This window comes from Sturnira hondurensis, unplaced genomic scaffold (genome assembly GCF_014824575.4).
Source record: "Sturnira hondurensis isolate 20B ecotype Veracruz unplaced genomic scaffold, ASM1482457v3 Scaffold0016617, whole genome shotgun sequence".
In the NCBI taxonomy this organism is placed as follows: Eukaryota; Metazoa; Chordata; class Mammalia; order Chiroptera; family Phyllostomidae; genus Sturnira; species Sturnira hondurensis.
This window is the reverse complement of record NW_028089248.1, coordinates 7,023,199-7,142,094: the sequence shown is the minus strand read 5'-3', so window position 1 is coordinate 7,142,094 and position 118,896 is coordinate 7,023,199. Positions and strand designations below refer to the sequence as shown.

General features: G+C 54.8%; 8 protein-coding genes and 2 long non-coding RNA genes across 14 annotated transcripts; 5 read left to right on the top strand and 5 right to left on the bottom strand.

The window, feature by feature from the left end:
- The first annotated feature begins 30,443 nt into the window (after positions 1-30,443).
- Positions 30,444-39,987, top strand: LOC119001121 (histone-lysine N-methyltransferase PRDM9-like). Its single transcript, XM_037066308.1, has 10 exons — positions 30,444-30,519; positions 30,697-30,813; positions 30,893-31,000; positions 31,860-31,909; positions 33,424-33,580; positions 34,181-34,282; positions 34,480-34,751; positions 35,392-35,459; positions 36,628-36,821; positions 38,637-39,987. The coding sequence occupies exons 1-10, from the start codon at positions 30,444-30,446 to the stop codon at positions 39,926-39,928; spliced, it is 2,436 nt and encodes an 811-aa protein (XP_036922203.1). The 3' UTR covers positions 39,929-39,987.
- Positions 39,988-46,365: 6,378 nt separating this feature from the next.
- LOC119001194 (5-hydroxyisourate hydrolase-like) lies at positions 46,366-49,044 on the top strand. The gene is made up of 4 exons (XM_037066465.1): positions 46,366-46,640; positions 46,984-47,123; positions 48,216-48,351; positions 48,795-49,044. Exons 1-4 carry the CDS (start codon positions 46,455-46,457, stop codon positions 48,882-48,884), a joined length of 552 nt encoding a protein of 183 aa, XP_036922360.1. The 5' UTR covers positions 46,366-46,454; the 3' UTR covers positions 48,885-49,044.
- DRC4 (dynein regulatory complex subunit 4) lies at positions 47,944-61,189 on the bottom strand. Its single transcript, XM_037066466.1, has 10 exons — positions 61,112-61,189; positions 58,012-58,209; positions 57,568-57,774; positions 56,182-56,236; positions 55,107-55,312; positions 54,471-54,638; positions 54,052-54,138; positions 52,500-52,709; positions 50,525-50,590; positions 47,944-49,410 (listed from the first exon to the last, which is right to left on the bottom strand). Exons 1-10 carry the CDS (start codon positions 61,124-61,126, stop codon positions 49,261-49,263), a joined length of 1,362 nt encoding a protein of 453 aa, XP_036922361.1. The 5' UTR covers positions 61,127-61,189; the 3' UTR covers positions 47,944-49,260.
- Positions 55,483-56,629, top strand: LOC119001196 (uncharacterized). The gene is made up of 2 exons (XR_005069502.1): positions 55,483-55,734; positions 56,117-56,629. It is a non-coding gene; the product is annotated as an uncharacterized LOC119001196 (long non-coding RNA).
- A 5,515-nt stretch (positions 61,190-66,704) lies between the features above and the next one.
- DBNDD1 (dysbindin domain containing 1) lies at positions 66,705-74,671 on the top strand. Its single transcript, XM_037066464.1, has 4 exons — positions 66,705-66,920; positions 72,842-73,000; positions 73,304-73,456; positions 74,176-74,671. The coding sequence occupies exons 1-4, from the start codon at positions 66,890-66,892 to the stop codon at positions 74,325-74,327; spliced, it is 495 nt and encodes a 164-aa protein (XP_036922359.1). The 5' UTR covers positions 66,705-66,889; the 3' UTR covers positions 74,328-74,671.
- Positions 68,249-81,148, bottom strand: LOC119001193 (uncharacterized). Of its 2 annotated transcripts, XR_005069500.1 has the most exons (5): positions 81,085-81,148; positions 72,920-72,978; positions 72,219-72,346; positions 71,144-71,270; positions 68,249-70,416 (listed from the first exon to the last, which is right to left on the bottom strand). It is a non-coding gene; the product is annotated as an uncharacterized LOC119001193 (long non-coding RNA). The 2 variants fall into 2 exon arrangements; XR_005069501.1 differs by lacking the exon at positions 71,144-71,270.
- On the top strand, positions 80,966-85,308 carry CENPBD1 (Putative CENPB DNA-binding domain-containing protein 1). The gene is given in 3 exon segments (XM_037066463.1): positions 80,966-82,107; positions 82,110-83,675; positions 84,672-85,308. Coding segments are annotated over 2 exon segments (639 nt in total). The 5' UTR covers positions 80,966-81,915; the 3' UTR covers positions 82,557-83,675; positions 84,672-85,308.
- Positions 85,309-87,385: 2,077 nt separating this feature from the next.
- Positions 87,386-101,485, bottom strand: DEF8 (differentially expressed in FDCP 8 homolog). 4 transcript variants are annotated; one of them, XM_037066461.1, is made up of 12 exons: positions 101,399-101,485; positions 96,879-97,012; positions 96,388-96,485; positions 95,040-95,189; positions 94,047-94,188; positions 92,699-92,863; positions 92,074-92,201; positions 91,834-91,947; positions 91,014-91,094; positions 90,230-90,370; positions 89,995-90,104; positions 87,386-89,240 (listed from the first exon to the last, which is right to left on the bottom strand). In XM_037066461.1, exons 2-12 carry the CDS (start codon positions 97,000-97,002, stop codon positions 89,138-89,140), a joined length of 1,356 nt encoding a protein of 451 aa, XP_036922356.1. In that variant the 5' UTR covers positions 97,003-97,012; positions 101,399-101,485; the 3' UTR covers positions 87,386-89,137. The 4 variants fall into 4 exon arrangements, with proteins under 4 accessions (XP_036922356.1, XP_036922353.1, XP_036922355.1 ...); XM_037066458.1 differs by lacking the exon at positions 101,399-101,485 and adding an exon at positions 97,540-97,669; XM_037066460.1 differs by lacking the exon at positions 101,399-101,485 and adding an exon at positions 97,506-97,652.
- Positions 101,486-106,220: 4,735 nt separating this feature from the next.
- TUBB3 (tubulin beta 3 class III) lies at positions 106,221-113,878 on the bottom strand. The gene is made up of 4 exons (XM_037066457.1): positions 113,757-113,878; positions 108,918-109,026; positions 108,329-108,439; positions 106,221-107,600 (listed from the first exon to the last, which is right to left on the bottom strand). The coding sequence occupies exons 1-4, from the start codon at positions 113,811-113,813 to the stop codon at positions 106,525-106,527; spliced, it is 1,353 nt and encodes a 450-aa protein (XP_036922352.1). The 5' UTR covers positions 113,814-113,878; the 3' UTR covers positions 106,221-106,524.
- Positions 113,879-116,194: 2,316 nt separating this feature from the next.
- Positions 116,195-117,499, bottom strand: MC1R (melanocortin 1 receptor). The gene is given in 5 exon segments (XM_037066307.1): positions 116,195-116,726; positions 116,728-117,039; positions 117,078-117,265; positions 117,267-117,361; positions 117,364-117,499. Coding segments are annotated over 5 exon segments (1,110 nt in total). The 3' UTR covers positions 116,195-116,347.
- Between the last annotated feature and the right edge of the window lie 1,397 nt (positions 117,500-118,896).

The window sequence follows — 118,896 nt, the reverse complement described above, 5'->3', positions numbered from 1 at the left end:
TTCAACCAGAATCACATCATTTACAGTATGTTTTTTGCTCAGGCAGCACTTATGCTAGAATTCACTGGAAATGGGTGACTGGAAAGTTCTCTCACTTGGTACTTCTGAAATAGACTCCTACAGCCCTTCCAGAATGAATCACCATGTGAATTACAAAATAATTTGACCTGAATGATGCTAAAGATACTACATACCAAAACTTGAGAACAAAACCTGTACATTTAAACACACAGGTTAGTCATGAAACCTCAAATTATACAAGAGTTGCACCCATTTGAGGAACCAAAAAGAGTCAATGAAGCCAAGACACACTGGAGGGAACTTTCCGCTAGACATGCCCAGAAGGGCACCTACATGAAAATGACAGTGTTGTTATTATATTTTATTCTGTTTTATTTTATTCTATTTTATTTTATTCTATTTCTGGATGGAGGATTTTGAATAAATTTTACTTTACCCTTGTTTAAGGAAGCTGCAACAGACAAAGCAAGTTACAATTTTCAAACACACTTAGAACTTATGAAAACCTAACTCTATTATGCTACAAAGCCAGTACCAAAAAATGTCGCATAACACACGTTCATTGCTCCCTTTGCCCTTAACCTGCACACCACTCACAAGGTAACTGGACAGTGCAGACGCTTTAGAATGCACTCGTAAATACCACTACCTTCAAAAGCCATTGATACTCCACTACAATTAACCATTTTTCCTGCTGAACTGCACTAAGGTGTCATTCCCAAAAATGACCACAAGATGACAGCAGAGACCAACATTTGGAACGAAGGTCCCACAAATGGCTTGGCTAAAGGGTTCCTTTACTTTTTACTATGAGATGTGATGACAGACACACTTTTCATTTTCCCTCAAGCACAGTGACTGCACAAGGTCGTCATCATTCTGTTCCACTGCCTTCTGCCACCTTTCAGGTAATTTCACCATTCCATGGTCCCATGACTTTGTTATCTTTTGGAGTAGAGAGCTCTTCCAGGTGGCTTCTGCAGTCTTCCAGGGAATGGAAATTTCTCTCCAATAAGAGAAATTCAGACAGACCAAAGTAATTGGCCATGCGAAGGTGCAAGGTCAGGTGAGCACTGTGGGTGAATCAGGACTGCCCAGCCTGGCTGGACCTTTTTTCACTGGTCACCAAAGAGAAACATGAATTCTCACCTTACCACGAAGCTTACGACGTGTCTTCTGCTGACAAATTCCAGACTCATTCCCTCAGGTGGTGCTTTCAGTTGGTCTGACGGGGAGCAGTGCTTGTTGCAAGTCACCTGCCGGCTTTCTACAAGGAACTCCTTCTGCAGGAGTTCCCCTCCAGAAACCACCACAAGAGCAACATCACCTCTCTCCGATGAAGACCACCCTTTGGAGGGGCCTGGTGTTGGTTCCTTTGCTGACCCTCAATCTCTCCCATTCCACATTATCTCACATACCAATGATTCATCACCCCTCACAATTTATTCTGGAAACAAAATGTTTTCCTTACATTTCAGTAGAGAACCACAGGTGGATATGTGTTCAAGATAGGTCCCCTCCTTGTACCTCCCTAATTTCTGTGGAACCTAGACATCAGGGTGACTAACCTAACTGTGCTGGTGCTAATTATTTTCAATGCTTGATTAGGATACTTTGAGTATGTTGCCTGTCTCCAGTGAGCCATACCATGGTCTGTCTTCAGTAAACATCTGCTATGGGTGGCTCTCCGCTTCAACTGGTCTGTCGGACCCGTGGGGCAACTGTACGCCAGAAATCTCTAGAATGAAACTTGAAAATACACTTGTGACACATTCCATCACTCACAGCAATGTCTTCAAACACACCCCCAAAAATCCTTCTTCGTCTTACACTTGCACTCGTACCTTTCTTGAAATGACAAAGCCTAAGGGGCTGAAAATGTTGCTTCTGTTCTTCCATCTTCAGAGGGAAAATGGCCACACACACACTCTCCAGTTGTGATGAGATTTCTTTAGCGCAAGCTGGTATGACAGCTGTCACGATGCAGTCTAACAAAACAGTCTTGAATGACATATAGGCAAGTATATGAGACCAGAGCCAGGTGATGAGGTGGGGTATAGCGATGGGGGGGGAGGCGCTGAACTGACATTTTTACCAGCCCCATTTCAGACAAGGTTCAACCAACATTGCAGCCTCGAAATCTTATACAATATGTTTTTGCCCTCACAGCACTTAAGCAGCATTCGCTGAAAATGGATGACTAGAAAGTCTGTTGTTTGGGACTTCTGAAATAAATTCCTACAGAACCTCTGAAATAAACTGCCATTGGAATTACAAAGTAACTGGACTCGAGTGATGGTAAAGATGCTCCGTAACCAAACTTGAGAAAGAAATCTTCACCCTTGAATGCACAGCTTAGAAACAGATGCTGGAAATGCACATGTTTTCCTTCAGTACCAGGAACCTAAAATAGTAGATGAAGTCCAGGGAAAGTGGAGAAACGAACCCACAGATATCTCTCAAAGGGTACGTACATACAACGATGGTGCTGGNGCACTTAAGCAGCATTCGCTGAAAATGGATGACTAGAAAGTCTGTTGTTTGGGACTTCTGAAATAAATTCCTACAGAACCTCTGAAATAAACTGCCATTGGAATTACAAAGTAACTGGACTCGAGTGATGGTAAAGATGCTCCGTAACAAAACTTGAGAAAGAAATCTTCACCCTTGAATGCACAGCTTAGAAACAGAAGCTGGAAATGCACATGTTTTCCTTCAGTACCAGGAACCTAAAATAGTAGATGAAGTCCAGCGAAAGTGGAGAAACGAACCCACAGATATCTCTCAAAGGGTACGTACATACAACGATGGTGCTGGTATTTCACTTTGCTCCTCTTGTATCTCTTGTAGCAGCATTATATATAAAATTTACCTCCACATTGCTTTAGGAAGCTGCAACAGACAAAGAAAATTGCAAAAGACTTTCAAGAACACTTAGCACTTGGAAAAACCTGCCTGTGTTATGCTACAAAGCCACTTCCAAGAAACGTCTCATAAAACACGCTCATTCCTCCTTTGGCGTTACTCTGGAGACTAGTCACAAGGTAACTGTATAGTCCTGACATTTAGATATTTTCGAATGCTCCCGTAAATACCAATACCACCAAAAGTCTGATATTTCATGGAATCAACCACTTTTCCTGCTGACCTAAACTAACATGTCATTCCCACAAATGGCCACGAGATGGCAGCAAAGACTGACACTTGGAACACATACTGTACTATGGGCTTGGCCACAAGGTTCCTTCAGGTTTTCCAGTAAGATGCAATGACAGGCACGTTTTTTCATTGTCCTCAACAATGTGAGTGGTCCTCGGTTTCATCATTTACTTCCATTGTCCTTTGCTATCATTTGGCCCACATCACCATTCTGTCTGCCCACAACATTGTTATCTTTCTGAGCACAGAACTCTTTCAGTTGCCTTTTGCAGTATTCCAAGGGCCAGAAATTTTTCTTCACTAAGAGAATTTAGGAAAGGCTGCTGAAATACCTGGCAGTCTGAGGATACAACGTCTTATGCGTACTGTGGATGTATCAGGACTGCCCCGCCAGGCTGTAACCGTCTTCCCCTGGTCACCAGAGAAACATGTTCTCTCACCTTTTCCTGATGGACAATTGATTACACGTCTTCTGCTGACAGATTCAGGACTCTCCCTGGGGCAGTGAGTTCCACTGGTCCAATGGGGAGCAGTACTTTGGAAAAAACCACCTGATATACGGCAAAGAGCTCCTAGTACAGGACTTCCTAATGATCCCACCATGTCCACAGCATCGCCTCCTTTGGGTGCAGACCACACTTCGGAGTGGCTGCTGGTGGCTCCCTTCATGTGCCAACCATCTCTCCGGTTCCACATCAGTGTCAGATATCAATGACTCATCCCCCTGTCCACAATGCCTTGGAAACGCAACATTTCCCTCACATATCAGCAGACAATTTGATGTGGCGATGTGGTCAGGCAGGGATCCCTCCTCCTCCCCCCTTAACTTCTATGGAATCCAAACATCAAAGCGATGAATGTAACCATACTGGTGGAAATGATTTTCAACATGTGCTTAGGGTTTTTTTCGTATGTCGCCTGTCTCCCTCGTGGCATAATGTGGTCTCGCCTTGATGAACGTCTGGACTGGACAACTATCTACTGTGACTGGTCCATCCAACGGGTGGGGAACCCTCACGCAAGAAATCTCCAATGAGAAACTCCACAAACCACTTCTGACAGGATCAAGCCATCACACCACCTTCTCCTATGTGCCACAAATCTGGTATTCCATTGAACTGGCATTTAACCCTCTTGATATGCCACAGTGTAATATACTGAAAATATTACTTCTATTCATCCATCTTCAATATGAAAATGGCCAATCACTCAAAAGTTCTGATGAGTTTTTCTTAACACATGCTGATATGACAGTGTAACCAAAGGGTTTCAAATGAAGTTACAGACAAGTACGTGAACCAGAGTCACATGATGGGAGAGTGAAGTCGGGGGTGGCGAGGGACTGAACTGACTTTTTGGCCAACCCAGTATAAAGCAGGCTTCAACCAGCATCACAACATTGAAATCATATATAGTGAGTTTTTTGCTCTCATATCACTTAAGCTAGAATTCACTGAAAATGGGTGACTGGAAAGTTCTGTTGTTTGGTATTCATGAAACAGACACCTAAATAATCTCCAAAATGAACCACCGTTTGAGATACAAAATAATTTTAACTGAAATATGCTTAACATACTACATAATGAAAGTTGAGAAAGAAATTTCCACGCAGAAATACACATATTAGAAACAGAAACTGGAAATGTACCAGTTTTTGCACCCATATGAGGAAATTAAAATAGAAAAGGACATCCAGACAAAAAAGAGAAAAAGAGCCACGACATGTCCCTAAGGCCACATATACAAAACGATGAAATTTTTATATTATTTCATATTTCATACCATAGTAGGTAAAATTGAATAAACTTTACTTTTCTCATTGTTTAAGGGACCTGCAACAGACAACTCAAATTACAAATGATTTTCAAGCACGCCAGCAAGCTGCAAACCAGTCAGAAGGTAACTGGACAGTGTTGATGTTTAGACATTTTCTTTAAGATTTTATTTATTTATCTTTAGAGGAGAAGGGAAAGAGAGAGGGATAGAAATATCAATGTATGGTTCCTCTTGAGCTTCCCTTGCTGGGAACTGGCCTGCAACCCAGGCATGTGCCCTGACTGGGAATTGAACCACAATTGTTTGGTTCGCAGGCCTGCGCTCAATCCACTGAGCTACACCAGCCAGGGCTAAACGTTTTCTAATGCACTTGTAAATACCACTGCCATCCAAACTCACCGATATTCCACTGGAATCAAGCGCTTTTTCTGCTGACCTGAACTGAGGTGTCACTTCCAAAAATGACCACCAGATGACAGCAGAGAACGACAGTTGGAAAAACACTGTTACTATTGGCTTCACAAAAAGGTTCCGCCTGTGAACCTAAGGATCGAAGTTGGATTCCCATCCAGGGCACATGCCTGGGTTGCAGGTCAGTTCCCAGCAGGGGGAGCACCAGAGGCAACCATACATTGACGTTTCTCTCCCTCTCTCCTTAGCCTCCCCTCTGAAGATAAATAAATAAAATCTTTTTTTAAAAGTTCCTCGGCTTTTTACCGGTCCAATGAACCTAAAATAGTGAAGTCAACCTAGGCAAAGCTGAGGAAACAAACCCATAACCATGTCTGTAGGGGTACATACATAAAGTGAGAGTGTTTGTGTTTTACTTTATTTTGACTCTTGGTGGAGAATTTTAAATAAAATTTACCTCCACGTTGTTTAAGAAAGCTGCAACAGAACATATTACAGTTTTCAAGCACACCTGGAACCTGGAAATTATAAGAAACCTGACTGTATCACACTACACAGTCAGATCCAAGAAATGCCACATAAAACACGCTAATTGTTCTCCTGGACGTTAATCTGGAAACCAGTGACAAGGTAGATGGACAGCCCTGACATTTTGACGTTTTCAAATGCACTTGTAAAAAACCCTGCCATCAAAAGTCATTGATACTCCACTGGAATCGGCCACTTTAACTACAGACCTGTACTGAGACATCATTCCCTAAAATAACCACGAGATGGCAGCAGAGATTGACACTTGGAACACATTGAATTATTGGCCTGGCAGAAAGGTTAGTTCACTTTTTACCATCAGGTGCCATGACAGACACACTTTTCATTTTCCCCCAGCAATGTGACTGAACAACGACTGGACGACACAGTCGCCACTTTGTTCCTGTGCCCTCTGCCACTTTTCAGGCAACTTCACCATTCATTCCAACCTCCCACAACATCGTTCTCTTTCGGAGCAGAGAGCTCTTACAGGTGCCTTCTGCAGTCGTCCAGGGAATGGAAATTTCTCTCCATTTAGAGAAATTCTGAAAGGCTGAACTAAATGGCCTTGCACCTTCTGCGTCTTCTGCTGACAAGGTCTGAATGCTTTCCCACAGGCACCTTTCAGTTGCTCTGATGGGAGGAACCCACTGGGTTTCTGCAAGGAGCGCCCACTGCAGAACACCCTCCGGAACCCACCACATACACAACATCCCCTCCTCTGGATGAAGACCACCTTTTGCAGGGGCTGCTGGTGGTGGTTCTTTTCTCTCCCTCAACTCTCCCATTCCACATTATTCTACCATATCAACAGTTCATTCCCTGCCCCTCACAATATGTTTTGTAAGCAAAATGTTTTCCTGAGGTTTCAGTGGAGAACCGCTTGTAGAAATGCAGTCCAGGAGGGTCCCGAGCACCCACTTAACTGCTGTGGAACCCAACATCAGAGCCATTAATGTCACCGTGCTGGTGCAAATAATTCTTGGTACTCTATTTTGACCCTCTGAGTATGTTGCTGGTCTCCCACAATCCGTAACATGGTCTGTCCTTGGTGAATGTCTCTCCTCCACTGCTGTCCACTGCACCTGGTCAACTGACTCACGCACCAACTGCACACAAGAAATCTCTGGCATGAAACTTCACAACCACTTCTGACACATTCCATCACTCACAGCAACATCTCCATACACACACACCACAAACCTTTTGTTGCCTTGCAGTTACCCTTGTACCTTTCTTGAAATGACAAAGACAAAGGGGCTGAAAATATTGCTTATATTCATGCATTTTCAGTGGGAAAAGGGCCACACACACATTTCCACTTGCGATGAGATTTTTTATCTTCCAAAAACTTTAAGACACAAGGAGTAAGGTAAGAAGGTCAACAATCTGTTGCTAGGAGTATTACTGTCTGAAGCTGAGGCGCTTGGGCTAAAGCTCTCTTCCTGAACCCAGTTTTGGAAACTAATCTCTTAGAAAAAAAAAGAGATGCCAATCCTCAGTAATTTCCCAGTCTTTCATTTCCTAACAGCCAGCTTAAAGGCAACATGCCAAGTGCAAAATGTTGGCTCTCTTCATCACCGCCTCTGAAACTACATAGAAGTTCTATATCAGCAAGCTAAATTACTACATTGTTCCATATTTCATTGAGATAATCATTCAGTTTTGAGACTGTTACTTCAGTTAAATTACTAAATCTTACTTAAGTAAATGGTTACAAACATGTACTCCCCACATTCACCTCCTATTAAATATCTGACTGTTTGCTTACGTGGTAGAGAAACAATCCTTCCTCCAACCTCAAGAATCTTTGGGCTGGTCTAATAATGTAACAGTTATGACACAGATTGCCAAATGACAACAACTAGGTTTGAGAAGTCCATAAGCATGGGAATCTCACTCACATGACAGAGGAAGGAACCCCACATGCAGAAGAGCATCAGGGATAGAATGGACACGTGGACACACGAAATGTACTGAGGCCATGATGGTGTGAGGTGCCCCGGGGCTTCAAAGGGACCTTTGCAAAAGGATAGGAGCAGATGCTGTGAAAAAGGTGCTATTCCCAAGATGTCCACAAGGTGGCAACAAAAAGAGCATCTCCTGCTGGCTTCAACTCAGATGCTCTTCTAAAGATGCACAGGAGATGACCATGTACAGCACAGTGTGGAAAAGGGTCCCACCCCCAGAGACCAGGTGTCCTGACAAGTCAGCCCTGGGTCCTCTGACTGCTGGGACTACTATTACCTAAGAGAGGATGGAGCCTCATGACATGAGCTCTGGGTCCTCACCAGAGAGCATAAGAGGTCGTGTCAGGTCAGCTCTGGGTCTTATAAGCAAGGGGAGGGACCCCACCTGAGAGTATAAGGGTCCTGTGGCCTCAGGCTTGGGCCACTTGAGTGTGGAGAGGCCCACACGAGAGATGGGACTGTCTTGCTACTACACACCTGTGTCCTGTGAGGGTTGAGAGAGGCCCCTCCCTGTGAAATGTAAGCGTTCTCACCTTTCACCTTTGAGCGTGGTGACTGTGAGAAGGGGTCTGATTTGAGAGAGCAGGGTGTCCTGTCACTTCAGCTCTGGGTCCAGGAGCCTTAAGACAGCCCCCCTCCAAGAGTACAGGGCTGAGACAAACTTGCCCTGTAATTTCGAGGTGCCTAGAGGCTCTGAGTCCATGACTGTGGGAAACATCCCTGCCTGTGAGTGTGACAGGTCCTATTCCATCACCTGTGCGCTGTGGGTGTGGCACCAGGGGCTTCTGAGAGAGCTGCGGATGCTGTCACTTCAGCCCTGGGTCCAGAAATTGCAGGAAGAAGCCCCACCAGGAGGAGGAAGCTATGGTTTCGCATCAGCACTGGGTGTTGTGAGCAGGAGGAGAGGCCGCACCCAAGAGGACATCTGGTCTTCTGACATCAGCCAGGGTCCCAGACAGTGTGGGGGGGTTCAACGTGGGATAGTCTGGGGTGCTGTCTCATTACCTCAGGGTCTTGTGTATGTGGGGTGGGCCACTCACTGAGAAAGTAGGGGGCCCTGTCACCTGAACTCTGAGTCCTGGGAGTGGGGGAGGGGGCTCTCCCTGCAAGGAATGGGGTTCTGTCACAGTGATGAGGGACCCGACCTGGGAAAGACAGGCGTCCTGCCTGACAGCTGAGTCCTGTGGACGTGGGAAGGGCTCCCACCTGACCGAGTAGGGAGCCGTCACACTGGCTCTGTCCCCTGTGTGTCTGGAAAACTGTCCCACTAGGGAGAAGAGCAGTTCCTGTCACCTTGGCTCTGGGGACCCAGAGTGTGGGGAAAGGTCCCTCCTGGAGAGCGCAGGGGGTCCTGTCACATATGCTCTGGGTACTGTGATGCTGGGGTTGGGTCACACTGGAGACAGGAGAGGGCACAGCAGCTTCAGCTTTTGCTCCTGTGACTGTAAGAAGGTGTCTGTCCTACCAGAGAGCAAGGAGCCATGTTCCTCAGCCCTGGGTCTTATGGGTACGGCCAGGGGTCCCACCTAAGAGAACAGCAAGGCATGTGACACCAAGTCTGGGTCCTGTGCGTGAGTGGGGAGCCCCACTCAGGAGAGCAGGGTCCAGTGACGACAGCTCCGCCTCCTCCGAGTGCTGGGAGGGGTCTGGTCAGAGGGAACAGGGGTCGTGTCTGCTCAGCTCAGGTTCAGGGAACGTGGAGCCGGGGGTTTCACCCAGAGACAGCAGCGGGTCCGTGACATCAGCTCAGGGCCTATGAATATGCGGACGGGTCCAGCTTCCAGAGTAAGGGGTCTCATCACTTCAGCTCTGGGTTCTGTGACTGTGGACACGGGTCCCTCTCTGGGAGAATAGGGGTCTTGTCAAATTAGTTTGGGGAAAGGTCCCACCAGAGGCAGTAGTGGGCCCTGTCACATGAGCTTTGGGTCCAACCACGACAGGCATGTATGACCTGCTGAGCTGCGGATGGTGTGAGGTGCCCTGGAGATTCAAAGTGTCCTTGCAAAATGATCCCAGCCGGGGCCGAGCCAACATATGCCATCCCCAGGTGTGCACTAGATGGCAGCAGAGGAGAGCATTTCCAGTGGGTATCTGCGGGCAGGTGGGGTCCGCTCTGCCAGCACAGAGGGACCTGTCCCATCAGCTCTGGGTTCTCTGAGTGTGAGGGGGGTCTCACCCGAGAGAGTATGGAGCCCTGACACATCGGATCTGGGCCCTGTGATTGGGGGAGGGCCCCACCTGAGAGAGCAGGGGTCCTGTCACATCGGCTCTGGGTCATGGGACTGTGTGGAGGACAGGAGCCTGAGAGATTGGGGGTGCTGGGATGTCAGCACTGAGTCCTGTGCGTGAGAGTGGGGGGTCCAGTCACTGCTGCTCTGAGTCCTGTGAGTGCTGGGAGGGGTCTCACCTGGGAGACCGGGGTCCAGCCCTGTTGGCTCTGGGTCCATATGTGGTTGTCTCCTCTCGGGTTCTTCGGCCAACACGATTGTCTTCTGGAGTCATCAAAGACCTGGTTTAAACAATAGGAAACAGAAACGTGTTTTTTAAAATATGTTTTATTGATTATACCATTACAGTTGTTCTATTTCCCTCCCCCTGCACACTCCCTCCCCCACCATTCTCCCCCCTTAGTTTATAACCACGTGTCTCAAGTTCTTTAGATTCTATATTTCCCCCACTATTCTCGCCCTCCTCCCATCTATTTTCTACCTACCATCTATGTTATTTTCTGTGCCTTCTCCCCCCTTCTCCTCCTCCCACCCCCCTGTTTCTAACCCTCCATGTGTTCTTCATTTCTATGGTTCCACTCCTGATCTAGCTGTCCTCTTGGTTTGCTTTTGTTTTAGGTGTGGTTGTTGATAACTGTGAGTTTGCTGTCCTTTCACTGTTCATATTTTTCATCTTCTTTTTCTTATGTAAGTCCCTTTAACATTTCATATAATAAGGGCTTGGTGATGATGAACTCCTTCAACTTGACCTTATCTGAGAAGCACTTTATCTGTCCTTCCATTCTAAATGAAAGTTTTGCTGGATAAAGCAATCTTGGCTGTAGGTCTTTGGATTTCATGACTTGGAATACTTCTTTCCAGCCCCTTCTTGCCTGTAAGGTCTCTTTTGAGAAATCTGCTGACAGTCTGATGGGTACTCCTTTGTAGGTGACTGTCCCCTTATCCCTTGCTGCTTCTAGGATTCTCTCCTTCATTTTGATCTTGGCTAATGTAATTATGATGTGCCTTGGTGTGTTCCTTCTTGGGTCCAACTTCTTTGGCACTCTCTGAGCTTCCTGGATTTCCTGGAAGTCTATTTCCTTTGCCAGACTGGGGAAGTTCTCCTTTATTATTTGTTCAAATACGTTTTCCACTCGTGGCTGTTTCTTTCCCCCTTCTGGTACCCCTATAATCCGGATGTTGGAACGTTTAAAGATGTCCTGGAGGTTCCTAAGCCTCTCCTCATTTTTTTGAATTCTCATTTCTTCATTCCTTTCTGGTTGGATGTTTTGTTCTTCCTTCTGGTCCATTCCATTGATTTGAGTCCCAGTTTCCTTTCCATCGCTATTGGTTTCCTGGACATCTCCCTTCATTTCAATTAGTTTAGCCTTCATATGTTCCTCTAATTTGTGACTATAATCAACCAGTTCTGTGAGCATCCTGATAAACAGTGTCCTGAACTGTGCTTCTGAGAGGCTGGCAATCTCTTGGTCGCTTAGAGTTATTGGCTCTGGAACTTTGAGTTCTTCTTGCGCCATCTTTTGGGCTGTTCATGCCTGTTACGTAGCAGGATCGGAGCCCTAGGTCTTCATCTGAGCAGGGCCACTCAGTCGCTGGGTTGTGAGTTGCATGTGGGGACGGGGTCAAAGAGGAGCAATGGCGCCCGTCTGGCGTCTCCTGCCGCTGCCACCGTCACCGGGGCCCTCGAGTTTCATCCCACTGCACGCACGTGTGCCACCATCGTCAGCCCTCCACCACTGGGTTTGCCCCCTGGGGCCTGTGTGGTCCGTCTCACTGTGCGCGAACGTGCGACCACGGTCAGTCTGTCCCACACCCCGACTGGTTCCCGGCAACATGCGCGCCTAGGTCGGGGGATCTGTCCTGCCCGACTTTGCTCCACTGCTGGCTCTGCCCCTCTTACTGTCCTGGTTGAACGGTTAGTTATTGTCAGACTTCCGTATAATTCAATTTTCTGTTCTTTGGCTGTGTCTTTGTTCTCCAAACCTTTGTTGTATTCAAACTTGGTTGTGGGAGGAGGCACAGTGCTTCCACCTATGCCTCCATCTTGGCGGAAGTATCCAGAAACAGAAACGTGTTTTAAGGAAACATTGTGTCTCTGCTTTAAGGCAGAAAATGTTTCGCACCATCTTATCTGGTGCGCACAACACAGGAAAACTTCGTCCTTTTAACAAGGAAAACAGAACCGACTGAGAGTCCACATCAGCTCACTTTTCACATTCACACTCGTTTACTCAGTGAAACGGGTTCCCATCATGTTCAGCTTTGCCACATATAAAACTTCCGCGCTCTGCATCTCCCCCCACGGACCTCCCACCCTTTCCTTTTCCCTCCGCGGTTGTCCTGCTTTTCCCGTCTCACTGCAGAGCAACCGGCAGCTCTTGGGACACAATTAACTCCCTTTCTCTGAGAAACACACGCCCAGACTTCATACCACTTTATTCAATCGCGACGTGTCTTGTTTTTCTTATATACACTGTTCTTCTCTCTATTGCCTTTTTTCTGTACCTTTAACTATTCTTAACTTTTTTCAAAAAAGCCTTAATTTCTCATTGAAGATAAGAGTAAGAAATTGTGAGTTCTCTGTTACGCCAGTATTCTTAAGATTGATATTTATAAATAAATTCAACCACTTCTACAGATATATTTATTCATAGTACATTTTTTAATGTTCCACAAACACTTCCCAGTAGTGCCAAATATTCTTAGTTCCTCTGTAATTTGCAGCAAAACACAAATAACCCCGTGTTCCATCAGCCTAACCCTCACCCAAATGCTCTCTTTACACCATATACACAAAAACCTAAAATAAAAAAAAAAAACCTCACAGTTTCCCTCACCCAGCCGACCTCTGCGGGTCCTCTGCAGACTGGTGCTCCCTCCGCCCCCCCCCCCCAGGTCCCGGGAGACGCCGCCCTCGGCGGGGTGGGGGGCTGCTGCGACCATGTGAACCATCTCAGCAAAAGGGTGGCACGCGAAGCCAGAGGCACCATCTCTCTTGGCTTCCAGAGAGGACAGAGCCGTCCTGGGCGTTGGGAGAGGCCGCCACCCCTACAGTTCCCTGGGGCGGCCTCCGCTGGGATTGGGACGTCGCTCTCACCAGGGGCATTTGTGACCTAAACGCCGACCCTCCCCACTGGCACCGAGCAGCCAAAGAGAGGTCTGGAGAGAAGCGAGCGTGTAAGGAGCCCGCTGCTGGGAGGCCGCGGTGCGCGCCGGTCCCTGGGTCGGGCGTCCGCAGCCCCGCGTCGGCACGTGGGGTCCCACGCAGTGCTTCTCTCTCCCCGTTCCCGCACCGAGGAAAACCGGACCAGTCCTTCGCTCCTTCACCACTCGACGCAGGTTTTCCTGGTTTTTCCTCTTTTCACAACCAGGGAAGAGTGAGAGAGGAACCCTCGTCGGCTCCCGCTCTACGAACCCCCAGACTCTCCCCGCGCCCCGCACACCAGTGAGAGGCCGGAGGCCGGCCGCACAGCACAGTTCCCCGCGAGGCCGCTCCACTCCGCGCCCCTTTCCTTCCCACGGGGGAGAGGGACCCCCAAACTTGTGTGAGCTCGCGGCCTCGTGTCCCATCTCCCACCCCATCTCCCTCCCCCCAAAACCTTCCTTCTAGACTTATTATGTTCTCAGTCACCTCCGCCCACCCGGTCCTCAAACCTCAGCTGCTCCACCCAAATTCCCCGCGGGCCCTTCTCCCTCCCGCCCCCAGAAGTCTCCGAAGAAACCCGGCACTGCGCACCGGGGTCCCGTCCTCCTCCCAGACACTCGCCGCCCTCCCCTCCACACCTGGGCTTCGCCCCTGAACGCCGATCCCCGACCCCGACCTGCCGGGATCCCAGCTCCACCAGCACCTCTGCAGCCGCAGCTCCCTCCCGACCCGCCCTGGCCCCGCTTTTAAGGCTTCGCCTCCTTCCTCCCAGCTCTGCTGGCCTCGAAGGTGCGTTTTCACGGAGGGGGTCTCAGGGCTGGGAAGGGAGGACGTTCACTCGGAAAGTGTGAAGCATTTACTGGTGTCAGACCCAGGGACGGGCGTCGTGTGCAATTCAGGACACGCGCTGGTGAGAGGGACACACGTGCCTTCACCTGGGGCTGCTCACAAAGGTAGGAAATAAATATATTCGTTTACATGGAGGTAAGTGCTGTGAAGAGAAAGAACATTCAGACAGAAAAATGAATGGTCTGAAAAAAAACCCAACCCCCCAAAACCTGTCTTTGAAGAAGCAGCGTGGGTGCTGAGACCTGAATGGCAGGAAGGGCCCACACGTGGCCGAGCCGCGTGGAAGCGCCCGGGCTGAGCGGGCACCTGCCCAGCGCAGCAGGCGGAAGGCACCGCACATCTGGGGAGACTGAGTCACAGTGATGAAGCTCCACAGGCCTGCGAGGATGACAGCTTTCTTGTCATTGCTCACATGTCACTCCTTAATGACTTCTGTCAGGTCACTAAAAGTAAATACTCTTACTTTTTTCCATTCCAAAGTTCACTACCTAAGATCTTCCTTACTGAAAATGTGGACATTTGCCGTATTGTAACTTCCTCAGATATCCAGAAGTATTACAAAATACTTCTGATTTCTACAAGACCAGGGGCCCAATCCAACCCCCACACTGTGACCAGCTTAATCTTCCTCAATTAGAAATCTAATCCCATTTCTAAATTAGAAACCCTAACCCCACCCCCCACGCATGAGAAGTACCAACAGCTTCCTTCATCCCAGGCTAGAGAATAAAGTCCCATCATCCACACGGTGTTGAGACTGTCAGGCCCCACGGACTTCTCCCGGTTTCATTTCAGACCACCCCACCCCACTCCATCGCCAGGAACCCTGGAGGCCAGCATCAGCACCCCTGGTTGGAGACCAGTCAGGGCTTTCACAGATGGAGGGGCCAGCGCTGAGACTGAACCTGGAATGTGGGAAACTGAATAAAATATGCACTTTAGTAATAATGTATCAATATTTATTAATTATAACAATTCTGTACAAAAAAATAGAAAGGATAAATTAAGAGTCAAATAAGAGATATCTATTGCATCAAATTGGAAAAGTAGAGGAAATGGGTGATTTCCTAATAAAAAACATTAATAAAATGTACAAAAAATACAAACGGACTTATTACCCACCCAGGGACCTTTTCCCCAGCTGGTTCTCACCTAGTTCCGGGCTGTCCCTCTCCTGGGACAGAGAAGGGACAGGGACAGAGCTACTCAGCAGCCCCCCCCCCCGCCAGAGGGGTCCCACCACCAGAGGACCCTGTGCAGAGCGAGTCTCGGGGACCACAGCTTCTGACGTGTCAGCTGAGACCATTTGATTGCAATATACTGGACGCATTTACTGAAGTAAAATAAATTAATCATTTTTAAATGGTAGAAATAGATTAATACTTGCAAGAGGCAAACTTAAGAGCAGCCTTGGCCCTGGCTGGTGTGGCTCAGTGGATTGAGTGCCAGCCTGCAAACTGAAACCAGTTTGGTTCCGGTTGCAAGAGGCAACCAACTGATAGATGTATTTCTCTGGTACATCGTTGTTTCTCTCCCTCTCTTTCTCTCCCTTCCTCTCTCTCTAAAAATCTTAAAAATGAAAACCAACAGGCTTGGGCCTGGCAGATACTGGTTCTCACACTCTCACAAGTGGGACCCAGTTGCTCTCCAGCCCTTGGTCCCACTCAGTGCCCTCAGGAGGCCCCGTTCACAGGCACAGTCTCTCCCACTGTGTTGGGCCGCCAGAAACTCCAGGCGAACACCCACTCACCACCCATTCTAACGTGAAGGGTTTCTCCTTCCTTCCTTTGTGTTCCATAAAAGAGCAGCTTTAAGTCCTTTGACCTGGCGTGGGTCACATTCTCATCTCTGAAGTCATCAGAGCACCCAGAGAACGAAGGTGGGATTGGCTAGGCGTAGGGCCAGCACCCGGGAACTGCTGGGACCGGAGGCAGGTGGGACGGGCTCCGGAAGGAATGCAGAGGTGCAGGACGTGGGCAGGAGGACAGACTCCGGGTCAGGGAACGCAGCCGAGTCCACACCACGGATGGCCCACCACACGGCTGCAGGGTGTGAAGCCATGGAAGGAAGGACCCATAGGATCAGGGGCTGTCCACAGTCTGAGCGCCCAGGGCCCCTGCTGTCCTCCCACAGGTCAAGGGGCTCTTCCTCTGGCTGCAAAAGCAACACTGCTCTTGGTGGTGAACTTGGCTCCTGCCTTGGGTGTCAGGTCTTCTCATCTCAGAGACTGGCCCTGAGTAGCCCACGTGACCTCAGCAGGCACATGGACCTCACTCAGGTCCTCAGGGGTGGGAGCCCAGGAGTCCCACCTGTCCAGGCCACATCAGTCCGTCATCCCCAAAGGACAAAGTAGGTCATTCCAGGCTCTCCTCTCTCCTTTACAAAGAGCAAGGCTGAGAAGGGAAGCAATGGGAGGCTCAGGGGTTATTCCAGGTCACAAAATTTGCAGTCGGTCAGCTTTCCAGAGGCCACAGGGGTGGACTGTGGACGTACGTGGCTCTCCAAGTCCATGAAGTCTCAGTGCAAAACTGCGCACTGCAAGGCAGTCACTCCAACACTCGTGGTTCTCACCAGCGTGGATGGCAGGGCTTTGTTACAGCCGGAGGCCACACCCAACATTTGCAGAATGACTACCAGGCTGAGGCTGTGAGGGGGGAGGTGCTTGTCTCAGCCACATGGTGTTGGGAACCGAATAATCCCAAAGTGCTGTCTGCACTGCCCAGTAGCTGCACAGTTGCTGAGCAGCGTGGTTCATTCAGTAATTGGCCTTGGGAGCTGGACAGGCCCAGGCCAGCCTGAGCTGGAGGACCACAGATGCCTGCCTGGGTGGTCAGAGGCCAAGGGCTGTCCTGTCTGAGACCTGCCTGTCTACTGCTGCCCACTCAGGTTGGACTAAGGACGGCTGCCCCTGGGACCTGGCCGGTCATTGCAGTCAGTCCTGTACAAATCCATATATGCCTGCTGGGTACCTCATGGGCCAGGGCTGAGCAGGCACCTCCGGCTGCCAAGCTCAGAGTGGCCAGCACCCCTTCCCAGAGGGAGGCTGGGGGAGCCCTGTTGACCTCGGAGACCCTCCACAATCCTAGAGGAGGGCTGAGTGGGACCTGAAACAGTCAGTAACCAGAACAGACAATGTTCTTCTCCTGTCAAAGACTAGGGTGAGGGACAGAGAACCCATGCTCAAATTCAAACCCCAACTTCTGTGTGATGTGGGTTGTGTCCCGTGTCCTGAAAGCTTTGGGGACATGGCAAGGGAGGAGGGGGAGAGGCCAGTTATGCTCAAACCGAACCCTGAACCTAACCTTAGTCTAAGACATAACCCTAAGCCTAACACCTTAACCTCTAACCCTGAGCTCTAAATTTTTCATCAAAACCCCTAAACTTTAAGAACCCTAATCCTGTCGCCTCTAATCCTGATCCCCTAGCCCTGACTTTGGCCCTCACCCTGACCCCTAAACCCCAACCCCAACCCCAACCCCATTCCTAGCCTTAACCCCATAGCCCTGTAGCCTTGACCCTGATCCCTGATCCTGACCCCCAGGCCTCCTAACTCACTAACCCTCTCCCTTACTCCTCGCCATTACCCACTCACCTCATCCCTGTTGGGACCCTCACCATAATACACACACATCTAAACATTTTCACCATGTATATGTTACCATGTTGTGACCCCATGTGACACATGTAAAAACATGGCTTATGTATAAATGTAGAACACTTACTTCTAAGAGGGCTGCTGGCTTGCAGAGTTCAGACAACTGTCATTTTGATGAGTGGATGATGTCACCACCCTGGAATGTCAATCAAATTGGGTTCAAGGTATTGATGTAAGAAATATCCAAGACTGTGGATAATTTTTATGAGTTCATTTGAGCCAAAACTGATGACAGTAGATGGGAGGTATGATCCAAAATGATCCTCACCTGGCCATGGTGGCTCCATTGCTTGGAGCATCCCCCTGTGGACCAAAGCGTTGTGGGTTCAGTTCCTGGTCAGGGCACATACGATGCTTCTCTCTCACACCGACATTTCTCTCTCCCTCTCTCTGCCCCCCACCTTCTCTCTCTCAAATCAATAAATTTAAAAAAAAGAAGTTATATGCCCAGATGTGACTACCCACCACAACACACCCAGTTAGAAATGTGTGATCAGACCGCCCTGTGCAACCACATAATGCTTCCATCTACAGCACTATAATGCTGTAACGCACACCAACAGTCTTTACGGGCGTGATGCATAAAAAGTTTGCAAGAGCAATACTTTTGCCTACAAAGTCAAGAACAGCATGTTCTCAGCTAATGGCTGAGTCTTCAACACTGTGATGCATGTGCACAGCATAAAAGCACACAGATGGACAGTTTTCCTATCCTGGTGTTGCCTGCAAAAAATGAAAACCATAGGTCTGGATTTTGAGTAAACAGGAACCAGTCATTTGGAAGAAATAACTCCTTACCAAGTAACTTTTTATCTCAAGTTTCCATCTCTTTAGTAAGTGTGTGTTTTGCTGATCGATTTCTTTAACTTTCTGCAATCACTGAACTGCCCATCTATGTATCCTTGTAACTCACTGACTTCATCCAGAACTGCCATGTTTAATTCTGCCAGTTCAGTCACAGAGTTCCAGGTCTTTGAAAGTTTCTTTTATGGGAGTTCCAGCCAAGACAGAGGCATAGGTAGAAACCCTTCACTTCCTCACGCAACCAAAAGGAAGATAACAATCAGTCTAAAATCAGTAAACAACCAGAACTGCCAGAAACTCAAACTGTGTGGAACTCTGACAACCAAGGAATTAAAAAACGTGCAGGTGGGGCAGCTGAGACAAACCACAGCGAGGCGGCGAACTGCTCAGGCGAGGCTGGCTGAAGGAGAAACGAGACTCGGAGCTGACTGTGGACTACAGCAGAGGTTGCCGCGGTGGGAGAGACTCCCAGTCTCACACGAGAGTTTGTGGGAAAATGTGCTAGAGGCAAGCGCAGGGGCTGCACGGCTCCCTCTCTGGCACCTCCCCGACAGGCAGCACCACAGTGCAGCAAGGAGGGTTGCCCTGCCCTGGTGAATACCCAAGGCCCCACCCCCTTACAACTTATCAGGCGTGCAAGACAAAGAAACAAGTCCCAAACGAAAGAACAGAGCAAAGCTTCAGGAAGACAGCTAAACGGTGAGGAGATAGCCAACCTGTCTGATGGAGAACTCAAAGCCCTGGTAACCAAAATGTTCACAGAATTGACTGAGCTTGTTGGAAAAATAAAGAAAAAAAAACAGATGAAAGCTACCCAAAATTAAATAAAGCAAAATGTCCAGGGAACCAACAGTTACAGGAAGAAAACCAGGACTCAAATCAACTATTTGGAACAAAAGGAAGAAATAATCATCCAACCAGAACAGAATGAAGAAATAAGAATTCAAAAAAATGAAGAGAAGCTTAGGAACCTCTGGGACATCCTGAAACGTTCCACCATCCATATTATAGGGGTGCCAGAAGGAGAAGAGGAAAAGCAAGAAATGGATGACTTATTTGAAGAAATAATGAAGGGAAACCTCCCCAATCTGGTGAAGGAAATAGACTTCCAGAAAGTCCAGGAAGCCCAGAGAGTTCCAAAGAAGTTGGACCCAGGGATACACCGAAAAACATCATCATTAAGTTACCCAATATTAAAGATAAAGAGAGAATCCTAAACGCAGCAAGAGGAAAGGAATTACCTACAAAGCAGTTCCCATTAGACTATCAGCTGATTTCTCAAAAGGAACCTTGCAAGCAAGAAGGAGCTGGAAAGAAGTATTTGAAGCCATGAAAGACAAGGACCTACATCCAAGATGACTCTACCCAGCAAAGCTATCATTTAGAATGGAAGGGCAGATAAAGTGCTTCCCAGACAAGGTCAAGTTAAAGTGAAAGCAGGATAGGGACAAGGAAATATCATTTTAAAGTTGTTTTTTGCAACATTTTAGTAAGACAGAGTGTGCTTGCCCCACCCCGAGCTGTGTGCACCCTAGATCCTAGATAAGCAACTATCTAACAGCATTCTGCTTCTGTAACCTGCTTTGCGCCCTTTAAAAGTAAAACCAACCCGCAGAACAGGGCTCAGAATTTGGAGACTGCCTCCTCTGAGCCTTCGTGTAATAAAGAGTGCTCTGCCATCCTAACTGAGTTTGAGTGACTTTTTCCGTAACATTTGGTTCCCTGCCTGGGAAACGAGCCTCACATGAGCAGGTGACTTGCCTCCGGTGATGAGAGCCAAGCGGGGGCTTCGGTGGGGAACCTGGCCCCAGGGAAGGAGCACGTGTCCCGGTGATTTCGGGCTTCCCGGTGTGGGGACCCCGGCACTGAGCCCCCGGCTGCTCAGGACCCAGGCCACAGGGGATTCGTGGACCACGAGACCAGAGGCGCCAGGATCGGTAAGTGCCCCAGGGACTGGACCCAAAATCGGAGAGAGATTAGCTATCTCTCGATAGCCAGAGATTCATTTTGAGTCATCAGACCTTATTCGGGGAGGAAATGTTTAACTTCTGTCTGTGAGTGTGATTTAAGTGAGCATAAGTGATTGTTGTGTTTGTGGCCCCACGAGTCTGCCGACTTACGGGGTCTGAGTGGGCCCTAACCTACAGTTCCTCTGTCAGATCATACGGTGTAATGGCTGGGAGTTGACCCTGACCTCTGCTGGGGCAGCCTTAGCCAAGATCAACTCTGCCCCGCAAGAGGACAGACCAGGCGGGCACACGAAGGGTTGTCTATACCCAACCCTTCGTTTGTCTGCGCTGAGAGGGAGGAACGATGGGAGGGGAGCCCTCAATGGTCTTAGATTGTATGCTCCAAAATTTCAGTCAGTTTCGGGAGCAGGACCCTTCATTAGATCCAGACTGGTTAAAGACTTTTTGTCCTCAGAGTGGCCCACTTTCGGGGTAGGCTGGCCCCCTGAAGACACCCTGAATTTAAGTATTATTCGGGCAGTCCATCTAGTAATGACAGGAAAGCCAGGACACCCTGATCAATTTGCCTACATCAATTGGTGGCAGGAGTTCGCCCAGGATGTGCCTAAATGGCTCCAACAGTGCAGAAAGATGGCCCCTAAGTGCTCAGGCTTAACTGAGATGGCGGGAAAGCCGGTCCTGTTGTAGGAGGAAGACACGAAAAGAGGCTCGAGTTTTAGTAACTCAGGGGCCCAAACACCCCATCCATCAGGGGCACCCGGACGATGACCCACCAGTCTGTCTACCCCCATATAACGGGTCCCCGTCAGCTCCTCCCGGACCAGAGACTCCACCGCCTTCGATGTCGCTGCCTCACCCCCAACCCCGCAGGATACGGGAGTAGCACAGCGACTGAAAGGGGGAGCGAATCGCGGGTACGCGGTGACCACCAGGGACCAAGTCCTTGAAGCAGAACCCCTGCCAACAGGGTGGTCGGCGCAGAGGGCAGAACTTCACGCCCTCATCTGGGCATTAGAACTCAGTAAGGGGAAAAGGGTCAACATCTATACTGACTCCAAATACGCTTTTGCCACCCTCCACATACACGGGGCAATATACCAGGAGAGAGGGCTGCCAACCGCCGAGGGAAAAGAGATTAAGAACAAAACTGAAATCCTCCAGGTCTTAGAGGCTGTCTGGGAACCAGACAGCAGTGATATACTGCAAAGGGCACACGAAGGGCGAAACTGAGGAAGCCGTAGGAAATCGGCCAGCAGATCGAGCAGCCTGAGAGGCGGCCAGAAAACCCAGACCTCAAGCGTTGGTCGCTGGCCCTTTAATTAGTTCCCCTCTTAATAGCCAAGATTACCAGCCGGCAGAAGAACAATGGGCCATAGAGGCACGGGCAATCAAAACCCCAGAGGGCCTGAGGAGACTCCCTGATGGGTGCATTTACATACCTCAAAGCCAAGCAGGACAGGTGGTCCAGAACTGCCATACCCTAACTCACCTCGGAAAGACAGCGTTAGAAAACCTGCTTCGAAGGTATCTATACACACCTGACCTCCCCACTCTGCCTGCCCGCGCTGTGGCCAGATGCATAACATGTGCCAAAAACAAAGCCTCAGGAAACCGCCGAGTTCCGCCCGGGACACAACATCAGGGAACCCAACCCCTGGAAGACCTACAAATAGGCTTTACTGACATCAAACTGAGCCTGGGCTATGCATATTTGCTTGTACTAATATGTGGCTTTTCAGGATGGGTCAAGGCCTTCCCCACAAGGACAGAGAAAGCTAAGGAAGTAGCCAGAGTCTCACTCAGGGAAATAATTCCTAGACATGGATTGCCTCTTAGCATGGGAAGCGATAATGGGCCTGCTTTCGTTTCCCAAGTACTACAGGAATTAGCTAAGGCACTGAACCTGAAGTGGAAACTACACACTGCCTATCGGCCCCAGAGCTCAGGAAAAGTAGAAAGGATGAACAGGACATTGAAAGAGACCTTAGCAAAATTGTGCCAAGAAACTGGATTACCCAGGACTGCCCATAGCTTTACTCCAGGTGAAGAACACCCAAACCAGACAGGGTATACCCCTTATGAACTAGTACATGGAAAGCCTACTCCAGTAACAAGGATAACTGAAAACACAAATATGTACAAGGAGAAATAGCGCAGAGGAGATATTTAGAACAACTGGGGAAAACCTTAGATCAGATCAGGGAAGCCAGTTTAGGGTTTGAACGCAAGCCTCGAGGGGGGCCAGCGCACTCCCACCAGCCAGGGCAATATGTTTGGGTAAAAGACTGGAAAAAGGAACCCCTCCAGCCTGTGTGCACAGGCCCACACCTAGTTCTTTAACTACTCCCACTGCCTTAAAGGTTGCAGGAATAACGCCACGGATCCATCATTCCTGGGTGAAGGCGGCGGCCGAGCCAGACCCACTGCAGGAGGACACCGAGACACCACCACTCTGCCCACTGAAACTGCAACGACGCGGACCAGTCACGGCCAAGCAGTGGGAAATAATACCTACAGACCGAGATGGACAAATGCCCAGCCGAGTTGCTAGTCCCCCCCTTACTGGTAACCGGAATCCTAGGTCTGGGCCTAGGATCCACCACACCTGAGGAGTGGACACGAGGAGAAAACATCGGGATTGTAGTTTTATTTTACTGTATCGCCTCTGCCTTTCTTGGAATCTTTTGCTTACTGTAACATTAGGTATCTGCAAGGTTTAATCATCTTAGTCAAGCTAACCTTAGGAATTAACGAGGGAACTACCTCGTGGAAATTTTACGTTAGGGAGACCTATAGGAAGGGAGATAACTTCATCACACACAATGTTAAAGTATACCTCTGCCCAAAAGGTGGATGTAAGCCTAGCACGATAATCCCTCTTCCTTCACAGGAACTGAAAAGCTTAGACGGGTGGGTCTGGTTTGGGAGCCCCTTTATTTGCCTACTAGCAGATCAAACCCAAGACTACTGCAGGTGGTGGCCAGAGACCACCTTCAATAGGTGGTTGCCCCTATTGAAGCTGCCAAGGTCATAGTACAAACTGCAGGGAAGTTCTGCTGACTATAAAGAACCCAAATGACAAAATACGGGAAAAAAGAGTAGTAGGGAAATTATATGGCAGCAACCTCCACTCTGGGCAGTAGGGGACATTTACATATATAAAGCACAGGAAATAACCTACCTGGGCCTAAAGGTAATCCAGCAGGTAAAACAGGAAATCACAGAGAAAGAGAAAGAGATCGCTGAGCAGTTTCAGGATTCAGAAAAGCCCTTTTCATGGATAAGCTTAATACAGGAAGGGGCAGAGTTATTGAATGTATCTAGCCCTGGGAACTATACTGATTGTTTCCTGGGTGCCTCTCTCACCAGACCACCCTTGACAGCTGTCCCAGTATCAGGGACTCCCGATATCCCCAACAGCTCCCCGGCATCTCCAGCCCTTTCCCAAGTTCCTCTTTACCTAGTTAATGAGACACAGTACAACCAGACCTGGTGCACCAACACACCGTTCGCTGTTCTAAGAAGCCCCCCCACCCCAGCCTTTTCTTCTGGTGCAACGGGGCCCTCTCCCAGGTCTACAACTGTGGTAAAAGAGAACTCTGCCTCCTAGTAGCCCTAGCCCCCCAGTTAACTCTCTACCAGCCAGGGGAACTTAGTGCCCTCCTCACTCCTAGAAGAGAAAAGTGAGCAGTATTCCGACCGCTGTTAGTAGGACTCACCTTCGCTACTTCCATAGTTGGCACCAGTACAGGAGGGACTGGCCTAGCAGTAAGCCTCCAGTCAGAGCAACAGTTAAGGAATGAACGAAATGAAGCCATGGAAGCCGCCGATAACTCTATGGTATCATCACAACGTCAGATGACACCCCTGGCACGTGTAGCACAGCAGAACAGATGAGCCCTAGATTTACTCACTGAAGGAAAAGGAGGGACCTGCCTATTTTTATAGGAAGAATGCTATTATATTAATGAGAGTGGGATAGTCAAGGAAAATCTTAATAGATTAAAAGAGATACAGAAAAGATTAAAGACTTCCGACTACCCATCCCAGGTACCACCTGGTGGCAGTCCACCCTGTTCTCCTTACTGGCCCTGGTCCTTGGCTCACTCTTGATCCTATTCTTAGTCTTAACTTTAGGACCATGTTTACTCCGGACCCTAGTACAGCAGTTAGACGCCACAGTAGTCCGCAGGCCACAACCAAAATACTCTCTCTCCAGCAATACCAATATCAAAGAGTACAGACAGGTGATGCTGAGACTAGCGAAGAAGCTGAGCATCAAAGAGGGGAATGAAGCAGGATAGGAACAAGGAAATATCATTTTAAAGTTGTTTTTGCAACATTTTAGTAAGACAGAGTGGGCTTGCCCCACCCCGAGCTGTGTGCACCCTAGATAAGCAACTATCTAACGACATTCTGCTTCTGTAACCTGCTTTGCGCCCTTTAAATGTAAAACCAACCCACAGAACGGGAATCAGAATTTGGAGACTGCCTCCTCTGAGCCTTCGTGTAATAAAGAGTGCTCCGCCATCCTAACTGAGTGTGGGTGACTTTTTCCGTAACAAAAGGAGTTCATCATCACCAAGCCACTATTATATGAAATGTTAAAGGGACTTACCTAAGAAAAAGAAGATCAAAAATACGAACAGTAAAATGACAACAAATTCACAACTATCAACAAATGAACCGAAAAGAAAAGAAAAACAACAAAAACAAAAGCTAAGCAAAAAACAGGACCGGAATCAGAGGAACGGACATCACACGGAGGGATTGCAGTTGTGGGGGAGGGAGGAATGGGGGAAAGGTACAGGGAAGAAGAAGCATAACTGGTAGGCACAAAATCGACAGGGAGAGATAAAAACTGGTATAGAAAACAGAGAACCCGAAGAACTTACATGTACAACCCATGGACATGAACTAAGGTGGAGGAAGCTGGGCCATTGGGGGTACAGGGCGGAGGGGGGTAAAGGGGGATAAATTGGGACAACTGTAATAGCATAACTAATAAAAATACTTTTAAAAAGTTTCCTTTGTGGAGATTTCCATTTCCTTTGCGAGCAGCCACCTTGCCTGGTTCCGTGGTAAGCGTTGTCTTGCACTGCGGTGGCTTTTCAGATCTCTGCAGGGCAGTGGGAGATGTCCTATGTTCCCTGGGAAGGTGGGCATACCTCTGTGTTTGGGTCGCTCAGGACGATGACCTGTGTTGGGCGATGGGGTTCCAAATCCGAGAGGGCCCCACGCTGTCCCCTGCAGGCAGACCCTGCTGGCAGCGCAGCCAGCACAAGTCACATTTCCGATGGAGCAGATGGAAGTGAAATTGGGACAGGATTGGACCTTTGAGATTCCCCCCCGCATGACAAAACCAAAACAAAAGTGTAGGAACAGTAACAATAGTGGCCAATGGGCAAACGAAGAACTGCTCATTACACAATGTGCATTCTCCAGCATTACCTGGTTCCAGCTCTAAAGAGTCACATACATGGGGCAAGACAGCTTCAAGTACAGATGGCAATCGGCCGGAGCTGAAGAACACTGCTGTCCGCACCCAAGTGTGGTGTACGGGCAATGGCTTCTTCACCCTGGAAACACCCTCCTGAGGACCCAGTGGGACCTGCACAGTATCCAGGAGGCCATCCGGACCACAGTCCTCCAGGTGGCTGCAGGGCTGGAAAAGAGCTGGAGGCTGGGGCTGGGTGCCCAGCAGCTCCCTGGTCCACCGGGCCATGAGTCATCGAGGGGACAAGCTCTGCCTTGAAAGGCTGGACAGCTGGTAGAACAGCAGGTCGATAAACATAAGAGCTACTCACAAGCTGAAACAGATGACTTTGCAGAGAGGGGAGAGGAAGCTGCACCACACGTGACGTGAAACTCTGAGGCTGTAAGAGAAAAGACTTGACCCAACTGAAAAGGTACAACTTCTGTCTGGAGGAAAAGAAGATAAATGAATGACAGACTGATAAAAATATTTGCAATATGTTTAATGATATATAAAGAGCTCTTACAAAACAAAAGAAAATGAAAAGAAATGTGGGCAAATGACATGAATTGTTTGTAAAAACATAACCAAATGGCTATTTAGACAGAAATGATGCTCAACCTTTCTAATAATGAAAGACATCCACATAAACATGAGAACACTTTTCCTTGCCTTTGGAAAAAAACAATAAAAAGATAATATACAGTATTGGTGGTGGGAGAACACAGGCAATTTATACTGTTAGTAGGGTGACAGGGTGGTGAGAAGCTTGGGGGCAGGTGGAATGGGGAAACTGAGACAAGAAAATTAAGCAAGGCCAGGCACTTTGAGCAACTTACAACCTACTCCTAAACCGCAAATCTTATCTCCCATCACCAAGGACACCTGAGAGCAAATGGTTCCTACCTCTCCTTCCTGACCAGAGAACATACAGCTTAAATCACCTTTGATACTTTTGCAGTTGTGAGATACCACAGGTGGCCAGGGAAGGGAGAAGGGGAAACCCAGAAGTTGGCAACAAGCATAAGACCTCTAAGAAACACAAGATAAACAACTATCGCCCTGGCTGGTGTAGCTCAGTGGATTGAGCGAGGGCCTGCAAACCAGACAATCGTGGTTCGATTCCCAGTCAGGGCACATGCTTGGGTTGCAGGCCAGTTTCTGGCAGGGGCCAATTCCCTGCAGGGGATGCACGAGAAGCAACCATACATTGATGTTTCCTTCCTCTCTCTTTCCCTTCCCCTCTAAAGATAAATAAATAAAATATTTTAAAAAAAAGATAAACAACTATCTTTCACTGAGTTTATTTGCAGGGATTAAAGAAGAACAAAAACAAGACCAGAGTGCACCTGAAGGGAGAAAATAACAACAAGCATTCATCACTGCCCTGTAGCCTACAGCAACACTGTAACAGAAGGGCCTGCTCCCACCCTCTCACCCCAATAGAAAGCCTGGGCACTCACACACAGGCACGGCTCTGGTTCTGATCCCCACAGTTACTGCCCTCTCTAGGGCTGAATAAATCTTATTCTCATTTAAAAAAGAAGACAGAATCAATTTGACTCATAGATTTAGCAAATCTAATTTGTATAAATATATGAAGTATAAGACGTGATTCATAACTGCTGCTCATCTTATTCTACATGGAACCACATACAGAGTGGGGCAGCAGTAGGTTTGTATGGAAAATTGTGCAATGACTAATAAATAATGCAATAATAAACTCTCTGTTTTGAATACTCACAACTGTAAACCTACATTTTTCCCACCCTATATGTTCATGACAGTGAATTTCATCACTTAATAAACACTGCCCTGGCTGGTGTAGCTCAGTGGATTGAGCGTTGGCCTACGAACCTCACGATCATGGTTCGATTCCCAGCCAGGGCACATACCTGGGTTGCAGGCCAGTTCCCAGAAGTGGATGCATGAGAAGCAACCATACATTGATATTTCTCTCTCTCTCTCCTTTTCTTCTCCTCTAAAGATAAATAAAATCTTTAAAAAATAAAAATAAATATTTACTAATTATTGTGGGCAGGTCATTGCACACATTTCTTGTGTTCTATTGATAATATAAAGTCCAAATTCTTTATCAGGAGCCAACTAGCCAACTTCAATAAATTAGCGTTAAGAAGTTGGGGTCCCTTTCTCCCCCAAGAAGAACATTGGTGTTCAGGAGAATGTAACTACCATGTTTTCCTGGGCTTTGATTAAACCCCAGATGTGTGGCCTTCAGGCCAAGCATCTGCAATTTCATATTGCTGGAGCCATCATTATATATCTCTATACAATGGGGAGGGTGCATCTTTCTATAAGTTTGCTGTGGCTGAACCGACAAAACAGGCATATGCAGATTTCTGCAGGAGTTATGATTCCATGAAAGATTTTGAGATGAGGAAGGCTGGTCTCTTTCTGAGGGCACAGTGGTCTTTGAATGTAAGGAACTTCTGTGGGTTGACTTCCATAGTTTCTCTGTAGCTGAGTTGCTGGGAAGTCGGTTTCTGCTGGGAGGCACCTGTACATCTTCCTGTTGGGGCCTGTGATTGACACTTTTTCCTGTGATTGACTAGAGGTGGTGCTGGGTGAGAGCACCCCCTTCTCACCAGTCAACTCCACTTTAGTGAGGTTCCCCTTTATGCAATTTCACAGTAATAATTAGTTGGCTTATTTCCAACCCATGGAAATGAAGTTATCTTTCTGTGCTCAAAATGAGGTAAGGGCCAGAAACTCTCTTCTCATTTTATCTCGTGAAAGCCAGTGGCAGCTACACTGGCCCTGGACCCCTGTCCTCGGATTAGGTGCCTTATATTTGTGCAAAATACTTGTTGGTTTTCTCAGGTGTTTGTTTGTTTTCATTTCTGTTTGATTGTATCTTGTCTTATTTCTTTTTTTTATCTTTAGAGGGGAAGAGAAGGAGAGAGGGAGAGAAATATCAATGTATGGTTGCCTCTCGTGAGTCCCCTGCTGGGAACTGGCCTGCAAACCAGGCATGTGCCCTGACTGGGAATCGAACCGCGATCGTCTGGTTCACAGGCCCCGCTCAATCCACTGAGCTACACCAGCCAGGGCTTGTCTTATTTCTGAAGCCTTTGTAGACCTGCTAAAGCTACTTCAACAAACCTATTACTCGTATCACCACTTCTCCCCATGGCTTTTCTAGTATACTTATTACTCCATGTGTTCAATCTCTGAACCCTCTGGAACTTATTTGGTGTCTATGAATTGTGTAGTCACCATTTACTGACTTAAGTTTCCCCTGAATGCAATGCAGTCTTGACCGCATCCTCACTGGTTATGCAGCTCTTGTTGAAAGTGGGTTGGACAAGGGAGGGCTAGATGGGCCTAGACGAAAGTCGGAGATCCCGACCACAGTCTGATGGAACAAAGACACTTTGTCAGGCGGCAGGAGGGCCACATCCACCCTGAAGACCTGCCCCGGCCCAGGGTTCCCAGCTCCTGCGGGGCGGGTCCCGGCCCAGCAGCTGCCAAACAAGCCACAGAAACGTGAAACACCAAGCCACAGTTCTCCCCGCAAGCTGCGTGACAGGCACTCGCTGGAACCGAAGCAGCCAATCCCTGCAGAGTGGGGCGGGCCTGGGAACCCAAGACTGACAGACAGGCTCCGCCCCCGTCCCGCCCTTTCAACTCTCCCGACCACCAATTGGCGATCAGATCCTGCGACCTCAGCCCTGATTGGCCGCAGGCACCGCGGCAACTATAGCGGCTGGAACTTCGCCGTCCGCGCGTCACACCCCCTGAGGGCGGGAGACAGGAGCCGGGAAACCGAGGCCGGGGTGGGCGGCGTGGCGGGGGACCCGGGCGACTGACAGGAACCCGGGGGACCTTGCCATGTGGACCCCTTAGCCCTCGACCTTCAAGTCCAGCCTAAGAGACCCCAGATGCCCTCGTCCTGAGAGGCTGGGGGGGGGACCCGAAGCTCCTCGCCCAGACCAACGCTGGGACCCCCGAAAACCCCAGCTCCCCTCAGCCCCGGGCACCCGGCCCGCAGCCCGCCCGGAAGGACCGGCTCTCCCCAAACCCCGAGACCCCGAAAGCCGTCGTCCCGGGACGCAGGGTCGGGAGAGCCCTCAGTGAGCGCCCCCCCTCTGCTCAGCCTCGGGGGTCCGCTGGCCGCCCCCACCCCCGGCGCTGCGCGTGCCCTCGGCCAGAGAGGCGCCGGCGCCTGACAGACGGCCGTCTCCCGGGGACCGGCCCCGGCCCGCGCGCACCTCCCCGCAGCCCGGAAGCGGCTCCCGCGCCCCTTCCCCGACAGAGGCGCCGTCCCCGTGGCCGCCGCCCGGGCCCGGCCGCGATCCTCCTGAGGCGCCGCAGCGGGGAGGGCGGGTCCTCGCGGCCCCTCTCCGGGCGCCCCGCCGACGGGAGGGCGGCGTGCGGCCCTCCCAGCGCCTTGTCCTTCCACAGGCGCCTGGGCCTCGGGCTGGGAGGCCATGGACCCGGGCCGCGAGCCGCAGGAGCGCCCCGAGGGCGACGCGGGGCGAGCGGGGCGGAAGCCGCAGGTGAGCGGTGGCGTCGGAGCGGGACGGCAGCCGCCGCGGGGCGGGGCGGAAAGGCGGGGCGGGAAGGCGGGGCGGGAAGGCGGGGCGGGAAGGCGGGGCGGCCCCGGCGGAGGGGCGGCCCCCACGCCCCCACGCCCCCACGCCCCCACGCCCCCACGCCGTCCGCTGCCCTTGCAGGCCGCAGACGCCTTCCGGGACATCTCCGGCTACTTCTCCAGGGAAGACTGGGCGGCGATGGGCGCCTGGGAGAAGAGCCGGTACCGGAACGTGAAGAGCAACTACGAAGTGCTGCTCGGCCTAGGTAGCCGTCGGGCCGAGGGGCCGGCCGTGCGCGTCCGCCGGGCCCTTCGCCGTCGGGACCACGGTCGGTTTCTCCGCAGGTCTCAGGGCCCCTCGGCCGGCCTTCATGTGCCGCCGCAGGCGGGCCGCCGCGGCCCGGGCGGCGGCCAGCGACGACTCGGACGAGGAGTGGACGCCCAGGCAGCGAGGTGAGGGCCCGGCCGCGCGGTGCGTCCCGGGCGTCGCCTTGGCGGAAACCGCGTCTGCGGGCGGCAGGCCTGAGGCTCCCTTGCCGAGGCGGCGCGGCGCCGGGCGGGCAGCGGCGGAAGGACGAGGGGAAAGACGCCCGGAGGCCACGTCCCGCCGGCCCGCGGGGAAGAAGCCAGGACGGAGGAAGGGTCTTGTGGCGTGCATGGCGTTTCTGCGCAGGCGCAGGGCCTCTATTACATTTTTGTCATGAAAGGCCAATTTACTTTCAATAAGGAAGGCTTTTAAAGTTTTATTCCTGGCTGGTGTAGCTCAGTGGATTGAGCGTGGGCCTGCCAATCACACGATCGCGGTTCGATTCCCGGTCAGGGCACATGCCTGGGTTGCAGGCCAGTTCCCAGCAGGGGACTCATGAGAGGCAACCATACATTGATACTTCTCTCCTTCCCTTCCCCTCTAAAGATAAATAAGTAAATATATATATTTTTAAAAATTACTTATTTTTAGGGCTCACAACCCAGGCACATGCGGGCCCTGATTGGGAATCGAACCACCGACCCTTTGGTTCTCAGGCCGCACCGGCCAGGGCTAATTTACTTTTAATATATGTAATAAATACTCTATGAATGTAGGATTAAGCACATATGATGCTTTGCCTAGTTTTTTTAGAAGCATTTTAAGAATATTACTTGGTGCCCCCAATAGAAGCTTAAGCCTTAACGATGGCTCAGAAAACATTTTCCATCTTCCTTGGATTGCCCTCTGACTACCCTCTGATTCGGAATTCTGTGTACCTAATGAGAATCTCCAGATTTTGGAAACATTTACCAACCAAAACACTGATTTTTTGTCATCTTTTAGGCAAACCTTCTTGGGTGGCCTTCAGAGGGGAGCAGAATAAACACCAGAAGGTGAGTATTTCCCAACCCTGTTAAGAAGAAGAACTTCCCATGGATACAGATACAGGTAAAAGTAGGAGAATGCGGACAGTTTCAGAGACATAGAAGTGTTTGTTTCTGTGCAATCTAATCCATGGCTCCTTCCCTAAACCACTTACTCAGTAAAACTACCATAGTTTTATAGAGTTTACACTGTCTCGTCTACATATCATTACACCATTCATCTGACTCACGATTACAACCGAAATTCTCTCCCGTGACGCTGAGGTGAGAGACACAGTCAGACCCTGCAGGGGTGTCCAGCCTTTTGGCATCTCTGGGCCACACTGGAAGAAGAACGGTTGTCTTGGGCTACACATTAAATACATTGCAACATGTGAGCACAAAATAATCTCAAATGTTTTAAGTAAATTTAGAGTGTTGTGTTGGGCCACATTCACAGCCATCCTGGGCTGCATGCGGCCCGCGGACCAGTCTGGACACCCCTACAAGGGTAGAGTCTGATATGCAGGCAGTGTGCACCATGCAAAGTCCCACATAAAGAGGGGTGTAGGCTCCCCAGCACCAGAGCCTCCCACTCTAAGAGAGCATCTCCCACCCCTGAGGAGCTTCAGGCTTGATGACTAAGAAACAAGTGATAAAATGGCTTAAGGTTACACACTATTCAACAGAAACTCATCCATCTGCAACTGATTTCAAATGCCCATCCCTGTAGGAGGAAGGAACAGCTTCTCTCTCTGAGCAGTAATGAGGCCACTCTCACCCTGTTTGGAATCATTTGTTCAGCTGTCTGGCCCACCACTGTGTTGTGAGCTCTCTGAGAGGCTGGTCCATACTGCATTCTTCACAGAAGTCTCATGGCCTTGAGGGCCCCTGAATATTTTCTGAATGAATGATTTCACAATTGCAAATTAAACTAGAATGGGTCAATGAATGCTGAAGATAATTTCTGTAAGATGTCAAATATGGAGACAGCCAACGGGTAAATTGATGGCAGGACTGTAATCTCACATCCATACTGTATTACGCAGCTCACAGAACACTTTCTGTTGCTATACACGGTGAACATTGTTGTAGTTCATGGTCACTAATATTAAGAATGAGCCTGTTGTAGATCAGGAAACTGAAGAGAACTAGCTAGTGGTACAACTTCATTCAGACAAAATTGGTGGGAACCAGCTAATCTGATTACAAATATTCTTTCCAAGATACAGCAGTTTGCAAATTTTAGCATCATTTTCTTTATTACCTAGATATGTTTCTGCCAACTGTTTAATTATTCTCTTCCATATATGCCTCACTCTCACTATTATAGAGAAAGTTGAAAAGCAAGAGCCTAAGGCATGGGTTGTAGTCTTGAATTCAATACGCATATAGGCCCTTTCTTCTTGTTCCAATATTCACACTCCCCAGATATTTCCAAGGGCTGTTGAAGTATCAGTTATACTCATGCGTATAAGAATATATCATAGGCCCTTAAGAAATAAATGCATGTTACCTTTTAATACATGACCCTCACATTGAAGGCAATGTCCAGACTGCCATCAAGCAATGAATCTAGTGTGAAGGAATTGTCTGGAACAGCAAATTTGATGACTGCAAGTGACTCAGAGCATGCCCAGAAACCAGTGTCCCCTCCTGGAAAAGCAAGTGCCTCTGGAGAGCACACTGGACAAAAATCAGGTAAGAGAAAATAATCCAGAAACATTAGTTCCTATAAGTTCTACAGAAGGGCTGATAAGTATGACCTAGGTCTGTGAGGTGGACTTTGGATGGACCTGGATTTAACCTGGGCTAAACTGGACTGAAGTTACCACTGGAGCTTTGGGCAAATCCTATAAATTCTCTGAGCTCCTGCATGCTAATGTATAAAGTGAAGATAAGGAAACATCACTCACATATTGTTTGAAAACATTAAATTAAATTTAAAACAATTGACACGTGCAAGTTGTTCAATAAATCCATCTGTCATAACAGCAACCACACTTTACTGGTGTTGTGTGCCCAGGCCTTTACTCAATGCCTAACAGATAAAGTGCACTCAATAAATATGTTATGAATGACTAAAGGTTAGCAAGTTAAACCAGGTAATGGGAAGACCTAGAAGCTAAAATTCAATCATTCACTTTAGTCTCTCTGAACCAATAGTTAGCTGAGTAAAATACTAGAGTATGTAGAAGAGACAGGCGATAATTTGATGGGAAGAGATTGTGTTTTCTGACAAAACGGGAACTAACACTCCAGACCCCACCAACCTCACTCAACTGCTCTTCTCCAACTCAGAACTCAGGAGAAAGGGGATGGATGTGAAGATGTACAGCCTACGAGAAAGAAAAGGCCATGTGTACCAAGAAGTCAGTGAGCCCCAGGATGATGACTACCTTTGTAAGTGACCCTCACTAAGAAGCATGTTGATACAATAATTGCATCTAGCCAGTTGGTCCCCAAATCGTTCCCTTCCTCTAGTGACCTGAAGTACAGGATTGAGTTTCAATTATGTGAGTGCCAGACTCCCTCTGAAGCTCTTTGTGTCCAGGAACATGCATTATACCTTCCCTAACCCCTGTTGCTCTGGCCTCCAGATTGTGAGAATTGTCAGAACTTCTTCATCGACAGCTGTTCTTTGCACGGGCCCCCTACATTTGTAAAGGACAGTGCAGTGGACAAGGGACATCCCAACCGCTCGGCCCTCACCCTGCCCCCTGGGTTGAGAATCAGACCATCGGGCATCCCTGAGGCTGGGCTTGGAGTGTGGAATGAGGCATCTGATCTCCCGGTGGGTCTGCACTTTGGCCCTTATGAAGGACAGGTCACAGAAGATGAAGAGGCAGCCAATGGCGGCTACTCCTGGCTGGTGAGAATTGTTTACCTCTTCCCCTGACCTCTGGCTTCCCACACCCTCCCCGTGGCCTGGAGGGACCTCACCTCCTAATGTTAGACATGGATGGGACAATATAGTTAGCTCTGTGTGCTGACTGGAATTTACATGAACATAGAACTCCTAGTTAAGGATCAGAAGGTAAGTGGGGCCCTGGTTGGTGTAGCTCAGTGGATTGAGGGCGGGCTGTGAACCAAAGGGTCGCAGTTCGATTCCCGGTCAGGGTACGTGCCTGGGTTGCGGGCCCGGTCCCCAGTGGGGGCCACGTGAGAGGCAACCACGCATTGATGTTTCTGTCCCTCTCTTTCTTCTTCCCTTCCCCTCTCTCTAAATATAAAAAAAGAAATAAAATATTTTTTAAAAAGAAGTTAAGTGGGAGCAAAGTGGTGCAGACACGAAGGAGTGGCTCCTCCCTTGTGGGGCTCCTGCTCTGACTGGACAGGGAGACTCGGACGTGTAGGTGATGGGTAAGAAAAATATCATGTGGTCCCAGCTGGCAGTTGAATCCCCATGTAGTCTGAATGAGCTTTGATGACTGTGGAGTAAAATAATTCTTCTGGCTATTACCTCCTCACCAGAAAAATAAAAGGTCTTTAACTTCTCTTCTGAAACCCAGATCACCAAAGGGAGAAACTGCTATGCATATGTGGATGGAAAGGACAAATCCTGGGCCAACTGGATGAGGTGAGGTCAACAGGTCTCTGGGACCGGGAGGGGACTCTCCTCTTCCCTGTCATCACGCCTCCCCAGAGCTCTCCCTTAACCTTTGTTCCTCTTGTTCTCCACACAGTGTTCTTTCATGTCAAGAGACATTTAGAAAAAAAGGAGATAGAAATCTAGCATATGTTCTTGAAAACATAAAGAATTTCTATAGAAAAATTCTATAAAAATTTGTATGCTAAACAAAATTTGGACCCTGGGGCAGAAAAACCTTGAAGAGCCTAGATTCTCCTGGGACCCTGGACAGTACTTTAATTTATCTAATGAACATTAATTAAGCACATATTATGTTCCAGTTTGTTAGACAGAGGAATTTGTTACTTAAAGAGATCACACAACCCATGTCCTTATGAAGGACTTACTGCAGACAGACATGAAACAATTGCTTTTAGAAACTTTTAACTGTAATTTTCACCTTTTTTTTTGAGATGAGCACGGTGTCAGGAGAGCACAAACCAAGGATGGCCTACAGCTGTGAGGGCAGCAAACCATCTCAGCCTCACCTCAAACTAGAGCTGGGCTCTGAGGCCTGCAGAGGAATGGTCGTGGTCCCCTTTCCTGAGGCGGGCTCTTTCATCAGGGGAAACTATGTGAATCAGCTGTTGTTGAATACTGTTGTATTTTGCTAAGACAGAGCAACCTCCAAGTTTCTATGGGAACCTTGGGGAGGCAAGGGAATGGTACCCTAAGTAAAGTGTGGGGAGACTGGAGAAAGGTCCCTCAAGAGAAGATGGACTTGGCCTATATATCGAATGATGTGAGCTAATCTATAAACTGAGTCTAAATCAAACACCAGGTTCTGTGGTGTCAAACAGAAGTTGATTTAGTGTTTAGAGAACCCGGAATTCACTGAGTTTTATGGCCAGGCAGGATTGAGGTTAAGTCTGGAACCGAGTTTTAGAAAATGGTATTAGGAAGCATTAGCACTGCAAGCAGGACTGGGAGGCAGGCATTCGCATGACGTGCTGGCAGACGCTCAGACACTGAACTGAAGGTTCCCTGGGAGCATTAGGGGCAGTGGGCAGCACCAGAGCCTGAGGGCCTGCAGAATCAGTGAGGAGCTGGACATGGATGTAACAGGTAGTAGGAACTCATCACTGCTTTTCTTTCCCTTCATCTGCCTCAATCCCAGGTATGTGAACTGTGCCCGGGATGATGAAGAGCAGAACCTGGTGGCCTTTCAATACCACAGGCAGATTTTCTACCGAACCTGCCGGGTCATCAGGCCAGGCTGTGAGCTGCTGGTCTGGTACGGGGAAGAGTATGGCCAGGAGCTGGGCATCAAGTGGGGCAGCAAGTGGAAGAGAGAGCTTGTGGCCGGGAGAGGTAGGCACCACTGTTCTTCCTCAAAATGGAAAGAAAAGCAAAAACTTTCCTTAGAAATGTTCATGCTCATGGTCCAACTCTTAAGTAGAGTAAAATCCCCTCTAAAGTCAGTAAAGTTTCATATCAGATGTTTTAGAACTTAAGGATTCCTTTCATATGCTTTTGACTCTTAAGAAGAATTTTTATATTTTTAATTTCTGCACAAATTTTTTAAATTCTTCGTGCACTAAATATACAACAGCATATAGTACTGGAAGACTTAGGGGCCAAAAAAACCCCTCAAGTTTTTCAAGAGATATTAATTACTTCTTTTTAGAGAGAGGGGAGGGGAGGGTAAGGGAGGAAAGCATCAGTGTGCTGGAGAGATGTCGATCAGTTCCCTCATAAAGGCTCTCTTATGAGCCCTTGCCCAGCTGGGGACTGAACACTCAACCCAGCCCCGTGCTCTGACCACGAATCGAACCCATGACGTTTTGCGTTGTGGGACAACACCCAACCCACTGAGCCACCCTGGTCGGAGCAAAAAACAAGTTTTTAGGAACTGACCTCACCAAAGCAGGTTTTCCTGGCCTTTTTATAGCTGTTTTCTTCTTAATTGACTCTAATTTCTAAATGAAATATGTATGTTAATATGCATTTATTCGTGATTTCAGTTAGTTGCCCTGTGAGTGCCTACTCTGTGCCGCACAGGGCTCTGGGACCTGGAAATGCAGGTTAACAGCTGATCAGAATCACTGCTCTCGAGTGGCTGACGGGTGAAGGAGGGAAGCCCAGGGGTACATGAGTGCCCGTGTGTAATATCACACAGTGATCAGTGCTTTGGAGAAAAGGAACCCAGGACAAGTGCCTTGGGATCCATGGGAGGGGAGGTGCAGTGTGGCAGGTGGTCAGGGAAGGGCTCTCTCCAGAGAAAACGTTTTTAAAAATACCTGCAGGCAAATGATCCCAGGCAGAGGCGGGGCAGCCAGAGCAGGGAGGGAAAGGGGTGGGGTGTTAAGCGGTCTGAGGACCACTGCAGTCTTGAGCTGGACACAGAGGGTAAGAATGGACGTTGGATAGGTGCTTAGCAGCTAGAAATGCAGCACTGAGCCACTGGGCACTTTGTTCGGTGAGATGGGACAATCGTGCCATCTGCAGCAGCAGAGTGAGCACACGAGAGTGGCGGGGGGGAGGGGCAGAGGCCAGAAAGTGCGACTGTTCTAAGATGCTGCTTTGTTAGATTTTGGAAAATAAACTCCAGTGGGGAACCCTCAGGGACGACTTCATCCCCACGAGAGAGAGAGGGTGATGGACTGGCAGGAGTGGTGTGGGAGTCGGGCGTGTAAGAAGTGTGGCTGGAGAGACACTTCCCAACAGGACGTCCTAGTGTATCTGAAACGGGCTAACATGGAATGAAGTCCAGAATGGACACTAGGTGTGAGGGGGAGGAAGGACAGACCCTCACTCTGTGACTGCGGAACACCGAGGGAGAGGCAGTTCCTAGTTGGGGCCTGTGGCTTCCCCCTTTAACACAACATGTGTGGGAAGGTCACTGCGGCTCCACCCACTCAGGGACTGAAACGACCTCTGGAGCTACTTGGAAGCCCCTAGTCTGCGCAGTGTTAGGAAAGACCCTTGGTGTGGGCTTTCTGGATTCTGAAGAAGATGCACTGCATCAAAGTGAAAAAGAAAATGGCGGCAAGGGGACACTTTGTGGGAGACAGGTTGTGTTGTCACCCCAGTGAGAAGGATTCATGGGACGGGTCTTAGCAGGAGACTAATCGTGGCCCAGGCATTCTTGTCGACCTCTGCCCTGACCAAACCTTTCTCTTTCAGCGCAACCAAAGCCAGAGGTGCACCCGTGTCCCTCCTGCTCTCTGGCCTTCTCCGCTCAGAAATTCCTCAGCCAACACGTGAAGCGCAGCCACCCCTCTCAGAGTCTTCCGGGAACATCCGCAGGAAAACACCTCCAAGCAGAGGACCCCTGCCCAGAGGATCAGAATCGGCGGCAGCAACGTGCTGGCCCACACAGCTGGAAAGACACCTCTGAGGGACGAGAGGTCAAAGAAAGGTCCGACCCTTTGCTTCAAAGGATCAGACGGAGGAGGATTTTAAGGGCCAGTTTGAAACCTCTCAGGGAACAAATGGGGAGCTCGAATGAGTGTGAGGAAATGATGGAGGAAGAGCCCAGCACAGGCCAGAGAGTGCATCCAGAGGACACAGAGAAACTGTCTGTGGGAGAGGGAATGTCAAGAATTGTAATGACGGAGCACGGAGGGTGTGGGCAAGGCTTCGGTGATCGGTCACATCTCATCAGAGACCAGAGGACACACTCTGGGGAGAAGCCCCATGTTTGCAGGGAGTGCGGGAGAGGCTTTACACGGAAGTCAGCTCTCATCACACACCAGAGGACACACTCAGGGGAGAGGCCCTATGTTTGCAGGGAGTGCGGGCGAGGCTTTACACAGAGGTCACATCTCATCAGACACCAGAGGACACACTCAGGGGAGAGGCCCTATGTTTGCAGGGAGTGCGGGAGAGGCTTTACACACAAGACAAATCTCATCACACACCAGAGGACACACTCAGGGGAGAAGCCCCATGTTTGCAGGGAGTGCAGGAGGGGCTTTACATGCAAGTCACATCTCATCACACACCAGAGGACACACTCAGGGGAGAGGCCCTATGTTTGCAGGGAGTGCGGGCGAGGCTTTACACACAAGACAAATCTCATCACACACCAGAGGACACACTCAGGGGAGAGGCCCTATGTTTGCAGGGAGTGCGGGAGAGGCTTTACATGCAAGTCACATCTCACCACACACCAGAGGACACACTCAGGGGAGAAGCCCTATGTTTGCAGGGAGTGTGGGAGAGGCTTTACACACAAGACAAATCTCATCACACACCAGAGGACACACTCTGGGGAGAGGCCCTATGTTTGCAGGGAGTGTGGGAGAGGCTTTGCACTCAAGTCAGATCTCATCAGACACCAGAGGACACACTCTGGGGAGAAGCCCTATGTTTGCAGGGAGTGCGGGAGAGGCTTTACACGGAAGTCAGCTCTCATCACACACCAGCGGACCCACTCTGGGGAGAAGCCCCATGTTTGCAGGAAAGTTGAGTAAGTTGTTAGCATTAAATCACATCTCAATAGCCAAAGGACAAATGTAGCCACCACACAGTTTATACCTCAGCTCTGAGGGGACTTCAGATAAGTGTACTGGCCCTTTACTCTCTCCAAGAGTGTCATTTGTAAAGAAGTAATCAGCTGAAAAAATCCTGCACTTTCATAACAAGAGATGAGGTAGACAAACAGTTACTTAAATGCTATGAAGACGTCAACACCAATCGCCTCCATAGTGGTCTTTTTGTCGTTGTTTTTGCCGCCTATTCTAAATAGTTTTGTCTCCATACAAATTTGAAGCCTAAATACCTCATCCCCCTTATCAGTGAAAGCAGAGGGTTCCAGGAGAGGCCCAGAGAACTCATACTCAGCAACAGAAACTCAAGTCCTGCAAAGGCGTAAGTCTGGAGTCAGTCCAGTTAGGTTACTGCCCAGGAGAGGTGTATGGAAGAGGGACCCCCAAAACATGGAATTTATAAAACTGTGGGTTTGTTCTCACATGTTTGAATTTCAGTCACCTAAGTCCTCTCCATTAGATGCCACACACCTGTGAAGATGTTTCCCCCCCTGCTCAGAAGAGTTTTCGAACTCGTGGATTTCAAAGCCTTTCAGTGCTTCTGCTATTGTTTTGTTTTCATCTCTTCCATCAGCAAAACATTCCCCTTTGAGGGCTTTTTTTTTTCATCTGGAAGGACACAAAAAAAGTCACTCGGGGCAAGATTGGGTAAATAGGGAGGGTAGGGCACAGGGGATCATGGGCATTTTTGGTCAAAAATTGCTGCACATTCAGTGTGGTGTGGGCAGGTGCACTCGTCAATCACCCATCATGAAATGGGCAGATGTGTTGAGCCTTCAAAAATTTCACCAAGGCTGGCCCTGGCTGGTGTAGCTCAGCGGGTTGAGCACAGGCCTGCGAACCAGAGGATCGCAGTTCGATTCCCAGTCAGAGCACATGCCTGGGTTGCAGGCCAGTTTCCCGGCAGGGGACACTCGATACAAGGTGTGTCCCCGGCAGAGGCAACCACACATTGATATTTCTCTCCCTCTCTCCTTCCCTTTCCCTCTAAAGATAGGACAAAAAAATTTCACTGAGGCTGAACACAACCTCTCACAACAATGCCAGTTGGTGCACTGACCAGCTGGTGCACTGATACAGGTGTGTTCCTAGAGCACTCACCTAGTGGGGGAAGCCTGGACTGCAAGGGGCCCACCCTCCAGAAGGTAATTCTGAATTTTTTTGTCCACCCTCTCATATGAGACAGACTCACCAGGGAAGAGAATTCCCTGGATGCCTGATAAGTGGGGCTTTTTCTCCTAATAGGCTCCCTACCCTCCTCCCTTGGCCCATCTTGGCTCCTCTCCAGATTTCCTCCAATCTCTGTAGCCTCAGAGGGGAAGGGCAGAGAGGGATGTGTGCATGTGTGTGGATGTGCACCTGGCTCAGTCTGGGCACCCCGTCGGCCTTGCTGACTCTTCAGGGCCAGCACCTCATGGTGCACAGCATATAGACTCCCAACCAGTCCTCACTGGGTCTGAGCCTCACCTGTGCCTTCTCCGCCTGTGTGATCTAAGACAAGATTCTCACTTCTCTGTGCCTTTTTTTGTATTCTGTACAATGGGAGGGTAACCCCAGCCTCTCGGTTTGACATTCAACGTTAACTCAGCACAGAGGATGACTGAGATCACAACTCTCGCTGAACAGCTTTCGGTGCCCACATGTTCCAGGTCTTTAGTGCTGGGCAAGGGAAGATAAGGACTAGGTGGGGGCCTGGAGCCAAATTCAGAAACTGCGCAGACACCACTGCTTTCCCCACATAGACTCTGCTGCCCTGGAAAGGAGGCCTGCGGTCAGGGACATGCCTCCCTCCAGGTCACCACCCTCCCACTGAGCCTAGGCAGCCTCCTATCCTCCTCAACACAGGTGGGCAGTACTAAGAATGACCTGTGGAATGAGACCCTTGCCCAGCCCTTGCTGAGAGCTGCATCTGGGGACAGCATCTGCCTGACCTGGGTGCACCTCATCTGCACGTTGTCTGTGAAGCCCGCAACACAGCAGCTTACCTCACTTACCTTGCACCTTGGCCCTGTGGGGTTTCATACACCACTGACACCACCTCGAAACTCTTACTGTATCTTTAAACTTTTGTGAAGTCTGATGGGACAATGCACATGCTACAAGCAGAGCAGACATGCATAATGTTGGTCATTCCTGGCCACCCATTCCCAGGTAATGTCCAAAATGGCCCAGGAGCACAGAATTCCTGTGGACCCAATGGGTGGGAGTCCAGTGAGACTCAGGGTGAGAACAGGGTAAACGTCTATGTCTGCATAAGCAAGGGTGCTGGCAGCTCCCAGAGGCCATGCTTTTCTCAGAACCACGACTGACTTTAATACAGAGAGATGGCAAAGAGTGAGGACCCCTATTGTACCCTCTCCTGCATGAGGGAGACCTAAGCATGACCCACCCTGTTCCTGCTGGTGGGTTCACAAAAGGAGGACACCCACCCCCATGACCTGGGACGATGACCTTTCTGTCCATCTCCTAGAGCAGACTTGTGAACAGTGTCTATATATACCATGTGGACTTGCAGCTTTTCGCCCAGGTGATGCCTTCTAAGGAGGGCCCCCAAGATGCCTCAGAAGCCGCAGTTGGTAATGGAAGGTCAGGATGGCATCAGATCCAAGCCCTTCCCACAGATCAGCAGGGTAGGGACTGAGCCACCCGGCTTACTGGGCAGGAAGGCTTGTGCTGTGGTCCCCCTCCTGTCCTTTTAGGAATCTCTCTCTGGACAGTAGATGGACATACTGATGTTCCCCAATGCCCACCTCGGTCTCAAAAGGCAAAGGAGAGACTGGATTACCCCTCCCATCTACTTCTCAGAGAATGACTGAGGCCCATTCCCAAAAATGTAGGTCAAGAACGGCACAGGGCAAACTCTGGTCTCCTTCAAGGAGCCCCACTGAGGGGAGTTAGACCTGATGGGGGTTGTCTCTGCAGGTTCTGTTTCTGTGTCTTCAGGTCAAATTGGACAAGGATGAGGAAGTGTGGGTTTTCTAGGCATCACTGACCCAGGTGCTGAGGAGCCTCCTCCCGGTGTTTGTTATAAACCAGGAAAGACAGTGGCTGCAGGTGGCGACAACCCTGGGTGGGGAGAAGCAACCCCCACTGTTGCGTGTCCCCATTCAGCTTCAGGGGGTGCTAGAGCCGGGGGTGGGGTGGGGACGGCCTCACTTCGTAAGTATTTCAGACAGACACTTGTCTTGTGAAGTTATTCATGACGCCTTTTGAAGCCCCTTTCAGGGACTGCACAGGGGGTTAACAGGGTGGAGGTGGTGGAGCTGGGCGCAGGTCGGAGCTGTACACGCTGTAGACGTGCTGAGACTCACTGGGCACGGCGACTCTGGGGGGCCAGCATCTGAGCTCAGAGCAGGTAGCGGGAACTGACAGCAAATGAACCTGAAAATTCCACATAAAGGGGCGTTCCAAGGGGCTGTCCTCTTATCCTCCCTACCTGCCCCTGGCGGCCACCACTGCTTTCTCCCCTTTCCTTCCCTTTCCTGTCATCCTGGTGGCTTTGCCCCCACAGCAAACCTCTGCTCCCCAGCCAGCACCAACCATCTCATGATGACCACGTGAGGAGTGCAACCACATTGGGTCCTTCACGGACCAACATCCAGAGTCTTGGTTCAAGCCACTAAGACACACTGTCCCCAGCCAGCTCTTCTCTCTGGCTTTTGCAGTCAGCCCAGCTCCTGACATGGGACCAGTGTCCAGGCAGGACTCCACTGATTGTCAGGGAAAGAGAGTTGAAGGCCTGGGAGCACTGGGGCAGGGGGAGGGATGAGACCTGGGATGGCCACATCCCCTCCACTCAGGTCCCTGATAGTTTCAAGTTGACAAGGGACAGCGTTCTCACAGCTATAGCCATGTCAGAAGCCCTAAATCTTTCTAAGTGAATAAACAAATAACCATGAAATCACTACAAAAATTTGATGGACTATACTGCTTGTATCACTTCACAGGCAGTACTATTGTCTGCACAGTGAGTAGACTACAAAAATGGCAGCATGTTGCACTTTACACTTCTGTGCTAATTTTGTTGCCATGCTAGTTGTCGGCTGTTGAGATATCAAGTCCCCTTTGCATTTCCCTGCAGGCATCATCAGAATGCAAGTTACGGACACACAGAACACCTACAATGCAGCCACAAACGGTGCCTCAGCACAGCACGCTCACCGCCATCCAGCACACAGGCGTCATCAGAGAGCTCAATTCAGGGCCAGACCAGCAGGTTAGGGGGGCAGGAGGGCCCAGTGGGTGGTGTGGTCGTCCTAGCCCAAGGGCACAGACACCAGCCAATCAGAGCAGACACCTACTGCCCAGAACAGACTCCTAATTAGAATATGCACCAGCCAATCAGAGCAGACAACTGCTACAGACAGTGGCGCAAAGCGCAAGTCTTCCTGGAGGGGCTCCCGCCCTCCACCCTCCCATCTTTGCGACTTCAGTGGACATGCCGGAGCCCCTGGATACCAGGAGGGCAAAACACGGGCACAGGAAACAGAACGGAAAGACAGCTGAAGTTGTGTGCCTGGTGCTGCTGCTGGGCTACCTGGCAGCCGGGCCTCTGGGCCTGGACTGTGTGATGGAGCCACAGGCCAGTCGTGCTGTTGAACCATCTCACTGACATTTCCGGGCGTGTGGCTGAAGGCGTTTCTGCCTCACAGATTTGAGACCATGCAGGTAAAACAGGCAGCACACGCTGCTCAGTAACCTGGAGCTGACAGTTCTTCCTGGTCAGCCAAGGCCCTGAGCAGAGACCTGAGAACTTGGCTGGTCTGGCTGCTGTCTGGACAAGCACGGACCACAGAGAGGCCCACATACCATGGTGGTTGGACCATCACAGGAAGGATGCCTATGTCCATCAGAGCCTCCCCCCTCCGGGCCCCAGGACAACCACATCTGGGTTTTGTCATGGACTCTGCCTGCTGCCCTCATCTCCCTGTTCAAGTCACCGCCCAGGCCAGGGCAGTCACTGCCAAGGACAGAGATGGCAGCCCTTGCCCTGGGACAGAGGGCCAGTTGGCATGTCCCAGCGAGGCCCAGAGAGTTCTAACAAACCACCTGGCTGAGGACCACAGGCCTGGGTGACATTGAAGCCCAACACAGTGATGCACGAGCCACCAGCGAACACAGTTCATGGGACGTGCACTGGTTTCTGCTGGACACGGTCAGGCTGGAGATGGGGGAGGGAGGCTATTGCTGCCAGCGAGTGTGAGTCCAGCTGTCACTGCAGAACTCGACTTGTCACCTTGGAGGTCGTCACCTTGAACTCTTGTGCTGTACACGGGCCTGCTCTGCAGACAGACACGCAGTGCTCCACCCTGGGGATCAGAGGCAGGTTGGACTCATCTACCCAGCGCCATCCAGAGAGCAGATGAGGAGCCCCTGAGGCACCACCTAGAAGGACCATCCTCTCTGTTAAACGACCAGCTTCTGGGTCGGGTCCTGTGGGGCATTCAAAGCAAGGCTGACAGGCAGCTCAGCTTCTGCCTCGGCCCCCTTGCTCCACAAAGAGGCAAAGTTTGGTGCTTTCAGACCATCTCCTCCCAGAACTGACCTGAGGAGACTTTACCTGGACTGGGATCTGATCAATATAGTCCCAGTCCTGGAACCCCTTTAGTTAGGTGTTCAATACTTAGGTGGGGGAGGGAATCCTGGGAGCATTCTCTATTTTCACCAGAGAATGTGACCTACTTTTGCGGGAACAAGAGCCATTTCATTTTGTCACTACAGGGGTGTGTTGTGAGTCACATTTCTTTCTCTGGAGATTCCTTCCTTAGGGCTTACTCCACCCGGGCCTGTGCCGCATGGAGTCATTTCTCCTTAGGGCGGCCTCCTCCCCCGCTTCACTCACCCAGACTGCCCAGGACTCGGCCGGAGGGGACAGAGCCTCGGATGCACGGCCACCGGGACCTTTCAGCACATGCCTTGTCCGTCTAGGGCCCGCAGGTGGAGTCCAGCCAGAGGGGGGCGGGGCCAGGGGAACAAGAACAGCAGCTCGGCTCCACCCCATGGATCTCAACCTCAGGAGGGGTTACCGCCCCTTTTCACGGATGGGTAAACTGAGGCACTGTCACGTGGCCTGTGGGGCAGGGGCAGTCAGAATCGGACAGCCTACCTGACCGTTCAGAGGCTTCCATCGAAACCCTGAGTATCCCGGGGAAGGAAAAAATTTACTTTGTTTCTGGGACTCTTGGTGGGGGGGAGTAGGGCGTGTGCGCCCCACCTCCTGACCCTGAGCCCGAGGCCCGCCCCGCCCCCCAACCTGCCCCCAGTCCCCGAGCCCCGCCCCGAGCCCCGCCCAGCTCCCTGGACTCCACTTCCGTCCTGGAGGAGCCTCCGCAGCCCTGCAGGTCTGTGCGCGCTCTCTCCTTCTCGGGCCCCCTCGGGAGCGAAGTCCCCGGGGCCTTACTGGTGGCAGAGACGGACCTCCCCCTCCCCAACCCCCAGTTTGGACAGACACATGGATCCGGGTCCTGGGAGGGGACAGAAGCCGGATGGGGCCGGCCAGGGAGGTGCCCCAGGGGCGGAGGCGGGTGTGGGGCGATCTCTGGCATCTCAAGCCGTTGCGAGATCCAAATCGGCGCTCATGAGATCGGGGGCCGCCCCACGGCTGCGCACGCTCCGGCGACACCTGGGGTCCCTGGAGGTAGGGGCTGGGGTTCCCGGCCCTGTCTACCTGGGGCGGAGGTCCCGTGAGCCAGAAGACACAGCTGAGTCCTGGGAGAGCCGGTCTGACCATCCACGCCCGCTCCGACCCGCTGTGTGTCGGAAGTGCTCCGGAGGGGAGGGGACCTAGTGGGGGCGGATGGGGGACAGATCAGTGTGGCTTCTGAACTGTGTTTCAGCGTGCCCACACCCCAGCCTCATAGGGCTGATCAGTAACCCTCCCCAGGGACAGTTTGGGACTCTGTTCCCCTGGGGCTGTTTACTCTGAGGTATTGCAGCAGGTGTGGACACAAGGCTCACCCTGTCCCTCTCTCCTGGCCCAGGGCAGAGGCATGGAGCCAGGCAGCAGCCCTCTGACAACACATGTGCTGGACACTGCCTCGGGGCTCCCAGCCCAGGGCCTCTGCCTCTGGCTGTCCAGGCTTGAGGACCATGGGCAGCAGTGGACTGAACTGAGGAAAAGGTAGGAGGTCTGGACAGCACTGGGGTCCAGACCACCTGCCCTCAGCACAGGGCTGGCCCAAGCTCTGGCCTGGGACAAGAGCAACCCCAGCCTGAGAGCTGCTGGCAGAGCCCTGCTCACACCTGTTCCATGGGCAGCCCAGCCCAGTCGGCCCAGCCACACAGCAGAGGGCCAGGTGGGTTGAGGCCTGAGGAGGATCTGGAAAGGTTTGAGGTCACCAGGCAGCATGCTGGGCAGTTTCTGTCCTTTCACTCTGACAGGCCCCTGATGACCCCTTTACAGATGGGGAGACTGGGGCAGCAAGAGACGAGGGATACCACCTACCTGGTGGCACCCAGCTCCTCACAGGCCTGGCTCCTACCTGGTGCTCTGCTCTGTGGGGGAGCCCCAGCCAGGCTGGTGTGGGCGCTCGGCCAGCCCTGTGATCAGGGGACAGACAGGTGCCCCATCTCGAGGGATGCAGGCTCTGCTGGAAGTGGGAGTAGGGGGCTGGTCCCTAAGGGTTCAGGGCCTGAGGGTGTGAAGCTTGGCTCCTCACAAATGCAGGATGTCCAGGTCCCATGTGAGGGGCAGCTGTGGTCTTGGAAGGACATGTGGAGTCCCTAGGGGGGTCATGTGGACCCATTCCCCAGCCCCCAACAGTGCTGCTCTGTGACGCTCTCTGTGACCACAGGACAAACACACCTGCAGGCACAGCTGGGGGCACCGGGAGGCCTGGGCGTGACTCCCTTGGGGTGCGATCAGTATCGACCCAGGTGTTGGGTCGATACTGATCATGGGGATGACCCACAGAGTGAGAAGTCCAGGTTACAGAACAACGTGAACCCTGAAATCCATTTTACATTTCTGCAAGTTTGTAAATAAGCATACCTATGAGTTGAGAAAGTCTGAGAAAGTACAGACTAGAGAGAGTGGTTATTGCTCATGGGGTGATTGTGGAAGGTCCGCTTCTCCGTGTTGTGCAGCGGCTGCTCCAGAAGCCCGGGCCCTAGAGCCTGGGAGGGTCAGGCCGGAGGGGTGGCTGAGGCTGCGGGGTGTGGAGGCCCAGAGAGCCTGGCAGGGGTGCACCTCATCCCCTTCCGCCCTTCCCAGCTACACCAACCCTGATGGCCGCTGCCCGGGGCTCCTGCTGCCAGGCCAGATGAAGGCGGGCACCTACAAGCTGACCTTCGACACTGAGGGCTACTGGAAGCAAAGGGGGCAGGACAGCTTCTACCCATATGTGGAGGTGAGGGCCAGGGGCTGGCTGGGAGGGTGGAGGCTCTCACCCCCAGGTCCTGCAGTGGACAGCACCCCTCCCCTGTCTCCCAGAGCAGTGGGGGACAGGGTCCAGGGTGACTCGGCCTCTGTAGACACAGGCAGTCACTGCACCCCATCCAGCTCACTGGGCCTAACCTTGCTGCCTTCCCCTTCCCCTGGCCCCATCCAGGGTGGGCCCTTTGGAAGTACGGCAGATCCAGGGGTTCTCCCAAGCAGAGCGCTTTCTCTGGAGAGGATTCAGCCTCACCCACAGCCCTCCCCAGGTTTCCTGTTCGCCACTGGGCTCTGGTTGTCCTGGGGCTCCTGCCCCTACCCCAGAACCAGACCCCTTCTACTGTCTGGGCTTCCAGTGTCTCCCTGGGAGTGCTGGGGTCAGGCCCACAGCTCTCTCCTGGTGCCTCCGGTTCTCAGGTCGTTTTCACCATCACAGACGAGACCCACAAGTTCCACGTCCCCCTGCTGCTGAGCCCCTGGTCCTACACCACCTACCGGGGGAGCTGAGCGCTACAGCCCCTGCAGCCTAGACCGTCCCGCCCTCCACAGCGGACTCCGTGCTCCTGGGAGGGGCCTCTCAGGCCCCACCTCCTGAGGGAGGTTCTGGCCCCACCTGTTTCCAGTGTCAGCTGAGACTCGCACATGAATAAAGTCGCGTGGCACCTGAGGGCTGCTGCAGTCACTGGGCAGTGCCTGGCTAGTGCTGGCCAGCCACGGTGGAAGGGGCAGACGTGGTGGGTCTGGAGCTTATCTGCCACGGCCACGCAACAGGACATGCGGCGAACGTGAGAAGCCTTCATTCGCTGCCCCAACAAATCCACACACTCCTGCTACCCACGGTGTATAAAAGCGGGTGTTATGCAGGGAGGAGTCCCGGGCAGGGTTACGTTGGGGAAGCCACAAGTCCCGCGGGGCCCTGGCCCAGGTTCTGCCCCATCACAGCTGTTTCCAGGGGCTGGAAGCCCACGTTGTCCAGGGGGACCCCGAAGGCCTGGAGCTTTGCCTCGTAGGTTCGCAGCAAGTCATTGTGGGCCTGTGGGGACAGCAGAGTTGGGGACAGGGCCACAGGAGGGGCTACACCAAGGCTGACCCTCACTCAGGCCACCCAGCTCATGGAGGGTGGGAGGGGGTAGAAAACCACACAGGAGCCCGGTGACCACCCCTGTCCCAGGAGAGCACAGGTCTGGGCAACAGACATGGTTTCTAGTCCCTCTTCTGGAAAAGGGATGTTCTTAAAAGGGTGAATTTCATTGGCCAGCTGTAGGGAAGAGGCGAGGCCTGAGAAATGCTCTGTGTAGGACGTGACTCTGAGTCAAAGCTCCAAGGGCACCTCATCCTCACCATCACCAGGGAAAGGCCGTCAGGGCCTGGAGTCGACAGTAGTGTGAGAGCCAAGAGGGACCAGGGAGGCTGGGCCTGGCTCTCACCCTTCACTGGGCTGTGGGCTCCTGACAATCAGATGCAAGCTGTGGGGACCCTCCCAAGAGCGGTGCAGACCAGCAGGTGGCCCCAATTTTGTGTGTACTGGTACCAGTGTGCCAGGGTGGCCGAGGGAAGGGTTCAGATGGGCAAATGAGGCTGGGAAGGGCCAAGGGAAGTCCCAGGTGACAGGTACCACCTTCACCTTGTGGCTGCACCGTGCAGAGCTCCCTTGTGACATCCACCCCCCAGAACTAAGGGCATGTCTGAGTTACTTGGGCTGTTCTTGGCGTCTACAGGCAGCTCTGTGCATCTACATGGGCAAAGCCCACAGCTATGGGGATTGGTGGGGGTGTGCAGTGTGGGTACAGGGCCTAGGCCTTTGGGCTCATGGGGCTCCCAGGACAGATGGCGGGGTCAGGGCATTCACTGCCCCTCTCCAACTTCGGGGAGAAGGGAAAGGCATGCAGCTTTCAGCAGATGACAAAGGCGTCAGATAAGGTTAGACTCTCAAGGTTAGTCCTGCTTGGAGGACTTCGGGACTTAATCGGGGATCAGAGGAGGCCCCTCCCATCACCCAAAGGCCAAGTTCGATGGAGGGCGGGAGGAGCTGCTGGATGAGACCAAGGGTGCAACAGGCAAGCCCTAAGAGGGTCACTAGGGCAGGGACATGCCACAGGCCACAGGCCACAGGGATGGTCCTGAGTGGGGAGGCAGGCCCCTCGCACCTTGCAGACTCGGGCCAGCTCGTACTGCAGGTCCTTGATGGTGCTGTTCTTTGACTCCAGGACATCCTGAGGAGAGAAAGGCAGGCGTGAGTTAGAGACTTGTGTTTGGCCAAGGAAGATGAGGTGTCTGGGGAATAGCGGCCTGACACTCAGGGTGCTGGCCATGGGGAAAGGTCTCCAGGGAAAAGGGAGGCAGCACCAGCCTCTGGAAGTTAGAGAGGGGCAGGCCTGGTGGGTCCAACCAGGAAAGGCCAGAGCTGACCCACCTCCACCCTGGCCCAAGGGTGCTGCTGTGGGGACCCTTGTGTGCAGGGCTTCTTCATCCCTTATTACCTAACCCCCCCGGTGACTCACACAGACACGGGCACCCCATCAGCCCCTGGAGCACAATGCCAGCAGCCCAGGTGCAGCCCCTCCTGTGTGCCTGCCTGCCCAGCCCCCCAACAGCCTGTCCCCAGTGACGAAGCACCCAAGCACTGCAGCCAGTGAGCACGAATATGGGCACTCACTCGGCCTCCCCAGCCTTTCCTCGGCTGGTGACATGTCCATCCTGCCTTGGCCTTCCCTGCAAGTCCTATGGGCTCTCAGAGCCGGTCTGCCCTGCCCAGAACCTTCCGAGGTCCCCTGCCAGCCCCAAACATAAGGGCATGACTGACAGCTTCAGAGTGTCCCCCATCCAGCTGGCAGCACATCAGGCCTCAGGTGCAGGCTGGCTGGGAGACAAGCAGCCCGCCGTGCGCTCAGTAGAGATGTGGAGCCCTCATGAGCCTTGGGGCAGNCCAGCCTTTCCTCGGCTGGTGACATGTCCATCCTGCCTTGGCCTTCCCTGCAAGTCCTATGGGCTCTCAGAGCCGGTCTGCCCTGCCCAGAACCTTCCGAGGTCCCCTGCCAGCCCCAAACATAAGGGCATGACTGACAGCTTCAGAGTTTCCCCCATCCAGCTGGCAGCACATCAGGCCTCAGGTGCAGGCTGGCTGGGAGACAAGCAGCCCGCTGTGCGCTCAGTAGAGATGTGGAGCCCTCATGAGCCTTGGGGCAGTGTGAGCAGACAGGTGCCCGGCCAGCAGAACTGTGTGGGGACATTGCCGGTGCCACTCCCCAGGATAACGAACACCTGCCCACTGAAGCGATCACACCTGCTTCTTGGGGGAAGAACCCATCCGCACTGGGACAGGCCTCTGGGTGCAGACTCGGAGGCCAGCTGCACACCCGCCATCTGTCTGCCCGGTCCCCACGGCCTGGCAGCAGCCGGTCACCCCTAACACTGCATCAATGATCTGTCTGTGACACCCCCCAAAACCAGGTCTAGGTAACAGAGGGGCAAGGTCTGCTCTGGGTGAGAGTGGGCCTGCTGGGCCCTGTTGGGCTTCCACCTGGTGGGTCCCAGGCAGCAGCAATCATTGTCCCGATGCCTCAGCTGACCCTGCTGGCCTGTGGCCTCATCTGTCTTGTCCACAGCTGTGCCCCAAGCCCAGGGCAGTCCTGGCACAGAGTAGCCCTGTGAATAACTGGACCCAAGTGAATGGATGCTCCAGCCTCTTCCCAGAAGTACCTCCCTCCGGGAAGCCCTCCCCAGCAGCCCCGCAAAGGCCCAGCCTGGACCCTGCTGCCCAACGGCCAGAGCCAAGGGCCCTGTGACTGTGCAGGAGACTCAGCCACCCCCAGGCCAGGTCTGGGTCTGCTGCCAGAGGCCCACAGAGCTCACCCCCAGAAGTGTGAGAATGGCTGGCCCCAGGGCCCAATAGGCTCCACTGAACCAGTCCTGAGAAGGAGAACCGGCTACAGCCTCAGGGGTCCGAAAGCCCTGCAGCTAAGGGAGAATGGGCCACCCTGGATGAGAGAACTGCTGGGTGTGGGGACCACCCCCCTGAGACCGACCATGGGTTTCCGCTGGACAATCGGAATCTAGGCATGCGCAGGTCTCACCATGAGACAAGTGCTGTCTGGCTACCCCAAGAGCCTGTGTGGGGCCTACCTCCAGCTTGCGGGACACCAGGGTCAGGGCCTCGGGGTCCAAATTGGATGCGGCCAGCACCTCACTAAGCTGCAGCTCCTTCTTCTCCACGGCCGCACCGAGGGCCTGCAGCTTGCGCTCCAGGACCAAGTTCTTGAGGCCTGTCTTCTGCTGCACGTCCAGGATGGCCGCGGTAAACTTCCCGTAGAGCTCGTCCCGCTCCCGCTGTACCTGGAGGGACCCTCCCCTGAGCCACTCCTGCCAGGGGCCAGGACACACCTCTCCCCAGGCCATCCAGCAGGCCCACCAGGTGAGCCTGTCGTCTGCACTGTCTAGACCCCCACTGCCTGCAGCCGTCACACCACGGGAGGCAGGAGGAGACACCAGCTGGACCCCCCTAGGAAGGTATCTAGGGAAGCCAGCAGCACCTGGAACGGAGCAGGCCACACGGAGGGGTCGGCCAGGCCTGACCCTGGGTTTGGGCAGCGGGCTCGGGTCAGATCTGTCCCTGGTCATACCATGTGAAATCCAGGGCATCAAACTCCAGCAAACAGCATTTGGGGGTGGAGCCCCAGATCCCAGACCCCATGTGCTGGCACCGCCCTGGGGCCAACTGCCTGCCAGTCAGTAAAAGTGCCTCTCATCTCCTAAAGTCTGTTACTTTCAACTGTGCTGTGAAAAAACAAGACTTTGTAGAAATGTGGAAAGTGAGCAGCCCTAACCCCACCTGCAGAGGCCACCATGCCAACACCTGGCACCTCCTTCCTCAGGCTGCCACAGCCCGCGGGCTCCTCTGAAGCAGCTGTGAAGATGAGCGTGGGTCTGCCAAGCTCACAGACGCTGCTGCACCACCAGGCGGCTCGCACGGGTGGGAACGCTCTGCCTGGGCAGACCCTGCACACTGCTGGGGGCGCTTTCAGACTTGCTGGAAAGCTCAGAAAAGCACCTTCTCCACCAGGCGTGTCTGCAGCTTGAATTCCTGAGAGCTGGTGCAGGTGGGAAGTGGACCCTGGAGCGCGTGGGGTGAGACTATGTCCAAGAGCACTCTGAGCAGATTGTGTCAGAAATCTAGATGGAAACCTGGCCAGGAGCTGACGTTCCTGGAGATGCTCACACAGCTGCACGAAGATGAGCCAGACGCTAAGGACTGGGGTGGGGCTGCTGCCCAGGGGAACCGACTGCCGAAGCCCCAGCGTTCGTGCGGCGGGGGTGCTGGGCATCTAGGGGCAGCACAGCAGACACAGGAAATGCCGAATGTGAGGCGGGAGGCCACACCCTCACTACAGGCACAGGAAGCATCTGTGATGGTGCATCAGGCTGCAAGGGGACCCTGTCATTTTCACCTGCAGACGCAGGGTGCTGGGACATCTTCCTGGTGTGCACCCGAGAGTGCAGCACTAGAAACGTGTGTGTGCAGGGAACACACTGCTCCCCAAGGGGCCAGGCCCCTGCCCTGTGTTTCAGAAGGGAGCCTCAGAGGAAGGCGGGCGAATGTGCCTCAGGCTTCTGCCTCAAGAGCCAAACAGAGTGAAGAGCAGGCAGCAGGACGGCCGGGAACCGGCCGGCTGCTCACCTGGACAAACCGCTGCTCCAGCACCTCATGCTCCCACTGGAGGCTCTTGAGATCCTTCTCAGTGACTTTCATACGGGCCTTTGTGCACTGCAGAGAGAGGAGGGTGGGGACAGAGGGCATTCAGGCTGCACTGCAGGCTCCCGGGGGAGGCCAAGGCCAACAGCAGTCACCAGAGAGAACCAGCTCACAGACGCAAGGGCTCAGACCCTCCAGGGAGGCTGGTGGGCACACCTGTCTCCCAGGACACACACAACTCACAGTTCCCTCCAGGTCTCCAGTCACAGGAAAGAGACTCCGTCCCTCTCATGCGCTAAGGGCCCCGCCCTGCACGGGCATCCAGAGGCATCACCCAGGCATCCCCTCTCTTCTGGGCCTGGGAGTGGGGGTGGGGAGCAGCAGGGAGTGACTGAGCAGCGCACCACCAGGATCTGCTTGTCCCGCTTGTGGTCGCCCAGCTTCCTCCGCATCTCGTGCATCTCCTCCCGAGCCTTCTGCAGCGGCTCCGCCAGGCGCCGGTTCTGTGCCGACACTTCCTGCATCTCCTTCTCCAGGTGCTCCTCCTTCTTCCGCATGTCCTCCATCTGCTCCTGGGGGCGCAGGGCAGGGGGGGCTCAGCGGGAAGCGGGGGGGTGGGGGCGCGGCTGAGCTCATGCCTGAGATGTCCTGTGCTGCAGGGTGCAGACCACCCAGACCTGTTTTGTGCGCACACACTGTTTTGCACGATTTTAGCAGGCTCTGAACATTCCATGAATGGAGGTTCCACAGGTTCAGGCTTGTTCAGGACGCCCAGAAGGGCATTCCTCATGGTGGAGACTCCATCCCCGCCAGCACCTGGTGACAATGGCGCCTGCTGGGCTCCCACCACAGCCCTGAGCCTTCAGCCACCAGAGCACGCACTGTCCTATTAATTCCCTACCCTACGTTAGGGGGACAGCTCGTTTTCAGCCACAGGCACAGATGAGGTTACATTACCTGTGACTTTCAATCAAGGACAGGCAGGGCAGCATCAGAGACACTTCTGTAAGGGGTGCGGGGCGGGGTCTGATGGGCAGCACCTTGAGGGAGGTGATGAGGGCCAGGTTGCTGAGGGTGATGTCATTGTAGTAGTTCTTCATGTCCGTGAAGGCCTCCTCGTGGCGCTGCATCAGCGTGCTGATCTGGCCGTTCTTCCTCTCCTCCACCTCATGGATCTCAGTCTTCCTCCGCAGGTCCAGCTCGTCCCTGAGCATCTTCATCTTCTTCTCATATTTGGCCTCAATTTCTGAAAGGCAGCAGCACACACAGCAGCTCGGCGGGGAACAGCCAGTGGGCGGAGGCTGCTGGAGAACGGGGTTCCGTGGAGCGTTTCCGTGGATGCTCGGGGGCCACACTCCCCACACGGCACGTCTGCTGCCCTTTCCCGTGGCNCTTGAGGGAGGTGATGAGGGCCAGGTTGCTGAGGGTGATGTCATTGTAGTAGTTCTTCATGTCCGTGAAGGCCTCCTCGTGGCGCTGCATCAGCGTGCTGATCTGGCCGTTCTTCCTCTCCTCCACCTCGTGGATCTCAGTCTTCCTCCGCAGGTCCAGCTCGTCCCTGAGCATCTTCATCTTCTTCTCGTACTTGGCCTCAATTTCTGAAAGGCAGCAGCACACACAGCAGCTCGGCGGGGAACAGCCAGTGGGCGGAGGCTGCTGGAGAACGGGGTTCCGTGGAGCGTTTCCTCGGATGCTCGGGGGCCACACTCCCCACACGGCACATCTGCTGCCCTCTCCCGTGGCAGCCGCTGCTGCTCAACCCCTGCAGGGGGCTCCCGATGGCTGAGTGGCCTCATGTCCCAGTGGTCACTGGCCATGACCCCTGTGGCCCCCCAGTCACAGCTCAATTTGTGGCTAAAACAGACAGACCTCCTCAGGCCAGGAGCCATGGGAAAGACTGAATAGTGACCCCTGCCCATAGTCACTGGTCTGGGCCAGGAGTGGGCAAGTGGGTGGGACCACCACCTCCCCTAGTGACATGGAAGTAACTTGTTCTGGGATTCTGAGTGTCCATCAGCTGTGGCACTGACCATATCCTCCCTCCTGGCAGGTCTGGGCTGCTGTGACCTGCCCCGCCAGCCCTGCGGCAATGAGCCCTGGAGGCGAGTCACTCACCTCGAACCTGCCTTTCGAAGTCGTTCCGCATCTTGGTGACCTCCTCAGTGTGCTTCTGCAGAGGCCAGAACAGGTGAGTTACCAGGCAATAGACAGAAGGAGACGGCCCCCTCAGGCCAGCCCCACCCTCGCTGCTACAGAAAGCCCAGCCCTGTGGGCCCATCTGTGAGTTTGTGGGACGTGCCCACAGTGACAGGCTTGGTGACGGCCACGTTTTATATCTCACTTCCCTTGGCTGCAGTCGCTCTGAGCTTCAGAAAATGGTAACAGACCTTCCCAGCACTGAGTGCACTGACCTGGCCTACCTGCAGGCTGGACAGCTGTGGCCATGTCTACACACACCTGCAGGCTGCCGGGGTGCCTGCTCACCTGCTCTAGCTGTGGCTTGGAGCAACATTAAAAATTATTTCAACAGATGGCTATTAAAAGTCTGAATAAAGAGTGTTAACTGTTTTTATAGCGGTATTTTTACCCAACGGGAACTCTGACCACACAGCTAATCAGGCCTTGGGTAAGCGCACAGTCTCACGTCACTGAACACACTGGAAACCAGCCTGATGTGTGCCTGTGTCAGGAGGGACCAGACCATTTATGAGGCCCAAACTTTAGTTCCCTCAGACTTTACTGCAAACTCTGCAGTTTCACAGAGTTTCTTTCCAGATCCAGTTGAGGCTGGGCTGCCTTCACATGAGACAGGTGTGTTCACAAAGTCTTCTCGACCTGCAGCCAGGAAGAACCTGTGAACAGCAGGGTCAGACACACCCTCCCTCGGCCCAAACCCTCCACGGGCTCCCTGGCCCAGCCAGGGTCAAAGCCCAGGCCTCCTGTGGCTTCTGAGACAAAGAGCAGCTCCAGCCTTCACACCAGCCCCTCCCCATCAGCCCCAATATGTCAGCCCTTCTCAGAGGTCAGAACAGGGCCTGACACCTGGCAGGCACTCAGCAAACAAATGCCAGCTCCCACCTGGAACCCCCACCAGCCTCCCTCAGAGTGGACCAAAAGGTCTTAAAAGTGGGCCAGGTGCCTGTGAGCCCAGCTCGCAGGACAATCTGCCACAGCCACCTAGGGACTGGTGTGTGAGCCATGGTGACAGTCTGTTTACAAATGCACCTGACGTGCATCTGGGGGAGCTGGTGGGTGGTGTCGCGTGTCAGCAGCACGCACAGAGGAGCCGAGCGGGATGTTCCCCGTGTCAATTTATTGTTCAAGCCTGACACAGGATTCTGCACTTGGCCCCAAAGTGGGCCTGCTTGGCTGCAGGCTTTTTTTAAAAAGTATTTCAATTAACTGCAGAGCTGCGGGAGTTTTTAAACAGAAGTGTGAACTCCCAGTCACTGGTGACCACTCAGGCGCGCGTGCAACCCAGCAGCCGGCAGAGGGACCCACCAGCCGCAGGTTCTTCACCACCACCTCACTGGCCAGCTCCTGCTCCTTGAGCTCCACCTTCAGCGCCCGCATGTCCTTGCGCAGCGCCCCCTCCTGCGTGCGGTGCTCCTTCTGAGCCAGCTTCATGGCCACGGTGCCCTCGGCCTTCATCTCCGTCAGGTTGTTCTGGTGCTCATACAGCAGGTGCTTCACCTTCTGCTTGTAGACCTACAGGCGGGAGGAGCACGGCCTGCACACACACGCTCACCTACTCCCCCGCTCACCTGTACACACATGCTCACCTGCATGCATATAATCTTTTATTTAAAAAATACCTTCAGGTTCCCAATGTAAATAAAGGACACAAAGGGCTATGATCCCTCCAAAGCAAGGAGAGAAAGTGCCTCCACCCTGCCCAGCATCGCAACATCGACCCCAGAGGGACAGGCAGGCTGCCCCACTCACCTTGATCTCCACTTGGTGCCTCTCCTCGGCCTCCTCCATCTCCCGGTCTTTGTTCCGCAGCTCAGCCTTCTTCTCCTCCAGCTGCCTCCGTGTGATCTCCCAGAAGGTGTGGATCTTGTCCCGCTCCAGCTGGAAATAGTTGCGCTCCTCCCGCTCGCGGTCTAGCTCCTCCCGGATGTGGGCAATATGCCCCTCCACCTGGGGGCAGAGCAGAGCCTTCAAGGGACCCTGCCAGGCCCACCCACCTGCAGGGTGCCTGGAGGAGAAAGGCAAGCAAGAGATAAGGGAGGGGCCACCCTCATCTGAAAACTCGTGAGATGAAAGGGGTTGAAACAGTACTAGGCAGGCTTCAGGCTTCAGGGCAGGGCACACTCAGCAGAGAGCAACAATCTGGCCACTAATCACACGATTATATATTTTCATCCATTCCTGGGAGCTTATACTGAGGACATTTCTCAAAAGAACACAAGAGCCTTCTTCTTGAAGATACTAGCCACACCATTATGGAAACAGCAACATTAAAAAGGAAATAATCTAAGTTGATTTTAAATACAGAAATGGTTGAAAATTAGCCTCAATAAACTAGATTACACAGACCAAATATACCAATGAGGGGGGACCCCCCAAAACTAGAATTATCTTCTAGAGGGCAAACCCCTTGTTCAATAATCCAGGCTTCCCCCACTAGGCACGCGTTCTAGGAATCCATCTGTATCAGTGAACCTGCTGGTGTTGTTGTGAGAGGCTGCATTCGGCTGCAGTGAAGTTTTTTTGAAGACTCAGTGTTTTTATCCATTTCCTGATGGGTGATTGGTAAGCACACCTGCCCACACCATGCTGAGTGTTCAGCAGGTTTTGACTAAAAACTGGCGTGAGCCCTGTGTCCCACCCTCTCTATTCACCCGATCTCACCCAGAGTAACTTCTTTTGTTTCCCTGGATAAAAATGTCCTCAAAGGGAAACAATTTGCTGATGTGGAGGAGGTGAAACAAAAAACAGCAGAAGCACTAAAAGGCGAGTTTAAAAACTGTGCTGAGCAGTAAAAAAAAGTCTTGCTAGGTGCAATGAATCGAATGGAGAGAACTGTGAAGGAGACTGAAGTTTAAACACGCAAGAACACACAATTTTTTATAAACAAATTCTGGGTTTTCTTGGGTCCCCCCTCATAGATATGAAGATGACATGGCAGCGTAAAGATGCATTCAGAAAATGATGCTGAATCACCTTTTTTTAAAATGCCTTGGCTTTTTTTTAAAGATTTTTTATTTATTTATCTTTAGAGAGGAAGGGAAGGAGAGATGGAGAGAAACATCAATGTATGGTTGCTTCTCATGCGTCCCCTGCTGGGAACTGGCCTGCAACCCATTCCTGACTGGGAATCAAACTGAGATCGTGTGGTTCGCAGGCCCGTGCTCAATCCACTGAGCTACACCTTTAAAGACGTATGTTAAGCAGAAAACATACAGAACCAGTGGATCCCTGACAGTGAGGAGGTTTGGTCCAGAGCCAACTGTCAATCTGCAAATAGGCTTAACAAAATTTAAAAACCGAAAAAACAGAACAGACTCCTGGGATCTCCTGAGCACACCTGAGCCGCTGGCTGTGCTATGTCCCTCTGCTGACAGCCCCTCCCCATGAGGCCTGGGGTGAGGGCCCAGGCGGGGTCGGCCCCTGTGAGGGAGACACAGACCCCAGCATGTGATCAGGGCCTGTGCAGATGACAACATCTTTATGTCACAGAACTTTAGTGTCACTCAAACAGTCTAAACCAGGCTCCCACCTACTATGACTGTCTCACGGGATGTGATTTTGCTATCACTCAATACATAGATCTTTTATAAACATGCAGATTTCTAGCTTCTTTTTAAAAATCAGTAAACAGACGGCTCTGGGCCCGACACCCACAGGGTAACCACCCAGCAACCTGCCTGCAGCGGCCCCGTCCCTCACGCCTGCCTGGACCCAGGACCCTGGGCACTTCTGAGGGGTCTGTCCATGCCCCTGCAGACCGACACCCGGCATCTCAGCACTGTATCCACAGGGACCAGAAGTAAACGAGGAGGTAAGAGGTGGCCCAGCTGTTGGGGTGATACGGTGTGCAGCCCAATGACCTCCCCAAAACACAAACTGCACCCTGCCGCCCTCTGCTGAAACCGCTCACAGACCCCCGCAGGTTTAGCAAGCTCTCACTTAACGTCCTCAGCCAGTCTGCAGCCCCCAGGGAAGTGAGGTGGAAGGAAGCCCAGCCCACCACTGGCCACTGACAGCCTGGAGCTACGTCCCTTGGGCATCTCACCAACAAAATGCGACTCGAGGGACTGACTGAAACAAAGCCACTCGTCAGCCCTCAGGGCCCTTGCTCGACACTCCACTTCAGCCCACGCGCCCCTGGTGGTTTGCTGTGTGTTCATTTTTCGTCCTACAACTACTTAAAGGAAGGCAGGGTGACTGGCAGCAACGCCCAGGTGACTCAGAGCCCTGTGGCAGATGCGCGCCAACCGCCACCAGAGACTTGGAGGCTGCGGTGGGCGCCAGTGTAGCTCATGAGTTGCCACATGCTGCTGCTTTCAGGAGCCTTTTAATTAAAACCGTAATTACACAGTTGTGCTCGCTAGCCCTACCTTCATCAACATGGACAAGTGGCTTAAAACAACCCCTTATGTTTAATGGTAAATAAGATAAACAACAACTATATATTCATCCACTGTGACAACGGCTCCCCAACATCGGTGCATAAAAGAGGAAGACTGAAAGAAAATACAAAAATTTTAAATAGCTTTTACATCAGAGAAAAACATTTCCCAATTCCTACCACAGCATAAAGAAGCTCTCCGATGGCTGGATTGCATTTTTTTTTAATATGCAGTGTGCTTGAGTGACAGCTTCCGCACCCCTGGGGGCTGTGGAGATGGGGCTGGTTGGGACGGGACTGCGGGCGCCTGAGGGAGGGCGCAGAGCACAGACGGGGGGCGTGGCGGGGGCACACAAGGGGCACAGGTCCGGCAGAGGTTCGCTCCGAGGGCCAGACAGAGAGAGGGCACAGGAACACCCACCCACCCTGCGCCCAGACGGGGCCAAAGCATGGGGCCGCCCCGCTCACCTGCTCCTTGTTCATGTCCTCCGGAGCGAGCCCGTCCACGATCGGGGTACCTCTGCCTTTCCCTTTCTTCTTGGGAGCCTTCGGTTAAAGAGACGCTTGGGTAAGCGGGGCTCTTGTGCAATGGCTGGGCTTTCCGGCCGGCTGGTTCCCTCCTGGGTCCCCGTCCCGGCACCTCCGTCCCCTGCTCACTGTCTCCTGCCCCGCCTGCAGCACTCACTCTACCCTGAGGTTCCCCACCCTCTCCCCACTCGTTTTTTGGAAAAGGAGGAGAAATCTCCCTTTTCAGAAGAGAACATTTTCTACCCCAGAAAGGAAGGGCGGGAACTCGACCACGTGCATTTCCCAGTGCAGGGCCGAGCGCCCCGCCCCTCCTCGCTGTGGACGTGAAACCCACGTGGCCTCGAGAAGAACAACCCCGGGACCAGTGTCAATGCTGCCGTGTGGCTACAATGGTCGGGAACCACCACAGAGAAGCCCGCGAGAAGCCCACAGAGAAGTCCGTGGCCACGATCAGAGACGCGCGAACGAGGCTTTCTTTCTTCCAAATGCAAAACTGCAGAGGCACCGTGTCCGGGGTTCGCTCCGACTACTCTGGCGTCACGCCCCCCTTTTACCATCCCGACCAGACAGGAGAAGCTCCCAGCCCGCCCCCGGCCCCGCAGGACTGACGCAGACGCCAGTTTCCAAATCCTCGTCCTCGGCCCTCACTGCTCTCAGCGGTCGTAGACAATCACACATTGTCTACGCCTCTCCGTAACAATGTGTGATTACAAAACATTATGTGGAAATCTTAGAAAGCACAGAGAAGCAAAAAGAAATAAGGAAAATCATGCCTATCCCTCAAGCTAGTGAGAAACATTTTGGTGGCCTTTTCGCAGTTGATATTCAAAGACGCATGCACCGCAATCTTCACTCCTAACCACTAATCCCGCTACGCCAAGAAGTCCACCCACCAGAGGCCCCTGTCTGCTCAGCGTCTGGGACCCTCACAGCCAACCGCATGGCTCCCCACGGAGACAGCGCCCCCACAGCTCCCTGCCTGGAAACTGAGTTACTGACAACTCCTGAAGGGGGGCGGGGGCAGCCGAGGGCCCCATCACCCGCGGACAGATGAAGCCAGGCTGCACCCCGGGCTGCAGTGGGCACCGGACCTTCTGCCCAGGACCCCCTGATGTACAGGGACCTCCTGCCTCGCGGAGCCTGGAAGTCCTAGGGTGTCCCCTGCACCCCAGGCCCCAGGAAAACCCCAGGCTCTGACGGAGCCTCCCGCTCCGGGAAGGCTCTCTGTTCTGGACACATGGGATCTGGGCCCTGGGAGGCTGAGTGGGCGAGGGCCTAGGACCGCCGACGAGCCCGGGAGCCTGGAGCCCAGGGCTCTCAGCTACGAGCGCCGGCGGATGCGGGACTCGCGGCGCCCGAGACTCTCCCTCCCCCGTGCACGCTCCCTGCGGAGCACCAAGTTCTCCCTTCCGGGAACCCAGCACCCCAGGTCCGTCTCAGGGCCTCCGCGTAGGGCCGGCCCCGGTGGTCTGGCCGGCCCGGGCCTCACCATGGCTGCAGGCGTCTAGGCCCGCTGCGACCCACAGACTAAAAAGCGCCCACCCGGCGGAAGCTGCGCCGTCTCCCAGCAACCGCGGGGCGGTCCCGCGCGAAGTATCGAAGATCCTCGCGAGATTACGCCCGCTGCGACAAGCCTTGGCAACAGCGGGAGTGAGTCCCCAGCAACGCGCCCTGGGCCGAGTCCGGGGTTGCCACCTAGGTCTTGCCTGCAGCCAGGCATCATTCACACATTTGATCTCCCCGACACGCCGAAACGCGTTTCGTCGCGGGATGGACGTGTACAACGCCGGCCTCCCCCACTGTTTGGTCCACTTCTTACCTACGGTACCGAGAACAGCACCTAGCCCAGGTGCTCAGCACAGAGGCCTTCAGTGAAGGAAGAAATGAGAAATTATGCAGTTTACATTCAAATTTGGGCTGAAACTCAGCCCCTGAGCCTGAACTTACCTGGCCCACCTTCGAAGATTCCTTCCCTGTTGGTCTGGAGATACACGAACCTTCAAAAAGAAACAAACGTGAGAAATCTCTAAAGTTTTGAAATCAGCAGGTATCCCGTCCACAAAGGTTTACTGCCCTGCCTGAAGAGGCCGCCTTTGTGGCTCCCTGCTCTCAGGGTGAGGAAACACTAGAAACCACTGCCAGAGGATTCCAGACAGATATATCTATAGATAGCTATCTATATCTGGATATAGATATGGTTAGGGAAGAAGCCTGATATATCTAAATCTATATCTATATCTAGATATATCTATAGATCTATCTAAATCTATATCTATATCTATAGATATATCTATAGATTAGATACAGATTTAGAAGCCTGATGTGTCTAAATCTATATCTAATCTATATCTGTATCTATCTATAGATCTATCTATAGATATACCTATTAGATATATCTATTAGATATATCAGGCTTCTAAATCTATAGATATATCTAAAGATATAGATATATCTAAATCTATAGAAATATCTAAATCTATATCTATATCTATCCATAGATAAATCTATAGATAGATATATAGATTAGATATAGATTTAGATAGATCTAGATATAGATCTAGATTTAGATATATCAGGCTTCTTCCCTAACCATGTTGCAATTTCCCAAGCGAATTCTCTACCACTACACTATTACCTGCATGTATCGCTCTGTGTCGCTTCTGTTTCAACCCAGAAGGTTGAGCGTTTGTCACAAGCAGGTGCCCATCTTCACCCACTGTCGATGGTCTTTTTTTCTACACTCTCAACTTTAGGATCTTCCTGATTAGTGGTTTTGCAGATGTTTCCCTCTGCTTGGAGATGAGGGGTCCACCGTCTTCTCCCCCTGGGGACAAAGTGGCAATGATGAAGACAGGTTGGATCTGGCTGCCCCATCCAGGGAGCTACGTGCCTTATTTGCTCTTGCTCTCTGGCTTTTAGACACCCACCTGGGGGCAGAGATCTGAAAGCCACCCTGCTGAGCCAGAGGAGCTTCCTGTTTGCCCAGCCTAGCCCTGACTGTTCTTGCAGTGGAGCAGCCCGTTGAAAGGGCTGCATTGACCCAGCTTGCACAGAGATGTGATTTATTTATAGCAGACCCAAGGCCTTTGTGAGATCTGGTCCTGCCACTGTGCCGGAGCAACCGAGACCTGGGCCTCTGTGCCAGACACCATTGGCCTGAGAGGGGCCTCCTCCCCCAGGGCCAGGCCTCCTAGAGGGAGATTGGCAGGCAAGGCAGTGCAGCTGGGTAACACAACGGAATGATTATTATTATTTAACACTTAATTTACAGGCCCAATAGGCTAGGTGCCTCATACTGACTGGTTTTTCTTTCAGAAGTCTGGCTCAGAATCCTGAATTAAATAAAAGCATTAACAATAATTCCTTTCAGCATAAAAGGGCAAGAATAGGAGGGTTAGCTCAGGATAACCAGACAGAGTGTTCATTTGTCACAATCCCACAGTGTCACTCAGTTCATCAGCGCAGGCTGCAGAGATGACTAGTGTATGGAGCCCCGGACTCCCCACAAGGCCCAAGCGACCTGCTCTCTTCATGTTGATTTCAGTTCCAAGTTTTTGGAAAGAGTCTTTTCTTTACGTGAGTGGCTGAAATCACTTACTCAGCATCAGGCTGTGCAACTGAATCAATGTGAATCATCAAATCTCTCATAGGTCATCTAACCTGGGCTCTTCCTAATGCCCACTCATCTGGTTGGTCAGGTAAACTGCCTCAAGCTAATTCGTCAGCTGGGTGGATGCCTAGATGTTAGGATGGCAGAGTGCTTAAGGCTACACTCTCTTTTAGAAACAGATAGTGAAGTAATTACTTATGAGAGGACATAATGTGTGTAAGACTTGCTTTGCATTGGAAGGCGGCTTTGAGAGTAAAAAAGCAAGATCATCCATGAACTGACCATCACTGAGTCTGAGTGATGGGTGCATGCAAGTTGATGGTGTTCTTTCTACCTTGGCTTGAAAAGTAGAGTGCCTGCTTTTAAAAAGAGCTAAAAGTAAACACTGGCCTCTGGATGCCTTTGACAAGAGCCCCTCAGTATACATGTACCATCCTGCAAATAGGGATAATTATTTAACAATTACTGTTATAGTTACTGTGGCTGCATAACATGTTATGCCCATAATGCAGTGGCTTCATAGACTGACATACCTGTTTTGCTCATGAATCTGCAGCTAGACCAGGACTAGGTGGAGACAGCTCACCTTGGCTCCACATCCCCCCAGCAGGAGGCAGAAGCTCGAGCACCTGGGGCTTCCTCACCCAGGGTGCTTTGACTCCAGGGGTGCCTTCTCAGAGACAGCTGGGACCTCTTTATGACCTAGCCTTGGAAGTCGCAGTTCACCCCTCTGGGCACATGCTATTGGGCAGGGCAGCCACACCCCTTGCTCATGTGGGAGCATCTTGCTCAGCGTGGGGGATTCTAGAAGCCATGTAGGGTGAGAAATACGGTTCCGATCATTTTGAGAAAATGCCACCTGCCATCCCAGCACCCGCTGCCCACCCCACCCAGCCTATCTCCCTTTCCTCCCTGAGAGGACAAATCCTCCACCTCTTGGGTCGGCACAGGGACAGGGTGCATGCAAGCTATAGGGGTGAGTCCTAGTGCGTCATGACGTCATTTTAGGCGGTTTTAAATAGCAGGTTTTGTTTTCATTTGTTTTGTAAACTACCGGAAAATGAAAAGTATTAGCCTAGCTCGCTGAGTTTCAAAGGCCTTGGGATCCCCGTGACGGGGGCGGGCTGCACGAACCAGCTGCCTGCCTTTGCGGGTGGCAGGGGGGCTTGCCTGCAAACACCACGTTCATACCCACCTCCCTCCTCTGCGGGCCTTTTCCTCACCCAGCTGAGAACAAACTCTGAAGTTTTCTCTGGTTTGGTTTGTTTTTGTAAGAATGCAGACCTTGACCATGGATTCGGGTCTTCTGGCTTTCACTGCTCGGAAGGGCATTGTCGATCGGGTTACCTACCTCTGCTCAGCTTCTTCCTGTGGAAAACGAAGTGTCGTCTTGGCGTCGCTGACAAAATTGAGATACTGGACTCAGAGGGCTTGTGTATGGGGCTACGCAGCGGCCCGCGCTGGGAAATGGGACTCGAGGAACCGTCCTGTGCGCTCAGCGAGCCCAGACCCTGCCTCCTTCCCGGGAGCTGTCCCCCATCCTCTGGCCTTGCCTCCCATCCCCCACTGACGACCCCTTTGGCCTCCCCATTAATCGCTCTCGCCCCTACCTCCACCCCTAGTGTTTCTTCGTAACATTTATTACAACTCGCAATTCTATGTTTAAGGGCCCTAGGCTGTAGGCTCCGTCTTTGCGGAGCCTAGGCTCTCCTTGTGCGAAGCGCGGGCTCGTAGCTGGCGCCCCATAAATATCGGGGTGGGGGGAATGGACGGAACTCCGCGCGACTGCGGGAGGAGCGTGCGCGCAGGGCTGGAAGGCCGCGGCCAGGTCCGGGTGGGTCCGCTGGGGGCGGGGTCCGCAGGCTCGGGTCCGATAGGGGGCGCGCACGGGGCAGGCGGGGCCGCACCTGTGCTGCGGGCGGAGGGAGGATGGGGTGGCCCGGGCCCCGGAGCAGCTGCGCGCCCCGCCCCACGAGCTCCTCCCTGCCGCCGCGGCCCCCCGGCTGCTGCCCAATGTGCTGTGTTGGGAGCCGGGAGCCGGGAGCCGGGAGCCAGGCCGAGTCACCGCCGCTGCAGGGCCGCGTGGGCCCGGTGACGCCGCTGGCTGCATGGAGTCCCGGGAGGGCGCCAGCCCGGGAGGTGAGTGTGGCCCCAGGCCCAGGAGCCCCTACGCTGCTCCTTTCCCGCAGCGGAGCCGCAGCCCCTCATCCAGGGCCCATCATCCGCAGCCCCTCATCCATGCAGCCACCGGAGCCGTGAAGACCATCGGCTGCTCCGGGTCCCGCCAGCTGCCGATGCTGGGCGGGGGGCGCACAGACCGCGTCCCCGCCCCCCTCGGAGCTCCCGGAAGCGGTGTCTGCTGTGCTCCTCGGTGGGTGGTTCAGTTTCATCCTGAACCCCTCCCAGCGGAGCCGTGGGTCCGGGGTTCGGGGGATGGGGCGCGCCGGGGCTGGGGTTGGGGGTCTGGGTCGGGGGCGACGCAGCTCTCTGGGCCGCGCGTCTGCTTTGTTCGCCCCAGCAGCGGCTTCTGGGCACTCGGGCCGGGTGGGGGAGCGGCCGGAACCCTGTCGGGCGCCAGGCTGAGATGGGGTCTCGGAGGTGCACTGCCTGCGGCGGGGCTGGGGGCGCTGACTGCCAGGCTTGGTGGCCTGGGAGGGCAGGTCTACACCGAGTGACCTCTCCTCGCAGCCCGTCCACCGTCCTGCCATAGTGGGAGGAAAACTGTGGGAACCCCTCTCAAGACCTCTCCTAAAGGGTTTGGGGAACTAGGATGCGTTTGCAACCTAGTTCCACCCGCCTAGGAACTAGGATGTAAACGCAGGACTCTTCAACCCGCCTGACCAAGCCCCAGGAGCATCCTTGGTTTCCTGGGGCTTCCATTCCAGGGAGCCAATCCCTGCCACTCAGGGGCCCGCTGAGGGTCCCCCAGCGGCTCCAGCGACTTCCCCCGGAACCACACTGCTGGCCCGGAGGGGTCCGGGAGCAGTGGGTCTCCGCTAACTGCAGCCAGCTGTTGGGCTGTTCATTCCAGAGCGCTGCCTGGGGGCCCTTGTTATCCTCCCTGCCGGCATCACACTCCCAGGGGCTAGTGGGTGTCGGCTTCCTTTGTTTTGTCGTTTGTGGGAGAGATCCAGCCTTTTCTCACAAATGAGTCCCAGGACCCCCCACACACACACACAGTTTCCAGTGGCAGCTTGGTGGAGATGGGGAGACAGGGCTTGCAGAGCAAGGGCTGGGGAGAGGTGGGCAACACGGCCCCGCCCCTGAAGACAATCCTCGGCCCCCCACAGGGCTGTGCAGAGGCCAAGCGACCCTTCACTAGCAGAATCTCAGCTACTGGAACCTCAGACCAAGGCGCTCAGGGCACAGACGTGGGCTTACCAGGTGCCCGTTCTGTGTGATTGCCGCGCGTGCTGGGGCAGTGCTCAGGACCGCACTGAGGGACCCACAGTCAGCGGCCACAGGATCGAAGAGCTCACCTGTGGGGGGCCGTGACTAGCGTCCTCCCAGCCCACGGACTTTAGTAAACTTTATTGGGAGAGTGGCACATACACAAAAGGAAACCACAGAGAAGCCCCTCCTGCCACTCACCCAGCAGTAACTGGTAGCGTATCTAGACTATCTCATCCACAATTATTTCTGAAACTCTCTCTAAAAGCTAAGGCCTTCATGGAGCATAAAATCCCACCTTGGACCTAACTGTCAAAAGGGTGCAGACTCAGAGATGAAAGTCTTAGGGAAGGGTGGGGGGTATATTTCTTGAAGGGCCCCAGCTCCTACCTCTGGAGAGCCAGGGTTCTAGGAACAGGGGCTGGGGAATGGGGTGCCAGGGCTCCACTTCTGTGGCCACCTGCCCCTCTCTGCAGCCATTTTGTTCTTTATGGCATTCATTCATTCACTTCACTAATTTGTTCCTCTGCTTGTGGGTGAGTGCAGGGGCGAGGCCCTGGGCACATAGCAGGGAACCTGAAATTTGGGCCAAGTTCTCAGCACCATTGTGCTGGAAAATAGGTCAGCAGCAGAGCACAAGGTAACCCTATCGCTTCTGCTCACATCGGCAGCCGGCCCTGGGTGGGGGGCATTGTGGCACCCCATCAGCCTCCCCATGGGGACCTGTGCTGGGCTGGGAACCAGGACCTACCTCTCCAGGGACATCAAAAGCCCATACTGGCCTCTGCCCTGCCCTGGGAGACCCAGCTAGCTTGGGCTCAGTCAGGCTGACAAGCCCCCCCCCCCCCCCGCCCATTGTGTGCTGCTGAGAGGCCACTCTCCAGGGACCTGGGACCAGCAGGGGTCTGACCTGTTGTAAGTTTGCCCCTCGATCCTCCAGGTATCAGATGGACTAATCGCACAACCCTTTACTCACTGTGGCACGAGTCTTGGGCTCATTCATTCAACAAATTGTGCACCTACTGTATGCTAGGACCAAGCCCAGGCCCAGGAGCTCACACTTCTCACACCTACTCCCAGCCTCTGAGCCTGGTGCCTGGCACACAGTAGGTGTACAGCAAATGGTACATGTCCTCCTGGCTTTGCCCTGCAACTCCAGCCAAAATCAACCTTTGTTTCCACTGAGGATTTTTAAAAATTGAGACATGTCACTTGTGCTGAAATTCACCCTTTCAAAATGTACAGTTTGGTGTTTGTGCGCAGATGGGCCCCGACTCGAGGGGTCAGCGCAATGACTCTGACCGCATGACGGCTTCAGAGCGACACACTCAGGAGATACACTTTGAATGCTGAGTTCTGGCCTTTTCCCGGACTAGCGACATGCCACTGTCTCTTGTGGTGCCAGGCAGCTGCAGGGTGACATCGTGCTCCCCAGGGCACACCCGAGGTGGGTGGGCTGAGCTGCTATGTTCAGTAGGTTAGGTGTGTCCAATGCATTTTGACTTAACATTTTCAACTTATGACGAGTTTACTGGGATATAACCCTACTGTAATTAAGGAGCATCTGTGCTCACTGGGTGGTACAACCATCACCGGCACCTAATTTTAGAATATTCTCATCACCCCCAAGATAGCCCTGGGCCCAGGAGCTGTTACCCCGTGCCCCCCACACACCCCAGCTGCCAGTCCGCTCCCCGTCCGCTCCCCAGGTCTTCTCGATGTGGCTTTCTGCTCTCCACGGCTTTGCCCGCTCTGGGCATCTGCATAAATGGCGGCATAACATGAGCCTTTTGACCTGGCCTCGTGCCCGTGCCCTCACCATAACATGTTCAAGGTTGGTCCACGTTGCTGCAGGAGTGAGAGCTCCGTCCTTTTCGGGGCTGAGTCACATTCACTGATGGATGGGTCGGTCCTGCTCTGTCTACCATCCTCCACCAGTGGACATCTGGGTTTGAGTCAGCTTCTGCCTATGGATAGTGCTCCTGTGGACGCTCGCGTGCAGGTGGACGTGTGGACGTGTGCTTCCAGGGATCTGGGGTTTAAGCGTGGGAGTGGAGTTGCTGGGTCCTGTCGTGGCTCAGCCTTTCAGAGCGGGAGTTTCTTCTACTGTGACCATGCCATCTTGCTGGCATTTTGACTCTTGATCTCCATCACATTCTTTCAGCTCAAAGATCAGTATCCTTGATAGCAGAACATACGTTTTCTGCTTCTTCTTCCCCCCACAGCTTTGACTCAGGTCAGGCCACTGCCAAAGGGAAACAGAAAAGATGCAAAACCCAGAGATAACACTATTCTGTGGACTCTACAACACCACAGATGCTTTGCCATTCCAAGGATGCTGGAATTCAATAAAATGTGCTTCTTACAGTCAGTACGAGAGGTGCAGGGATGAACCAGGGGCTGTGCCAGGCTCCAGGCTCCCAGTACCTACAGGGGTGCATGGCACATCCACGTCCCACATTATCTCCCCACAGGGTAGGGCAACTGTGTGCCGTCTGGCTGAGGTCCTGCTGGCTCCCTGGTCCGCCCCCCATCTCAAGGCCTGTGCAGGAAGGTGGGCAGCACCTGTGGACTTGGTTCTTCCCACCTGCCACTGCAGCCCCCAAAGTGCAAGCAGATGCAGCCCCCACAGCTCCAACCCTCCAGCAGCTTCCCCAACGTCCCTCACAGTAACAGTGATGCCTACGTCTATGTCCCCTGGTTCTCACCCTGCTCCTGTCAGGAAGGGCACAGTTTGCACCCGCCTCCAGACCCCACCCCCCAAAAGAACAGCCCCCAATGCTCCCCAGCACTGCCCACCCTCGAGACAGTGAGGTCATCTACTTGGTTCAGGCCCACAAGACACAGTGGGGGCACTCAGGGAATTTGTTGAAGAATGAACATATGAATGAATGAATGCTTTCTTGTCTAGACGAGGCACCCCGACCAGTGACAGAGAGACAGGGACAGGGCAGCTATGAACAGATACTGACCTCTGCCCCACAGTCTGTCAGAAGCCTACTTCTGCTGGTGGGCCCTCAGGACACACTCCAGCTTCCCCATGGGCACAGGTCAGGGTTCTGTCCTCCTTTTGACCCGTCGCCAGCCCTGTGCCAGGACCTAGGAGTGGAAGCCAGCAGCTGGTGGCTGTGACCTCAGTGCCTGGGACAAGCCAGCCAATCTCTTAGCTGGCTGAGACACTGGTTAAGAAACTAAGTGCCAGGACAGAGGACACCAGGAGCCACTGTCACTGTGGCACTTACCCCAGAGTGTACCACTCCACATCGATGCTCTAGACAGATGGCAGCACCTGCCTGCAGCCCCCACCCGGTCACCCCACCACCACCAGGGGCCACGTGTGTGGCACTGTCTCAGAATTATGTCACAGCCAGGACAGAAGTCCACCCCTGTCACACTTGCACCCCTGTGCGACCCGCCCCCCCAGGAGACAAAGCAAAATGCCCTGCAGACCCACAAGGGCTTCCTCGACCCCACCCCCGGGCCCAGAGCAGCATCCAAACCATCTCTCTCGTGCCCTCTGGGCGGGAAGGTGTCCTTGCCCAGCTGGGAGGGCCAGGCCAGGAGTGGTTGTAACCTGACCCTCGGAGGATGCTCAGCGGCCACACTCCAAATGCGGCAGAGGTGGGAACCAGATCCCCTGAGCCTCAGTCCAGATCGGCCGCCCAGCCCATGTGATGAGAAGAGGGTGCAAAGCCTGACAGGCTGCCAGCCAGCAGGTCTGCCTTCCCTCCACCACACTCCAGGGAGGGTGCTGCCCGCCCGCCTGGAGGAGCCACCTAGACGACCAAGCTCTGGGACTGTCAGTCAGTGTCCCACTCAGCACAGGACCCTCCAGACCCACATGTCCCCTGTGGCGGCATCCTGGCTGCTGACCACACTGTCAGGGGGACAGGCCCACCCCTCTGGGGCAGCTGCTGGTGCTGGGCCCCCAGCCGGGCCTCTCTTGTCGCGACACTCAAGGCAGCTGCTCCCGAGGCTCCATCCACGCCCAGCTCTCAGCGCTCAGTGTCGCAGGCCACTGTGGAGGGCTTCGTCACTGGAGTTTACCTGCTTGGTGGGGGGTCCCAGGGGACATGCGGGCAAGGCTCCAGGACAGTCTGTAGGAGGAGCTGGTAGGCGTGGGAGCCAGTGCCTCGGTGGCCCTGTCTCCACCGAGCACAGCACCAAGGGGCCTCCTGCTTTCATGTCAAAGAAACAAAAAAAATTGTTGAAAATGAGAAATTACATTCTTCCAAAGAAAAGTGAGAAAGGCTAGGGAAGGATCTCCCCATGGTGAGGTGTGGTGGGGGAGGGGGTGTGCTTGGGTGCTGTGCCGCTGCCCCGACTCTTGCTGTGCCAGAGGGTGCTGGTGGGGTCACACCTGACCTAGGTTCTGTCACAGCAGCCAATCCGCAGAGGATGGACAGGCAACAGGCCACGCAGATGTCCATGAAAGACTGGCATGGCCTGTATGTATTAAAGCTCAGACACTCAGGGCCGGGGTGTGGGAACACCACCCGTGGGGGAGAAGAAGCCTCCTCAGAGAAGCCCCCCAGCCTCCAAGTCTGGGATCTTGGCCAAGACCACCCAAGCACCCTCGTTACTGCCCAGCACCTCCAGTCTTCCCTGCCTGTGTCCTGGAAATGAGGAGCCCTCATGTGTCCTCCCAGGTAACATTCTGTCTTTTGTAGAAATAGTTAAGGAGGTGGAGGTGCCACGGGCTGCCCTGGACACCCCAACCCCCGGGACAGGAGACAGCTGCCACTCACCTGTGGCCGAGGAGGAGGAGGAGGAGGAGGTGGGAATCCCAATCCCGGCACCAGGGCTCCTGCAGGTCACAGAGAGGAGGCGTGAGTATGGTGGGGCTGCCTGGCCTGCCCCATGGGGGGCTTCAACCCCCGTGTATGGGGGCCTTCGACCCCCGTGTGTGGGAGCCTGGGCTTAAAGCTTTCACTTGCTGGGCCTCAGCTGTACCGTCTGTAAATGGGGGACCCCAGAACGCATTTGGCCCTGAGTGTGGGAGCAGAGTTGGGAGGCTGACTGTTTCTTATTAGGGCCATGCCTGGCTTTAGCCAGCGGTCTGGTTCTTCCCTGGGGCTCATGGAGGGCAGCTTGTGGAGGGACTGTGCCAATGACAAGTCCCCTGCCCCCAGAGCCCCTCAGCAGTGTGTCCTCCCTGGAGGTGCACTTTGACCTCCTGGACCTCACCGAGCTGACCGACATGTCCGACCAGGAGCTGGCTGAGGTCTTCGCTGACTCTGACGACGAGAACCTGGCCGAGAACCTGGCCAGTGACTCCCCAGCAGGTGAGGCTGGCACCGGGCCACGAGGGCAGGTCCTGGGGCCCAAGGCTCCAAACAGCTGCTCCCTGCAAACCCGTATTTTTTAAGTAACTTTATCTCCACTGTGCATTTAAATGCGTGTTGGCCACCGCGGCACCACTGAGTCAGCACTGCTGCCCTCCGCACTGTCCTCCTGCCCCCGTCCTCACGGCTCCACGATACTTCTCAAACCCCAGCAGAAGGCTGCAGCCACAGGCCTGTGGAGGCAGGATGCACGACTCTGAGTGTCACTACAAGTCACCCACCCCGGCCCCTGCTCAGCTCAGCCTGACTCGGCTCCCCCTTTTGCTCCTGAGGAAGCATTGTTCTTGACCCAAGACCCCAAAGGCCTCGGAAACTACACGGCAGCCAGTGGGGTGTGTGGGCCCACAGACCCTCCTCCCCCTGCTCAGACCCTGTGCAGGGGGGTCTAGGGTGGGGGTCTTTCAGACCCCACCTGCACCCTGGGGACACGGGGGTGGCCATCTGCTTGGGGTCAGACCTCCCCCCCAGTGGGGCCTCAGCTACGCAACTCAGGCCACACCCAGGCCCACGTGTCCTCAGTGCTGGTGGCCTGGCACTCACATTTTCTAAGCATCCAGGGGACCCAGGGTGTGGCCGGACCTCTTTTGGGGAGGTCTGCACCCAGCCCAGTGGCTGCAGGAGACATCTCAGGCCCTGCTGATCCTACGTGTTCCCACCAGGCCTGCACCCGCTGCCCCGGGCCGGCTGCCTGCGATCCCCACCCTGGGCAAGGACCAGAGCCGAGCAGAACCGCGAGAAGCAGCCCCCCGGCGACCCTGAGCCAGCAGCTGTGGACACATTCCTCACTGCGGAGAGGCCCCACAAGGACTAGGCCTGCCTGCCCCAGAGCCCAGGCGGGGGAAGGCAAGGCCGTGACTCCGTGGACACTCTGCCCATTCCACATGGCTCTGGGTCAGGGCCTCAGGCATCCCACACAAGCACAGCCCAGTGGCCTTATGTCCAGTTCCTTCCTGGTCCCTGGATCAGGGCTGACAATGCCCAGGGATGAGACGGGAGTGGCCTGGGCCTTCTGGGAACTTCTGCCTGCAGGACTGGTGCTCATCTGTCACAAGACTCCCATGTGGACAACGAGTGACGGAATCTGAGCGATGATAGCCGCTCTGCAACCCCCCTGGGGTCCAGCCAAGTAAATGGTGGAAGACTCAGTCCTGAAAATTGCCACCTTGATGTCAATTCTGTCCCCTCCTGCCACCCAGCACTGACCCAAGCCCTGAGACACTGCCTGTCCTGGTCCCTGTGAGACAGGCGGGCCAACCCTCCTTAGCTCGGAGTTCTAACACTGCATGCCACTCTCCAATTGATGGGGTCACCTCCTGCCCATCCCCTCCCACATCACCAGCTGGCATCCTGGCCCAGGGGAGGGGGGGGTTTGGGATGTGGTGGGGGACCTGGGCACAGCCCCAGCCCCCAATTCCAGGGCACCAGGCTCAGCTGCTCTGAACGCTGCTTTTCATGTGCTAAGGGACAGAACAGGCTTCTGGTCTGCCTGCAGACCTGAGACTGGGTTCACAATAAACATGTGAGCCTGCTGTCTGTGCTGACGCAAACCCGCCCTGACCTCTGCCCCCAGCCATGTCGGGGGCGGGAGCGTGTTCTGCTGCAGGAGCTCTGGGCATGCGGGCTCCCTTTGTGCAGCAGCGGCAAGTCCCGGGGAAAGGGGCCCGAGTGATGCGCGCTGGCACTGCCTGCTCCCTCCACGTGTGACTGGGAGTGTTCACCCTGCACAGGCGAGAATGCCACTCACAACCCAGCCCTCTGAAGGCAGCTGGCCCACCCACCAGGCCTTCCTCCCAATGGCCACCCTCGCTGCTGCTGCAGAGCTAATTAGAGGAAGTGGGGTCAAAACATCGCCTGTCCTAGGGCCCAACCAGTCTCCTCCTCTGTAGCAGTCACCAGAGCTTGGGGTACACACCCGGGGTGCTGTTTCCTAAGGGAAGCCACTGGGACTGTGTGGTGATGCACTCTGGATGGCCCATTTGGGTCACATGTCAGGAGCCCTGGGTCTCTAATCATTTGGTGAAGATCCTGTCTCACAGAGGCCCAGGAGACACTCACTGGTGGCCCCTGGGGAGCCTCCTCCCAGCCCAGGGCAAGTTCCTGGGAGCTCCAGGCCCAGGGCAGCAGGGAGGACTTTGCTTCACTCTGCCTGCTCACCAAACTGAGGATTCTCAACCAAACCAGAGCCTCCTTTCTTTGGGGCAATTAAGGCTGCCAGCATGACCTCACACCCACAGCATGTCCCCACCAAGGCTGCCCCCGCAGCCCACTTCATCAGAGGCTCCTGAGGGTCCTGCACTCAGGGCCCAGCCAGGAGGACACACGGCCTGGCTCCACCCTCTAGGAAGAGGGTGCCAGGGTAGGTCAGCCCCTAACTGAAAGGCCTGCCTGCAGCAGTCAGGATGTCCATTTGTGTTCCGGGGACCCTGGAGGCTGTTTCCAAAGCAGAGTGCCAAGCCCAGCTCTCCTGCCTTCGGAGCTCCACGCCCCCCTCCTCCCACCCCTCATGCCAGCTCTTCAACCCTCCAGGGAGGGACATGTCCTCCTCCAGCAACTCCTTGTGGGTGGACCTCTGTGGGAAGGGCCAGCCCCAGCTCCACCACAGCACCTCCCTCCCAGTAGCTGCTTGCCCACTCACCACCCATCACTGCCCGTCAGGCAGCTCGGAAGGACTCCACTTTGCCCCACCCAGGACCCGGCCACACTGACCTCCCCTGCTCCAGGTACAGTGTGAGCAGGTGCAGCATCCACTCATGGGCACAGCCAGTGAGGTGCTGTGCTTCCTCGTCTTGAGCGGGGCAGTGGCCTCACTGTGCAGCTTCCTCACTAGCACCTCGCCTAGCGGGGGGGTGGGGCAGAGTTGAAGGGCACCTCGCCCAGCTTTCACTCATCCCAAACTGTGCAACCTGGACGCTGGGGAGGAACCAAGGTTGCACATCACAGGAGTCGGCTGTGCAGAGTCCCCCACTGGGGTCCCCACCCTCTACCTTGGTGTCAGTGCTCTGAGTGACTTTCCTCCAGGTGCTGGGCCCCCATGGCGATCTGTCCCAAGAACAGTTTCCCGGCCTCCTGGCCCCAGCATGGTGCACACACAGTCCACCTGCTGCTGGTGAGTGTACAGGTGCCACTCTCTGGATCCCCTGCCCCAGGGGATGATGGACAGCTGCAAGGGGTGGAGGCGGCACCCTCCTCATGCCCACGCAGAGCCCGCCCCCTCCAGGGGCTGCCCTGGAGTGTCCCAGACCAAACTCGGCCACTGTGACCATTGGTCTCTCTATGAGTGTGGGAGAAGGGGAGTCCCCTGGGCCCCACCACTGACCAGGGGGGCTCCCTTAGGGTTAACATGGAAACCCCTGCATTCTGCTCATCCTGAAGAAGTTCTAGAACAGCCATGTGGCCAGGTCCAAAGCTCAGGAGAGAGGTGTGTTTAATGCCAAACCTGTAATGTCGGGTGACTGGTGTCCAGACCCCACCGGGAATCAACACGCCCTCTGCCTACCCATCCACCAAGGCATCTTCCAACAGGTTCTAGATCATGGCATCCCTGGAACACATAGTGCCCACGTGACCTCTGGCTGCAGAGAGCACAGCGGAGCACTCTGGCCCAGAGGCAGAGGGTGGAGCAGGGGAGGAGGCCCCATGCCCCAACGCAGACACACTGGGGGTGAGAGACTGGCCTTCAGCAGGAGACCCAAGAGTCCTAGGAACCAGCTCACCACCATGGGTCCAGCCTCCTAGTGGGCTGCTGCCATCTTCTCGCTTGGCTGCAGAACCCACGCCCTCTTTTTTTTTTAAGATTTTATTTATTTATCTTTAAGAGGGGAAGGGAAGGAGAGAGGGAGAGAAATATCAATGTATGGTTGCCTCTCATGTGTCCCCTGCTAGGACATGAACTGCAACCTAGGCATGTGCCCTGACTGGGAATTGAACCACGATCCTCTGGTTCACAGGTCCACGCTCAATCCATTGAGCCACACCAGCCAGGGCCCATGCCCTCTTTTTGAGGCCTAAAACTGAACACTGGGGAGTAAGAGGCAGAAGAGGAAAAAACAGTTGGACACGACACCCAGGGCCCCCTGCCCTCAGCTGTGCTGGGGCGGTCACAGCCTCTGCTGGGCGAGGGCAGACCCCCGGACCGTCTTGCCCCACATGCAGTGTTCCTCCCAGACACCACGCTTCTGCCCCCAGCAACCGGGCTTGCAGCTTAAAAGGTCCCCGAACACCGCTGGGCGGGGGGGGGGGGGGGCGCGTCATCAGGAGGCATCTTCTGACCACAGGTTTTGCTACTGCTTCCTGCGGCCCAACTAGAAGTGATGCCTGAGTCAGGGGCGGGGGGGAGGGGGCATGGACAGGCAGAGGTTCTCGCTGCCCCACAATTCCACTGACAGGTGACTGACAGGACACTGAGGGGAGGCACGCAGGGGTGACTGGCCAGCTCTCCAGAGACGTCAGTCTTGCAGGCAGAATGAGCTGCTGAAAGCACCACCCTGGAGGCACTGAAATAAACACAGGAGGGAGGGCCGGCTCAGAACCCGAGGCCATTTCCCCACAGTGGCGGCTACAGGTGTGCAGGGGCAGGGACGAAGCCTGAGGTGTAAAGCTTGCTGCTTTAATTTAGCTGCTTAAATATCCCATAAAAAGTTACTCAGACAGGTACTTCACCGCAGAAATGCATAAAGAATGTTTATAGCTAATGTTTATAAAAAACTAACTTTTTCTTGACCAAGGCAATCTTGGTCACAGAAACTATTGCAACCTCAAAAACAAACACAATTCTAAGACTAAAATCATGTGACATTTAACCACCAAAGAATACTATGATTTGTCTTTGACCAACCAAAGGAGAGTGTTTTTCTCAGGCGGAGGGAGTGCACACACTTTTCTGGACCCAGTATTTCCTTCTGTCCTCACAGATGGAAAGAGCCAATTTTTACCATAAATGCTAGCAATTAACATCAGTTAAGGACAGAGCTGGAGACAATTTCGGGTTTTCGCTATTATAGGTCAAAAACCGTTACAGTAAAAACAAGCCCAGTAAAAGCCACCACAACAAAAAGTAATCTAAGCACCTTCAACGACTCAGGGTTGACTGTATTTTTAAAAATCCAGCAACACCACAGATATGGATCTCCCCAGTACTTTATTATAATAAAGCCGGAGCTGCAGGGAACAGCACCTGTTATTTGTCCTTTGTGGTGGGGCAGCTCTTCCCCAGAGTAAACTCATCCCCTGGTGATTATTAACTCGCTAATAAGCCAAATTACTCAAATAACCCTCCCAAAGGCCAGAGTGGACTGAAAAGTGCAGTGAGTTCCAGAAAGAGAAAGAAGTTACCACCAGGAAAACCGAACAGGGACATTCAGAAAGGAGCCGCACTCCTGCACCCAGAACTCCTGCGGCCAGATGACAGCTCCCTGTTACAGCGGCGCCCCCACGTGGGACCCTATGAAACAACCGCAAGAAGGAGATCCAAACAAAGGACCACAGAAGGGGGGCAGGTGCTTCTGTCACCTCCTCCGACCCTGACCGCTGTCCCCATCTAGGAGTGCAGGGAGGTGAGCGAGCACCTGGGGAATAAAAGAGGGAGCTGAGAGCATGGCGAGAAGTGAGCCCAGAGACAGCTGGTGGCTCCATTACCTATCAGGTGGCCGGCGGCCCTGGATCTACCAAGTACTGCTCTTCCCTCCAACGCTTGTGAAAACATCCAATCCCGTGACTGTAGCTCAGAGCCCATCCTTTTCTGACTGGGTTAGGGACCCACATGAGGTCAGATGCAGCACGCAGAGTCCCAGGGTCCTTCACCTTGGTTTGGAGGAGCTTTTCTGTCAGTCTCTGCACATGCAAAGCTAGGACTCGAGGCCAGACGGATCGAGGTCTTGTTTCAACAGGCCCAGCCCAGTGTTGCTGCCCTTTCTAGTCACTTCCAGTCAGGTCACAAACAAGGTCCCTGGTCTGTGCCTCAGATTCACACGGGTGCCCCCCACACACACCCCGCTGTCCAGCACCAGCTATTCAACTTCTTGCCGGCGAGCTCTCCTCGTTCCCACCTGCAGTGACATGGCTCTAGCCTCCGAGACTCCCGTTTCTACCACTCTCCTCCTGCCTCCTCTCCTGTCGCGCCCCAGAGAACCACCCGCCCTGCCACACACCTGCTCGCTGTCTGGCAGAGACAGCGCAAGAAGCTTGCTGAATGGAAAGAGGATGTGTCGGAGACCTAACAGGCATGAGCTCCCCACGAGGAGTGCTGACCCCCAGGGCACGTGGTTAACTACAGAGCAGCTGCTGCCTCCCCAGCCTTCCCATGGCCCCCTCAGCCAACACATCAACATGCCCTCAAAGGACAGCAGTGCACTCAGCAGAGCTCTTCCCCATAATGTCCTTGGCTGGGAGATTCTCAAAGGATGAGTGACTCAGTCTGGGAAAACACCCTCCTGCCTTCATAACTGAAAACATGGGGTCCACGGAAGTGCACGACTCATGAGACACCCGTGGCCAATGCTGCACCAGTCAGGTGCTGCCTTTCACCAGGACAGCCCTCTGCCAAGCTGGGATTGCCACGTGGCCACAGGGTGAAGGCCCCGTGTTCAGACACTGCTAGGAACAACTCAAACCTGACACATACCACCTCCAAAATGAACAGACACAAGGGGAAAGTTCACCCCTGAAGACAGGGTGAAAAATAAACGTATGTGATTCTCTTCCTCCTTCACGATCATCTGAGATCAAGATACCTTTCTTGGGTCAAAATCCAAAACCTCCACATTGGCGTATTAGGGAAGGAGAAAATCCCCACATTGTGATCACTGCCCCCTGGGATGTATCGATACAAAACCACCTTAAAACATGAAGTACTATTTCACAGATTCTAACCCAGGAGGTGTGCAACACGGGAGTATTTAAAATGAAGGTGCCGGAGCATGGCAGGCCTGAATGGCACGGTGCCAGCCAACCAGCTCTGGTCTTCCATTCCTTCGTCGGTAAGACACTGCTGCGGCGGCAGGCCGGGTGTGAGACTGAAGGGAGAGTCACGTGAAGCTCAGCACGGAGGCCCTCGAGCAGCACTATCTGCTAGTAACTGCGCTCAACGAACAGTGGCAGAACCAAAAACCGGTAAGGATTCACAAAACTCTTCCCCGTCCACGGGCACATCCGGTGAGGACAAAGCACACGGCTTGTCCGCGGGGCCCACGAGAAAGCGGGCTCACGGTCACCGCGAGATGCGAGGATGACACGCTGCAGGGAGGCGTGGAGTGGGGCTCCAACGCAAACCGCTCCACGCGGGCGCCTTGGGGAGCGGGAGAGGAGGCGGGGCGTCTGTCAGGGCGCCCGAGGGAGCCAGCAGTGAGACCCGCCGAAAACAGGCTGGAGCGGGCTGCGAGAACAGAGGCGCTCGGGGGCGGGGGCCGGGGCGAGCCGCCTCCGCAGCGGGGACAAGGCCGAAGCGGCTCTAGCTGCTCTTCTCCGCTCCCTACCCCGCTTCCCCGCGCCGGCCGGCGCACCCGGATGGCGTCACCGCGGCGTCGCCCGTCCCGCCTCCGGAACCGGCGGGCAGCACTTCCCCGGGGGCTCACCTGCGGAGCGGATCTAAAGGCTCAGACGCGCGACCCGGCCCTCAAGCCGCGTCCCGGACCGCCGCCCTGCCCGTGGCCGCCGCCACTGCGACAGTAGCTGGCGCACAGGTGGAACGCGCGCACGCGCAGTGCAGCGGCAATCTGTCGCCCCAGCAGGCCTGCGGAGGCCGCCCGCGGGAGCAGCAAGGCCTCGGTGCCTGCTCTGGGCCTTCTCTTTAGGAGTCTGCTGTATCGCCTGACTCTCTTTCAAGATGTAAGCAGCGCCGCCTTGCCCTACTCAGTCCGCTGAGCCCAGAAACCAGCGCACGACCCGGGCTAGCTGCAGGAGGAGCGCTTTTAGACTTCTTCTGGGCATCTGCAAGGGCACGCTCTTCCGGGGTCCTTCATGTGCAATGGCTCGCCTAGGCGAACACTACCTTTCTCCGCCCAGGTGGCCGCTGCAGCAGGCACTCGGAGTTATTCAGTGGGCTCACTGCCGCCAGGATAACCCTCAGAACAAAATAATTGGTTCCGTGTGTGCCCTGCAGCGATTTTCCCCTTCACGAGTTTCTGTTTGTTCTCTGGATCACAGGAACCCTAGTGCCGATGGGCTTGCAGGTGTGCTGACCAGGGCTTTGGACACTGATGGTCCCCAGAGACCCATGCTGCCCACCTTAGGGTCGAAGATGGGTCCTGTTGGGCAAACCTGTGGCACCCCTTCCACGTCTCAGGGAAAGCCCGCCTGTGCTAGTGCGCAGCCCGTTCTCTTTCCCAAGTCCTGCGAGCGAGCAGAGCAACCACAGGCCACCTTGCCCCCGAGGCTGGGGTGATTTTAACATTTTGGAAGCAAAGATGCCCGTGAAAAGGCCCCTGAATGCAACAGCCATCCCGAGGGCCAAAGGGGAACGGAAAACAATTACCCTCAACATAAAATTGGAAGTGTTAAGACGATTCGAAGTAGGTGAAAAGCTCAGCCAGATCGCAAAGGCTTTAGACCTTGCTGTCTCCACGGTGGCGACAATCCGAGATAACAAAGAAAAAATCACAAAGTGAGTTCAAAAATAGCTACTCCCTCCAGAGCCTCTCGGTTGACTCACCATCGAAGCGCGGTCATGGAGACCATGGAGCGACTGCTGAGTGTGTGACTGGAAGACCAGAGCCAGCGGAACATGCCCTTGAGTGTCGCCATGATTCAAGAGAAGGCCAAAAGTTTGTTTGATGACTTACAGCGTGAACAAGGTGAAAGCTCTCAAAAAGAAAATTTTCGTGCAAGTAAAGGGTGGTTTGTGAGATTCAAGGAGCGCCATTGTTTGCCCCACTTCAGGATGAACAGTGCAGCTCCCAGCAGCAAGGACGCCTACCGGCAAATGCTGAAAAGCATCGTCCAGGAAGGTGAGTACACCCCCCAGCAAGTTTTCAATGTCGATGAGACAGGGCTTTATTGGAAGAGAATGCCTGAAGGAACGTTTATTGCCATGGAAGAAAAAAGCTGAGCCAGGATTTAAATCTTCCAGAGATCGCTTGATGCTGCTTGTTGGTGGCAGTGCAGCTGGGGACTTCAAGTCGAAGCCCTTATTGGTGTACCGCTCAGAAAACCCCAAGGCTCTAGAGGGCTACTCCAAACCCGATTTACCTGTGACCTGGCACTCAAACAAAAAGGCCTGGGTCATGAGGAGCATTTTTCATGAATGGTTCACATACTTTTTTTGCCCTGCTGTTGAAAAATACTGTGCCCAAAATAACCTACCCAACAAAGCATTGCTCATCCTAGACAACGCAGTGTGCCACCCCGTCAATTTGAGTGATCTGGCTGATAACGTAAGAGTGGAATATCTTTATGACAGTATAGCTGACCTGATGCAGCCCATGGGTCAAGGTGTAGCCTCTACCTTCAAAGCTCATTACCTGAAAAGGACTTTTGAGCACATCCTAGAAGCAACAGATGGTGAGGATACAGCGATGATCAGGGAGTTTGGAGAAACTACAACATCATGGATGCTGTGGACAACATCACAGTAGCTTGGGAGGCGCTCAGACCAGCGACAATGAACAACGTGTGGGAGAAACTCTGGCCCCAGTGTGTTCAGTCCCAGGATGTTGCCCCATTCGATGGAGTCACACAGCTTCAACAAAACATTCTGTCCCTCGCCAAGACCGAGGCCTTTGAAATGGTTGTGGAAGCTGACGTGAGCTGGCAGCTCGAGTCTCACGAGGACGTGCTGTCCAATGAGGAGCCGATGCAGCTGGAACAGGGGCTGGCAAGAGAGGAAGAGAGTGAAGACGCCCAGCCTGCCCTCCATCAGCTGACTGCAGGAGAGCTCTTGGCAGCCTTCTCCATTTCGAGGCTGGTTTATAGGTCCCCACCAGCAGCTGCCCCAGTGATAAGTGGAAGCTGACAGTTTCCAGAACAATCAATGATGCAATAAACTGCTACTGGGAATTGTGCGATGAGAAGAAGCGGCGCTTGAAGCAACTGCCCTAGGTCGTCTTCCAGTGCGTGTGACCAAAACCTCATCCAAGTAAAGCCAGAGGCAGCAAGATGACCTCCACAGATGAGCCCAGCCAAGCCTGTCCGCTTCCAGACATTTAACATCCTGGAAGCCCTACTGCTGGTATTTTAATTTTGACACTTGAGAGTATCAAATTTGGTTATTAAAATTTTATTTAAATATGTGCTTTAAGAAGATTGTATGCTAGGATACTCAAAAACATTTCTTTAAAAATAAAAAAAACTTTAATGTTTGGAAGGGAGACTAGCCCTTCTAGACATTAAAACACACTGTGACTGTGATTAAAGCAGTTTAGTTGTCAGAACTGGGGAATAAATTAGAAAGTCCAGAAATAAATGCAGGTAGGCTTTTTTGAAAACAGTACAGGACAACTTGTTAACCATTTGGAAAAATTTGAAATCAGATACACACCTTACAGCATCCACAAGAATAATCAAACAGATCGGGGTTCTAAATATAAAAATTGAACCTTCCAAATCAGTTTGAAAGGGTTCAAATCAATTTGTAGGAACAGTACTACAAATCACAAGAATGAATGTGCCTTTGACCTGGGTGTGGGGGAAGGTTTTCTATGACTCAGAATCCAGATGAAATTAATTTTTTAAAATATTTTATTTATTTATCTTTTTAGAGGGGAAGGGAAGGAGAGAGGAAAGAAACATCAATGTATGGTTGCTTCTTGTGCATCCCCTGCAGGGAACTGGCCCCTGAAGGAAACTGGCCTGCAACCCAAGCATGTGCCCTGACTGGGAATCGAACCACGATCGTCTGTTTCGCAGGCCCACGCTCAATCCACTGAGCTACACCAGCCAGGGCTGAAATTAATTTTAAAAAAAAGATGAATCTAGCCCTGGCTGGCGTAGCTCAGTGGATTGAGCACGGGCCTGTGAAGCAAAGGGTCACCGGTTCAATTCCCAGTCAGGGTACATGCCTGGGTTGCAGGCCAGGTCCCCAGTGGGGGACACATGAGAGGCAACCACACATTGATGTTTCCCTTTCTTTCTCCTTCCCCTCTCTCTAAAAATAAGTAAAAAAAATTTTAAAAGATGAGTCTATTTGATTCTACAAAAATCTAAACAATATGAAACCTTTCCACAGGAGGAAAACTTCAGACAAGGTCAAGGACAACTGACAGAATGGAATCAAATATTTCCAACATGTCTCATATGTGACAGGTAATATTCCTGATGTGTAAAGAACTCTAAATACTAAGAAAGAAAAAAAGACCCAAAACCCAACAGAAAAGTAAACAGAACATATACTTCATAAATAAATAAATTAGATCTTGAAAGAAAAAGAGCTTTGACCTCACTCAGAGAAATACAAATTAAAGCTACACAGATACCATTCTCACTAATGAGACTGGTGAACTAATTACAGTACAATGCACAGTCTGTGGGTGAGGCTGTGGGATAACAGGCACATTGACCCATTGCTGGTGGGAATGCAAACTGGGGCAGCCCTTACAGAGGGGCACGAGACGCTCATTAAAAATAGGGGTGTTTAGATTTAGGAATATCACTTTTAGGACTGCACTCTAGAGAAAAGAAAATACAAGTGCCCAGATTATTTGCTGTGACAACTCGGACACACCCTGAGTACTCCCGAATAGGAGAGCAGTGACTGCGATGGCGGTGACAGAACACAGCTGTGTGGGAACACAGGCGGAGGCGGTGTTGGCAACAGCAGAATGAGGAGAAGCTCTGAACCAATGTAGACTGGTTTCCAGGATATACTATTAATTGAAAAAAAAAGCAACGTAATACAATATAGGGTGTTACCCTTTGTGAAAGAAGAAACGGAAATAAGAAAATGTTCATGCATCTTACTCATTTGTGCAAAAAGAAACATGGGAGGAGAAACCAGAGACTCAGAACCGTTACCTGTGGGAAGGGGATGAAAACCGTCCCAGGGCTGAGGCAGGAGGATGACACCTCAGTTTGCCTTCTATGAAGTTCTGACTTTGGGGTCCATGTTAGCATCACAAAATAAACAATGATAGGGAAATGAAATGAAACATGAACAACCATATTTCACATTAATCGCACACCTACAGTGAAGGGGCGGAGATATACCCAAGTGAATTTTGAGCGATGTTTGAGCCATAGTTAGATTATATGCCGTCAGGGTATAGACAAAAAGGAACTCTGAACAATTATTAAGCTCTAGATAGTAAACTTTTTCACAGAAGCACAGGCTAGTAATCCTGAAAGTACTTTCTGCATATTCTAGGGCTGAGCAAATAAATACATTAAGGCCAATGGGGCCAGGCTTCGCACTTTGGAGGAATTACAAATCTAGAAGTGGTGGTGTGGGGGTGAACGTTGTGGTGCTTGGAAATGGGACTGCCTGTGAATTCGTGGGTTTTAGTGTTTATCATCAAATAGAGAAATAGATAGGGAGGACTGTTTCCCAGCCCTGTCTGTTAAAAGAACCAAGAAGCAGTGACAGTCCAGTGGCCATGAGCACACCCAGTGACCACCGCTTGTTTACTAAACACCATTTTCCACTGAAAGGTACTAGGGCTCCTTGGAGAAATGGCTGGTTTCAGGGCTGGGACTGGGAAAGGACAGGATACACCCAAAACGTCTTGCTATGCTAGAAAGTAAATGAGAACCTGAAGAATGACAGGAACAGGTTGAAGGTCATAGAAGCAGATGGGGCAAAGTCAGCACCTTCAGGAGCAAGCCAGGTGCCACACCAAGGACAGCAGCATTCCCTCCAGAACTCCCACCGAAAGTGCAGACCCAGAGCCAACCAGAAAACCCACCCTGAAGGACAGTCCTCAAAGTGGCCTGTGCTCTTCTAAATAGTGGGTGCCACGCACCCGTCCAGATGTAAGGAGGCGAGACACCTGACAGCTGTGGGGCAAAACCCAAATGAGGCTTGTAAGTTTTCTTGTGCTGGGTCAGTGTTAGCTTCCAGCTGTCTTTTGATAATTGCCCTGGGGCCGTGTAACATAACGCCCTTGTTTGGGAAGAACACACACAAGTATCGAGAGGCAAAGTGACATCATCTCTGCAAGCCACTGTGAGACGATTCAGAGAAAAAGACACCTGTGGAGGAAGAATAAAGCAGATAGGGGCAAACTATTAATATTTAGGGCATCCAGGAAACAGGTACATTGGAATGTTTTTGCAATGTTTCTGTAAGTCTAAGTGTGTCAAAATAAAAATGTTAAAGTCCTATTTCATAACCTGAAAGGGGAAGGAGGGTAAAGATCACATCCTCTCCTGATATCCAAAGTAGAGCTTCAATTATTTATAGCTGAGGCTCAGCCGCAAGCTTTGGGGCAGGGTTGCTGACAGCCTATCTGACGGCCACTGCGTGCAGACCAGGCAGTCACCTAGCCGACACTCCCAAGGTTTTCTGTGTCATGGCCCCTTTGGGATCCTCGTCGAATCCACGGATCATGTCTCTGTAGAAAGATGTGTATGTACAGAGGTTTGGATGTAATCAGTGTTGGGGATTTGGGGTTTCCTGATGCTCAAGGGTAACCGGCATGGCCTGAGGCTCAGTGTCGGCCCTTGCGGTGCTCTGGCAAACCACAGCAGGTGCCCGGCCTGTGGCTTCCTCACGGCCACACTGGCCAATGCGGCAGTTCTGCCACAAGGACTCTGGGCGTGAGACACTGCTTCCGCTTCCTGAGCGTTCTCTGTGTGCCCGGCTCAGGGCTCCCGGCCTCCCAGAACCCAAACAACCCGTGAGATGTCGTCTGCACCTTCACCCACCTCACAGAAGAGACATTTGCACGCCTCAGGCGTGTGCCTGACACCCCTGCCTCATCCCCCATTTCACCACACACAGCAGAGTCTGGAGTACACAGATTTAATGAGACAGTGGCTGCGACCTCATCCCAGCTGGGTGCCCTTTGCTGTTCCTCTGGGCGGTGCCAACCAGTTTCTCAGTGGGTTTAGTAACGTTGCCATGGACTCATACCACCTGTGATTCTGTTTGGAAACTGTCATCCAGAAGGTGTAGGTGGGGAAGAGGTGCTGAGGCAGGAGGTAATTGAGGGAACTTTAGAAGTGGGGAGGGGGAGAGCCAGCTCGGTGGGACAAATGCCAGCATGCTAACATTTTCTCTGGACTGTGACTGTACCATGGGAAACTCAGGGATGGCTAATTTCCCCAAGACAAAAATGTGTGGCCATGAAAACGTGCAGATCAGAGGCACCTGGCCTTACCCTCTCTGCAACCCCAGAGGAGAGGTGGGCTGCGAACCTGTCAACTCTACTCCTCACTGTCACACTGAGGCAGGTCAGAGCAGACAGTAAGAGGGTCACCTAAAGCCACCACACGACACTGTCTTCGGTGCCCCTTGCATCAGCCAGCAAGCTGAGCTGCCTCTTCTGCTGGCTACCACCTCTTCCTGTGGGTTTCCCAAAGGTGTGGGGCACCTCCGTGGCTGTGTCCCCTGCCCCTCCTGCGTGAGGCAGCTGAGCACAGGAAGCCAGGGAAGCGTCTTCCCTCAGGCCTTCCCCTCAGCGGCAGGGTCTCGGACACACCAGCCTGCAGATGTCGAGTTGGTGTGGCTCCCCCACTGGAGAGCAGCGGGTCAGGTGCTGGGACCAGCACACCTTACTTGCGCCTGTCTTCCTTCAGGGGCTCTAGGCTTCCTGCCTGGAGCTCCCTGCAGCAAGTATTCCCAGCACCTGACCTCAGGACCCCCAGAAAAGGCCCCTGGCTGGTGGTCTCCAGCCTGTCCAGGTTCTTCCACAGGCACTGGAGTGGGGCAAATCTGGTCCCCAGACATGCCACCAAGCCTGCTGTAACCAGTCCTCTTGCTTAACCTGGAGTCTCCCCCTCTCCACACCTAGAGGCAGGACTCCCAGCCGCCCGCTCAGAGCAGCAGGGTGAGCTGGACGAGGCCAAGTCAGGAGCTGTAGACCCTCGACCAGAAGAGAGCCCCATGGCCCCCTTCCCTCTATGTGGTACAGAAAGGTCCTGGACTGGCCCTGTCCCTCAATTCCCAGTCTCCAGGCAACATCTCACCTACTGGAGAGTACCGTGGAGACAGGGTCCTTGGGGGACAGCTGTGAGGAGCCCCAGCCAGGAACAGCCAGAAGATCCCAAAGGGACAAGGGGCTGGGGGGATGGGAGCCTCCAGGTAGATCCCAAACCATCCACTGCTCATGAACCTGAGGCCCAGGCTGGGTGTGTGCAGCCACCATCCTCAGGTCTTGTCAACCAATCCCCTGAGGCCAGCCGGGGTTGGCAAGGTGGCTGCTACCCTGCTGCCTAAGCTTCAAGGGCATGGGGTCCTCTTCACCACAGGCAAGAAGAGAAACTGTCCACTCCCCTGCCTGTGGGGCCCTGCAGGGGTGGGGGCACACTCCAGCCCTCTCCGCAGCAACACACCCAGGAGACAGCCAGGCACAGTCCCAAGTCCCAGCAAGTTCCCAGGCATGATGGTCCCTGTGGTGCTTATGCCCCTCAGGCCCAGCATGGGGGAGAGGTCCAGGGGCTGCACTCCAGGGGTCTCCAGAGCACAGGAAACACCTTGGCATTGGCAATGACCAGGAAGGTGGGCTCCAGACAGGCCCAGGAGGGTGCCCAATGGCTCTAGGCATCCACGTCTGGACCGGGCTCCTGGAAGAGAGACTGCTTCCTCAGGGTGAGCCGGGCACACTTGGGGCAGGTGGTGGAGTTGTCGTAGTAGCAGTCCCTGGGGGGTGCGGACAGGGAGGTGGGGTCAGACCCCAGGGATGGGGCAGGGCTCGCACACGGCGCAGCAGTGGATAACATCTGTCACACAGCATGCAAACGGCTAGCTCCAGGAAGTTCACAGTTTCAACACTAGTCCCTTCTGCAACAGCAGTCCCAGCTCTGTGCAGCTATGACGTCAGCTGCTGCTGTGACCAACAGCAAGCAGCCGGCAAAACCAGTATGGCAGAAATGGGGTTGCTATCCCATCTGAGGCCACTGTGAGGCGCTGTGCAGGGCCCAGCAGGTGGACGCATGTTATTAGTAATCATGCATATTAAAAGGCTGAAATATTTTTCTTCCAATTTATATGTATTATTTTTCCAAACATTCAGGCAGTCTTCATAAAAGTTTAAGTTATTCAATGTTCATAAACAAAATGTTAGGGGTTTTTTTAGCCTGGAGAAGTCTGAAAAAAATCACTTGGACACTGTTAGTGCCAGTAACTAGAAGGTTTAGGGAACTCTGGCCTGTGCCAGCCCTGAGGGGCCAACCCCAGACCTGGGGACGAGGGAAGCAGGTGGGACGCAGGGCTCACACCATGGCCTCCCCAGCCTCACAGGTGAGACATGGAGTTCAGTCACATCAGGCCTCACTTCATATCTCAGGGTCAATGTGAAGGGCTTTGAACACGAGGCAGCGAAGACCAAGCCCTCAAGGTCTCCCTTCCTGTCCCTGACCTTGTGGCCTCAGGGTGGGGTCGGGGCCACACCCACCTGTGGAAGACAGCGGAGCAGTCTCGGCACACGGATGTGTGGCTGTCGAAGGGGAACAGCACGTCGCCCTCTCTGCAGAGCTCACACACGAAGCCCTTGGCTTGGCACCGCTGGGGGTGGGGGTGCGGGTGGAGGCCGTCAGCACTGCTTCCCAGAGCACGTGGCCCCAACACTTCGCCCACCCCACCCCAGGAGCTGGGCGAGGAGAGACACCAGGTTCACGAGGGGCACCCACCTCGCAGTCCAGCTTAATGTGCTTGGCGAAGAGCGTGTGGGTCTCAGTGAGCGAGCAGCCCAGGCGGCCCGTGTGAGCATCCAGCAGGTCCTGAACCGAGTACATCTCGTCGTTCTCCACGAAGTGCTGCCGATCCTGGAGCTGTGGGTCCAGCAGCGGTAACTCCAAGCCCAGGGAGGGCCCTTTCCGTGGCCCCCCTATCCCTGCCTACCCACCATCCAGGCCCCGGGTGCTTGTGGAGCAAATAGGCTCAGCCCCTCCAGCCACACAGGCCCCAGGTACAACCCACCTCTGCCTGGCACATGGCTCTTCCTCCCAGACCTGCCCCCAACATTCCCATCCCCTTCTCTGCCTCATTCCGTCCACAGAGCTCACCCACCTGTGAACAGCTGGTCTTTCTTGCCTTCCCCACCCGAAGGGCAGCCCTGAGATGAGGGCAAGGGCCTTGTTTGGTTTGCTGCCTCCCAGAGGCCACACAGTATGTTTACTGCCCCAGCGGGCACTCAGCAAGCACAGGCTGCAGGAATACATAGGGTAAGCCTGTGCCTGGTCCTTGCCATGCAGAGTCTCAGAGAGGCTGCAGGGATGATGCCCGCCTCTCTCGGTGCCCTCTCAGGAGGTAACCAGAGAACACTTTTTAGGCAGAAGGCCTGTTTGTGAACATAGACCTGGAGATGCCTGGGACGATGCAGAAGACTCCCAGCTAAAGGCACAGTGTGACGTGCCCTAGGCTGTCTGGCCGCGTCCCGCTGCCCCTGCCCTGACCCTGCGTGGGCAGGCTGACCTGCAGGAGCAGACGCGCTTCCATGGCCTCCTTGCAGGTGATGAAGTACGGCTTCATGAGCAAGATGTCCTGGCGCAGCTTCTGCAGACAAGACAGGCAGGTAGGCCTGCTGGGCCCGGGCAGGGCTGCCCCGTGGCACTTCAGTGTGGCCTCTGGAGAGGGTCAGCTCCTCTTACACTCTGAGTCAGAACCTTCACACCAGCAGGAAGGGCCCATGTCTGAGGGTTCCAGCCAATCTCAAGTTCAAAACACAGCTTCCAGGCCAGGCAGAACCCTGAGGCTCTACCGCCCCATGTCTGAGAATGACACAGAGCCCTAGGGACCTTGGCAAACACACAGGCTCTGCCTTGTAGCCTGCCCTTCAAATAGAATTCAATTCCTCCTGACCACCTCATGGGAAACTGCTCACCACCGCCACCCCCCCAGCCACGCGTGGGCTGGCTGGGCTGACTGAGGTGCAGTGCGTGCAGAATACACCCAGGAATTCAAAGGCAGAGTATGAAAATGTCTCAATGATGTCTACAGATTACGTTGAAATAATCTCCTGGGTATATTGGGTTAAATAAGATATATTATTCAAAATAACTTTACCTGCTTCTTTTAAGTTTTTTAATGTAGCTACTAGAATTTTTCAGATTTCCTCTGACCCAGCATCATATTGAGGCCGGACGTTGCTCTGGCGCTTTCAGTCCATAGGTCAGCGAGGGGCCGTAATCTGAGCAGGTGGGTCTCCCCTCAGTTCCCACGACGCACGCCCCGCTCGCCCCTCCCTTCGCGAGGAGCAAGGTCCTTGCACCCACGCACCCAGTCCGCGCCTCACCCGAATCTCCACCAGCTCCTCCACGTAGTTGAACAGCAGAGGGTTGATCTCTCGGAGCCTGAGCACCGGCCGTGACATCATCAGCGCCAGGTAGCGCATGCTACAGCGGGACACCTGGGAGCGGGGGAAGGAGCATTCCCTCCAGCTCTACACCACCCCTTCCCTGCTCCTGGCCACGCCCCCAAACCCTCTCCTCCGCATGGCCACGCCTCCAGCCCACATTCCCGGCCCTGACCTCACCTTGCGTGGTTCGAAGTCCCAATTGTGCACCACGCGCGCAGGGATGATGGCCAGGTCGTTCCAGTGGCAGTGGCTGCAGTAGTATTGGCCCGTGTAGTCACACTGCCGGGCCTCGCTGGGCACGCCTCCTGCGGACCCGGCAGGTCGTTACAAAGTCAGGGCCACTCTGAGGGTCCCAGCCACACATGCAGGCGTCTTCTGCGCCCCATGGTGCTGTCCCGTCGCCCAGCTGGGCCCACGGCACACTAGAGAAAGAGCCCATGGGGTCCACCCTGCAAACCTGACCGGGTCAGGGCGCCTCACTGCCTGGTTTTCTCACCAGTAAGATGGAACAATTCCAGGACTGCCGAGGGGACCCCATTAATTCACATCCTAAATCTCTAGGGCCTGACGCACAGCAGTGCTTGACTACCTTGGGTTTCTCCGAGTCCCTGTCTGGGTGCACTGTCGGTACCAACAGGGAGGCACAAAGGTGCCCCTCTGGGACCTGGGCCAGACCCCAGGCTGCTGGCTAAAAAGCCTCTCATCACTCCCCCAGGAAAAGGAGACGTGTCTGCAGGAGCCACGCTGGTCTTGGCTGCCTGACTTACCCAGTGTCCTCACGCCGCCCTCAGCCCGCACTCACGCAGAGAGATGGGCGCGCGGCACTCGGCGCAGCGGTAATCCTGGCTGTCCAGCCCGGCCTCCGGGCAGATGTTCAGCTCGTACTCGGCTTGGTGGCTGACCTTGGAGCGGACGCAGGGCTTGGAGATGAGGTTCAAGCACTTGCTGTGGCAGCGGTAGTAACATCCTGGGGCGGTGTGGGGCGCCGACAGTGCGACTCTTAGAAGCGGGGGCGGTAGCCCAGGCTGACTTTCAGCTGCCAGGACCCCCAGAGGGGCTCCTCCAATTTCCAGACCAAAGGTCGCTTGGTCCCTATCATGAGCCTTGCCCCGAAGTCATGAGCAGACTCGGCCCTGGAACTCCAGATTCAAAACCCCAGGGGCCCACCTGACATCCCCACCTGGACGCATAAAGGCTGTCCAACCCATGGGGTCAGAGTGGAGCTTCAGCTCTTCCCTCCCGTGCCCGGCCCAGACAGGGTTCCCATCTCGGAGCTCAGCCAGCCATCGTTCCACCTCCTGAGGCGGAAAACCCTGAAGGCATCCCCACTCCTTGCCTTGTTCTTGCAGAAGTCCTTCTGCTTGTTCTTCCGCAAGAGGGCACAGGTCACTCCCAAGGCCCACCCTGGTCAGAGTGCCTGCCCCTCTCCCACCACCCTCCTGGAGCCCCTCCTTCCTTCCATGCTCAACTCAGCAGACAGACTGACCCTGTTCCAACCCGAGTGTGTGCAGCGCCTGCCAAGGCCGCCAGCTCACTCCTAGAAAGGCCCCAGCAACCTCTGAGCCCACATCGGCCACACTGCCTCTCAGACACAATGGTCCAGCCACCTGCTCTCTGCTCCTCATCGAGGACACCACTCACGGCGACCACAGGGCCTTTGTCACCTCCTCACAGGAACCTTCTTCCCCAGACTCACACCTGGCTTGCTCCCTGACCTCCAAGTTTTTCCCTAAATGTCACTCGATGCCTTTTCATTCCCCTAAAGTCACACCCACCCGACTGCCTGACAGGTGCAGTTCCCTCCCCCATTTTTCATCACTGTGCTATGTCATCTAACACACCACGTCCTTCACTGGTTATTTCTCATCCCGTGGAGGAAGCATTCTCTCTGCACTGCCTCCTGTGGCTACTGAGCACCTGTAACATGGATACTGCAACTTAGAAACTAAATATTTATTTTAACTTATTTAATTTAAGAAGGCGCAAGTTGGGTCTTTCACCCCTTGCACACACCCAGGGCTCAGTGAATGCCCCACAGTCAGTAATGCCCCTAACCCACAGCCCAGACACGCAGCAGACCCATGAGGACCCTGCCCTGTGCCGGGCACCCGCCTGCCCACCCACAGGGGCCGGTCTGGGTCTGGGCCCACCTGTACAGGTGTACCAGGTCTGAATGAGCCCCCAGATGATGGCGTTGCATTTGTCACATGTCTGCTTCACGCTCTTGCTCTTCTCCTTGTAGAAGCGATGCTCCAGGAGGACTCGGATATTGGGTTCGTCGTCATTGGGGTCCTGAAGAGGGCCCAGGGGCCACTGAAGCTCCTCTCCCCTCATACAAGCCCCTCGACTTACTTCTCCCAGGCCTCATTTGTGACAGATGGGGAGTCTCTTCCAATGTCAAGAGCCTTTGCTCTTTAGCAATGGAACACCCAGTGGTCAGCCAGGCCTGGATCACCTGTCCGGTGCCCCTTGCACCTAGGTGCTGCAGCCAAGGGCTTGTGAGCCGGGGGACATGATCTTTGTCCCTTGTTTTCTGCTGGCTGAGTGCAAACGTAGGTGGGGACTCGGGCCACCTTGGAACCCCCCCCACCAGGAACTGTCAGAGCCAGTCAGAAAAGGAGGCCCCGGGGTCCCCATCACTATGTGGGCCCCGGACCACCCATGGCATTTCTAAGTGAGTGACACAGCTCATTCCTTTAAACCACAGTATCTTGGAGCCTTGGTGGCCACGGCCTTGCCTACATCCTGGCGAGTCTAAACTCCCAGGGACTCGGGGGCCAGCACAGGGGCATGGTGGTGGCTGAGACAGATGCGCAGACTCCGGGACATTACAGACACATGTGGCTTTGGCTGCTGGGACCCACGACCCCCGCTGTGTCCCCCTCAGGAGCTCCCACCCCCCAATCAGAGTCACGTGGTTCAAGGTACGAATTACCTCACTCACTTGCTACAGCGGGTGGACACCTGACCCAGGACCGGCCAAGTAAGGTCAGGCTGATAGAGAAGCCCAGCTCGCTCCCTGCCTTTCTGGGCAGCCCCTGCCTCAGCCCCTGGGAGGGAGCCAGGGGCCACCGCAGGCCTCCAGGCTTCCACACTCTGGCTCGGCTCTGGCTGCCTCCCTGGTGGGCTGAGTCTGCACTCACCTTCAGCTCCTGGAGCTTCAGCCGAAGGTGGATGAGCCTCACGACGGCGTCCTTCTGCCTCTCCGAGTGCTCGGGCAGCTCCAGGATCAGCTGCTTGCACTCCTCGATGGCCTGCTGCAGCTGCTGGACGTCGGAGGCCAGGAACAGGCCCTGGGGGGCGGGGCACAGGAGTCAGATGCCCACCCCATGCCCCTTGGGACCAGGCCATGCCCGTCCTAGTGGACTGCTAGGCCCAGAGCAGACCTCCGGCCTCCCCTTGCCCAGAAGGGGTCAAGAACTTACTCAAGGCCCGGGGAAGTTAGCAGCCCAGGTAGGAAGCACCCACACCACCCGCCCCCAAGCTGGACCATCTACCCACAGGTCTCCGAAGACCTGATTCAGGGTATTTTTCAAAGCACAACTTCCTTCTTTTAGCAATCCAGTTGCTTTCCTGGCCACGCTACTTTGCTACAGCTGGGGAAGTGACACTTGCTTATCATCAAGGAGAGGAAGTGGCCTCCAGCTTCATCGCCCAGAGACACCCAGGCACCCACACAGCCCCGGCCCCAGCACCTCCCAGTGACCCAGCAAAGCCTGCAGCAGACCCAGGACAGTGCGGCCACTGGGGAAGGGAGCCGGCTCAGGGTGTGAGCGCTGAGGCTGCCCAGGAGCCGGGCAGAGGAGAGGCAAAGCCCCGCCTTTGTGGGGCTCGCAGGGGGGCCTGGAAAATGTCATCGTGAAGATACAAGGCACGTGAATGAAACATGGGTCGGCACCGGCAAAGCTTAAAGCTACATAGCACATGGAAACTTCCTTAGAACCTGGGGCTTTGAGGTGAATCTTTTTTGATTGGTGTTACATTTGAATGTTACTATAATGCTTCTCTCAAAAGTTGGAGACCATTTGTATAAAACTAAAATACTGTCAAACTTTTTGTTTAAAAATCATTAGAGCCCTTTTATTTTTTTTTTAATTTTAAATGAAGTTTTCACGCAACAAAATGTAGAACAGACCAAACAGTGGCCCTGCCTTGCTGAGTGTGGGTAGATGGTGGGCAGTAGGCCTCCCTCTCTCCCTCCCTAACCCTCACCCAGCAGTGTGTCCACAGCACCCCAGATGAGGTCTTTTTGCTTCACAGGAACATGGAGCGCGGGGGCAGGAACGGCCCTACCTGGGAAGAGCAGACCCAACTCCCACACCCAGGCCCAGCCAGCCCCACTGGCCCTCAGACTGGCTTGGCAAGGGGTGTCTGGTGTCCGGTGGGCCTCACATTGAGGAGCCCTGGCCAAGATGGACATAGCCCCTCTGCCCGAGGGTGGGGTGACTAGGGAACGTCTGGCTCCTACACCTTGGGGGCCCTGAACCTTACCACAGGGCGGGAGAAGTGGTCTTCAGCCAGACCAAGGTCCATCACACGCTCAGTACACCGGAACTCCAGCTCCCCAGGGGGCGGTTCAGGCAGGCTCTCTGGAGCGAGTGCGGTGCAGGTGTGAAGGGCAACAGAGAGAAAAAAGTCAGTCCACCTTTTCCCCAGGGACAGGCCAGGCGGCTGGGGGGGGTCAGAAGGGCCCCTGGGGATTCGGGGAGCCCACAGCGGGTGCTGAGGGGAGCCTGGCCCTGCCTGCGCATTTGCCATTGTAAGGGAATGTGCAGGGAGAGGAAGCGGCCAGCATGGTACCCGGCTCTGGGGCAAAGCCAGCACCCCCCACCACAGAAACTGGGAAGGGGGTTGGGTGCCAGTATGAGGGGTCACGCTGCCCACACGGCCCCCGGCCCCAGCACCTCCCAGTGACCCAGCAAAGCCTGCAGCAGACTGAGGACAGTGCAGCCACTGGGGAAGGGAGACGGCTCAGCACCCACCTTCAGAAGCAATGTCTGGGGCCTCCTCAGTGGCCCGCTGCTCATGCTGCCTTGGCCCAAGCTGCTTGTTGAAGGGGTTGAGGTGGGCCTGCCGGAACCGGGCCAGCTTCTCATCATATTCCATAGCATCCCACCTGCAGGCCAGACGAGGCAGGGGCAGCCGTGAGTGGCCAGCTCCCAGCTCACTGTGTCCTGTTCCCGCTGTTTCAGGGGCTCTCAGGGGGCATGCCTGGCCTCCTCAGGGGCGTCTGAGCGGAGGCCCCCACACCACGGCCTCTATCCTCAGCCTCTCCCCAAAGCAGGCAGCCACTCACCCAGGCCCTCTGGGTGGCGTCCTCTGGGGAAGACTGATGACATCTAACACATGTACAGATGAGACGGGAAGGGGCAGGAGGAGGACCTGAGCTTCGGAGGGGGCCGCCGGCAGACACTTTCCCCGCACAGTCCTGGGTTCCTACGTGGCTCTGGTCCAGCCCTGCCCTCGCTGTCCACCCCTCACTGTCCACCCGACACCGTCTGCTGAGAAGGCTCGGCTGCCCCCTCGACACACAGCTACCAGAACTCAGTTCCTCAGTCCTGGCCCCCACACCACAATACTCCTTTCCGGTCAGAGCACCCCAGACTCACAGCCCTGAGCCCGACAACAGTCTGTGATGATCACCAGAGAGGACAGTGCTGGGCACTCCAGAGCCGATGCAGGACCCAGGCCCTTCCCAGGGCCTCATGGACTCCCCGTGCCGACCAGCAGCTCACTGGCCTGGTTCCCATGGACTGGACCTGTAGCCTGAGTCAGGGCGTGGCCTCCCACCCCTGGGCCCCAGGCAGGAAGTGCCCACCTCACTGCCCAGCATGGCCCCCTCCCCAGAGCCCAGCAAACTGGAACACGCAGGGCTGCTGACGTGAGAGGCAGGGGCTCTGGCTGGGGGCAGTTCCCACCCCAGGCCCTCCCACCTAACCGGCTGGACCACATTCCTTAGCCTCCAGGCTGAAATGAGTCTGCAGGCAGCAGAAGAGATTTTTTAAAGCTTGGTAGTAAGTTTCTGGGTGCGGGTTATGTTTTCTCTACATCCACTTAGAGTCTGAAATAATTCATAATTATAAAAGGCAACCTCCTGGCTCTTATCTGCCCCCACCCCCCACCCCACTGCCTAGAAAGAGCAGAGACCAGCAGGAACACCCTACGGACGGTCCCCCATACCCCAGCTCACTGCCGGCTGTCCTGCACTGGCTAGGAACCCCCATACCACCTTCAGGACCTGTTCTCCCTGTCTGACATCTGTGGGTGGGGCTGGGAGCTGGCAGGTCCCATCAGGCAGAACCAGGAACCCACAGACTGGCTGCCCCCAGGCCAGGATGGGAGGACATAGGTGCCATGGGCACCTCACACAGGATAGGATGTCAGGCCCTGATGCCCAGTGACCCCTGTCCCCAGCTGCCCTGGTCCTCACTAACCCTCCTCCTGAGTGCTGACAAAGTCTTTGCTTGGTCGGACTTTAATCAGGCCCATGAACCTTCTCCTAGGCCCTCTGTGCCCTTCCTTATGAAACCCAGTTTCAGCAAACATACTGCTGAGCCAGCCCAGCAGGAGTGCCCCACCCTGACCTCTAGTCACCCCCTATCTGATGGGGTTCCTCGTTCTCCCTCAGATACCCTAGGTGTCTGATCATGCTGCCACACCTTCAGCAGAATCCCCCCAACTTGTGACATTTCTTAGTGTTTTTTCACCCACTGACCCCGTCCTGCCCCTTGGGCATTAATCCAGGTGGCCCATGACATACTTGGAGTCAAGCACGGTTCCACACAAAGGCTTCTTACCCATACAGCAACAATCCTGAACAAATCTGCTTTAGTAACTGTCCAGGTCTGGTTCTGTTTCGACAGAGGAGAACCCTGGTTTTCTCCTTCTCACACGATTTCCCAGCAGCCAGATGTGGTCACGTACTACACCCTGACCAATGGATGTAAACTGAAAGGTCTCCTGACATGTCTGGAAACTGTTCTTTTTTTTAAGTGCTTTTTTCTTTTTTATAGATTTCATTTGTTTATTCTTTAGAGGGGCAGGGGAGAGGGAGAGAAACATCAATGTATGGTTGCCTCTCGTGAGTCCCCTGCCGGGAACTGGCCTGCAACCCAGGCATGTGCCCTGACTGGGAATCGAACCGCGGTTCTTTGGTTTGCAGGCCTGCGCTCAATCCACGGAGCTACACCAGCCAGGGCTGGGAATTGTTCTTAAAACGAGGAACTTCCCCTCTGCATTCCTTCTGTCCTCTTGCTGCCTGGGATGCAGATGCAAGGATGGAGCTGGAGCAGACCCCTTGGGGTAAAAGAGAGAAGCCCCACCTTGCTCACCCCTGGGCTCCATTTAAATGAGAAAAAAATAAACTTCTGTTTAAACTGCTGTTATTGGGGGGATGATTTCTGGCTCTTGCAGCCAAAACATCCTAGTTGATAAGCCCAGCCCAATTTATGGCAATAAGTCAGATTAGCCCTTTCTAATATGGTCTTAGGCAAATGCCTAAGCTTTTCTTGGATTTCGACTTCTCATGTTTTAAATGGGGATAATAATAGTACCAACTGTACAGTGTGACTGTTAAAACTAAAGTCGCCCAGGCTGGTGTGGCTCAGTGGATTGAGCACCAGGCTGTGAACCAAGGAATCACCGGTTCAATTCCCAGTCAGGGCACATGCCTGGGTTGCAGGCCAGGTTCCCAGTTGGGGGCATGTAAGATAGATGTATCCCACAACCAATGGATGTATCTCTTAGACATTGGTGTTTCTCTCCCTCTCTTACTCCCTCCCTCAAAATAAAGAAATACAATATTTTTTAAAACATTACATTAGTTAATGTTAATACAAAGTTCTGAACACTCCGGTCAGCACCTAGGAAGTATTCAATAAATTCTCGGTAGAACTTATGATTATCATTGCTACTCTCACTGTTGTGAATCAGACAGGCCCGATTTAAACTCTGCCTCTCCCGGGGTGACCCCATTTTCTCGTCCATAAACAAGGCCCTGGGGCACATGAAAGGGCTGCGTGCTTGTTTGCGGCAGTGCAGCCCTCGGCCCAGAGCTGCTGCTGAGCACACGGTCACTCTCGTCATATGATGACCAGCCCACCCCCCGCGCCTCCTCCCGGAAACCTTGCGGCGTTTTGAAATACAGCCAGAGGAGGTGGAGCAGGGGCACCTCAGCCCTTCCCAGCAGCTCCTGTCCTGCTATGGGCTCCTGTGGAACAAGCCTGTCTCGTCCCCCTCCTGTGGGCAGTGCAGCCCCCGGCGCTGCACAAACAAATGAGTGGGGCTATCTGGACCCTCTCAGCCTCAGTTTCTCTCCTGCTAAGTCAGGGGCTGAAGTCACAGCCTTCCCTTGGGGCTGTGGAGGGCTGACAGATGAAGTTCTCACAAAAGGGGCCAGGGAGATGCAAGCACCCCCGCCACCCCATCAGCTTCATCCCAGAGAGCTCGGCACCCAAAATCCAGGCTTGGCCTCACAGAATAGTCAGGAAGGCAGAGACTGAAAAGAATCAAGAAAATCAGCTATCCCACCCTCCACCCTCGTCCAGAGGCTACCCCCTCATGGGGAGGGGGCTCCTTGACTTAGCAGTGGAAGGAAACCCAGGTGAATGAAGTCCAGAGCTTAGGGGCAGGGCTGGAGGTGTGTGGCTGAGGGACGTTGCGCTGAGCTCAGATGCCCTCACCATGACCCCAACATGTCCTGCCTGAGGCTGGGACACCAAGGGGTCCTGTTATCACCACAGCCACCACCAGAGGTCCCTAGAATTCTCCCTGGAGCGGGAAGACCACACATACTGTCTGTTCATACCCTGGAGGAGGCCTGCCAGGACCCTGCCAGGACCAGGAACTGGGTTACTGTCCCTTAACGAATTGTTTGTCACTAAAGCCTGGCAGGGTGGACACCGCTGGCCTAAGGGACCCAGCCACTCCCAAACGGCCCCTCCCCCACCTTCACCCACAAGAGCAACAGGCAGACACTCTGGGGACCCTCTCTGGGGACTATCCTGCTGGCAGAGGGGAGGTCTGTTCCACCACCCCACCCATTTCATAGGTGAGGAAACTGAGACTCAGAGCGGCCCAGCATCCTCGAAGGCAGGCACAGCTGTGAAGGTCCCCAAGGGACTCACGAACCCCACAGAAAACAAGGGTTGACAGCAAGAAGCGGTGACAATGTCACTTGGGGGACCTCTTCCCCGCCTGTAGTTGCTAAACCCTGCCCCATCTGGGTGGGGTTACAGCTGAGACCACATACACCCCCTGTGCCCCGGTGAGGACTGTAAGTGGGCATCCCGACCCCACAGGTCTGAACCTTCCCGGGCGCGGGCGGGGCCTTGGGCAGATCCCTGACCCCTTGAGTCCTCGGTGACCGCGTCGGGAAAGGGGGCTGCCCGAGCTCCGGGGCGCGGAAAGCTGTGTGCACCCAAGGGCCAGGAGCCCCGGTTTCCTCCACCCCGGGCACCCCCTGCCCTCACGGACCCGCCTAGGCTCCCCCTCCGCAGCTCACCTGACCGCCGCCGCCCTGGCTACATTGTATCCCGCCTGCCGCCCTGGCTACATGGTATCCGGCCCGCCGCCCGCTGCTGCCGCCTGCGGCCGGGAGGCTCATGGCACGCGGGTCCCGAAGTCTGCGCGCCCTTCCCCGCCACGTCCCGCTCTGGGAACGGGGTAACGCTTGATCTCACCTGTTCAAGGTGGTATGGACAAGCTGGGGGTGCTGAATTTCCTAGATTTTCCGTCATTACAAAAGGCCGGGTTTAAAGAGACTCCAGACCCCAGTGGTTGGGGAGGCGGGGAGGAAGAAGGAGTCACCGGGAAGCAGCCGCCTCTGCGTCCTCAGGGTCCCCTGCCTACTCTGCGCGGTGTTCACAACGGCCCATCAACCCCGTTTACCGAGGAGACTGGGGCTCAGTGAGGTTGGGAAGCTGCTCGGTGGAGAACGTCGTGGGGGTGGCGGGGTGGAAGAGAGGCCAGTGTGTGCAGACCTGACCCATTTCCCCACCCCTGCTGCCTGGCTTCTGTACCCTCCTCGCTTCCTTATGTACTTCCGCTCGAGGTATCTCTCCACCCCTCACCTCCAGCAGCACCACCACCAGAAACTAAGGGGTGCAGGCGAGTTTTGTTTGCTTTCCTCCCTGCTTCAGAGCCCAGCGCAGTGGGGGGACCAAGGAGAGGAGCAAGGTCGCCCTGAGGGGAAGAAGCCCCCACCTGGCAGGCGGCCCATTGCACAGACCTGCGTGAGCACCAGATGTGGGGGCTCACCCAGGCCTTGGCCGCGGTGTGGTGAGGCAGCGCTGAGAAGGCGGAGGAAGCCCCAGCACTCAGTGAGCGGAGGTGCCCAGTGCTGAGAGACATAGCGAGCACTGAGAAGGAACAGGGAGACGAGGTAAGGGACAAGGTCAGGGGAGGAGGACGCCCTGCTGAGCCGAGACCCAAGGGGGAGAAGGTAAGAATCACAGAAAAGCCGGGGGAAAGGGTCCAGAAGGGAAACTGCACGTGCAAAGGCCCCGAGGAACCAGACAGAGCCCACTGTGCCTGTGAAACAGAAATCACGTCAGTGAGGCCGCAGTTCAGCAGAGGGGAAGTGAGAGGGCCGGGGTGGGTTTGTGGACAGATGGCTTTGATTTGGGCTGAGATTGGAGCCATTGAAAGTTTCTTTTTTAAGTTCGTTGAAGTACTGTGGACATACAACAAACCGTCCAAGTTCCAGGGTCCAGGTGGAAAGCTCTGATGTATGTATACACCTGAGAAACTATGACCATAATTAAGACAGCAAACCTGGCCCCCATCCTCACACGCTTCCTCGTGACCTTCTGAGACCCTTTGTCCCTGTTCCCACCTCTAGTCCCAGGCAACCACTGATCAGCTTTCTGTCACCATGCTGCATCTTCTAGAATTTTCTAGAAGTGGATGTCCTCTTATTTTTATATCCCGTTATGTGTTGCATTCACCAACCGCGAGAACAAATGTCGGAGACTTTCAGGGTTCCAAAGATGTTACTTTATTGGCCAAATTTAACCTGTGCAGGGGTGAACTCTCAAAGTGTCCAAAGACACAGTGCCCGCAAGGGCTGCAAACGAGAGTCACACACAGCGCTTACAGCTAAGTCCTTATATAGAGGCAAGCAAGCAAGCGTTGCACAGAAGCAGATGTGGCGGTTAGCTATTGGCTTACAGAGCCCACGCTCAGGAATAGGGTGGGGTCTAACTCAACTGAGAGGAAAATTTTGAAACTAAACAGATGGCAATCAACTTACAGGATGTTTGCTAGGGACGCAGGCTCCTTGGAGCTGAGACTATTTTTCTTGTTCCCAACATTATGTTGACTGTTTTTTTTTTAATTTTTATTCATTCATTCATTCATTTATTTTAGAGAGAGGAGAAGCATGAGAGAGAGGGAGAGAAACATCAATTGGTTGCCTCTTGCTCTCACTCCGAAAGGGACTGAACCTGGAACCTAGGCACGTGCCCTGACCAGGAATCAAACCCGCCATCTTTCGCCTTGCGGACGCTGCTCCAACCAACCGAGCCACACCGGCCAGGGCCGACTGACTTTTATCACTCAGCTACATCATTCTGAGACTCATCCATGTGGAGCAGACATCAGTAGTTCACTCCTTGGTGTGGAAGAGCCAGAGTTGGTTTATTCGTTCAGCCACCATCGAGCATCTGGGCTGCTGGCAGGGTCCAACTCAGCTGGCTCGGGTGGGGAGTGAGTTCGAACCACGACGCGGTGAGCACGCTGCCGGGCACGGCCCCATCTCAGAGGCGCACTTTCACAGGCCTCGTGTGCTGAGCCCGTCCAAGCAACTTTGGTAAGTTCCCACAAAGGGCACTCTCTCGGTCCCTCCGGTGTCTCTAACAAAGTGTCACGGGCTGGGTGACCTCAAAACAGCAGACATGTGGTGCTCACAGTTTGGAGGCTGGGAATACAAGATTAGGGTACCAGCATGGTCCGGGCAAGCTGCTCGCTGTGTCCTCACGTGACCAAGGACAGAGAGCTCTCTGGGGTCACTCTGAGGAGGCATTCACCCCGTTCATAGGGGCCCCACCCACAGGCCCCACCTCCTAACGGCATCGTTTTAGGGGTTAGGATTGCAGCTTATGAAAGAGGGCAGGCACAATGCTGAGAAGCCCTGGGTTTGAAGCCCATGGCGATGGGTGCGTGGTTCCTGCCTGGAGTCTCTGAGTCACATGGTCACTTGACCCGGAGAAAGTATGAGGGAGCCTCGGGTAGGGGTTTCCACACCTCCTCCCACACCTACTTTAACTCTGTAGGTCCCCAGGAAACGGGCTCCTGGGCAGCTTCAAGTGGACACCTTCGCACCCAGCCCACGGTGACTACGCTTTATTCCAATTTTGCCTGACTCCGGCCCTCTTCTGACTTGCACTTCTGTTCCGAGGGACCCCTCCACCCTGCAGTGGCAGCTGTGTCCTGCGGCCTCCAAGGCTGAACTTTACCAGGACCTGGTGTGTGGGCACTCTCGTTGGTCATGATCCAAGCCAGTAGTTTTCAAAGGTCTGTGAGAGTGAGAGTCTTTTATTTCAAATGAATTTTTATGGAACCCCAACACGTAAAACATGAAAGCAGGGACTTGCTCTGTGCAGCTGGGCAAAGCTCTGTAAAGTGGGGAAGTCACCTGGCCAGGAGGCTGGGTGCCCTGGGGCTGTCTCGCCCATCTGTATCTGTTTCTTTATCTGTAAGCTTCTCCCCATCCGGACTGGGCTGGTGGCGAGAGTTCGTGACCTCAGGGGGTTGCCCGCTGTGGCACTGCTGGGGGCCCCAGTCCAGGGTTGTTGGCTTTAGCAACTCAGGAGCATGTCAGTATCAACATGCCCCCCAGGGAGTGTTGTTTATGGTCACCCAGCTGCACTGCACATCCTGCTGGTGCTGGGTGGTGGGTCGGGGGCGAGAGAACCGAGCCACTGGCCTCAAAGCCAGCTCCCTAAAGCAGGGCAGCCAGAGGAGGTCGGACCCCTCTGAACGACGAGAGCAAATACAGAGTTCTTGTGGGCGCAGGTGCTCAGGTGGACAGAGGGGTGTGGGGCCACTTAGAGCAAAGTGCAGGAGTGCACAGCTGTGGGCCGAACACCTGGCGCCGTGCCTGCGGCGGGCAAAGGCCCTCCCTCTGAGACTGCTGTGCCTCTTTGCTGTGAAACATGGACGATGAGAATTTGAAGGTTAACTGAGAAGAGGCCCAGTGAGACAGCAGACTGCAGCCCAGCATGAGCACCTGAGCGTGTCAGGGGCCGGGAGCGCCTTTGCCGGCACTAGGCAGGTGTCTCAACTCTTTTTAGGTTCCCTCTGGGAACCTGAGCTGTTGACACCCCCACTTGGTAGAGGACGTCAGCCCTGCAAACCCCCCCTGGAGGTGGGGGAGCGCTGCTGCTGCCCAACCCCCTTCACCACATGGTTGTGGAGACCCAGCCCAGGGCACACGTCCCCACCTGCAGGGTGACCTCTGTCGCACACCGCTACTCGGCTGCTCGGGCGAGAGGTGCGGAGCAGCAGCCAGAACCTTCTGCCCTGAGCGGGAGCTCCCTGTGGCTCAGGACACAGCCTGGGACTCGGCCCTTCTGGGCTCCAGTCCCCCTGTCTGAGTCAGGGCCTTCAGGGCCCTCAGGCTCCCTCCTTCCACACACATGTCCACAGAGAAAAGCCGATTTTCTGTGGAGGAAGCTGGGTTTGTGACCCCGCCCCCCCCGCAGCTGCGTGAAGAGGGTCTGGGCCCAGGCCAGCTCTGTGCACACTCCCCGGGGCCTCGCCGGGCTCTCCCTTCCTGGCCTGGAGAAGGAAGAGGCAGGCGGAGTTAGCACCTTTCAGGTGCTCAGGCAGGGAACACCAGGCGCCCTGCAGCCATAATAAATGACCACCAGGGGGCGGAGGAGCCAACGTTGCTCCTGAGAGCCAGGGCCTGGGTGCTGTGGCCTCATCTCCCCCAGCCTGCGCTTCTCAGGGCCAAGCCCCAACCCTCAACACACACTTTCCCAGGGAGGGGTGGAGGCCCTCCTTCCCGTCTGGGTCTTGGGCTTCCTGCCTCTAACATCCAGCACACAGGTATGCCAGAGGAAAGCTCTGGAATGTGAGTCACTCAGTAGGTAGGCAGGATGAGGGACTCTTCCTACCCCTGCCTGGGGTTCTCAGGTGACGCTTCATCCAGACAAGGCTGACATCTCCCCCCATTCCAGGAGCCCCTCAGGGACACACCTGCAGGCTCCCAGCACAGGCCTGTCTCAGCTGCTAGCCTCCTGCCCTGCCCCCACCTGGGCTCCCTCTGCCCCTCTGGGCCCAAATTTCCAGGAAAAAAAAAGGAATCTCCAGCATCAGGAAAGGGTATCTGACAGCAATAAATTTATTAAGTATCCCCCGACATACGAACACAAACCAGTAAAAAATAAATAAATAAACTAAAACTTCAGGCCTAGAACTGACAAAGCAGAGACAAATGAGCCGCACACAAAGGGGAAGGACCTACGGTGGGAAGACAGAGGTGAGTGCCACAGATACCAAGGGATGGACACTCGGGAGCCCTGGGGCGGCGTGACGGGGGCGGTGGGGCGAGGCTGGGGCGGCGTCAGGGCCTGCGCAGCTCTGGGGCAGACCTCTGGCCATGGCCTGGCCCCGCCCACAGCCTCACTTGGGGCCCTGGGCCTCAGACTCCTCCTCATCGTCTTCGTACATCTCCCCCTCCTCCTCGGCCGTGGCGTCCTGGTACTGCTGGTACTCGGACACCAGGTCATTCATGTTGCTCTCGGCCTCGGTGAACTCCATCTCGTCCATGCCCTCGCCCGTGTACCAGTGCAGGAAGGCCTTGCGCCGGAACATGGCCGTGAACTGCTCTGAGATGCGCTTGAACAGCTCCTGGATGGCCGTGCTGTTGCCGATGAAGGTGGAGGACATCTTGAGCCCCCGGGGCGGGATGTCGCACACGGCCACCTTCACGTTGTTGGGGATCCACTCCACGAAGTAGCTGCTGTTCTTGCTCTGGATGGCCAGCATCTGCTCGTCCACCTCCTTCATGGACATGCGGCCACGGAAGACCGTGGCCACTGTCAGGTAGCGGCCGTGGCGGGGGTCGCAGGCGGCCATCATGTTCTTGGCATCGAACATCTGCTGGGTGAGCTCAGGCACCGTCAGGGCCCGGTACTGCTGGCTGCCCCGGGCGGTGAGTGGGGCGAAGCCGGGCATGAAGAAGTGCAGGCGGGGGAACGGCACCATGTTCACGGCCAGCTTGCGCAGGTCGGCGTTCAGCTGGCCAGGGAAGCGGAGGGAAGTTGTGACCCCACTCATGGTGGCTGACACCAGGTGGTTGAGGTCCCCGTAGGTGGGCGTGGCCAGCTTGAGGGTACGGAAGCAGATGTCGTAGAGCGCCTCGTTGTCGATGCAGTAGGTCTCGTCGGTGTTCTCCACCAGCTGGTGGATGGACAGCGTGGCGTTGTAGGGCTCCACCACCGTGTCCGACACCTTGGGCGAGGGCACCACGCTGAAGGTGTTCATGATGCGGTCCGGGTACTCCTCACGCACCTTGCTGATGAGAAGCGTGCCCATCCCCGAGCCCGTGCCCCCGCCCAGCGAGTGGGTCAGCTGGAAGCCCTGCAGGCAGTCGCAGTTCTCGCACTCCTTCCGCACCACGTCCAGGACAGAGTCGACCAGCTCGGCGCCCTCCGTGTAGTGCCCCTTGGCCCAGTTGTTGCCGGCCCCGCTCTGACCTGTGTAGGAGTCAGGAGGGGGCACAGATGAGGTCAAGCCTCCTGTGCCTCAGCGCCCCAACCCAGAGGCAACTGTGGAAGCAGCGTGTCTGCCTCTGCCCTGCAAACCGGGGGGCCCACACCTCCTGTCTCTGTGGCCTTCTCCATCAGCCATGCTGTGCCCCGGGGCTCCTGCACCCAGTGCCAGGCCAAGGACTCTGGCCAGAAACTGAGATGCAGTTCCCGCTCCACCTTGACTGGGGGTCCTGGGTGAGGTGGTCAGTCCTCCCCTCCACCAGCCTGACCCTGGCTAGCCATGGTGGAAGACTCCACTACAAGCCCAGCATCCCCTGAATCTCGGGGTCTGGATGTGGACTGGTGCCAGTTGGTTGGGGTGCTGAGCTCTGAAGGGTGGAAATGGGGGGAGGCCTGTCACCCCCATCTTGGGCACAAGGCCCACCTGAGCTCTGGGTCACAGCAATGCTGTGCTCGTGAGCACTATCCTCTGGACACCCAGCAGCCAGCAGCTCTCTAAGGAGCCTGTAAGCATAACTCCTTATTTTACACACCGTTCTGCTTGAAGTACACAGTGTTTTCTGCGCCCTGCACAGGCCATCCCTCTGGGTCCCCACTGGCACCTGCAGAATGGGGGTCAGCTCTGCCCTGCAGGGTCATGGCCCTTTTGTTCCTGTTGATCCAGGTTTGTCTGTGATGGGGTCAGCCACCCCTGTGGGACAGGGGACACTCACCAAAGATGAAGTTGTCGGGCCTGAAGAGGTGTCCGAAGGCCCCAGACCGGACACTGTCCATGGTTCCAGGCTCCAAGTCCACCAGGATGGCCCGAGGTACGTATTTGTGAGCTGAGGGGAGGGGGGAGGTCAAGTGCATCCTAGAGACTCAGGGGCTCCTCCTGCCCTTGAGGTTCTGCCCTGGCCTCCCAGCCATGTGCTCTGACCCCCCAGCCTTGTGCTCTGACTCCATGAGGGACATGGGGACAGACACCCTGGATGGCCGGGGCTAGTTCCAGAGTCTGCATGGGCAGTTGAGTATTTCTCCAGTTGAACATGGACATTGTTCTACACCAGGTGCTAAATAGCCCTGGCCCCAGCCCTCCAGGTGGCCCTGCTCTGGGCCTGCCCATGGGACTCCAATGGGACCACCAGGACCTGTACAGGGGTCCTGAAGCCCTGTCTGTTTCCTGTCTTGTGGTTAAGAGCATGTTTGAACCCCACTGTGGCAAGAGTCTCAGGTTACACCTGCCACACCTTAGTGGGAGGGCAGGTCCCCGGGCCCAGCCTAACTGCCCTCCCAGCCCCTGGGAAGTATCGGGGTGCTCACAGGAGGCCTCGTTGTAGTAGACGCTGATGCGCTCCAGCTGCAGGTCGGAGTCCCCCACATAGTTGCCGCTGGGGTCGATGCCATGCTCATCGCTGATGACCTCCCAGAACTGCGGGGGGACAGAGTGGTCAGTAGGGGACCAAAACCCCCACAAGGCCCTTTCCCCAGGTGGCCGCAAAGCCCTGGGTGTACAATTTGGGGCTTGGACCCAAAACACTAGCTCCTTGGAGAGACTTTGGAAACAGCCTCGAGCTCTGTCACCTGTCATGAACATGTCATGAACATGACGTCACGTCTGCACGTCCATGGTTACCGGAGGCTCCAGGGTGGTTCAAGGCTCAGCTGACCCAGCCCAGCTTCACACTTGCTGCCCAGTTAATGAGAAACCATCTTCTTTGGGTGGCTCTTATTACTCCCTTTTCTGATGAGGAAATGGGAGCACAGAGAAGGGGAGAGTCCAAAATATTTGAGCCACTCATTGCCAGGCAGAGGATATCCAGGGACAGGGTCCAGCAGTTCCCAGGACATTGGCAGCCTTGGCTATAGGAACCACAGGGGCTGGAGTGGGGAGTGACTCGCCTGGGTGGCCCCACCTAACCCTGCAAGGCTGGCACAGCCCTGAATCCTGGAGCCCGTGTGTCCCTGGCGGCAGCAGACAGGGGAGCAGCAAGGCCTCCGCTTAGGGGTGGACCACTGCTTCCCAGCTGTGTGACCCCCGGCAGGTCCCACAGCAAGAATGCTCACTGCACTCTGTCTCTGGGCAGCAGACCGCAGGCTGCGAGAATGCGCCGAGTCATCTGCGCAGCTCACGCGGACAATGAGGGGGGCCTGAGCACCACTGCGTGGCACCATCAGCATGAGTGTCCACATGAGGACACTCCCCCCGGCTGCACTGAGCTCTGCCCTCCACCCAGGGCGCTCCCAGGGGGCTGTGCAGGCAGCTCACGTGCTGTGGCTTCCCGGGTGCCTCCTCTTCGCTCCTCAGGGTTGAGGTGGCTTTCAGAAGATACAATTGGAATGAAGTCCTCGGGGAAAACAGGCCCCTCTATCGGGGTCATGTGCTGGCAAAAAGGCTGCCCAGTTGGAAAATCAATTACAAACCAGGTCGCTGTGCTTTTGCCTCGGACGGAACACATACCGCTGTGAAGGGCATGGGGTCCCAACCTGGGGACGCTTTCTCCCAGTGTGCCCTTCAGCTCTTTTGGAATTGTCACGTGCACAGGCGAGCTTCACACACACACACAGAGGTTTAAAAACCTCAAAACTATGAACAGTGTCATTATTATAAAATGTACAGCAAGCCCTGGCTGGTGCAGCTCAGTGGACTGAGCACGGGCCTGCGAACCACACGATCGCGGTTCGATTCCCAGTCAGGGCACATGCCTGGGTTGCAGGCCAGTTCCCGGCAGGGGACACACCAGAGGCAACCATACATTGATATTTCTCTCCCTCTCTCCTTCCCTTCCCCTCTAAAGATAAATAAAATCTTAAAAATAAATAAATAGATGTACAGCAGTGTCTTACCATTCATCAGAGAGACTGTAATCAGCAGCCAGAGCTCAGCTCCCAGGGATGTGTGGGCGGGACCTTCCCCCCCTTTGATGCATTTATGTTACCACCAAGTTCTGCTCTGGCCTTGTGTGTGTTAATTTTGTCATTAGAATAAAGACACGCAGAACGTCACTCAGACATTCAAGGCTGATCAGAGCTTCCCACCACTGCTTGGCTCTCCATGCCCTCCTTCACCCTGAGGCTGGCCAAGGGGCTGTGCCCAGAGCCTCGGTCCCCACAGTCTTAGGACACCGCAAACCTCTGGCTTCAGGGACACCCACAGCCTCTGTAGAAGAGGGATGATCTCAAGAGAGCAAGTGTGGGGGCCAGAGACAGTCATTCACCAGGCCACCGACCATCTCTGGGAAGAAGGACTGTCCTCCAGGAGGGGACAGACCACAGTGGGTGTGGATCCCAGTACCGGCCAGTGTGTGACATCCCTCCACTTCTTGGGAGGGACTTCAGGTTCCTCACCTGGGAAGTAGGCGGGATAGAGGCCTCACACCAAGTGCTTAGCAGAAAGCCTGACACATAAAAGCATTCAGGAAATGTTGGCTTCTTTGGCCAAAAGGTCTTAGGTGCTATTTAAATTGGTAAAGCCATGTGCACGATAACTGAAGTAAAAATTAATAGAAGTTTTAAAATATCCATATGCTGTGGAAAGCCGTGGCACAGTAAAATTTCACTGCTGGTAGGAGACCTCCAGGATGTGCCCTTGAGGGGAAAAGCATGTTCCTCGGTGACGGGACAAAGGAACCCTCACGACAAGGGCCGAATTTTCGCACGGAGGCCTGGTGCTGCCGCAGGGGCAGACTGTCCCGCTGAACTGGGGCTGGCAGGGGAGGGCTGGTTACGTGGGTAGAATCTTCCTGAAATAATGTTTCCATTTTTAAGGGGGAATATACTAATGACTGCTTTTGTAGTTAAAACTAGTAATGATTGTAATTTAAAACATTAAACAGATATTAGTAAACTAGATGATGTGACATCTAATAAATAATAAAATACAATTTAAAAATGCAATAAGCAATAATTATGGTCATCACTACAGATGACAAAACTGCCAGGTGGCCGCGGACCCCGAGGCCCAGGCCAGCTGCCGCTTTTCCGTCTGGTGTGGGGCGGGTCCTGCCCTGGGCCGGCGGCGCTGTCCGTGGTGCTGATCCCCGGATCCGGAGGCGGTGGGGCGAGCACAGGAGCCCAAGGCAAGTAGGGTGCAGCGCCCCGGGGAGAAAGGACTGGAGCGTGGACCCTCCAAGACCCCATGCCTTCCACCCCTCCAGCCAGCGCCACCCTGACCTCTCCAGCAGGTGCCCAAGGGGCGTGGTTGTCCCGGCCCCTCCCCTCCGCGGCCCCGCCCTGCGCCCTGCGTAGAGGGGAACAGACAAAGGCTCCAGAATGGCGCTGCTTCCCTGGGGCGGGGGTGGGGTGGGGTCGGGGTCCCCGTGCACCCGAGGTATCTGGGGCCACACCCCGTCTCACCGCACCCTGGCGAGGTGACTAGAGCAAAGCGCCTGGCACAGTGCCCAAGGCGGCGGCCGTCATCCTCCCGAGTCATTACTGCCGTCCCGCGACTGCTCGGGAGAGGGAAGCCCTACCCTAGTCCTGGGCCGCCCCGACTCCTCCGCCGCCCTCCCCAGGGCCGGCAGCCAGATCCACGCAGGGCCCGTGGGCAGAAAAGCAGCCCCGCACCCACCCCCACCCTTCAGCCGCTGCAGGAGGTGGGCCGGAGCGTAGGGGGCTCTTAGCCCTTTCTCTGAGTCTGGGTCACTGCAAAGGCCAGCGTTTGGGAAAGAAAGAAACACTTCCTCCCCTCAAATCCTCCTATCTCTGGTTTGAAGTGTTTACGAGGATCAGATATTAATCTTTAAAATTAACATGAATTAAGAAAATCAAGCGAAAGGAATGAAAAGAAATGAGCAAACCCAAGGGTCAGAGCGCCGAGAAGCAGGGGCCCCTTTGCCAGAAACGAGGCTGTCCCGGCTGTGGAAGGGGGGGGTGTAAACGGACCACCCCTCCCCCAGGCCCAGGGGGGCTCAGGGCTGCCCGCCCCCGGCACCGCTGACCCTCTGAGGAGCAAAAGTTCAGGCCAGGCCGTCGCACCACGTTAATGAGCCCTCGGCCCCTCCCACCCGCCCGGGCAGCTGTCAGCGGTCGCCCCAGGAGCCCCGGCCGACCGGAGGCCGTTCCCTCCCCGCCTGCCCCGCCCCCAGCCCCCGGCCCCGGACAGGCGCAGCTGGCTCCTCCCTGATGATCAGTCGTCGACTGCAGCCTCCGAGACCCCATCCCGGGGCCTCCGCCCCGGAGCCCAGGTTGCAATTTACATGTCAGCCACGTGGCTGCCGCAGCCCCCTCGTAATTAGCTTTTTGTTCTCCCCGTTTCCATGGCAACAGCCTCTAGAGAAAGCCTCTCCTCCGTCCCTTCTCCTCCAGGACCCGTTCCTGCCCCCGCCCCCCTCCAGGGTCCGCTCGACGCCCCCCCGGCGCCGGGTCCCTGGCCGTGGTCCTGACAAAGGCACACGCCGGCCGCGCGGGGTCCAGGGCCGCCCCCGCCGGGCGCCCCTAGGGACTAAGGCGCTGTGTGACCTTGGGCAAGGGACAGCCTCCGGACTTAGGGACAGGACGCTCGCCACCTCCTCCTCCCGCCTCAATCCCTGCGGCTGACAATCCCTGGGGGGCTAACAATGGCTGGGAGGAACTGCCCACGCTTGGGGGCTGGCTTTGTTCCCTCGTCCAACCCTCGGACTCCGAGAGGGGCTCGTCCGGGTTGGGCTGCGCCCGGGGAGAGGCCGGTCCTGGACCAAGGTCACCTCGAGTCCGGGCCGAACCCCCCCCCAACAAAGGACCGGGGTGGGGCCAGGCAGCCGGAGGTTTTCTCAGGGAGGTTGGCGGCCGGAGGAGGCTCTGACGGCCGGGACGACCTCCGGTTCCTGCGGGCGGCGGGAATCATTAAGGCTTTCAGGGGCGGGGGCCACCCAAACCGGCCCACCAGCCCACGCACCCCTCTCAGGCTGAGTGGCGACCCCGAGGGGGCCACGCCCAGCTAGCCGGCAGCACTCGCGGCGGCCCTCGGAGGACCGAGCGTGGCCGCGGACCGCGCCACGCTCGGTGAAGCCCTGGAGCCGGCGGGCGCGGAGGAGCCGCAGGTGGCGGCGGCAGGGCGGGCCCGTCGCTTTGTTCTCGGTCTGCAGTGCTGACCGCTCTCGGGGTGCGCGGCGCGCCCTGCTTCCCTCTCTCGGGTGCCGCCCGGGCGGGGACGCGGGAGGCGCGCGGGGCGCGGGGCCTCACCTTGGCGCCGATCTGGTTGCCGCACTGGCCGGCCTGGATGTGCACGATCTCCCTCATGCTCGGTGCTGGGGCGGCGGCTGCGGGAGGCGCGGACAGGCCGGGCTGGCGACGAGGGTCCGCCGCCCCCGCCGCCGCTCTTATAGGCCGGGCCCAGCCGGCCGCGCCCTCCTGGCGTCACCGCGCGGCCAATGGGGGCGCAGCCGCGCGATGCGGCACGGCCCTGCCGCAGCCTCCCGCACCTCCCCGCCGGCCGCGCCCGCTCCGGGGGCCGCTCTCCCGAAAGGAGGGAGGACAATAGAAGCCCCCTTGGCCCTCGGACCCCGCCCCGGCTCCCTCTCGGGTCCCACACTTCGGCCTAGGGACCGACCCCATCTTCCCGCCCCAAAGGGCGAGACAGACGCTTCCCAGCGTCCTGTTGGTGGCGTGAAGGGGCCACCAAGGTACTCTGAGCTTTGCTGGACCCCGTGGGGATCCAAGGGGGCAGGAAATGGCTTAACAGGCACCGAAAGAAAACCCAGGGCTGAGAGACCCTGAGTCAGAGTGGCTGTGGGTGCGGGAGGTGGGGCGGCGCGGCTGTGCGGCCCTGAGTCTCGCTGTCCTCCTCTGCGGTGGCAGTACCACCGCCCCTCCCCCACTGGCAGCAGTCAGTCTCCGGAGGGACCGGCGTTGTGTCCGGCCCGACGCAGCGCCTGGCGAGCAGCTGCTGGTCACTGAGTGTCGAGTCAGGCACTGTGATAAGGACCCGGCCAGGTGAGGGGCGGCCAGGGGGCCGGGGGCATGCCGTCGTATTTCTGTCTTACTCCTTGATGTCACTTGTATGCCTGGACTCTTGGTCCAAGTGAGGCACGAATAGGAGCCAGAGTGTGCATAAGGTGAGGACTTCTGCAGGGAAACCTGGGGAAAGGGGCCTCCTGGTCAGAAGAGAAGGGAGGAGGACCTTCGCATGAAGACAGACGCCGCAGCGCACACGCAGACACCCCCAGCCTCACAGCTGCCTGGGCTCACACGTTAGAGTGAAGACACCAGGTAACAGGTCCTTCTGACGTTTCACTGACAAACCCTCCAGGAAGGGTGTCCACAGTCAGCCCAACAAGCTTGAGGGGCTCCTGTGTCAAGGCGCAGGCTCAGGAGGCACCTGCGGGCTGTGCTGTGTCCAGGTCCCCCTCTTCCCCTCCTGGAGCTCCCCAATTTGGCAAGTCTAGAAATGGGTCTTTTGTTCTCCAGTGTCCCCTCCCCCACAGTGTGTCCATGATGTGGCTTTCCGTGGTTGGCTTCTGGCCACCTGGGGCCCCTCCCTGCACCCCACTCAGGGGGTCTTTGGTGAGCATTTGGCTCTGCCCTGGAGCTGATGTGTCTCCCTGTCTGAGCGAAAGAATAAGCTTTGCAGCATTGTCAGCCAGAACCAGCTTCTCTGTGGGATGGCACTGGGCCTGGACAGCACCCCCTCCAACCCCAGGGGGCTCTGGTGCTGGCTCCAGGCTGACTCACCATCCCCATCCCGTCTCCCAGCAAAGGCTGGCCCTGCCGGGAACCAGCTCCCAACCCCAAGGCCAGCAGCCAGGGATGGAGCTGCCAGCGTGCGTCGGGCGGGGCCTGGCCTGGCCTGGCCTGGTGGAGCCGGCGGGGCTGGCCCGGGGGCCGCAGAGGGTGCTGGAACTGCCCCAGTGTTGCTGGTGCCACCACTCTGGACTCCACTGAGCTTGCACCAGGAACAGGGCCGACTGCCTGCTCATTGTCTGTGGAGAACCCACTTGGCTGCTCGGCAAGAGGCCCAGGTCTGTAGCAAGGGCCCCCAGTACCAGGCAGCATGGCCTGCCCCAGAGGCCACTCCCAGGGATCCCCCCGCCAGGGGGCAGCTTCACTCTAATTTGGGAGGCCTTCCTTCAACCCCCTACAAGGACTGATGGTGCTGGAGGGACAAAACCCCTAGACCCTGATACACGGTGGACCCCTGCGGGGGTGGGGGCTGCCTGTGCTCTGCCAAGGCCACAGTGGGGCGTGATGGTGGTCCTGCTTCTGTGGCAGCTGAGGGCAGCCTGGATGGCACCAGCCTGACCACCATGGAGGTGACTGGGGACAGGGCAGCTGCCCCTCCCACTCGCTGCCCTGGGCTGAGTTTACACACAGAGAGAAGCAAAGGTGTGGCACCTGAATGGGTGTAGCGGGGTCCACTCGCTCCCCTGGGGCATGGCCTCAGGTGCTCTGGGTCCTTGGGGGTTTCTCCCCCTCATCACTCCCACCCGGGCCTCCCCAGCTCCCCCTCCCTCAATCTTCACATGGCTTCTGGAAAGAGCTGAGGCAGGTGGTGATGAGGCTGCCCAAGTACAGGATTTATTACCAGACCCTTCCCAGCCCTAAGACCCTGTGTGCTGGTCGCTGATTCAGACAGATGGCCTTGGCCTTGAGCAGGTACTGGCTGGCACTACATGTGAGTGCTCGTGGTGCAAATGGGCCAAGCCCCCAGTTCTCCCTGCACCAGAAGCCCAGAGAACCGCCCCACATTCCCCCACCACTCCTGCAGATGTGGCCCTCCACCTGGGGCAGCTCCTCACTTCTTCCTGAAGCAGCCCTGTGGGTCTGGGTCCTGCTCCTCATGGGACCCCTCCTGTGGCTGCATGGAGGAAGTCCTCTGCCAGCTTCGGACTTCTCATCCTGGTGGGTGGATCCTCACCTGTCTCTGGGTTTAGGCAGGACCCTCCCAGAGTGGGTGTACCTGTCAAGGAGCTGGGCCTGCCCCATGCCCGCCTTCCCCCAACTCCCTGACACTCATGCCCATTTCTCTCTGGCCCCGGCCAGTCTGTGCGGCCCCACCTCCAGATTTCTAGCCTGTCCTCTTTGGCAAGTGACTCGGCCAGCCACATGGGAGTTGGGCTCGGTGGCAGCCACACCTCCCTTGGTCCCGCACCTGCTCTCCCAGCGAGCACAGCAGCGCCTGTCTTCCAGAGCTGCTGGCTTCGGAAGGCGTAGGCAAGGGTCCACGATGGCACGGCGGATGACGAGGGCCAGGCAGAGGTGGAAGTTCTTGAAGACACAGTGGCAGGTGGGGTGTTGAGGACACAGGACAATGAGCAAGAGGTACTGGAAGAAGGGGCCCCAGCGGAGGAGGAAGTGGCCCAGCAGGGTGGTGAACATGACCGAGCCCTTGAGGCCGAAGCCCTGGAGGATGAGGCGCTGGTGAAGCAGGTGAAGCTGTGGCTGAGCTTCAGCACGGCCACGAGGAGGCTGATGAGACCCAGCAAGACGGCCAGGTGGGCACAGGAGGTGACGGAGGGCGCTGGCCACCCTGATGGCCATGTCACACCTTGGGCAACGTCACAGTGCTGTGGCACCACAGCAGAGAAGATACAGAGGCCAGACACCCAGGAGCCATAGGTGAGTAGGTTGAGGACACTGGCCAGCTGCTGTGCCACGGTGGCCTGGATGACCAGGGTGCCCACCTCGGGCAGCAGTGTGACAGCCGTCCCCAACATGCTGCTCATGCTCACCAGCAGGCTGGACACGGCCAGGCAGTATTATGAGCAAGTATGTGGGGCAGTGCAGGCTGCGGTTCTTGGCAGCAGTGACCACCACCAGCATGTTCTCCAGCAGGCTCACCGGCCCCAGGCCAAGAAGAGCTCATTGGGTATGCACACCTTCCCGCACCAGGGGCCCATCTGGGTGGTGGCCAGCCCGAGGTTGGGGGTGGCTGGGGGGTAGCACTGAGGGCACCCAGCATTGAGGCTCTGGGGACCCTCTCCAGGCATAGTCCCACCAGAAAGCAAGTGTCCCACTCAGACCATGGGCCACCAGCAGGCCTGTTCGTACCCCTGGTGCCGCCCACACACTCACCCTCTCCCTGGCTGGGCATACGCCACCTGGGGCATGCCCTGCTTCTCCACCAGTCTGGTCACTTCTCAACCAGGACCCTAGCTCCACAGCACCAAACTTCTGAGCCCTCAGCCCACCTCCCCTGCGAGGCACAGTGGCCTGAGCCCTCCCGTATCTACAGCTCCTGCCTCCCTAGGCCAGGGGAGGCTGAAGTCCAGTTACGAATGGACTTTTTCTCCACAGCCTCCAAGCCATCTGCTCCACCCTCCTGTAGGCAGGCACAAGATGGGTGGGTGCCCAGGGATTCATCAGAGTGTACCCAAACGCCTCTGTCTGCCACCAGGTGGTGTGAATGGCACCCAGCCCTAGTCTCCTCCTGGGCACAGGGGGACACCATCCTTCTGTGCTGCCTGGAGACACAGTAGTCTTGCCAGCCTCACTGATGCTCTGCCAACCAGCGCCCCCACCAGGCCCCTGCTCTCAGCATCTGTGTGGGTGCCGCCTGAACCCACCTGAAACTCCTAACCCCCCTTTAGGCCCTTGGCCAACAGCCCCTCTCTGTCCTGGAAACCGCCCCTCCCGACTCTGGCCTGTTGCTGCTTGGCCCCAGTGGTCACTGGCTATTGACCATCCATCCCCAAGGGCCCCAGTCTCTTTCCTTGGTGCTCCCAGAGGACAGCCTGGTCCCACGGACTGGATGAGATGCTCTATCATCCGGGGGGGCTGGGACAGAGCTGCCAGCTCAAACCCTGGAGGACACCAGGCTCCAGGCCAGGGGCCACTTCCAGACAGACCTGTCCCCAGCCCTGCACTCTGCTGAGGAGCATGGGTTCAGAGTGCCCTTGGCTCCTCGGCCTCACTCCACCCCTCTCTCACTGCAGGCCCAGGTGGAGGCGGAGGGACGTGTCCCTCCCCTTGGCAGGTGGGGAAAACAGGCAAGCAGAAAGGCCGGTGGTCAGTGGGGGAAGTGGGGCCAGGAAGGTGTGTGGGGGGGTTTGAGCACATCCGTGATGTTCCTGCTGAAGTTCATTCTCTCCCCCGTCCACCCAGCTGGACGGGCCTGCAGGCACGGGCCCACATTAACGTCTACTCACAAATAATAACCACTCCTTGCAGTTGCACAACTCTCCCTCATTCTGTTTTGAAGTACATCACAGGTAGCACACACTCGTTAAAAGGGCGCGATCGAACAGCCAGGAAAGCAGTCCCAGAACGAGGCGCCCTCAGCCCACCACACACAGTGCTGCTGGGCGCCTCTTCCCTGGGCTCTGGTGGACAGCCACATGTTCCCACAGGGGACACCAAGGAGAGGGGTTTCATGGTCAAGGCACCT

What these genes read in the sequence shown, in the direction of transcription:
- DRC4 (XM_037066466.1), bottom strand. An exon ending in GGCACCAAGTGGAGATCAAG is followed by an intron (nt 57,775 to 58,011) that starts GTGAGTGGGGCA and finishes TCCCGCCTGTAG; the next exon opens with GTCTACAAGCAGAAGGTGAA. An exon ending in TGGTGAAGAACCTGCGGCTG is followed by an intron (nt 56,237 to 57,567) that starts GTGGGTCCCTCT and finishes TGGCCTCTGCAG; the next exon opens with AAGCACACTGAGGAGGTCAC.
- DBNDD1 (XM_037066464.1), top strand. Translation starts at nt 66,890, where the DNA reads ATGGAGTCCCGGGAGGGCGCCAGCCCGGGAG. An exon ending in GGAGGGCGCCAGCCCGGGAG is followed by an intron (nt 66,921 to 72,841) that starts GTGAGTGTGGCC and finishes TGTCTTTTGTAG; the next exon opens with AAATAGTTAAGGAGGTGGAG. An exon ending in GCAGGTCACAGAGAGGAGGC is followed by an intron (nt 73,001 to 73,303) that starts GTGAGTATGGTG and finishes CCCTGCCCCCAG; the next exon opens with AGCCCCTCAGCAGTGTGTCC.
- DEF8 (XM_037066458.1), bottom strand. Translation starts at nt 97,646, where the DNA reads ATGGGAACCAGGCCAGTGAGCTGCTGGTCGGCACGGGGAGTCCATGAG. An exon ending in GGGACTTCGAACCACGCAAG is followed by an intron (nt 91,948 to 92,073) that starts GTGAGGTCAGGG and finishes CCCCGCTCCCAG; the next exon opens with GTGTCCCGCTGTAGCATGCG. An exon ending in TGCTCCGCTGTCTTCCACAG is followed by an intron (nt 89,241 to 89,994) that starts GTGGGTGTGGCC and finishes CGCACCCCCCAG; the next exon opens with GGACTGCTACTACGACAACT.
- TUBB3 (XM_037066457.1), bottom strand. Translation starts at nt 113,813, where the DNA reads ATGAGGGAGATCGTGCACATCCAGGCCGGCCAGTGCGGCAACCAGATC. An exon ending in GCAACCAGATCGGCGCCAAG is followed by an intron (nt 109,027 to 113,756) that starts GTGAGGCCCCGC and finishes GTCCCCCCGCAG; the next exon opens with TTCTGGGAGGTCATCAGCGA. An exon ending in GCCCGACAACTTCATCTTTG is followed by an intron (nt 107,601 to 108,328) that starts GTGAGTGTCCCC and finishes ACTCCTACACAG; the next exon opens with GTCAGAGCGGGGCCGGCAAC.
- LOC119001194 (XM_037066465.1), top strand. Translation starts at nt 46,455, where the DNA reads ATGGATCCGGGTCCTGGGAGGGGACAGAAGCCGGATGGGGCCGGCCAG. An exon ending in TGGACTGAACTGAGGAAAAG is followed by an intron (nt 47,124 to 48,215) that starts GTAGGAGGTCTG and finishes CGCCCTTCCCAG; the next exon opens with CTACACCAACCCTGATGGCC. An exon ending in GCTTCTACCCATATGTGGAG is followed by an intron (nt 48,352 to 48,794) that starts GTGAGGGCCAGG and finishes TCCGGTTCTCAG; the next exon opens with GTCGTTTTCACCATCACAGA.
- LOC119001121 (XM_037066308.1), top strand. Translation starts at nt 30,444, where the DNA reads ATGGACCCGGGCCGCGAGCCGCAGGAGCGCCCCGAGGGCGACGCGGGG. An exon ending in TCCTGGGCCAACTGGATGAG is followed by an intron (nt 35,460 to 36,627) that starts GTGAGGTCAACA and finishes CCTCAATCCCAG; the next exon opens with GTATGTGAACTGTGCCCGGG. An exon ending in AGAGCTTGTGGCCGGGAGAG is followed by an intron (nt 36,822 to 38,636) that starts GTAGGCACCACT and finishes TTTCTCTTTCAG; the next exon opens with CGCAACCAAAGCCAGAGGTG.